At 47.0% G+C, this 135,557-nt stretch overlaps 1 protein-coding gene across 1 annotated transcript; it reads left to right on the forward strand.

Annotated features, from left to right (window-relative positions):
- Window positions 1-25,819: 25,819 nt before the first annotated feature.
- LOC102970217 (xanthine dehydrogenase/oxidase-like) lies at window positions 25,820-83,033 on the forward strand. The gene is made up of 36 exons (XM_042982219.1): window positions 25,820-25,925; window positions 32,296-32,353; window positions 35,195-35,291; window positions 36,710-36,818; window positions 38,814-38,940; window positions 39,886-39,947; window positions 43,056-43,124; window positions 43,453-43,539; window positions 44,672-44,813; window positions 47,176-47,268; window positions 47,873-48,024; window positions 49,075-49,168; window positions 50,523-50,632; window positions 52,940-53,124; window positions 54,969-55,143; window positions 56,876-56,959; window positions 58,413-58,582; window positions 60,673-60,796; window positions 62,410-62,529; window positions 62,997-63,093; window positions 64,054-64,178; window positions 64,964-65,097; window positions 65,516-65,603; window positions 66,709-66,795; window positions 70,550-70,741; window positions 70,911-71,056; window positions 71,834-71,915; window positions 72,468-72,563; window positions 73,852-73,980; window positions 74,650-74,724; window positions 76,216-76,268; window positions 77,969-78,083; window positions 79,113-79,178; window positions 79,442-79,630; window positions 80,925-81,101; window positions 82,731-83,033. The coding sequence occupies exons 1-36, from the start codon at window positions 25,884-25,886 to the stop codon at window positions 82,779-82,781; spliced, it is 4,002 nt and encodes a 1,333-aa protein (XP_042838153.1). The 5' UTR covers window positions 25,820-25,883; the 3' UTR covers window positions 82,782-83,033.
- Window positions 83,034-135,557: the final 52,524 nt, after the last annotated feature.

The following is a 135,557-nucleotide window of genomic DNA, read 5'->3' on the forward strand; positions in this document are numbered from 1 at the left end:
CGATTCTCCCAAGTTCTTGAAGTGGTGAAGAGCACAGGAGAGGAGCAAGCATCCCTCTAGCTGTTCCAACAGGTGATTTCGTCGCTGTATGGTGCTGGGTGAATGATGTGACATCGTCCTGCGCCTTCACTGCTCCAAACACCCAACCTTGTCCCAGATGGGGCCATGGCTCTGGCCATGGAGGGAGAAGAGGGGAAACCATACAGTTGAGCCCAGCGCTTGATGCCACTAAGAAATGAAACGGTCAACTGGTTGGCATGTGAGAAATGCTTATTAACCATCATGATCTCACCAAATGCGAATATCTGCCATATCTTAGCTTCATTTCTAGAGAACACAGGCACACAATACATTCACACACATGCACTCACACTACACACACACACTTTCTTACAAAATTCCTTTCCTCAGAATAGTCTAGATATGCCAGCCATGTTACAGCACAGTTAAAAGTGAGGAATATTTTATTTTATTTTATTTTATATGTAATTTATTGTCAAATTGGTTTCCATACAACAATCAGTGCTCATCCCAACAGGTGCCCTCCTCAATGCCCATCACCCATTTTCCCCTCACCCCACCCTCCCAATCAACCCTCAGTTTGTTCTCAGTATTTAAGAGTCTCTTATAGTTTGCCTCCTTCCCTCTCTGTAATTCCCCCCCCCCCCCCACCATTCTCCTCCCCCCTGGTCTTCTGTGCAGTTTCTCAGGATCCACATATGAGTGAAAACATATGGTATCTGTCTTTTTTTCCTGACTTATTTCACTCAGCATAACACTCTCCGGTTCCATCCACATTGCTACAAATGGCCAGATTTCATTCTTTAAAAGTGAGGAACATTTTAAGTTGAACTAAAAGTTCCATGGAGATCCATGCAGGTCCGTTTCACTGACTATCTGGAATGTTCTAGAACATTAGGACAGTAGCCCAAGATGGAGATGTGCCAGCTGTTATTAGCCAGGCTGTAAGCACTGGATAATGACTGTGAATTCTCTCCTGAGCTTAGCAACAGAGGCAAGGCAGGGTGGTTAAGAGAATCAAACAAGCGAGCGCTCTGTGCGCTGTACATCACTGTTACGCCGAGGTGGTGTTCTCAGACACCTGGCCTTGCCCTGCTGTCCTAACCTGTAAACCTTCCGGAGTCTGTGAGGCAGGGTGCCTGGTGTTCCTGCCAACAGCGCCTGCAGTTTCGCACCGCGACCTGCAGAGGGCGGAAGACGACCGGACAGGAGACCAAAGCCTCCAGGGGCACCACCTCTGGGATCAGTTACCAGGGAACTGACTGAGCATCTCGGAGTGGACCGAGTGTCTTCAAAGGCCCCTCCAGGAGTTGGACCTAAAGCCGACTTAGGGCTTCAGAATGGCAAAATCTCCGCCAAAGAGCCCGTGGCAGTGAGCTTTTGATGCGGGGCTAGTATGGGGAAGGGAAAGGCAAGTCTTCTTTCCTGAGCATCTGCAACTTGCCAGATGCCACATTTCGTGCTTTACCTGCAGGGTTTCCTTGAACCCTCCCAGGGGCCTTAAGAAGTGTTCACTGAATCTCTGAAGGAGAAGCCCTACCCGCAACTCCACAGAGGACTTTCCATTCGGGGGTGTTTACTGCTGGGGAAACACCACAGGCGGTGCCCTCAGCGAGCCTGCTGTAGACCGGGAGTCGTTGAGCCTGACAGCGCGGACTCGGGCTCAGGAGGCTGGCAGAGGCTGCCGGAGGCCCCTGGATGCTATCTCTTCCGCCAGAGGCGGTGTTGGGTTGTAACGCTGGCGTGGCCAAGCTGCTGAACTGTTGTCCAAAGGCAGCTGAGGAACGTGGCCCTACTCCAGAGCTGGGGTGGCTGGAGGGCCAGGATGGAGACGACAGGATGCATGGAGATCACAGGAGGAACCCCAGGCCAAGGCTGGGAACAGAAAGGGGCCTAGCCTATCGGTTTAGGACTGGGAACATCCCTGAGGCTTGGTTATTTTTATCTCTAGCCTAGGGGGAGCCTGGAAACCATTTGCTGCCTATTTTAGGTCCTGGGATAAGGCTATTTGGAACATGTAGCTTCCTGGACCTGCTGAAGTTTGACATCACCCTGTGGCCCCTGGGCCCGGGGGGCCTGCCCTTTCGTTTTGTCTATCCTGAATTGGAAGAGTACGCGTTCCCAAGGCAGGAGACAGATCTTGTGACAATCTTGTCACCTGCAACACAGCAGCCCATGGATGGAAGGGGAAATATGAGGCTTTGCCCTTGAACTGGCCCAGCCCTGGTCTTGCACCATCCCCCAGACCAACTCAGCGCTCTGGAGTGTGGGTACCATCAAGGTCAAGCTCTTTGTGTCAGACCTGAGAAACCTAAGCCCAGAGAGGGTAATTGACTTGTTTTGGGTCCCACAGCCCTTCAGCGTGAGACACAGGCTTACGACAAGGGTGCCAGATTCCTGGTCCAGACTCTCTAAATCACACCTCTGCTCATCAAGTGGGCCTTCTCTTATGCAAATGGGTCAGATTTCTGGGGGGTCAGATAGAAATCCAGTTATGCTGGTTGGGAAGAAGATATGGAAGGCTTGGGGCCCAAGACAAACACTGTGGCAAGGGGGGCAGGATGCTAAAATGGGATTCTTTCTTAAGCCCCACGGATTGGAATAAAACAGTAAGTGGAAAACATCCCCCTCATTCCGGAGTGAGATGCTCAGTCACCTACGCAAGACTTGTAGAGGGGGTGGCTGGAAACGGAGTCATTTAGCTCATCCCCTACCTCCAGGAAACAAAGGGTTGAAATGGAATTTGAGAGATTGGAGAGAGAGGATTTCTCTGAAGAGAGCAAGCTGTACATCCTCCCTGCCAAAGAGGAGAGAGAGGGGTGGGGTGGGAGGGGGAGAGAGAGAGTGTGTGTGTATTATAGGGGGAAGGTCTCCCCAACCAGGCCATTGGAGGGGGAGTTTCCAGTGGACCACTCAAGGACCCAAACCGTGACCGTTGCTTGAGAAGCTGTGGTTGGATGAGCCAGAAGCAGCAGGAAGGGAGTGTGAGCGAGCCACGCATTCTCCAGTGTCCAGGCAAGGGTACCGGTGTGACCACAGGGGACGTCGAAGGTTACTCTGCATCTTGTTTACACTTGGCTTTTCCATCTTTAAAAAATTTTTTTTACATTTAATTTTTGGGAGAAAGAGAGAGAGAGAACAAGAAAGAGTGAGAGAGAGGGAGAGAGGGAGCCCGAGTAGGGGTGGGACAGAGAAAGAGAGAGACACACAGAATCGGAAGCAGGTTCCAGGCTCTGAGCTGTCAGCACAGAGCCTGATGCGGGGCTCAAACTCACGGACTGTGAGATCATGACCCGAGCTGAAGTGGGACGCTTAACCGACTGAGCCACCCAGGCACCCCAATAGTTTCTCAACTTTTATTTTTTATTTTTTTTATTTTTTAATAATTTGAAATCCTTTTTTATTATTTATTTTTTTCATAGGGAATTGATTGTCAAATTGGTTTCCATACAACACCCAGTGCTCATCCCAACAGGTGCCCTCCTCAATGCCCATCACCCACTTTCCCCTCCCTCCCACCCACCATCAACCCTCAGTTTAGTCTCAGTTTTTAGGAGTCTCTTATGGTTTGCCTCCCTCCCTCTCTGTAACTTTTTTTTTTCTTTCCCTCCCCCATGGTCTTCTGTTAAGTTTCTCAGGATCCACATAAGAGTGGAAACCTATGGTATCTTTCTCTGTATGACTTATTTCACTTAGCATAACACTGTCCAGTTCCATCGATGTTGCTACAAAAGGCCATTTTTCATTCTTTCTCATTGCCACGTAGTATTCCATTGTGGATATAAACCACAATTTCTGTATCCATTCATCAGTTGATGGACATTTAGGCTCTTCCCACAATTTGGCTATCGTTGAGAGTGTTGCTATAAACATTAGGGTATAAGTGCTCCTATGCATCAGCACTCCTGTATCCCTGGGGTAAATTCCTGGCAGTGCTATTGCTGGGTCATAGGGTAGATCTTTTTTTAATGTTTTGAGGAAGCTCCACACTGTTTTCCAGAGAGGCTGCAGCAGTTTGCGTTCCCAACAGTGCAAGAGGGGTCTCGTTTCTCCACATCCTCGCCAGCATCTATGGTCTCCTGATTTGTTCATTTTAGCCACTCTGACTGGCATGAGGTTATCTCAGTGTGGTTTTGATTTGTATTTCCCTGATGAGGAGTGATGTTGAGCATCTGTAATGTGCCTGTTGGCCATCTGGATGTCTTCTTTAGAGAAGTGTCTATTCATGGCTTCTGCCCATGTCTTCATTGGATTATTTGTTTTCTTGGGTGTGGAGTTTGGTGAGTTCTTTATAGATTTTGGATACTAGCCCTTTGTCCTATATGTCGTTTGCAAATATCTTTTCCCATTCTGTCAGTTGCCTTTTTGTTTTGTTGATTGTTTCCTTTGCAGTGCAGAAGCTTTTTATCTTCATGAGGTCCCAATAGTTCATTTTTGCTTTTAATTCCCTTGCCTTTGGGGATGTGTCAAGTAAGAAATTGCTGCGGCTGAGGTCAGAGAGGTTTTTTTCCTGCTTTCACTTCTAGGGTTTTGATGGTTTCCTGTCTCACATTCAGGTCCTTTATGCATTTTGAGTTTATTTTTGTGAATGGTGTAAGAAAGTCGTCTAGTTTCATTCTTCTGCATATCGCTGTCTAGTTCTCCCAGCACCATTTGTTAAAGAGACTTTTTTTCCATTAGATATTCTTTCCTGCTTTGTCAAAGATTAGTTGGCCATACTTTTATGGGTCCAATTCTGGAGTCTCTCTTCTATTCCATTGGTCTATGTGTCTGTTTTTGTGCCAATACCATACTGTCTTGAGGATTAGAGCTTTGTGGTAGAGGCTAAAGTCTGGGATTGTGATGCCTTCTGCTTTGGTCTTCTTCAATATTACTTTGGCTATTTGGGGTCTTTTGTGGTTCCATAGAAATTTTAGGATTGCTTGTTCTAGCTTCGAGAAGAATGCTGGTGCAATTTTGATTGGGATTGCATTGAATGTGTAGATTGCGTTGGGTAGTATTGACAGTTTAACAATATTCTTCCAATCTGTGAGCACAGAATGTTTTTCCATTTCTTTATATCTTATTTAATTTCTTCACAAGCTTTCTATAGTTTTCAGGATACAGATCTTTTATATCTTTGGTTAAATTTATTCCTAGGTATTTTATGCTTCTTGGTGCAACTGTGAATGGGATCAGTTTCTTTATGTGTCTTTCTGTTGCTTCATCATTAGTGTAGAAGAATGCAACTGATTTCTGTACATTAAATTTGTATCCTGCAACTTTGCTGAATTCATATATCAGTTCTAGCAGTCTTTTGGTGGAGTCTTTTGGGTTTTCCAGTGTTTCATCTGTTAAATGTTAGCTATTCTAGTGGATGGATATGATTTTACAACACACTCATGCACAAGTACTGTGCATTACATCTGGATATACACATAGAAAATATACAAACATGAATGGGGAGGATGGACACCGACCTCAGGACACTGACTACCTCCAGGCTGAGAGGAAAGCCTGAGGGTAGAAGTTACAACAGAAGGCTTCGTGATACAACATTAATTTTTAAACACGGCAAAGAAACATTTTTAGAACTGGGTGGGAAGTGTATGTGTGTCTTTGATTTTTCTCCATGTTACGTAGGTTTGATTTATACTATAATTAATTTTTTTCATTTAAGGAAAAAAGCTCTTAGAAGAAAAATGACACCCTTCATACAGAAGCAAACAAAGTCACAGTGTATCTGGTTATAAAATACACCACTTGAAACTTGGCTAATAGATCAGACATTCCCCTCCTGGGTATAATTGTGTCAATATATAGAAATGTTTTAAGAAACTGTAGTACAGAATAAATAATAGGACTGGAAGCAAATATTAAAGGTGGACATCTTCATAATACATGTATATATTGCTAGGAGGGTAATTCCTCATGCTTGGTGATACTTCTCGAGTGTCCATTTAGAAAAAGACTGGGAGATCAGGACCTGAGCCGAAGTCGGGTGCTTAACCGACTGAGCCACCCAGCCACTCAGGTAATTGTGACATTTTTAACCTGCCCACTGTCTTTAGCAAAGAAAACATTTATTTATTATTCATATGCTGTCAGCACACAGAGAAGAACCTTGAATGCATCCACTGGGATCTTTGTCTCCCACCACACCCTCATCACTGAGTGCCGCCGTTTCCCCTGCTTGGAACAGTCATGGCGGTGTTATTCCTGAAGGGTCTGATATTTACTTGTACTCATGTTTAGCTTTGGTTTTCTCATCCTGGCTTTCATAACCCACTCCTTCCTTCTGCATTCACTTTCCTTCTTTCAGAAACACATCCTTTAGCAGTTTTTTCAGACATTATAAATGGTCAACTCAGTCTTTTGTAAAAATGTCTTTATTTTTTCCTTCCTTCTCAAATAATGCTTTCGCTGGGCACTGCATTGCAGGTGGTAGTGATGTCTCCCAATCTATGGACCATGTTTTTCTGATGGCAGCCTAAGGGTCTTTCCTTGGCAGGTAAAATAACTTCTCTCTCACTAGCTGCTTTTCTTCTGTTAAGATATTTTACTTTAGGGTGTTCCGTTATCTAGGTAGGGAGAAACTTTTTATTTATTTTTTAAAAAATGTTTATTTATTTTGGGGGCAGGACAGAGAGAGAGAGAGTGAGAGAGAAAATCCCAAGCAGGCTCTGATGTCAGCACAGAGCCCGATGCAGGGCTCAAACTCACAAACCGTGAGATCATGACCTGAGCCAAAGTCAGATGCTTAACCCACTGAGCCACCCAGGTGTCCTGGTATGGAGAAACTTTTAATTTATTATGCTTGGGATTTAGTTTCTTCATTCCCATGTCAACATCAAAGGATGTTGGTGGGGGTCCACTTTACATAGTCACTCAGAGACCAGGGATAACACAGTCCCCCCCCCCCCATCTTGTAGTTGCACCAACTGGGTTAGGAATCTGTTTTTGGAGCTCTTGCTCTCGACATTCTGACTTTGAGTTCCCTTTTCCTTTACAGAACTTGGGGGTTTCCCTTTCTCTCTCTTGAGCTCAGCTGGGTGCTAAGTGAATTTACATTTTCTACAACATTTATATCCATTTGAAGCAGCAGAACATTCATTTAATTAAAACTTCACATTGCCAGAAGTTGAATGTTTTTTTTCCTGTTGTTTATAAACCACCCAATTTCTGGTATTCTTTTAATTTTTTAAAAATTTTTGCTTCCCTTCCCTTATGTTCATCTGTTCTGTGTCTTAACATCCTCATATGAGTGAAGTCATATGATTTTTGTCTTTCTCTGAGTGACTAATTTCGCTTAGCATAATACTCTCTAGTTCCATCCACGTAGTTGCAAATGGCAAGATTTCATTCTTTTTGATTGCTGAGCAATACTCTATTGTGTGTGTGTGTATATATATATATATATATACACACACACTACATGTATATATATATACATGTATATAGTATATGTATGTAGTATATATATATATATATATATATATATATATACACTACATCCTCTTTATCCATTCATCCATCGATGGACATTTGGGCTCTTTCCATACTTTGGCTATTGTTGATAGTGCTGCTATAAACATGGGGGTGCATGTGCTCCTTTGAAGCAGCATACCTGTATCCCTTGGATAAATACCTAGTAGTGCAATTGCTGGGTCGTAGGGTAGTTCTATTTTTAATTTTTTGAGGAACCTCCATACTATTTTCCAGAGTGGCTGCACCAGTTTGCATTCCCACCAACAGTGCAAAAGAGATCCTCTTTCTCTGACTCCTCACCAACATCTGTTGTTGTCTGAGTTGTTAATGTTAGCCATTCTGACAGGAGTGAGGTGGCATCTCATTGTGGTTTTGATTTGTATTTCTCTGATGATGAGTGATGTTGAGCATTTTTCATGTGTCGGTTGGCCATCTGGATATGTTCTTTGGAGAAGTGTCTATTCATGTCTTTTTCCCACTTCTTCACTGGATTATTTGTTTCTTGGGTGTTGAGTTTGAGAAGTTCTTTATAGATTTTGGATACTCACCCTTTATCTCATATGTCGTTTGCAAATATCTTCCCCATTCTGTCGGTTGCCTTTCAGTTTTGCTGATTGTTTCTTTCAATGTGCAGAAGCTTTTTATTTTGATGGGGTCCCAGTACTTCGTTTTTGCTTTTGTTTCCCTTGCCTCCTGAGACGTGTTGAGTAAGAAATTGCTGCGGGCAAGATCAAAGAGGTTTTTGCTTGCTTTCTCCTCGAGGATTGTGATGGCTTTCTGTCTTACATTGAGGTCTTTCCTCCATTTTGGGTTTATTTTTGTGTATGGTGTAAGAAAGTGGTCCAGGTTCATTCTTCTTCATTTCGTGGACCAGTTTTCCCGGCACCACTTGCTGAAGAGACTGTCTTTATTCCATTGGATATTCTTTCCTACTTTGACAAAGATTAGTTGGCCATACGTTTGTGGGTCCATTTCTGCATTCTCCATTCTGTTCCATTGATCTGAGGGTCTGTTCTTGTGCCAATACCAAACTGTCTTGATGATTATAGCTTTGTAGTATAGCTTGAAGTCTGGGATTGTGATGCCTCCTGCTTTGGTTTTCTTTTTCAAGATTGCTTTGGCTATTCGGGGTCTTTTCTGGTTCCATACAAATTTTAGGATTGTTTGTTCCAGCTCTGAGAAGAATGCTGGTGTTCTTCACCAGGGATTGCATTGAATATGTAGATTGCTTTGGGTAGTATCGGCATTTTAACAATATTTGTTCTTCCTATCCAGGAGCATGGAATCTTTTTCCATTTTTTTGTGTTTTCTTCAATTTCTTTCATAAGCTTTCTACAGTTTTCATTGTATAGATTTTTCACCTCTTTGATTAGATTTATTGCTGGGTATTTTATGGGTTTTGGTGCAACTGTAAATGGGATTGAAATCTTGATTTCTCTTTCTGTTGCTTCATTGTAGGTGTATAGGAATGCAACCGATTTCTGGGCATTGATTTTATAACCTGAAACTTTGCTGAATTCATGAATCAGTTCTAACAGATTTTTGGTGGAATCTTTTGGGTTTTCCATGTAGAGTATCATGTCATCTGCAAAGAGTGAAAGTTTGACCTCCTCCTAGCCGATTTGGATGCCTTTTATTTCTTTGTGTTGTCTGATTGCAGAGGCTAAGACTTCCAATACTGTGTTGAATAACAGTGGCGAGAGTCGACATCCCTGTCTTGCTCCTGACCTCAGGGGGAAAGCTCTCAGTTTTTCCCCATCAAGGATGTTATTAGCTTTGGGACATTCATATATGGCTTTTATGATCTTGAAGTATGATCCTTCTATGCCTACTTTCTTGAGGGTTTTTATCAAGAAAGGAGGCTGTATTTTGTCAAATACTTTCTCTGCATCTATTGAGAGGATCATATGGTTCTTGTCCTTTCTTTTATTGATGTGATGAGTCACATTGATTGTTTTGTGGATATTGAACCAGCCCTGCATCCCAGGTATAAATCCTGCTTGGTCGTGGTGAATAATTTTTTTAAAGTATTGTTAGATTTGTTTGGCTAATATCTTGTTGAGGATTTTTGCATCCATGTTCATCAGGGAAATTGGTCTATAGTTCTCCTCTTTAGTGGGGTCTGTGTCTGGTTTTGGAATCACAGTAATGCTGGCTTCATAGAAAGAGTTTGGAAATTTTCCTTCCGTTTCTATTTTTTGGAACAGCTTCAAGAGAATAGGTGTTAACTCTTCCTTCAATATTTGGTAGAATTCCCCTGGAAAGCCATCTGGCCCTGGACTCTTGTGTTTTGCAGATTTTTGATGACTAATTCGATTTCCTTACTGGTTATGGGTCTTTCAAATTTTCTATTTCTTCCTGTTTCAGTTTTGGTCGTGTATATGTTTCTAGGAATTTGTCCATTTCTTCCATATTGCCCGTTTTATTGGCATATAATTGCTCTTAATTTTCTCTTATTATTGCTTGTATTTCTGTTGTGTTGGTTGTGATCTCTCGTCTTCCATTCTTGATTTCATTTATTTGGGTCCTTTCCTTTTTCTTCATGATCAGGCTGGTTAGTGGTTTATCAGTTTTGTTAATTCTTTACAAGAACCAGCTTCTGGTTTCATTGATCTGTTCTACTGTTTTATTTTGGATTTGATAGCATTAATTTCTGCTCTCATCTTTATTAGTTCCTGTCTTCTGCTGGTTTTGGGTTTTATTTGCTGTTCTTTTTCCAGCTCCTTAAGGTGTAAGGTTAGGTTGTGTATCTGAGATCTTTCTTCCTTCTTTGGGAAGGCCTGGATTCCTATACAGTTTCCTCTTATGACCACCTTTGCTGCCTCCCAGAGGTTTTGGGTTGTGGTGTTATCATTTTCATTGACTTCCATATACTTTTTAATTTCTCTTTCACTGCATGGTTAGCCCATTCATTCCTTAGTAGCATGTTCTTCAGTCTCCAAGGATTTGTTACCTTTCCAAATTTTTCTTGTGGTTGATTTCGAGTTTCATAGCGTTGTGTTCTGAAAATATGCAGAGTATGATCTCAATCTTTTTGTATTTACTTAGCTCTGATTTGTGTCGCACTGTATGGTGTATTCTGGAGAACATTCCATGTGCACTGGAGAAGAATGTATATTGTGCTGCTTTAGGATAAAATATCCTGAATACATCTGTTAAGTCCATCTGGTCCAGTGTGTCATTCAAAGCCATTGATTCCTTGTTGATTTTTTGATTAGATGATCTGTCCATTTCTGTGAGTGGGGTGTTGAAGTCTCCTACTATTATGGTATTACTATCGATGAGTTTCTTGATGTTTGTGATTAATTGATCTATATATTTGTGTACTTCCACATTTGGTGCATAGATGTTTACAATTGTTAGGTCTCCTTGGTGGATAGACCCCTTGATTATGATATAATGCCCTTCTGCATCTCTTGATACAGTCTTTATTTTAAAGTCTAGAATGTCTGATATGAGTATGGCTACTCCAGCTTTCTTTTGTTGACCGTTAGCATGATAGATGGTTCTCCAACCCCTTACTTTCAATCTGAAGGTGTCTTTAGGTCTAAAGTGGGTCTCTTCTAAGTAGTATATAGATGGGTCTTTTTTTCTTATCCATTGTGTTACCCTATGTCTTTTGATTGGAGCATTGAGTCCACTGACATTTAGAGTGAGTACTGAAAGATAAGAATTTATTGCCAGTATGTCACTTGTAGATTTGGAGTTTCTGGTGGTGTTCTCTGGTCCTTTCTAATCTTTTATTGCCTTTGGTAATTATGTATATATATACATTTTTTTTTCAATATATGAAATTTATTGTCAAATTGGTTTCCATACAACACCCAGTGCTCATCCCAAAAGGTGCCCTCCTCAATACCCATCACCCACCCTCCCCTCCCTCCCACCCCCCCATCAACCCTCAGTTTGTTCTCAGTTTTTAACAGTCTCTTATGCTTTGGCTCTCTCCCACTCTAACCTCTTTTTTTTTTTTTTTCCTTCCCCTCCCCCATGGGTTTCTGTTACGTTTCTCAGGATCCACATAAGAGTGAAACCATACGGTATCTGTCTTTCTCTGTATGGCTTATTTCACTTAGCATCACACTCTCCAGTTCCATCCACGTTGCTACAAAAGGCCATATTTCATTCTTTCTCATTGCCACGTAGTATTCTATTGTGTATATAAATCACAATTTCTTTATCCATTCGTCAGTTGATGGATATTTAGGCTCTTTCCATAATTTGGCTATTGTTGAGAGTGCTGCTATAAACACTGGGGTACAAGTGCCCCTATGCATCAGTACTCCTATATCCCTTGGGTAAATTCCTAGCAGTGCTATTGCTGGGTCATAGGGTAGGTCTATTTTAATTTTCTGAGGAACCTCCACACTGCTTTCCAGAGTGGCTGCACCAATTTGCATTCCCACCAACAGTGCAAGAGGGTTCCCGTGTCTCCGCATCCTCTCCAGCATCTATAGTCTCCTGATTTGTTCATTTTGGCCACTCTGACTGGCGTGAGATGATATCTGAGTGTGGTTTTGATTTGTATTTCCCTGATAAGGAGCGACGTTGAACATCTTTTCATGTGCCTGTTGGCCATCCGCATGTCTTCTTTAAAGAAGTGTCTATTCATGTTTTCTGCCCATTTCTTCACTGGGTTATTTGTTTTTCGGGTGTGGAGTTTGGTGAGCTCTTTCTAGATTTTGGATACTAGCCCTTTGTCCGATATGTCATTTGCAAATATCTTTTCCCATTCCGTTGGTTGCCTTTTAGTTTTGTTGGTTGTTTCCTTTGCTGTGCAGAAGCTTTTTATCTTCATGAGGTCCCAATAGTTCATTTTTGCTTTTAATTCCCTTGCTTTGGGGAATGTGTCAAGTAAGAAATTGCTATGACTGAGGTCAGAGAGGTCTTTTCCTGTTTTCTCCTCTAGGGTTTTGATGGTTTCCTGTCTCACATTCAGGTCCTTTATCCATTTTGAGTTTATTTTTATGAATGGTGTGAGAAAGTGGTCTAGTTTCAACCTCCTGCATGTTGCTGTCCAGTTCTCCCAGCACCATTTGTTAAAGAGACTGTCTCTTTTCCATTGGATGTTCTTTCCTGCTTTGTCAAAGACGAGTTGGCCATACGTTTGTGGATGTAGTTCTGGGGTTTCTATTCTATTCCATTGGTCTATGTGTCTGTTTTTGTGCCAATACCATTCTGTCTTGATGATTACAGCTTTGTAGTAGAGGCTAAAGTCTGGGATTGTGATGCCTCCTGCTTTGGTCTTCTTCTTCAAAATTACTTTGACTATTTGGGGCCTTTTGTGGTTCCCTATGAATTTTAGGATTGCTTGTTCTAGCTTCGAGAAGAATGCTGGTGCAATTTTGATTGGGATTGCATTGAATGTGTAGATTGCATTATGTAGTATTGACATTTTGACAATATTTGTTCTTCCAATCCGTGAGCACGGAATGTTTTTCCATTTCTTTATATCTTCTTCAATTTCCTTCATAAGCTTTCTATAGTTTTCAGCATACAGATCTTTTACATCTTTGGTTAAATTTATGCCTAGGTATTTTATGCTTCTTGGTGCAATTGTGAATGGGATCAGTTTCTTTATTTGTCTTTCTGTTGCTTCATTGTTAGTATATAAGAATGCAACTGATTTCTGCACATTTATTTTGCATCCTGCGACTTTGCTGAAATCATGTATCAGTTCTAGCAGACTTTTGGTGGAGTCTATCGGATTTTCCATGTATAATATCACGTCATCTGCAAAAAGCGAAAGCTTTGCCAATTTTGATGCCTTTGAGTTCCTTTTGTTGTCTGATTGCTGATGCTAGAACTTCCAACACTATATTAAACAACAGTGGTGAGAGTGGGCATCCCTGTCGTGTTCCTGATCTCAGGGAAAAAGCTCTCAGTTTTTCCCCATTGAGGATGATGTTAGCTGTGGGCTTTTCATAAATGGCTTTTATGATCTTTAAGTATGTTCCCTCTATCCCGACTTTCTCAAGGGTTTTTATTAAGAAAGGGTGCTGGATTTTGTCAAAGGCCTTTTCTGTATCGATTGACAGGATCATATGGTTCTTCTCTTTTTTTTTTATTAATGTGATGTATCACGTTGATTGATTTGCAAATGTTGAACCAGCCCTGCATCCCAGGAATGAATCCCACTTGATCATGGTGAATAATTCTTTTTATATGCTGTTGAATTCGATTTGCTAGTATCTTATTGAGAATTTTTGCATCCATATTCATCAGGGATATTGGCCTGTAGTTCTCTTTTTTTTACTGGGTCTCTGTCTGGTTTAGGAATCAAAGTAATACTGGCTTCATAGAATGAGTCTGGAAGTTTTCCTTCCCTTTCTATTTCTTGGAATAGCTTGAGAAGGATAGGTGTTATCTCTGCTTCAAACGCCTGGTAGAAGTCCCCTGGGAAGCCATCTGGTCCTGGACTCTTATTTGTTGGGAGATTTTTGATGACTGATTCAATTTCTTCACTGGTTATGGGTCTGTTCAAGCTTTCTATTTCCTCGTGATTGAGTTTTGGAAGCGTGTGGGTGTTTAGGAATTTGTCCATATCTTCCAGGTTGTCCAGTTTATTGGCATATAATTTTTCATACTATTTCCTGATAATTGCTTGTATCTCGGAGGGATTGGTTGTAATAATCCCATTTTCATTCATGATTTTATCTATTTGGGTCATCTCCCTTTTCTTTTTGAGAAGCATGGCTAGAGGTTTATCAATTTTCTTTATTTTTTCAAAAAGCCAACCCTTGGTTTCATTGATCTGCTCTACAGTGTTTTTAGATTCTATATTGTTTATTTATGCTCTGATCTTTATTATTTCTCTTCTTCTGCTGGGTTTAGGCTGTCTTTGCTGTTATTTCTCTTCTTCTGCTGGGTTTAGGCTGTCTTTGCTGTTCTGCTTCTATTTCCTTTAGGTGTGCTGTTAGATTTTGTATTTGGGATTTTTCTTGTTTCTTGAGATAGGCCTGGATTGCAATGTATTTTCCTCTCAGGACTGCCTTCGCTGCGTCCCAAAGCGTTTGGATTGTTGTATTTTCATTTTCGTTTGTTTCCATATATTTTTAAATGTCTTCTCTAATTGCCTGGTTGACCCACTCATTCTTGAGTAGGGTGTTCTTTAACCTCCATGCTTTTGGAGGTTTTCCAGACTTTTTCCTGTGGTTAATTTCAAACTTCATAGCACTGTGGTCTGAAAGTATGCATGGTATGATCTCAATTCTTGTATACTTATGAAGGGCTGTTTTGTGTCCCAGTATGTGATCTATCTTGGAGAATGTTCCATGTGCCCTCGAGAAGAAAGTATATTCTGTTGCTTTGGGATGCAGAGTTCTAAATATATCTGTCAAGTCCATCTGATCCAATGTATCATTCAGGGCCCTTGTTTCTTTATTGACCGTGTGTCTAGATGATCTATCCATTTCTGTAAGTGGAGTGTTAAAGTCCCCTGCAATGACCACATTCTTATCAATAAGGTTGCTTATGTTTGTGAGTAATTGTTTTATATATTTGGGGGCTCCCGTATTCTGCTCATAGACATTTATAATTGTTAGGTCTTCTTGATGGATAGACCCTGTAATTATTATATAATGCCCTTCTTGATCTCTTGTTACAGCCTTTAATTAATTAATTTTTTTTTCATTTGGGCCCACTTGTATGTTTATTTTTTTTTCAATATATGAAATTTATTGTCAAATTGGTTTCCATACAACACCCAGTGCTCATCCCAAAAGGTGCCCTCCTCAATACCCATCACCCACCCTCCCCTCCCTCCCACCCCCCATCAACCCTCAGTTTGTTCTCAGTGTTTAAGAGTCTCTTATGCTTTGGCTCTCTCCCACTCTAACCTCTTTTTATTTTTTTTCCTTCCCTTCCCCCATGGGTTTCTGTTAAGTTTCTCAGGATCCACATAAGAGTGAAACCATATGGTATCTGTCTTTCTCTGTATGGCTTATTTTACTAAGCATCACATTCTCCAGTTCCATCCACATTGCTACAAAAGGCCATATTTCATTCTTTCTCATTGCCACGTAGTATTCCATTGTGTATATAAACCACAATTTCTTTATCCATTCATCAGTTGATGGACATTTAGGCTCTTTCCATAATTTGGCTATTGTTGAGAGTTACAGCCTTTAATTTAAAGTCTAGTTTGTCTCATATAAGTATGGCTACTCCAGCTTTCTTTTGACTTCCAGTAGCATGATAAATAGTTCTCCATCCCCTCACTTTTAATCTGAAGGTGTCCTCAGGTCTAAAATGAGTCTCTTGTAGACAGCAAATAGATGGGTCTTGATTTTTTATCCATTCTGTTACCCTATGTCTTTTGGTTGGCACATTTAGTCCATTTACGTTCAGTGTTATTATAGAAAGATATGGGTTTAGAGTCATTGTGATGTCTGTAGGTTTCATGCTTGTAGCGATGTTTCTGGTACTTTGTCTCACAGGATCCCCCTTAGGATCTCTTGTAGGGTTGGTTTAGTGGTGATGAATTCCTTCAGTTTTTGTTTGTTTGGGAAGACCTTTATCTCTCCTTCTATTCTAAATGACAGACTTGCTGGATAAAGGATTCTCGGCTGCATATTTTGTCTGTTCATCACATTGAAGATTTCCTGCCATTCCTTTCTGCCCTGCCAAGTTTCAGTAGAGAGATCCGTCACGAGTCTTATAGGTCTCCCTTTATATGTTAGAGCATGTTTATCCCTGGCTGCTTTCAGAATTTTCTCTTTATCCTTGTATTTTGCCAGTTTCACTATGATATGTTGTGCAGAAGATCGATTCAAGTTACGTCTGAAGGGAGTTCTCTGTGCCTCTTGGATTTCAATGCCTTTTTCCTTCCCCAGATCCGGGAAGTTCTCAGCTATTATTTCTTCAAGTACACCTTCAGCACCTTTCCCTCTCTCTTCCTCCTCTGGAATACCAATTATGCATAAATTATTTCTCTTTAGTGCATCACTTAGTTCTCTAATTTTCCCCTCATACTCCTGGATATTTTTTTATCTCTCTTTTTCTCAGCTTCCTCTTTTTCCATAATTTTATCTTCTAGTTCCCCTATTCTCTCCTCTGCCTCTTCAATCCGAGCCGTGGTCATCTCCATTTTATTTTGCAGTTCATTTATAGCATTTTTCAGCTCCTCCTGACTGTTCCTTAGTCCCTTGATCTCTGTAGCAATAGATTCTCTGCTGTCCTCTATACCGTTTTCAAGCCCAGCGATTAATTTTATGACTATTATTCTAAATTCACTTTCTGTTATATTATTTAAATCGTTTTTGATCAGTTCATTAGCTGTTGTTATTTCCTGGAGATTCTTTTGAGGGGAATTCTTCCGTTTCATCATTTTTGATAGAACTGCAGGACACTTCCCCTGTGCTGTCTTGAATAACTTGTGTTGGTGGGCGGGGCCGCAGTCAGACCTGAAGTCTGCCCCCAGCCCACCGCTGGGGTCATAGTCAGACTGGTGTGTACCTTCTCTTCCCCTCTTGTAGGGGCAGGTTTCACTGTGGGGTGGCGTGGCCCGTCTGGGCTACTTGCACACTGCCAGGCTTGTGGTGCTGGGATCTGGCGTATTAGCTGGGGTGGATCAGCAAGGTGCACAGGAGTGGAAGGGGCAGGCTCAGCTCGCTTCTCCTTAGGTGATCAGCTTCGGGACGGGCCCTGCAGCAGCCGGAGGGAGTCAGACCCGCCGCAGGAGGGATGAATCCGCAGAAGCACAGCGTTGGGTGTTTGTGTGGTGCAAGTGAGTTCCCTGACAGGAACTGGTTCCCTTTGGGATTTTGGCTGGGGTATGGGCGAGGGAGATGGCGCTGGCGAGTGCCTTTGTTACCCACCAAGCTGAGCTCTGTCGTCCATCTGGGGCTCAGCAAATCTCCCTCCCATTGTCCTCCAGCCTCACCGCTCTCCGAGCAGAGCTGTTACCTTATAACCTTCCAGATGTTAAGTCCCGCTTGCTGTCAGAACACACTCCATCTGGCCACTCCGCTTTTGCAAGCCAGACTCAGGGGCTCTGCTTGGGCGGCAAGCCGCCCCTCCACCCCGGCTCCCTCCCGCCAGTCCGTGTAGTGCGCACCGCCTCTCCACCCTTCCTACCCTCTTCCGTGGGCCTCTTGTCTGCGCTTGGCTCCAGAGAATCTGTTCTCTCTCTATATATATATATGTATATATATTTTTTTCATCTTTTCTCCCCTCAGAGAGTCCCCCTTAAAATTTCTTGCAGGGCTGGTTTGGTGGTCACATAGTCCTTTAAGTTTTGTTTGTCTGGGAAACTTTTTATCTCTCCTTCTATTTTGAATGCCAGCCTTGCTGGATAAAGAATTCTTGGCTGCATATTTTTATGATTCAGCACACTGAATATATCCTGCTACTCCTTTCTGGCCTGCCAAGTTTCTTTGGATAGGACTGCTGCAAACCTGATCTGTCTTCCCTTGTAGGTTAGGGACTTTTTTTCCCTTGATGCTTTCATGATTCTCTCCTTGCCTGAGTATTTTGTGAATTTGACTATGATATGCCTTGTGGATGGTCAGTTTTTGTTGAATCTAATGGGGGTCCTCTGTGCTTCCTGGATTTCGATGTCTTTGTCTTTCCCCAGGTTAGGAAAGTGTTTCGCTATGATTTGCTCACATAACCCTTCTACCCCTATTTCTCTCTCTTCCTCTTCTGGGACCCCTATGATTCTGATGTTGTTCCTTTTTAATGAGTCACTGATTTCTCCAATTCTTAAATCATGCCCTTTTGCCTTAATCTCCCTCTCTTTTTCTGCTTCGTTATTCTCTATAAGTTTGTCCTCTCTATCGCTGATTCTCTGTTCTGTCTCATCCATCCTTGCCGCCGCTGCATCCATCTGTGATTGCAAGTCAGTTGTAGCATTTTTTAACTTCATTCTGGCTATTTTTTACTTCTTTTATCTCTGCAGAAGGGATTTTAATCTATTTTCAACTCCAACTAGTATTCTTATTATCGTGATTCTAAATTCTGGTTCAGACACCTTGCTTGTATCTGTGTTGGTTAAATCCCTGGCTGTCTTTTCTTTGTGCTCTTTCTTTTGGCGTGAATTCCTTCGTTTTGTCATTTTGAAGGGAGAAAAGGCATTAATGAGGTAGAAAAATTGAAATTAAAAATGTGAAAATTTAAAAAATATTAAGATTAAAAATTAAACACACACACACACACACACACACACACACACACAAAAGGAATAGATGATGCTAGATCCTAGGTGTGCTTTGGTCTGGGTGATGAAAGTGGTTTGACAGATTAGAGGAAAAAAAAAGAAAAAAAACAGGGGGGTGGGGGAAAAAAAAGGAAATCATTTGAGAATTTGAAAAAATGAATATACTGAAGTAGACTAAAATGAGATGATGGGGGTAAAATAGAATTTGAAAAAGTATAAACAAAAGTAAAGAATACAATAGAAAAAATAAAGGAAAATATTTTTGATAAAAATTAAAAAGAAATATGAATTTTTTCATTGTCTGTTTTTAAGAAAAAAGAAAAGAAAAAAGAGAAAAAAGATAAGAAAAACGGAAAAAGAAAAGAAAAAATCATTTGAAAATTTGAAAAAGTGAATACACTGGAGTAGACAAAATAAAATTAGTAAAATAGAATTTAAAAAATTACATAAAAGCAAAAAATATAGTAAGAAAAATTAAATAAAAATATTTTTAAAAAGGATTGAAAGTAAAAATGAAGTTTTTCTCTTCCTGCATTCAAGAAAAAGAAAAGGATTTAAAAGAGAGAATGGAAAAAGAAAAAACAACTGAATAGATGAAACTGCTAACAGATTGAAGTAGGACTGAAATTGCTTCGTTTCCCCTAGAGGTGAGTCCACGTAGCTCTTTAAATTCCATAAATTAGCCCGCGGTGAGGCTTGTGTTCTTGAAGAGCCAAGTTGGCCCAGTGGGCGGGGCTCAGTGTAACAGCTCTGCTCTCCACTAGATGGCGCTGCTAGCCTACCGGGTGAGGTGCTCATAGTTGCGTATGTGCATGCGCGGGTTTTGCGACAATGGCGCCCTCCAGGTAGTCTGTTCTCCCGGATCAGCAATCGCGCACTGTCCTCTGTCTTCAGTTCTTGTCACTCCCCGCTTTTTCACTGTCTGTAACCAGGCCCCAGGCAGTACCTCTCTCCCAAGTTTTGTCTCAGAGGCGGCTGTTTTCCCCGGCCCTTTACTTCCGAAGGACTGCGGCTTTGACCCGTTCCCCCCTCTATGGGAGGGTCTCACTGAACAATGGCTGAATGAGCAATGGCCCAATGCCGGCTGCACCCAGGAACGCCCGCTGGACCCTGCTGTTGCTGGTGTCCTGAGACTGCGGCCAGGTGCCACCCACCCCAGAAAAGGTTCGCGAGATAGTGTAGCAGCAGCATTTCAGGGATTATGGAAAATCACAACGCACATCTGGCACCAGGTTTCACCCTTAATGACCTTGTTCTAGCACCAGCGAATGTGGCCGTTCTCTGGGGTCTTGCTGGGCTCAGGTTGTCTCACAGCCGCTACCAAATGTCCTTCCAGCCGTGGAACTGCTCTTTCCCTTGTGGCCCAAGAACCTCCCGCACCCCACTCTGCTCCTGGGGATTTGCCCTTCCCACCAGAGCACCACCAGGTATCGAGCTGGAGTTGCACTCTAAGCTCCCCTTGTTTACAGTCTTAATGGAATTTAATCCCTCTCCTTTCTCCTTTCTCCTTTCTCCCTTTTTAGTTCAGTCCCTGCGGCTGTTCCCAAGTTTCCGCTTTCTCTCCAGCTGCTTTCAGGGGTGGGGGGAGGTGCTTTTCTTCTATTCTCCCTCCCCTGTCTCTGTCCTCTCCCTGCACAGAAAAGCACCTCCTACCCTCAGAGGTTTCTCTCTCCCCCAGTTCACCTCTCTGCACTGTATACCTCCTGAATTCTGTGGTTCAGGGTGTGCAGATTGTTGTGTTAATCCTCAGATCAGTTTTCTAGGTGTGCAGGATGGTTTAGTGTTGGTCTGGCTGTATATCATGGACGCGAGACACACAAAAAACTTCCATACTGTTTCGCCATCTTGGCTCCTCCTAGATTGATTTTTTAAAGCACTTGGGCTAACTGGAAGTTCTGCCATTTTCAGTGTGTGACTTCCAAGGTCACCTTGGGCATTGACATTAGTGATCAGACAGTGGGAGAGAGAGAGTGGGAGCCAGGATACTGTGAACACCACATTCGGCCATATTATATTCGTGAGAACCCAGTCATAGGGCTGCCTCGCATATAAGGGGATGGGAAATGGTGAGTGACCTCCCAGCAGAAACTCTTCATTAGAGAAGGAGGGCATGAACATTTGGTGAAAAGGTAGACATGTCTGCCATACTTACATTCTCTTGGGTGCAGAGAGAATAGGGTGCAGACAATAAACACGTAAGTAGGTACATTGTATAGTATTTCAGATGATAATAAGGAAAACAAGTCAGGTGAGAGGAATAGGAGGTGCAAACAAATTGTGCAAATAATTTTCCTACATGGCTACTCATTGGGCCATATTGTCTACATAGCAAATGTGAGTTGATCCTTTGCATGAGCTACAAGTAAGGACTCTCCTTCCTGCTTTGTGCTGGAGCTCTCAGATTGGAAAGAGAGACCTTACATTCTGTCCAGACAAGCCCATATTGTCCTCGCCACAAATGCCCCCAGGGTTACAGAGTTTATTGAGTACAAAAGACGTTATCAAAAAACATAACAGATGCAGACAGATAAAGTGGGTTTAAATTGCTTCTGGGCTTTTTCTATTCCTTGAGCTTTTGTGTGCCTGCAGTAACTGACCTAGGGTGAAATTCAGAAGCTTTTAGTTTTGACTCAGTTCCTTTTTCGATAATACCAACTTCTTGATTCTAGAAGGATCTACTTCCCAGATGTGTGTAGAATATCAAGGGTTGATTTCCTCCAAAGTAATAAAGGATGACTTGTTGCTGACGAATACTAGCTGGTTACCTGATATCAACAATAGAAGGTTAGTTGGAAAGGAGCTAGGAAGGAACTGAATGTTGCTAATAACATGGAAGAAAGTTCTGTTATTCAATGAGAGTCAGGGGGACCTAGTGGGCATTATGCTAAGTGAGAAAAGTCAGATTGAGAAAGCCAAATACCATATGACTTCAGTTATATGGGGAATCTAAAGAAACAACAGAAGTGAACAAACAAACACAAATCAGAATCGGATCTATCCATACAGAGACCTGCTGGTTGCCAGGGGGAGGGCGGTAGAGGGATGGGCAAACGGGTGAAGGGGTGTGGGAAGTGCGGGCTTCTAGTTATGGAACGAATAAGTGATGCGGATGAAAAAAGTACAGCATAGGGAATGTAGTCAATGATATCGTAATAGTGTCGTATGGTGACAGAAGGGAGCTACGCCTGTGGTGAGCACAGCACAATATACAGAGGCATTTAATACCTACGTATATGGTTGAAACCAATGTAATCTGTGCCAACTATACTAAAAAAGAATCTAATGAATCAAGAAAAAAGTCAGGGGCTTAGACATTTCTGAAAATACACCCTATGCCTTGCATCGTGGGCTCACCCAATAAGCATTTATTGATCCTTCTTGCACACCTGGCAGTACACTAGGCCCCGGCGACACAGCAGTGACGCAGTTCTGCTCCCCCACCCAGGGCTCACCACCCGGGCGTGGAAGACACTTCAGCCACCAGCAGGCTGGATTCCAGCTGCACTGAGAATGCCACGCTGACAGTCCTGCGTGTATGCTCCACGTTAGGGGAGAACCATCCAAGAGATGATCTCTCTGCTGGGGAGTGGGTAACAGACAAGCGTGCTGTGGCATTATTGGCAAGTCAACCTCTTTGCCCCTCATCTTCTTTGTCTGGAAAGAGGAGATAATAATAACTTCCCTGCCCATCTTGCAGGGCTGCTATAAAGATCAAATGAAATCATAATACGCTATTCAGGTGTCAAGAATGTGATTAGGGCTGGATAACAATCTAGATGTCTGGGAGCACACGGGAAGGCAGGTCCTGCACAGCGATGTTCCGGGAACATAGCAAAATCTTGAATCCAGCATGAGCATATCTAAGACGGAGATCAGTCTTAGGAAAGAAACAAAAAACAAAAACAAACTTCATAAAAGAAACCCACCTCCCCCCCGCAAAAAAACAAACAAACAAACAAACAACCTGAGTAATGGAATATTTTGCAAGAAAAGTGATTCTTTTTTTCTTATCATTTATTTGCTATTGAGAGACAGAGAGAGACAAAGCATGAGCATGGGAAGTGCAGAGAGAGGAGGAGACACAGAATCTGAAGCAGACTCCAGGTTCTGTGCTGTTAGCATAGAGCCTGACACAGGGCTCGAACCCATCAACCACAAGATCATGACCTGAGATGAAGTTGGACGCTTAACCCACTGAGCCACCCAGGTACCCCTGTTTTTTTCTTTTCAAGTGAAGTTTGTCAAAAGTGAAAAAAAAACAAAACAAAAAGAGAAAATGCCCTAAGGTACAGATCAAAATGCAAATTCAGGTGTGAAGCAAAGAAAGGACCCCCCATGGAGTGAGGCAGCCCAGGCTGGTTCAGGACTGGCAGGAGGACTTCTGCAGGCATCAGGACCTGCCAGGACATGTGTGTGGCCTGCCTGCCCGAGAACCCCTCCAAAGTAATAGAGGCTCGACAGCTGTTGTCTGGCCCTGAGCAGACCTCCAGAGAATATTCCAAAAGTTCTCCTGAATTGCTTTTCCTCCAGGGGGTGCTTGGACCCAAGGGAGCTCACTGTTCCAGAAATAAGGACTTCTCTCGGCAGTGTTTTCATTCTTCACTCTAGTGATTTCCCACAAGTGTTGTTCCAGAAGGGAAGATGCTTCTGTTCAGGGGGCCTCGGGACTCATTTGGCCTTTCTGTGGACTTTGAGACTTCACGTGCCCACACAGTGTCTATTATAAACCAAGGCATTCCTTAGGGAAAACAGGGTAAGTTCACATAGCGTAAGCCACAGTGGCCCTATTTCAAGCCCCGAGATCCCATTCATTCAGCCCAAATTTGAGAATTCATCCCAACATTGAAAGCATATGCAGGAGATCTTCAGCTTGGGGAGGTGGGGGGAGGAAATGCTTACTTTGGACTGTTTTCTTCTAATTTGTGACATGTTGAAAACTTACAGAGAAGGAAATGGTCCTTGTTTTCTGTTGGATAATGAGCAACCATAGAAAGTCAAAGTTTTGCCAAATCTCAGTATTACGGAGATAAACCAGTTACTATAGTTAGTACAGAAATAAAACCTGAATGACAACAAAGGCCCTTATTAAAAATTTATTTCACTTTTGTTTTTTTAATGCTCACAGTAACAGAGGAATTTCACGTCTAGATAGAGAAACAGGCTGAAGGGCGGCTGCCTAACCTGGGTCTCATTTAATTCTTACTAGACGGGATTCTTACAAAGTAGGCAGTCACCCCCATTTCATAAATGAGATTGAGACCAAGAGAGTGATTTTTGCCAAAGGTCACACAGCAGTTCTAGAGCCATTATTTAAGCCTGATTACCCAACCCTCAACACTGAGCTCTTTCCTCTGCCCCCCACCTTCACATTGAGAGTCTCCTAGGACTTTGGCTGCAGTCTAGCCAGGAGGAAGTAAAGGGCTTGCAAAACTGGTTGGATCAGTGGATAGAGGGAAAGCCTGTCAACCACAGAGATGTGAGTGTGGTCAGGGAGTATTGCCCTAGTATGAAATACCACCCAGACTCAGTCCTTCTACCTCTCCCCACCTCCTTCCTCCTTCTTCCTTTTGGAGCACTTCTCAATCTTGCCTCTATTGACATTTAAAGACCAGATAATTCTCTGTTGTGTGTGTGTGTGTGTGTGTGTGTGTGTGTGTGTGTGTGGCGGGGGGGTGGGGGTGCTGTCCTCTGCATTGCAGGGTGTTTAGTAGCATCCCCAGTCCCCAATTTCTTATCCACTAGATGCCAGTAGCACCTCTCAGTCATGGTAAGGACATGGGAATATTTCCTCCCGCCAACCCCCTAGTTAAGAGCCATTGTTTTATGGTGACGGGTCATCCCACTTTGTCCTGGACTGAGAGGTTGGTCCCAGTATGAGTGTTTAAAGCAGGATAGTGGGGACCAAACAGGGACGCTTGGTCACCCTACAAGTGAGATTTCATCTCCTGCTTAAATAAAGTCTGTGGAGCAAGAGGGCATTGTGTTGACAGTGTCCTGGCAGTCTGCGGTTTCAGTGAGCTGTTGCTACACCGACTACTTCTGCCTGATCCTCCTTTCTTCCTCCAGGTAGCCTGCGAGGGGCTCAGGGGAAGTGACCTCCTTCAGAGAAGCTGGCTGAGTAGCCGTGTGCGTTGTCAGAGGACTGAAGAAGACGGGCGGGAACACTCGTGTGTGTGCACGTGTGTGAGCTGGGAGGCACAGGTGGGTGCTGACCACAGAGAGCCTATGGCACCGTCCAGGTGGGCGACGTTCAGGTGTGTTCACACCAGAAATTGATACTGGATGGGAGAAGGCTTTCAGCTCTGTGTTAAGTTGGCCTGTGCCTCTATGGTGTGGCTGTTTTAATTTATTGATATTGATATTGGTTTATTGTTGATATTTTGAAATATTCTTAGGAGTTACTCTGGGAGCCAATGAGAGGCCTTTCCCTGAGAGAAATAAACAAAAGAAAAACTTCAAAAATCGTTTGTTATCAGGATGATTTTTGTTGTGCTGTTGAGAATACAGGTGCAATAGTTGGAAATATTTGGGTTCTTGGCAAACTTACCAAGTACTACTAAAATGTATCATTTGCCTCTCAGGCACTCAGCTCTTGGGGTCATGCATATACCCATTTACAGGATGAAACCAGCTGAGTTCTGAGGACGACAATGCTGAGGTCCAATGCTAGGTTTTGCTTCTGGATCACTGGGCTCCGTGGCTTGTGACCCCTGTGGTCCTCCAGGCTGTGGGAGAATGAGTCCTTTGTCTAAGTGCTGAGTCTGGGTTGCTGTAAACCTGAATGGTAAAATGACAAGTGTGGACGTGGAGGGTGTGGGTCATTTCTACTACCGTGGCTCTGCACATGGCCCTTCTTCCTTCTGTGGCTGCAGCAGCAGGGAGAAGAAGCAGGTTCCATGAGGGCAGTGCTAATGACAGCAGGTCACCTGGTGGCAAGGCCCTCCCCTTCCCGGTTTCTGGGTTTCTTCACGGTCCTTCCACTGTGCTCTTTGACACAGGTGTGGGGAGGGCGATTTACCAGGTAGGAGTGTTTGCATTTTTCTTGATTATGTAAACCGGTAGCTTTTGCCAAGAACACCCTGTGCCCTGAGGCTCTAGGCTGGTTTCTTCCCATTGGCTGGCCAGGTTTTATTTTATTGGGAGGTGTAGTTTCCAAGTTGTCAAGGGGCCATACCTGCTGGTGCCTCTTTGGAGCAAAGCACCTGGAGGCAGGGGGCCCACACCCCACCCCGTAACAATGACAGTGGATGAGTTGGTTTTCTTTGTGAATGGCAAAAAGGTAAGATCGAGCTGGCCTTTGGTCTGGCTTCTCCGCTCCCCCGAATGGAAGTTTGTCCTTTGGAAGAGGCCTGTTCTCTCTTTCCTATTCTCTTTCTCTCTCTCCCTCCAAAGCCTTGCTGCATTTGGGGTAACACTGGGGAGAGAAAACCTTCTCAGAGCTAGAACACAGTCAAAACACTCCAGGGGCAAAGGAGTGGGGGGGAGGCAGGCGAGAAGAGCGGTCTGAGTTGCCAGCGACTCTGCAGCAGCAGAGACCCTGGCACAAAGCCGGAAAAGGGCACAGGGTCCTTCCTGGGTGAGACTGGAGGTCACCCACCACGCCTCCGTCTTTGTGTTTATTCCAACACACCCTGAGGCTTTCGTTGTTGTCTTTACTGAGAGAAGGAGCAGGAACTTGTTTTCTTGCTAATACCGGGAAAGAAGATGTTCGTAGCCTTTGATTCAGATATTTCACATACGTAAATGTGACAGCTAACTTGTGAGGACATTTACTGACATCTTGTGGCAAGCCACAGTTTTGTTTTTTTTTTCCTCCCCGTAAGGGGCATGTTTCTCTCCCCCTCCCCCCCTCCCCAGTATTGCAATAAATGTTTCTAGTCTCTCACTTTGATAAAATAGCCCCTTGGGTGACCTCCATTGGTGCATAGGGACGTGGGGAAGGTAGGGGTTGTAGAGCAGAGGGGGCCTTATGATGTGGGTACCAGTCTTCCAGGCACAGCAAGGCTATGAATCTTTGCCAATTTCACTGCAGGTGAGGGGTGGGGGGGTGTAAGCACGTGCCTAGTCCCATCCCCTTCCCCCCACCACTGCTGGGGTACCCTGGCCTGCTCCGGAAACCCAGTAGGGAATGAGAGGGACAGTAAAAGGACAGCCATAGTTTTATCTTGTAAATGGCCATGTGTCCAAGGTGCCCAACCCCCTCCAAACAAGGGTAGTTTTATCTGTTTTGCTCTATTGGCACTTTTGAGTTGAGAGATTGGGTGACGTTTGAGGTAATTTTCAAGAACGAAAATGTACTTCACAGGGCGGGTAGTGGTTAAATTGTCAGGATGTGTTTGCGTGACTAGCAAGGGAATTGCATGAGCCATGGCAACATCCATGCTCTGAAGACCGTCGGGTTCAGTTTGAGTGGTGCCACCGGGAGGCACTGAGGATGAGGTCAGCCGTGTTCTTCTGGGTTCTTGTGTCTCTCCCTGTAGATTTCTTTTCAGGACTGGCATCTGGCAGCTAGCCATGAGGCAGGGCAAACTTCCCTGTTGACGCTTGTGAGACTTTGGCATCTGACATTTCCAACAACTTTGTTGCACTCAGCGGTTGCGTTGGAGAGTGTCAAGAAACAGTAGAGTTGGCTTTCTGGAAGGGTTACCCGCACAAAGCATCTTCTGTGGCATTTTTCTGGTCAATGTTTGCGAGTGAGCACCTGGATTCAGTGACTTCCAAGGCCGTGTCTTAGTCTCAGATTCTATTATTTGTTATGCCATCAGTTTGTGTGTGACAGGACAAGATTCTGCTCTTCTTTAGGGATGGTGTGCTGTGACCCACTGGATCTGAAAAGGACATTTCAGGGTCCAACTGGCTTGGTAAAGCTGTGTCCCGCGTATTTTCGTTTCACTTTAGAAGAGCAATTTCAAATTTCTAGATGGTGTCATCACATCACACTCTACTATCCCTGGAAGCTTTTCCTATTGTCAGTGTCTGTGATGCATACTCAGGTTCTAAGTTATAAACCTGTGGCCTCTTGAGAATCTGCTAGAAAGGGGGAGAGGCAGTATAAGAAGTGATGAGGTGAAAGCATTGCTTGGGAAACAAGACCAAGCAGGGATTCCCAGGCAGATCAAGGCAGCTGTGAATAAGTTTGTTTCCATTTCTATTTCCAAGATCTTTCTATATCTAACTCTTTTGGTGTTGGATATTATGCAGAGAACTTACCAGAGAAGCCGCTGGAATTGGCGACTCACTCTTTTTTTCTTTTAAATTTTTAATGTTTATTCCTGAAATAAAGAGAGAGAGAGAGAGAGAGAGAGAGAGACAGAGAGAGAGAAAGAGAGAGAGAGAGAGAGAATGAGTGGGGGAGGGCAGAGAGAGAGACACACACACACACAGAATCTGAAGCAGACTCCAGGCTCTGAGCTGTGAGCACAGAGCGCGATGCGGGGCTCAAACCCACCAACCGCAAGGTCATGACCTGAGGCAAATTCAGACACTTAACCGACTGAGCCACTCAGGCACCCCAGAAATTAGTGACTCACTCTTAAATGTAAGCCTCTTATTCTCCCTGTGTGAGACCGTCCAGGACTCTGTCTCCACCAGCTCGGGTTCTGGACAGGGTATAAGATGCCACTGATCAAATACCTCAAGTGTTTTCTGTGGCAGTGATGGGCCTTGATGACCAGTGTCATATCCTCTGTTGTAGAGTCAGAGTTGGAGGGAAAGAAAGAACTGCCTAGGATTTTGGTGTTATCGTAGTGACAGTCATTTTGGTGGGTGGGATTCTACAGGCAGTGACTCCGTTTCGTGGAGATTGAGGCACCTGGAGGAATCTGGCAGCTTTGGCACGTGGGGCGCAGCCAAAGGTGTCCACGAGTGATCCCCACAAGAAGCAGGTGGCAGCTACAGAGAGCCTCTCAGTGGCTTCCACTCACTCACTCACTCACTCACCCCCATTTACAAGCTCCTCCGTAGACTAAGCCTGTGGGGTATGTACACACTGGAGGAATATGATCTCTAAGACCAGGCATCAGCCATTCAGGAGCTTGTGAACCAGTTAAGGAGAAGGATTTTCATTCGGCAAAGTAATATATTGCAAAATGTGTTTCACAGAAAACTCTCCCCATGAGACCCTCTTTTCAGATATACCTTTTCTGTTTTAGAAGAGGGTGTATTTGTTTATTTTTTTTAATGCCTTCCCAGAATCTTATTTTATTACTATCTTTTAATATAATTTATGGTCAAGTTAGCTAACATACAGTGTATACAGTGTGCTCTTGGTTTTGGGGGTAGATTCCCACGATTCATCACTTACATACAACACCCAGTGCTCATCCCAACAAGTGCCCTCCTCAATGTTCATCACCCATTTCCCTCCCCCCGCCCCGCCTTCTTAAACCACTTAGCACAGTGTTGGCACGTAGCAGGTGCCCAATTAATGAGGACAGAATGAGTGAATGAGTACTAAAAGCCCTTAGAAATCCTCTACTGAAGAAGTTTAGTTTGTAAACTTTGCACTTTGAAATTATCTTAAATTTGCCTAAAACGTTGTAAGAAGAATACAAAGAGATATTACAGACTACTCACATTCACCAACTTAACATTTTGTCACATTTTACTTTATCATTAACTTTGTCATTCTCTCTGTATGTACACACACATACACACACGCACACACACACGTCGAGATGTTTATATGGTACACACACGTATTAGATTTTTATGTATCTATTTATAGATATGCATGTAGATATATAGATGTATATAAGTACCTAATTAATTTTATATATTTATTTATGTATGTAATTATAGGAATAAATACATAGAGTATACAATTTTCTTCTTGAACCATTTGAGGGTAAATTTCTGATATAATGCCATTTTACCTCTTAAACCAAGCGTAAGAATATTCTTATAGAGCCAGTGTCTCTAAAAATCAGGGAATGTGGTATTGACCTAACACTATTATCTAATCTGCCACCCCTCTGCAGCATATTCCAATGTCCCCAATAATGTCATTTTTAACTTCTCCTAGGGTCCCAGGGTCATACCACGGCAGGGTCCCAAGCCCGGGACCCAGGGTCATACTCCGGCAGTTGGTCGCCACGTCTGTTAGTTTCCCTCGAGCCAGAATGGCTCCTTAGCTTTCCTTGTCTTTTGTGACACTGAAGTTTATGAAGAGACTAGACCATTATTTCTTAGAATGTCTCTCATTTTGAGTTTGTGTCATGCTTTCTTTTGATTAGATTCAGAGTCTGCATTTTGGGCAGGAATTCCAGAGAAGCGATAAGTGGTTCTCAGTGCGTTGCATCAGGAGGCACATGGTGTCAGTCTCCTCCATTATTTGGGATGCAAACTCTGATCACTTGGTTATGGTGGCATCCACCAGTTTTCTCTAATGTAAGATTACTTTTTTACTCTTTAGAGTTAATCAGTAATCCATGAGAAGATCCTCTGAGTCTATGAAACTATCTTGATCATCAACCTTTCACCCACTAGTTTTAGCTCCCATTGATGTTTCTTGACTTGGTCAGTTATTGTGCTGATTGCAAGGTTAGGCTAACTGTATTCATTAGTTGGAACTCTTCTGTCAGAAAGAACTTTGTTTCTCTCCAATCTGTTTATTTATTAGTTACCACTTTGGACTCATTAGTTTTAGTTTTATTTAATGGGCTATAACCCATTAGAGCTATTATTTGTTTTGATGCTTAAATTTTATCAGAGTAATCTGCCGAACCCAGCATTTCCTAAGCTCATATCCCCACGAAGCGTCTGTCCTTCGGAATGCCCACTGGCGTCCTGTCGAGAGAGGATTCTGTGGAGTTTGCCGGAGCAACCCTATAGCTGTGCTGTGAGAGTGGTGCAGCCATTCTCTGTAGGAATTCAAGGAAGGTGGGACCAGGTGTGCCTGGAGTGATATAAAAAGTCTTTGCTGGAGAGGTTCACTGGAGTATAAAGTCTAGATTGTCAGGAAAGTAGAAGAGGAAAAGGCTGAAAATGAAGATTAGTAACATAATGGAAAAAGGCTTTGGAAGACAGTCTAAAGAACTTGGATGTTATCTTGAACATATGGGAAGGCACGGAAGGCACAGAACAGGGGACAGATGTGATGAAAACCGAATTGGATGATAAGCAGAAGCTACAATTTGGGGGGTAGTAGTAAGCTAAGAGGCTTCTTCCTGCAGGAAAGGAGGTAGGAATCTTTATTTGTGTGTTTATGACTTCTCTGAGAGAAAAGAAATAGCTCCTTGTGTGCACTTTGTAACCAGGACTTTGGACAAACTGGATCTGTGGGGTGTAATAAAAGAAAGCTAATTTGTTTTTCTACTTTCCTTGAAACTTTCTTCAAGGGGCAAATTCTGTCAGTTTTATGACTTGTTGGGTTGCTCCTAATCAATAAAGCAGTGCTGTGGTCATTTCTAAGTTTCCATACACAGTCTCAGTTCAGGATAGAGAGATGAGGATAGCAAGAAAGTTCTCATCTAATCAGTGCTGGTTAAGATGGCTTCCCACCACGGGGAGCATTCAACTGTAAGTCTCACGACATCGGGCATGTGCTTTCCTCTGGCCTGCAGCTCTTCCTCAGTCTCCAGTTTAGGGAGGACTACTCCACACAGACTCTGTTGGAGGTCCCATCACCCTCTGCAGTCAGCGTTCTGGGGATGATTTAAACAACTCCACACCAACTTTCCCTCTTCTGCATGGACTACACTAGGTCCTCAGGCAACCCTTCACATCCTCTGCTTTCCCAAACTCTGAGAGTGCTCACCAATTCCAATGCTGCCATTTCTTCTTCAGTAAGCCTATCTCTAGCTTTTAGATATGCAGACCGCTATATCCCCTGTCTACAAGGGCTGTATGTTAGCTTCACATGTAGGGCTATGGAAGCCCCCTCACAAAGTTTGAGGTGTGAGATACCTCCTCTCCTCAAGCTTAACAAGATGTAAGTCTCACAGTACCATTCTCTGGAAAGAAATTCTTGTCACAAATTCTCTCTTTAATCATCCCAATCACCCAAACCCTATTACCCTTGATAACATATGATGAATGTGAGTAGTGAAACAGGTTGTCATGGATTTCCTTTGACTATTTGCACTGAAAACTGGTACCTCACTTTGTAGACCACATTTTCATCTTGTTGAATATATCATTTGTGGACCTTTGGGTTGAGATCTCCTCCACATCTCACATGTGTTGATGTTATTGACTGTGCTAGCCCAACACACACAATACTCCCTGTGAACACAGGCCAACAGACTGGCTCTCTACCGTCTGAGAATGTACATGCTGGGAGGCATAGCCAGAGACCTGCATGCTGCCATTCTTAGCTGTCCCTGGCATTCACAGGTGTGACCTAACAGCTGGAAATGGGATGTTTGACTTTAAGGGGGCTCTGCCTTGGCCAGCCCAACACAGCAGGCGCAATACCTAAGCCCTCCGTGGTAGGTGCAGAGCAAAGCACTAAGACTTTTAGATTTGGAAAATATCAGCATGTACACAGAACGGCTTGTAGTTCATATGTTCATTCTTGTGGAATTATCAAGAAAAAGACCTTGGTTTTCATGGTATATTTAGCACATCCCTGTTAACTCCACATTCTTGGGCGAGACAATGGGTAAGTATACCTAGGATATCTTTTCTTTTTGTTTTTACTCTTATAGGTGGTGGAGAAGAATGCGGACCCAGAAACAACCCTTTTGTCCTACCTGAGAAGAAAATGTATCCTGACTTTGGAGGGGGAGGGGGCGATGGGGACTCATTCTCTAGGCCTTATGTCACTTTCTAGTGATGGGTGGGAGGCCGTGAAGTGTGGAGGACAGAGCCCTAGAGTCTGGCTCTGGGCCCCTGTATTGTAGCTCTGTCACTCAGCAGCTGTGTGACTCTGGGAAGTCATCTGAACTTTCCAGGTGTAAAATTATCAGCTGTCCAATGAGAGGATTCTTCCTGATGTTTCTTAAGATCTCTTCCAGGTAAGACTCAAGTGATGCCAGGGTTTAATCCAGGGCATGTAAAATGAAGAGTTGTGAATGGCCCTCATTAGTCTGGTAAGCCATTCCCCTTGAGGAGGGGGCCTTCCTCAAGAGATCCCTGTGGACCCATAGAGGGCTTCCTGGCAATCTTCCCAGCTCTGTGAAGATGGAGGGAAGGTCGGAGGAAGGGGTGTTCTTTGGGAAAGGATGCCTGAGCTGGGGAACTGTATAGAGATGCCATCCATTGTGGAGATGGTGGGCCCCAGGAGGCACGGGACAGTGGAGTCCCGAGGGGCCCTTGGGATGCTCCTCTTCTCCCTCAGCGCAGGCAAGGTTCTGTAATATCTAATACCTTGTGGTCTTTGAAGGTAGGAAAGTACTCTGAGACCCTAGAACAGAAACAACAGAGACAATATGATAGGAGCTGGCATTTAAAGAGCATTTACTATATGTAGGTGGAGTTCAAGGTGATTTTCATACCTGATGTCACTGATGTCCATAGCAATTCCTTTGACAGAGGAGGAAGTGAGGCTGGCACATGAGAAGGTCCTGCTTCTTGCTCATGTTCTGGGCAAATGCTAACAGAGCCCAGGCTAAAGCCCAGAGCCAGGCTCTTAACCTCCCGACCATACTGGAAACTATTCAGGGTTGGTTGCCGGGATGATGCTCATCCTGACCTCCTTTCACCCCAGGGGCAGGGATGTCCAGTGGCTCATTCAGGTGATACGTCCTGGGACAACAAAGGATTTTTTCAGTTCTCACAAAAACAAGTCTGAAGTCCATGGCCTTACCTCTAGTTCATTCACCTCTTACCGGATGGTGTCTGGCTCTCGTGTACTTTGTCCTGGATTTTCCATCTGGAGAGCGCAAGTCTGGAGTTTCACAGCACATGAACTTGGTGGCTCTTTTGCAGAGGTGGAATCACTCAGTAGGCTCAGAAGACTGCACAGAAGTCTATTTCCAGCCTCTCTACCTGGGAGGTCTGAGAAGAGAGGCACATTCTCAGAGATGGTTGACATGAGATTTAGTTTTCTCATAAGGTGTCAAAGGCCAAAAGTTCTCAGAAATGTCTGATCATAGCAATTGCTAGTGTAAAGGTCGAATCTTAAATGAAATCCCAAATGAAAGTTTTCACATACATGAAGGCCAGGTGGCTTCTTGATGTTGGTGGGGAGACTTCATTTCTGGGAGTTCTGGGAAAGAAAGAAAGAAAGAAAGAAAGAAAGAAAGAAAGAAAGAAAGAAAGAAGGAAAGAAAGAAGGAAAGAAAGGAAAGAAACAAAGAAAGGAAAGAAAGAGCCCAGTCTTGATCTCTACCCTGGATTCCAGAAAGATCCCTAGGCTAGAAGATTTTGTTAGACTTTGGGCTCCTACCATTGGTTTCCATGTGCCTCTATATTGTTTGAATTGCTGCTAATGACATATATTCTGATGAGTGAGAAGAATAACTTAGGGCACAAAGAGCGTTTCCCAAATGTGTTTTGAAAGAGGTAGCTGCATGGTGAAAGTGGAGCCCCCAGATCTGGAGTCAGATGATAGTGTTTAGGCCCTAACACAAGGGAAATTGAAGGTCTGTGTTGCCTTGCAGGGCTCACATTACGTCCTGGGCCTCAGTTTGTTTTGTTTTGTTTTAATCTGTGGGGAAATAGTACCTCCTACCCCACTTGCTCACTAAATTATTGTGAAGATCAAATGTTCCCATGGGTGTATTTTTCAAGTGTAAGATACTATATCATCATTAGTTATTAATTTCATCTTGCCAGTGTGGGAAATGACCAGTGATAATGAACTCCCTCTTTGGCAGATAGCTGGATGGCTTAGAGGCCTGCAGCCTACTGGGAAAGCAGGCACATAGATGGTGTGTCTCAGGCAAAGGGGCTGCTTTAAGTGCTGTTCTCTAGAATAGCCTATTCCTTAGATGTGTTAACAAACTCAAAGTTATCAACTCCTGCCAGTGTATGTAAGAGATGGCTCCAATAGTGGTCCCCAACCTCAAAGAATCTTCCTTTTAATTTATGTTCACATAGCCTATGGGTGGATATTCAAAAGCCCCTCATCCAACCCTAATTTTGGTTCCTGGACTTCATCAACCCAAAAGGTTCAAGGTGAAGAGTTGGGACTCAGTAGGTCCAGAAGAGATCAAAGTCTCTTTCCGGCCGGAGTGGATTCATTGCATACCCAGCCAGGATGATGTGAGGGCTGCCCCACATGCTCAGCCTTTTAGGTGCCAGATTCACCAGCCCAGTGAGACCACAGGGTTGGGAGCCTAGAAGAGCATGCCAGGAAGACCCCGCAGTCAAGAAAAGTCTCCAGGATTGGAGAGCAGTGGGACCCCAGTCCCAGGGAATACTTGGGTGCTGTCTGATGGGACCCTGATACCTTTCTTCTGTGCAGTGGGGATGATCCCATTCTCTGCCTTCCGGGGTGCAGTGCAGGCTTTTCTGGAGACAGAGGCTGTGTGGGTCTGCTACCTCCTTGGGTTGAGGGGCTTGAGCCTATGTGGGGCGATGGCTGGCTCTGCACATGCACTTCCCAGTGGCCCAGCAAAGACACTTCTGTGAGTTCATGTTCCTTAACCCTTGACCATCCAGTGGGGCTGAGCGGGACCAAGCTGGGCTGTGGAGAAGGGGGCTGCGGGGCTTGCACGGTGATGCTTTCCAAGTATGATCATTTCCAGAACAAGATCATGTATCCTTTGCCGGCTACCTGATTGTCCATGCAAAGACTGTGATGCAGGGGTCAGGTTGTGAGTGTGTGTGTGCATGTGTGTGTGTGCATGCACACGAGACCTTTCTTGATGTTGATTTATTTTTGAGAAAGAGACAGAGCATGATGGGCGAGGGGCAGAGAGAGAGGGAGACACAGAATCCGAAGCAGGCTCCAGGCTTGAGCTGTCAGCACAGAGCCTGAGGCGGGGCTCGAACTAACAAACTGCAAGATCATAACCTGAGCCAAAGTCAGAGGCTTAACTGACTGAGCCACCCAGGCTCTCCTGAGACCTTTCTAAGATCCAGATTAATTTCCCATCCCACAAAATGCTTTACTTGGTCTCAACTGCCTACGGGATAAAGTCCAATCACTGTGCTTAGCACTCATGGCCCATAGAGGAAGGTGTGCCCCACCTTTCCATCTCCAGCTTTCTCCCTTCGTGGGACCAGCATCCCATCCTTGGGACAACTATGGACTCCTAACACTCTCTTCCCGCTGATTTCCTGGTCTTTGCATAAGTTGTCATCCAAGTCTTAGAGTGCCCTTTTTCTAGGCCTTCTCTACTTGGCTAACTCTTGCTAGCTCTTTCAGACTGGGTAAAATATTACCTCCTCCGGGAAGCCTTCCTTGACCTCCTAAGGTTGGGTTGGGTACCCCTTGTCTGTGCAGGTCCCACAGCGCCCTGTGCTCAGCCCTCCTGAAACGCTTACTATAAACTCTTTAGATTGCATCTTTATGCTGGCTTCTATTTTCCTGAGTTGACCGCAGATTTCTAAAGAGCATTGTACACACCTCCATTTCCTCAGCCCCCAGCAGAATGCCTGGCATGTGACTGGCCCTCAGTAACTGATGTTGAGTCAATGGATGAGGGGTTCATAGAAAAATGGATATCAGGAAGCTCTGTGTAAAGGGCTGGTGTCTCATGTTCCCCGGGGACTGCCCCTCCCTGTTCCCCACAGAGCATGGGAGAAAAGGAGGTAGCTGAGAGCTGGGGAGCAAAAGGGACTGGAGCTTCTGAAACTGCAGAGAGGCTTCAGAAGGGCCCTACAGAGAGAGGAGCATGCGCTGTGCCTGGAACCTGTGGCAACTTCCTCTTGACTCAGCCTCCAGGGTCGGGCTAAGAGGTGACTGCGGGTAACCCGGGCGCCCGTACTCCAGCTCGGAGGCCTAGGATGCACTGATGCATGCTCCATAGGACCCTGCAGGGGCTCGTGTCTCCCCGGGGCATGGGGGGGGGGGGCTTCCTTTGTTGCTAGCCCAGAGTCCTTGGTGGAGGCTTGAGGACAGCTGCGGAAGAGGCCAGAATGTAACGTAGAGTGAGGAGTAATGACACAAAGCGTCTCAAAGTCTCTGATGGCCTGTGTGAACAATGAAATGACCTTAATCTGGGGCTCCAGCCACTTTTCTGTGAATGCCTGCCTGGCCCCCATCTGTTCTTTGCATCATGTTGCCGTGACGACCGTGGAAGGAATAGGAAGCACCAAGTCGAGGCTGCATCCTGTGCAGGTAACTGGAGGAAACAAAAGCTCAGGCCAGGGCTACAGACTTTCTTGGGAATGTGAGGCTGAGTGTCACTGCCAGGCTGGGAGGCGCTGTGGCCCCGTCACCTCTCCATCTCCTCTGGGGGTGGTGAGGTGGAAAGATGAGGCCCCAGGCCTAAAGCTCCCTCCTGGGACCATTACATGACCCCGAGGGAACCACGAGGTCAACCAGATCTGGTGGCCAGGGCAGTCGGGTCATGCCAGACCCGGAGGGGGGAGCGGCGATGGATCTCCCCACCCAGTCCCCCGAGTGTGCCTAGGGAACCCCTGTCATCTCATATTCAAGATTCCAAAAGCTCTGTGTTCTTGATTAAGAAGGCTGCCTATTCCCTGCTCCCTCGAATGGTAATCCCATGGCTCCTCTCATGTCCTGCCTGCAGAAAATACAGATGTGAGCTACAATGCCTCTATCGTCACTAACATGGAGGTTAGGATGGGCTTAAGAAGAGAATAGAGGCATCTGAATGTCTGACCGAGGCTTTTTTCCTGATGGTATCAGGCCACCTGGCAGTGGATGGAAATTAGGTACAAAGAGTGGACAGTAATCTGAGAGGTTTTGTGGAGAGAATCCTATGCTTTGGGGTAACGTGGAAGGAAATGACAGCAGAGCACTGTGGGAAGGGAAGGCCATTGTTTCCAGAGTTCTTTGTGTGGGGAAACTAATGCAGGGCTCTTCTGGACATTATAGTCACAGAACGTACCAGAGGCAGGCCCACTGGCCGTTTGAGGTGACATGTTGCTCAGATCGTGCCTTTCTTGGGCACTTTTACGTGAATGTGGGGCCAGGGCCTCTGGCTGAGCAAGCTGCTGTATTCTAGGGGAGGCGTGTCCTGACCAGTCACCTGAGGTCACAGGAGTAATGGTTCACCTCTATGGCTTCCTTTCTTAGGGAGCAATAGGGGGAAATCATTAAACTTTTCCAACCAGCAGGAGATGTTAGAGGGTTAATTCTAGCCTTGTAATTTGCTTTGAAACAAGCAGATGAAAGACGGAACAGTTTAACCACAGGGATCATGTCTGAATAATCAGCCAAAACCCTCATTTCCAATGGTACAGATTCTTATTCCCAATGCACTTATTTTGGCCCCAAGTAAGTTGTAGAGCCATATTTCACTTCTGCTTTTCCATTGGCTTTTTTCTTGTGGTTCCTATGACACTACGCTTTGCTCGAATTCCTCCTACTTCCAAGTTGGCGCCCACGTTCATCTCATTCTTAATAAACGCTGATTGAGGGGCGCCAGGGTGGCTCAGTTGGTTAAGCCTCTGACCTCGGCTCAGGTCATGATCTCACAGTTCTTGGGTTCGAGCCCTGTGTCGGGCTCTGTGCAGACAGCTCAGAGCCTGGAGCCTGCTTCGGATTCTGTGTGTCCCTCTCTCTCTGACCCTCCCCTGCTCACACTCTGTCTCTGCCTGTCTCTGAAAAGTGAATAAACATAAAAAATGTTTTTAAACTGCTGATTGATTTAGATTGCAGGCTAGTGTATTAAAAGAATATGACACAGCTCTTCCATTCACCATGTGCGATTTTGGCTAAATCTTTTAAAACTCTGGGCCTGCTTCGTCCTGTGTTCAGTGCAAAGAATGGAGGGTGAGAAGCCCTTCCGGTTCTACTGGTCAGTTTTCTTTGAAGAGGCTTTTCTGTGAATAACTAGCATCGGTCGACTACCTGTTATGTGCCAAGTGTGATAATGTCAAGGGTGTCATGTGAATTATGTCATTAAATCCTCACCACAGCCCCAGAGATAAGTACTAGGGTGGTCGTCATGATACAGATGAGGGGCCTGTGGCTCCCGAGAGGGTTGGTAGCCTGGCCAAGGCCACAGTCCGCACTAAGACTGACTTTGTGCAGTGACTGCTACCCCACGCCACCTGTCGACGTGGACTGGCTTCAGCTGGGTCATTTAGAGAGCCTGAGAGCATTTGTGCCAATGCATATGTCTACGTGGTCTGTCCCTTTTAGGAGAGAATTGCCAAAAGCCATGGCTCCCAGTGCGGGTTCTGCACCCCTGGCATCGTCATGAGCATGTACACGCTGCTCCGGAACCAGCCTGAGCCCACCATTGAGGAGATCGAGGATGCCTTCCAAGGTACGGGCCTGGAGGCACAGCCTAAGGGGTCGAATAGCAGCTGGGGCTTTGCGGAGGTTAGGGAAGGGCCAGAGTGTCAGCCAGGAATGGGTTGGGAGATGGGACACTGCCTTTCGGAGGAAAGTCTCAGGTACCCCAGCGTGGTGGCTATGGTCTGCTGGGAGCTTAGCCCTCTCTGAGTTTGAAGAACACTCACATGGTCTGGAGACCTCCTGGGTCTCCTGCCTTAGTGTTCATCTTCCCGAAGTGTCCTTCAGTGCTCGGAAGGGGTGGCACTGCCTGGTTGGCACAGGAGGAGATCATGTGGAAAATTCCACAGAGGCTAGTCACGTGGCTTCCATTCTTCTCAGCTTTTATTAGACAGGATCCTGCAAAGGCCACTTAATGAGGATAGTGGCTGTGATTCTGAGCCTTGGGCAGGAACTGGCTTCCCACTTGGTCTTTTGTGAATGGGCCCAGAACCCTGGGCATGGTGTCTGTGCCTCTGAATTGAACAGAGAAGACTTGCGTCCTTTCACCATTTCAATTCATCATCGACTCAATCAGTTGTTTTGAGTCCTATCATATGTCAGGCACTATACAAGGTACAAGGGACACAGGGATGTCCCAGGGGATGAAAGATGGTCTCTATGCTCACGGAGTTTGCAGTCTGAATGGGAAGAGAGATTATAATGTAGTTTGATAAACTCATTGAGAAGGCCATGACCAGACACCAGGGGAGTGCTCAGAAGACACCTGATTCGGTCTGGGCAGTGTAGGAAGGCTTCCTGGAAGAAGTGATAGATGTTTTGAAGTCAGAAATACGAGGAGGAGGACAGGGTGTTCCAGGCAGAGACAACAGAATATGTAAAGTGAGTATTCAACTGAGCCAGGAGTAAAGTCACAAGCCCCTTACCTGCCCCCAGTGCCTGTGCTGACAATGCAGCTTTGTCCCTTGGCCCACAGGAAACCTGTGTCGCTGCACGGGCTACAGACCCATCCTCCAGGGCTTCCGGACCTTCGCCAGGGTAAGTGGGGGCTCTGGGACAGCTCCTCAAGCAGCGACACTCCAAAATCCCAGTTGGCAGGGTGCAAGGGCCCCTGGAGGAAGAGGAAAAGGGGTGATGGCCAGCTGGTGGATCTACCTGCATTGGACTCTGTTGTCTTTGTTCCGTCCACGTCAGTAGCACGAGGACTTCCCTTCCAGGGAAGGCTTGTTCCTGGAAGAAGCACGATGCCCAAGGCTAATTTCCTCCAGGGCATTTGGGTCTGACAGTGCTCTTGTGGCCCAGGTGCTGAGCCCTGGTGTTAAGTAACAACCCAGCCCACCCCGCAGCTGCGCCTCTCCTCCTTCCTCTCCCAGCTGCTTTCCGTGGTTGGCACCCTGTGGGGCCTATAAACCTGCTAATGAGATCTCCAGACAGTGTGTGAATCCCTGCAGTGTTCGTACACCTCCGAGGGAGAAGTCTGGGGCTGGCTGTGCGGGCGCTGATTACATAAACACGACACACACCTGCCATCTGCCAGGGGAGGCGGACAGAGGGCTGGCCTCTCCCTTCTTGGCTTCTCTCCCCAGCTTCTACCTGGCCCCCCAACAGGGTCGAGTTGACTCTGACCCCAATCAAACCGTCTCATCTCAATTTAATTTTGGGTTGGGGGCAGAGTCAGATGCCTTTCACTGACCTTTCGGGGTGCTACATTAGGAAAAGGATATTGTATCCAGATGACCACAAAGAGTGGAGACACAGACAGAGCCTATGGGAGGGAGGGCAGCCCACTCTGCTGAAGGCGTTTGATGACAAAGAACAAGGAGGTGTGGATTTAAATGAAAAAGATCCAAAGACTCCTCCAGTCTTGGAGTCTGCAGACCTGGGTTCAAATCCTAGTCTTTCACTTACCCGATGTATGACCCTGGGCAATTTCCTTGTTTCTCAAATGGGGATTATAATGGCACATACAATATTATAACGTTATAATAATACATATATAATTATAATAATATTACGAAATTATAATAATGCCTATAATAATTCTTATAGTGTTTGTGGAAAGTACTTCTTGTAAAGCCCTTAGAACAGTGCCTGGCACATCTTAAATATTAAGTATTTCTTCTCTCACGCAATATTTGATCTACATAAATTGCTCAAGCTTCCCTGAGAGCCAAGGATTGTTAATCTCGCCCACGTATTTATTTCTTAAGAGGCTTCTCAAAGAGCTACAATCTTATCAGCCCTCCTACTTTCTGAAAAAGTGAAGGGCTTTTGAGTGTAGTAGATGGTTATGTCCCTTCTCAGGGTTGGAGTTTTATCATCGTTGAAATGGTCCTCGACCAGCTGCCAGGCGGTGTAGAGCTGAGTGGCCCGAGCTCCCCAAATGACTCGCACACAGGGTGTGCTCAGAAGCTCATGCACACCAGTCGTTGGAGACCCCTAGACCCCTGTCCCCAAGGTCTTATTCAGAGCCTTTGAACTCTGACTTTACCCACCATTCTAACAAACCTGCCTACCTCATTTTCATGCCCATAGCACACATTAGGTAAGTGAGGAGGATTTGCCAGAAGGAGGCACACTGTTCACAGCAAGAAATGGCACTGTCCATCTAGCAGCAGGGAAGGAAATGGAGGAACAGTAAAACGAGCGCAAGCCTAGTAGTCTAGTACGCTGAGAAAAGGAGAAATCTCTCCAGGGGAGAAAAACCCAGCCTTATCCAACCTCATTGACATTAGACATTGAGGGAGTGACACATTATCGTACATCCCAGTAATTTATGTCATGGCCATGGCAATGGATTATCAAGAAGAACAATGTCAGGAAGAATGAGCTGACACTTCATCCGGAAAGGGTACTTTGGTGAAATATATCCTTCCCCCGCCAAGCACCGGGTGAGCGAGGCCGATGGCTTGCTGTATGCAGGTTCCCTCGCTTTGGTTAGGGCCTGGTGATTCTCCTGCATCACCCCTCTCCAGGAAGACAGCTGAGAAGAGACACTACAGGGACATTTATTTCTTCCAGAGGAAAAGGCAAGGCCGTGGTGGGAGGGTCCAGAGGAGACAGCACTGTGACGTCCAAGGCAAGGCTGTGAGTGCAGAAGGTGGCTGTGCACGGGGCAGCACGTGCAGGGACTGAGGCCAGGGCAGGGTTCTCTGTTGGTGACAGGTCTAACAGCACTTTCTTAAAGGCCATACTTTCAGCCTCCGTGGCCCTTTGGGGACTTTCCTGGGCCCACTAGTGGGGGTGTGACTCATCCCTTGGGAACTGGCAGCACGGAATGGTGTTTCCCATGATTCAAGTGCAGAAGGGCCACCCCAGACCTGCTGCTGTAGGAACTGGCTGCCTTGGAGGGGTGCCCGGGGCAATGTCTGGGAATTTCTCCCACCTTTGTCTCTGAGCATGATTCCATGATTCTAGAGTGTCTCCCAGGTCCTGAGCTGAGACTCCCGTCTTCTCGGGATGGATCACTCAGGTGGACCCACCCTTTCCCCACCCTCATTTCCTTCGTTCTGGGAGCTCTACCCTGTGCTCTGCCCCTGGCACCCTGAAAGATCTTGAGCTAGTCTTTCCCCAGGGAGATGGGTCATCAGACCTGTACCCATCCTCAAGCATAGGATCACAGTGAGGAGGGAAGTATGTCTAGCTTTCGTGAGGTCATCTGGCACACTGGCTGGACACCTCTTTGAACCCAACACTGGGCCCAGACATGCTTTGAAGGAGCTCCACAAGACCCCAGCCTGGAAAGAGGCCATCCGGGCCCCCTCAGAGCTTGACTGATGTAGAAGTAGAGGCTCTTGGGGGCCCAGAGAATAAAGGGAGAAAATGGAGCTAAAGATATGTTTTGGTAGAGTAGGACTTAGCTTTAATAGAGACATTTTCTCAAAATTTCCTGGTGCTTCCAGGAGAGATCTTACTTGTCTAGTCATGAGTGACTTAGTCTCCATCAACCAAGAAAGGGAGAGTGGTTAGAGCAGAGGTCTTCCGTCTGCGCAGAGGTCAGTGGAATAGGAGCGGCTGGCGGCTGTTTCTACTGATGCTGGCACAGCAGCAGGCCTCAATTTCGTTGAATATTCACGATCCAGCATCTGTAGCTTCTGTGCAAACTCTTTGCAAATATTTCTGTGTGAATATCTGTCATCTTTCTAGGATGGTGGGTGCTGCGGAGGAAGTGGGAACGACCTGAACTGTTGCATGAACCAGAAGACAGACCACAAGGTGAGTGGGACCTCCTTTCTCTGGAAGCCTGGGGGCCAATCTCAGATCCAAGGAGCAGCAGACTCTCTTCACAACCTCAGCAGTGCGGCCAGAAGAGGAAACGTTGATGCCCACCCTGAGTGGGGGGTGAATGTGCACATTAGCCCCGGGGCCTCTGGCGAGACCTCCTTGTTCCTGCCTCCCAGGAGCAGCACGGCCCCCCGCCAAGCCTGCTGGGGTGGGGGTGGGGAGGTGCAAACAAGCTCGCTTGGACAAAGGATTGGGTAGATCATACAGGCGTTTTAGAGGAGGAGATGAGGTATCACTCATCTGTTCCCTTTCCCAGCAGATCACTCTCTCGCCATCTCTATTCAACCCGGAGGAGTTCATGCCCCTGGATCCCACCCAGGAACCCATCTTCCCCCCAGAGTTGCTGGTAGGTGATGCCCCGCGGAGAGGCCCCGCTAAGTCTGTGTGCCATGAGCCCCTGGAGACCCACTTTATTCATACCAATGGGGACCTTTGTGTCCTTGTCCTTTGGGTTTTCCTTTCTCCTTCTGACACTGGAGGTCAAGTCCCTCTGTCACATACTCCCAAAGGGACCCACACTTGTCGCACACATGTCACTCTGAGCACAGAGAGTGGATCCCTCCAGGACCCTGTGCAGAGTAACAGGTGCTCCAGAAGCATCTGCTGACCTGGCTACGTCGGATGTAAAAGTAAGTCCCTTAGCACCCATTCTCCTCCTTGCAAGCAGTCCATTATTTTACAAACCAACAACAAAGAAGCAAAGCTGTACTCAGAGGGCACAATGCATGGCTTGCTGCTCTGGTTTAAGGGCACTCTCACACCCACCCTCCCACCATGACGATTCTGCTTCTTCGCTCCCACATTCATGGCAAGGAAAGAATCGTGCCTCTCTCTAAGTTCCCGAGTGCAGATTCCCTGGGGGTGTTGAGCACATGAACACAGCCTGTTGAGTCCAATGGGACAGAAGGAAGGGCTTTGGGGCAGGCCACCGGCACACCTTTCTCTGGATCGTGCAACCTTGAACAAACTGTCAGTTTGATTTGGGGTTTCTCTCGCCCAGCCCCACGTCACCCCTCACACACTAGAACCAGCCTCTGCTGCGTTCCCTCCTGACACCCCTTCCTTTGCTACCTCGTCCCCCCCACACCTTGTCCACTGCACCTGCTGGGGACAGCAGGGGTGGGGCAGGGGGCACTGCACTGAACCTGGGCTTTTGGTCAGAACAGTTCAGGTCACCTGGTGGCAGGTGAAGGTCCCATAACCTCCTGGGTCCTCAGGTTCATCCCGCACCTGTGAAAGGTGGGGCTAACGATGCTTCCTCCCCGGAGGTCTCCTAAAGCCTAAGTGAGATCATGTGTGTGCCACGTCCTCCCTGCCTCAGTACGTGCAAGTTCCCCTCCCTTCTCCCCGGACCTGGATCCTCGTTCTGAATTCAGTATTGAACGGATCAGTAGAAGACTAGACCCCTTTGGGGACCTAAATTCATCAGGGAATGGCCGTAGGAAGGAGACTGTGTGGCAAGAAACTACATTTTCCAGAGGCTGAAAGATACTCCTCAGAAGCAGCTGCGTTTTGAAGGCGAGCGAGTGACCTGGATCCAGGCCTCAACCCTGCAGGAGCTGCTGGACCTCAAAGCCCAGGACCCCGAGGCCAAGCTGGTGGTGGGGAACACGGAGATCGGTGAGAGCGGGCCCGGCCTGCAGCCTGCAGGGGGCCAGTCTGCCTGGGCAACCCCACGCTGGCTGTGTGTCCTCAGGAAACTTGCTTTTCCTCCCCTGGCCCTGGTTCCCATTATATACAGGGAGGAATAACACCTCCTCAAAGGGCTGTTCTGAGTATTGGATGAGATCCTTACTGACCGCTCTCCGGAAACACGTCGGGTGCCAGCTATGTGCCGGGAACTGTGGGAGGAGCTGGGCTACCCAGATCAGTGTCTTCGTTCGTTCTCTGGAGTACCTCCCAGTGGAAGTGAGGGCGGAGCAGTGGAAGTCAAGGTTCTAGGCCAGTGACAGATGCTAGGGGTTCCAGAAATGACATTCTCTCATCCCCCACTTTTTCTGGGGGGTGATGTGGTAAAGGGAAAGGAGAGATGTGCCAATGTGACTGTGTCTGTGTTGCCAACAACTGTGGCCACCGGCCCTGTTCCTGCCACCACCTGGGACGTGAAGCTCACAATACGTGAATGGGCCAGGGTGGCTGGGGGATGTGTAGCTCTCTTCCCCAGTGCTCGAAGGGATGGAAGCAGAGGTGCCCAGGTCACTGCTAATGTCCATCCGTTCCTGGAGCTGGCTTGGCCCTTTTCTCCTTTGCTGGCTCCCAAGCCCAGGGAGGCTCCAAGGAGAGGATCGTGGCATAGCCAAGGTCTTAGAGGACCTCTGGTTTCGGGGCAATCGACATACTTTTAAGCCACCACAACCATCCTGTGGGAGACTCCTGGCTGTTGTTCTGGAAAGAGTCCCCTGGGTCCTGGGTTTTTGTTGGATCTGAGGACACAGAGAGGAGGGCCTGGCTTGGCTCTAAGCTAGCAGAGTACAGATGCGGCCCCGGCCCCGTGAGCACAGGTGTGGTACAGAGACCCCAGCTGCAGTAACGTGGACACGTGAGATGTGCCCCAGGTGATGTGGTTCTGAGGGTCTGCGTAGCTGTGGCCCTGGGGTCCAGGGCAGCAGGAGTTAAAGTGGAGGACGACTGTCTGGAAGAGTCTTTGATCTCCTTTGACATGTGACATGTTCCTTGTCATGGGTCACCTAACATCCTGGACCCAGTTAGATTCTAATAGAAGGGAATCCATAAACATTTCATGAGCTCCAAGTGAGAGGGAATTTCTTACGACCACTCCCTCTGCCTCACCCCTTCTCCCTTATATATACACGCAGCAGTGTAACCACTGACAGCCAGGGTAGGGTGCTGGGGAAGCCGGGCATAGAGAGAACCTTGTCAAGACAGGCCGCGGATGGCCTCTGTCTGCAGTCTTTATCCTGGGAACCGGTATTCAAACAGGCCAGACTCCGCAAAGCCTGGGCCACCCACCAGACACTCTGAATAGCCCCCGAGAGGGTGGGGAGGATGGGCAGACATTTCTTTTTGAACCTTCCCAACTGTAGGTCTGTGGGAGGGGCTGGAGGGGCAGAGCTAACCAGGTCTCAGGAACAGAACAGAGGGGCGTCTGCTCACAGACCTTTCTAACTTGACAGAAGGCCGGTAGAGACGTGTGGTCCTGCAAAGTCCTGCTCAGGCAGGTGTCGGGGACCAGGAGGCAGATTTGATGTTTTCTCTCTCAGACGATTTTCCTTTTTGTCTGAATGCTAGACTTTCGTGTTATTAGGACTATTATACCCCAACTCTAAGAATTGTCTGTTCTTAGCTGTGTAATGTGGGCAAGAGCCTCACCTTCCTGTGCCTCAGTTTCTCTTCCTATAAACTGAAAATCACAGTATCTCCCAAGGCTATTGTGAGGATTTAATGAGTTAAAACATGTAAAGTGCTTACACGGGTTACTGACATATTTTAGCATGCTGCGGCTTCATCTATTATCCCCCACCCCTGTCCCATACACAGACACACACTCACACACACAGGTTAATTCACATTTCATCTCATTTGACACTAAAAGATACGTCAGCAGGGCCTACGGTGGTTCCATGTGTGCGAAGTGTGTATGACAGGATCAAGCAGGCTCTCCTTACTGAAGAGCAGAAAATCTGAAGGTGTTGAAGGTCCAAGCACAGAGTCAGAAAGCTAAATTTAAAAAAAAGGAAGGTTTTCTGGGTGATAAAAGAAATCAAAAGGCAAAAAAGAATTTCATCTCATCTGAATTCCACTAGGATTTTTGGGGGGAGGGAGAGAAAGACAAGTTTGCCGGCTGATAGTGTGGAAACCGCACTGAACCCCACATCTTATCTCCTGCACCTGCCAGTCCTAAGACACCCACAGAGCATGATGCGATCGTGAATATGTCATAGGTCCTGTGTGCGTGGTGGGAACAATGCCGAGGCCCGCCTGGTAGAAGCCTGTTAACTTCGGGTTTCTTGTTTTTCTCGAGGCATTGAGATGAAATTTAAGAATAAGCTATTTCCTAAGATGGTCTGCCCAGCCTGGATCCCTGAGCTGAATTCAGTGGAGCATGGACCTGAGGGTAAGGAGGGGTTTGCCCTGAGCCCACGGAAGGCTGGGATGCTGCGGATGGGTCCCTTGGGAGGGGTGGCCGGTGCCAGGAGAGCCTCTCCTTTGGCTCCGCGGCCACCTGCTTCTCCTGGAGCTGCCTTGCATGGGGAGCAGGGACCCCCTTCATTGCCTTCCTCCACTGAGCATCTGTGGCAGACTGCCAGTGGGCAAGGGGGGCTGTGAGATTCTCCACAGTCATTCTCAATCCTGGCTCCACATTAGAATCGCTCACAGGGGGAGGGGGTCAGTGCTGGGAGATCTTGGGCACTTTAAAAAAAAAACAGGACTTCTCCCTCAGAGATCTGATTTTATTGAGATGACAACCACTGCTTTAGAGAAGAGAGCATTCTGGTTGTAGGATCAAGAGGGCTGTGGTTCAGTCCTGGCTGGTGTATTAGCTGGGTGGCATGGGTCAAGTCACTTCACCTCTCTGGGCGTTAATTCCTCATCCTTATAAGGATGTGAGAGCTGGTTCATCGTCACTCAGGTACCAGTAAAGCATCGTAGGGGCTGTGTGTCCAAATGTTTTCTGAACTGTGAAGGGAATCGCTGTTTTTCTGCGCACGTGTTCCCAGGTATCTCCTTCGGAGCCTCGTGTCCCTTGAGCTTTGTGGAAAAGACGCTGCTCGATGCAGTCGCCAACCTTCCTGCCCACCAAACAGAGGTGTTCAAAGGTGTTTTGGAGCAGCTGCGCTGGTTTGCTGGGAAGCAGGTCAAGTCTGTGGCGGTGAGTCCCTGTTCAGGAGCACTCAAGGCTGAGGTCATGGGGCCTTTTGTCACAAGGCAGATGCGTTAGTCTGTCCTCTGCTGAAGATCTGGTGCGCCCCAAACTCTAGTGCTTAGAACTTGTGGGGTGTTTGTTAAAAATGCAGTTTCCTGGGCACTGCTCTCAGAGATTCCGACTCAGTAGGGCTGGGATGGAGCCCCAAAGGTGCTTCTGGGGAAGGGGGCCTGCGGGTCACTCTTGGAAACACATGCTGTGTGCCTCAGTCTTTACCCCTGAGGTTGGCAAGATGGAGCCTCCTGCCCACCTTGTTCCTGAACTTGGCCGAAGCTATCAGCAAGTGGTTGAGAGATTGAGCCAAATGTAGTCTTGGACTACCTTTCATCGTTGGGGGGAGAGCCAGAGGTAGACACCCCCAGAGAGGAGGGAGGGGTCCAGCTGTTGACTGTTCACAACTAAACTCCAGACTAGCCCCCAGGTTCCCCATTTGCTAGCGGCATTCACACACTCAGGACCATTGGCGGCTCACAACAGCTGACGGTGTAGGGTTGGCGGGGGTGGGGGGGGAGGGAAGGAAAGCCACCCCATCCATTCTATTTTGTTGTTTTCAATTAGAACAAAACCCAAAGGAAACAGCCCCCACCCCGTTCCTTCACCCTACCCCAAGCACCTGACACCTCTGATTGTGGCTGAGTAGACAGAAGCTCAGAAAGCTCCACTAAATTCTCCAGCTGGGTGGGGATCTACTTCCAGGAAGTATTTGCTTGCATCATGTGATAAACCACCTCAACCCTTTCAGAAAAAGTTTGGATGAAATTGAGCAGATTTCAAGGAGCTGACCCACATTACCGACGAGTAAATTTTAGAGCTGAGATCCAATCCCAAGTGTTCAGATCTCAGGTTTTGCACGTGGTTCTGGATGCTTGAGTTCCGCCGGTCTTGTGCCTTCAGCAGGCAGGTGTCCCCCACCTGCCCTGTGTTCTGCAGCCTGCTGTGAGAGCAGGGTTTTCCTGGGTGGGCTGGGCTCTCACGCACACTCTCTGCTTGTTCTAGTCCATCGGAGGGAACATCATCACCGCCAGCCCCATCTCTGACCTCAACCCTGTGTTCATGGCCAGTGGGGCCAAGCTGACCATCGTGTCCACAGGTGAGAGCTACGTCATGCAGAAGTCAGGAAAGAGGGCCCCACGGGGGAGAAGGCTCACAAGATAGGTGACTTTTTGGAGAGACAGGGCCCACAATTCAATGACCCAGCCGTCCTAAGGTTTGGATCCCTGGGAACTGCAAGGGAGATATACCCAGATTGGGGGCCAGGAGAGCCAGACCATTTCCTTATTAAGAATTCCCAACAGGATCTGTCACCTAGAAGCCTTACCTAGTAGTGTGCTAGAGCCAGAATGCACTGGCTCACCACAGCCCACAGCTGGATTTTCAGGGAGTCTGTGAGTGTTTGATAGACATGGCCATTATTAAAAATTGAATTGTAGAAACTTACAATAAAATAAATTACATTAAAAATAAAGGTAATAAGTGCTCAAAATTCATCACGTCCTAATATTTGAGTTTATTTTACTATTGCCCAAGCCCTTAGAGTTATTCCCATCTGTTATATCTGTAGAGTGGAAATGCTAAGTAATGATATGCTGCTATGCACCGTCCTTGTTGGAGGGTCCTCGAGACCATCCCAGTTTTGATGACTCCTAGGAAGTCAGGGAGGACTCCCAGGACTCAGCCTATCGTCATACTCATGGCTATGACTTATTAAGTGGGAGGACACAAAGTAAACTTGGCAAAGTGAAGAGGGACCTGGGGCACAGTCTGGAGGAATCCAGGCACAAGCTTCCAGAGACTTCTCCCGGTGGCGTCACACAGGACACACATCATTCCCTCAGTCACAAGCTGCATTGTGATAACGCACGTGAAGTGTTGTCTGCCGGGGAAGCTCGTCAGAGACTGAACAGCTAGGGCTTTTTGGGGGGTTGTTTGCGTAGCCCTTCTTGGCAGGTACCAAAAGCCCAGGCACCCAGACAGAAAGCAGATGTTCAGCATAAACCACGCTGTTTGTATGAACAGTTTAGACACAGTCAGTCATCTTATCGGGGAATCTGCTGAAATGCAAGTTCCCTGAAGACAGCCATGGCCAACCATTGTAGGCAGTCCTTTCAGAGGACAGCAGGCGTGTCATGTCAACTCTTTGCCACCCTCTTTCCAACTTCATGTTCACTGATGTCACTCCGGGAGCCTGAAATTGGCTATGGTGGGAGTATTGACCGTAGAAATTAGCAAGTACTGCAAATCTGGACTCCCTCCGCCCACACATAGTCCATTGTTAAACATTCACCAGCACATCCCTGCATAAGGATTTTAGATGGAGGACCTTGGCCCTAATTGTGCCAGCACTGCCCTCTGACTGTGGGTACCAGAGACCAGGATGGGGAATTTACCGGTGCCTCGTTCTCTGCTTTCTCACACTGGCCGCTCTGCATCCGGCCTGTGTACAGGCACCAGGAGGACGGTTCGGATGGATCACACCTTCTTCCCCGCGTACAGAAAGACCCTGCTAGCTCCGGAGGAGATACTGCTTTCCATCGAGATCCCCTACAGCAGGGAGGTGAGCTGCTCAGGAGCGTCCCATGTCACTCTTACCGCAGCGAGGCTCCAGACAAGAGACCAGAGTCTGCCTCGGGGACCAAGCTCAGCATCTCTCAACTTTAACAAAGTCTCTGAACACTGCCTTTCACCAGCCATAGTGTTCTCTGGGCAATGAAGAGCTTCAGGGCAGGGAAGAGGGCATTCTATGGACTCATGGCACGTGATCATGGGCAAATCGTTTCAGATTTCTGAGCCTCAGCTTCCTCGTCTGTAAAACGGACACAGTGTTACCTACCCGGGAGGTTATCGTGTGGATTGAAATCAGGAATGCCTAAGTTTCCAGGCCGATGTCCAGAAGCCAGTGTGGATCTCCATCTGGTAGCTAGCAACATGATTTCAAGAGCACATCCAGCCACTGAGCACTTCTGCCCCAGGTCAGAGGAGACTGGGGCTTGCACGCTGAGTGGAGGGGCTGCCCGTGGGTCAGGCCCACACATGTTGATGAGGTGTTTATTTGCTGACCTTGCTCTGAGTTGGCGTGGTTGCATTTCTGCTCATGGGAGGTTTTTCTGTCCTGTTGAGGCAAGTCTGGGCACTTCTGGCTGCCTCGCTGTTGTTCCTGGGGGCTCGTGGTGGCGTCACCAGGTGCCTTTCTCTCCTCCCTCACCAGCTACACATTCCATAATGGGCCGTGTAGAAAAGTGATCTGTGTGAGGCTGGGAAAGCAGCTGTGATGGAGAGTATTAGGAGTTTTACCCAGGTAGCGCTTGAGCGCGCATTACGAGGCATGTTCGCCCTTGCTAATTTTGGCCCCCTTAATGAGAATGCTAATTAAATTAGAGCCATGATGTCCCTGAGGTGGTTTCTTACTGATTTTCTAGCTTGTCCTTATAGACCATTTTGAGCAGTGATTCCCAGACTTTTTGTATTTCACAGATCAGTAAATTTTCCTCTTTTTAATTATGAGTTGGAGAAGGGAGGAGGGAACAGGCATACAAGAGTCCAGTTTTTATTTTGCCAGATAGGGACATTAGCCAAAAACATTTCATAGGGGCGCCTGGGTGGCTCAGTCAGCTAAGCTTCTGACTTCAGCTCAGGTCACGATCTCACGGTTCGTGAGTGCAAGCCCCACATCGGGCTCTCTGCTGTCAGCACAGAGCCCGCTTCAGATCTTCTGTCCCTCTCTCTCTGTCTCTGTCCCTCCTCTGCTCATTCTGTCTCTCTCTCAAAAATAAATAAATACACTGAAGAAAATCTTTAAAAACAAAAACCATGTCATGACAGAAAGGAGATTTTAATACCCAGAAGTAGGGAGGATTTCTCAAGAAAGGACAGCTGCCAATCTGACACTGACATGGCGTGGCACCCCAGTGGACACGTCACCGTGGACTGGCACAGTCCTGTTCCAGAACCAAGCGCAGAGTCCAGGCTCACGGTCCCGGGGCCATGCTTGACATCGGGAATCCGGACTAGCGTCATGGTCAGGAGGAAGCCCGATGACTTCTTCAAACAGAAGCTTGTGGCCAGTGTGGGCGTCCACAGTGAGCCTCGTTGGGCTTTCTCAACAACGCTTCCCTTAAGCCTCTGCCTTTGACGTTAATCAGAATTTGCGGTGCCAGGTGGGTTCAGACCTCAAGCAGAGCCTGGCCAGAAAGGGCTTGATATGAGATCGTTCTTACCTGGAAAGTGAGTCACGCGGCCCTCCTATCCTGACAGACAGGGCCTGCCTGGAGCCCAGCGGGAAATGTGTGCTCAAAGCACAAAGGCAGCTAGTGTTTCATAGTGTGGTTCATTCTTTCAGGAAGCAAGGTTTCTAACCGTGAACAATAGACCAGTGGGAGAGACAAGCTAGAGAGAGCACGTGCACAGGCGTGGGTGAGGGTGCGTTTCACACGCCCGGTGGCATCTCGTTGTATCTGCTCGAGAGGCAGTTAAGCCAACAGAGGTTTGGGCACAGCCGAGAGGCTGGGTGGGCTCTGAAGCTGGGCGCCAGGATGGGAGGACTGGGGGCTGGGGGACCCCGAGCAGCCTTTGTGAACATGTCTTTCCTCTTCCCAACCCTGCTCTCCTTTTCCTTGACTTTGGGTGTTCCTGACCGACAGGGGAAATCTCTCCCCTTTCCCAGCTTCTGGGAGTGTTGTCCGGGCCTCGTGCTGAGCACGGGACAGTCGGCGCCGCCCACATCTTTGAGTCCCACTGGCAGCCCCTTGCGGGGTTGCCATGGCCCTGTCCCTTCACCTGCCCTTTCACCCCCGTGCTTCAGCCTCACCATCTGCAGTTGTAGCAAATGCAGGGGAGAAGCAGGAACCTTTCTCTTGTTTTGCAGGGTGAGTATTTCTCAGCCTTTAAGCAGGCCTCTCGGAGAGAAGATGACATCGCCAAGGTGACCAGCGGCATGAGGGTCCTGTTCAACCCGGGAACCGCGCAGGTGAAGGAGCTGGCCCTTTGCTACGGCGGAATGCACGACAGAACCGTCTCGGCCCTCAAGACCACGCGGAAGCAGATAGCAAAGTGAGAGCTGCCGGCAGAGTGAAACGGCCAGTGCCGCTCCGACTCCCGCAGTGCTGCTAGCTGCCGGGACTGCCGGCGGCGTTACTCTTGCTGCCGCTACAGCCATGACTTCCGCCCTTACCGGGGTTACCGCTGCTGCCACCCTGGCTGCCGCTACCCGTAGCTCGATTCCTGGTAGCATGGCTGTTGCTGCGCTGGTTCCACCCTGCCTGCTACGGCTCCGCTGCTCTTGGTACCGCTGGGCCCGCCGTTGCTGCGGCCACGAGCGGCCACCGTTGCCACTGCTCTCACGGCTGGGCCTCTACTGCAGTTACTGCGGCTGGCACTGCTCACACTGGTACTGCTGCTTCTGTTGCTACTCTTCCCGCTGCTGTCACTGCTGCTGTTTCTGCCACCGTCACTCCTCGGACTAGTGTTGCCGCTGTGCCTTCCACTGCTGTTCCCAGCGATGCCACCACTGCAGTCTCTCTACCGCTGATGCTCCTATTGCGGCTCTCCTCTTCCTGCGGCTCCTCCCGAGAGTACTGCCGACAGCGTTGCTGCTGCCACTGTGTGAATGCTGTTGCTGCCACCGTTGTGTGTGTCCCCACCGTGACTCTCGCCACGACTCACGGTTGTGCCTCTGCTGCTCCTCCCGCTACTAGTCACAGTGTCGCCAGCGCTGCTGCTACTGCTCTCACCACTGTTCCTCTTTCCACGACTTCTACGCCTTCTGCTTTTGCTTCTACCACGGCTGTTACTTCTGCTGCTCCTGTTCCGGCCACTGCTAGTATCCCTCCTGCGGTATTGCTGCTGCCCCTCCCGCTGCACTCTGACTGGGGCTACTCCTACTACCGCGGCTAGTGTGTGGCAGCAGTTATCCCGAGCCCTTCCCCAGCGCTGGCCTCTGTAACGCTGCCAATACCCAGATGGATAAATAAGGCTTACGTTTGGCGTTTGGCGTTTGGCTCTTTGGTTCCGATGCCTGGCTCCAACACTTTCCAGACGGCTCAGAGAAGTCAAGTTACCGAATCTTCCCGTGCCTCAGTTTCCTCATCGGTAAAGGAGTATACAGATTTTCCATGCTACACTTTTACATGGAAATGAAAAGTGATCTTTCGTAAAAAGCACGGAGGACATTGCTTAGGGCGTTATAAGGACTGAATAGATTTAGTTACTATAATTTTGTGGTCGTTTTAACATTGTGTCTATTTTTATTTGTATTATTTCTGTATGTATGTATTTATTTATATTTATTTTTATATTTTAGCGAGAGACAGAGAGAGAGAGAGAGAGAGAGAGCAAGAGCAGGGGAGAGGGACAGAGGGAGAGACAGAGAGAGACAGAGAGAGAGAGAATCTTAAGAAGTGGGGCTGACCTGAGCGGAAATGAAGAGTTGGGTGCTCAACCGACTGAGCCATCAAGGCACCCAAATTGTGTCTAGTTTTAAATTTTAGGAAACTGAGGGGTGCCCGGGTGCCTCACTCGGTTAAGTGTCTGACTTTTGCTTGATCTCAGGGTCATGATCTCAGGGCTCATGAGTTTGAGCTCGCATCGGGCTCTGTGCCGACAGTGCTGAGCCTGGAGCCTGCTTCAGATTCCTAGTGTCCCTCCCTCTCTGCCCCTCCCATGCTTGACTTGCATCTCTCTCTCTCAAAAATAGAGAAACACTAAAAAAAGGTTTTTTGAAAAAGATGAGGAAACTAAGGCTCAAGCAAGTAACTTACGTAAAGTTACACAAGTATAAGTATCCAAGCCAAATTTTGAACCAAGTTTCATATGACTACGGCCCTGTGCCTACCACCCCACACGAGTGATTCTGATGGCTGAGTAGGAGCGCTCTCCCACCTTCTGCTCTCTGGCAGTTTCTGGAACGAGGAGCTGCTGCAGAACGTGTGTGCGGGCCTGGCGGAGGAGTTGTCCCTGGCCCCCGACGCCCCTGGCGGCATGGTGGAGTTTCGGCGTACCCTCACCCTCAGCTTCTTCTTCAAGTTCTACCTGACAGTGCTTCAGAAACTGGGCATACAGAACTCGAAAGATGTGAGTGTGGGGTGTGGGCAAGATACAGACTCTCTGCAGGACTTTTGTTTGGGAATTTAGGAAGCCAGTCTGAGGGAGGGGTACGGTGGACCAGGTGGTAAATTGGCTTGTCCCTTCTGACATCTAAGGACAGAGGAGCCTTTGCTCCAAGGACACACGGCCCAGGGAGCCACATGGAGATGGGAACCAACGGGATGGTCGAGAGGCAGAACACTGAACTGGGCGTCAACGACTAGGGTTCTGGTCCCGACTGAATCGTTACCTCCCTTGAAACTTGAATAGGTCACAACTCTCTTTAAGTCTCAGTTGGGAAATCTGCTGATCTGGGTGGTAGACCAGATGATCCTTTTGACAGGCTAGCTGTTTCAACTGTGGTTTTGTAGTTAGAATCGAATGTGGAGTGAGATGAGAAGGTAGAGGGTGGAATGAGAATGTAATGGGTGCTGCTGCAGTCAGGAGACGGTGGTCAGGGGGAGGGTGTACGTTCTGGAAAGGGTATGGCTGAGCGGAAGCCCAGCTCCCCATATTGGTTCAGTAAGCATTTACTTTGCACCGTCTATGCATAACATTGCACTTGGCCCCGGAGGCAGCCTCGTGTGGGAGAGAACGTGATCACTAAAGGCCAGCCTAGAGTGACAACTGAGCAGATGGCGTGGGGAGTGCAAAGGAGAGAAGCTTCCACAGATGTGGGGACTGCAGACAGAAATCCCTCTTTAAAAAGCATCCCTAATAGCTTTCTTCTTTTTCTTTTTAAAAAGCATTTATTTATTTATTTTGAGAGATAGAGAGAGAGAGTCCATGCGTGCACGTGAGCGGGCAGGGGCAGAGAGAGAATCCCAAGTGGGCTCTGCACTGACAGCACAGAACCCAACGTGGGGCTCGACCTCAGAACTGTGAGATCATGACCTGAGCTGAAAGCAAGGGTCAGATGCTTAATTGACTGAGCCACCCAGGCACCTTGAATTTTTTCTGATTATAAGAGTAATACATTTCCTGTGGCAAACTTAAAAACATAGAAATATATTAAAAATTAAAATAGAAAATTAAAAAACATTTCAACTTTTTAAATAAAAAATTAAATACTTTTTTTTATTACTTTCTTTTTAATTAAATATGCTTTTCTCTCAGATTCTAGGGAAACCACTGCTACTAGTCTTGCTTTTTCCTCTGATCTTTTCCCTACATTCATTTGTCCATCTTCTGTCATTCTCTCTTTTCTCTTTCTCTTTCTATCTCTCCTTCCATCCCTCTCTCTACATACCTGTCGTCTTCCTATCTTTTGATCTGGACACATCATTTTCTAAACAGATTTAGGGTCATGCTGCATATAGAGTTTTCCATTTCCCCTGATTCTGTTGAGATTATATTGTGCGCATTTTCCATATCATTAAATATTTCCCATAGAAACGAGGAGGAAGAAGGTTTCCAGCAAGGCAAGGAGAGAGAGAGAGCAGCGTGAATAAATGCAAGAGGGAGGGAAACCATTTGGTGTGTTGGAGGAAGCACAAACATTCACCATGCAGGCTGCAGGGGTGGGAAGGGGCCCGAGGCTGTTATAAAATGCTGGGCTCTCAGAGCCCACGTTCTGATGTTGAGATAGATCCAGCCGGCACGAGGCGTGTACGATGAGGAGGTGAGGGGAACAGTTGTTACTGTTGCCACTTGGGGACAACCAAGTGTGGGATCAATGATAGAACTAGTCATGATCACTACTGTTAACTTACCTCCACAGAAGTGCGGCAAGCTGGACCCCACCCATGCCAGTGCCACCTTACTCTTTCAGAAAGACCCTCCAGCCAACGTCCAGCTCTTCCAAGTGAGTATACCTGATGTATGGCTGATATCACAGGCCCTTGCAGGGCACATCAGATGATGCTGACCTTTGGTGAATGACTGACTTGAGTCGTATGTAGGTGCTTAAAGCTCCTACTGCTTTGCATAAATATCCGGTGAAGAAAATGGGAATCGTATTAATGTCAATGAAGCTCTTTTCCTCCTTCCGTACCTAAATTTTGTCTCTCTTGAGATTACTCTCATCTTCACCTGCTCCTTAAAGAATAAAAAAAAACCTGTTGTCCCGATTTTGTCTTTTCTGGTGCCTCTGTGGGGCTGATGTGCAAAGCCAGGAGTTCTCCTGGCCATGACAACAAAACAACAACTTTCTGTCAATGGCAAGTTTTTGAGAAGCACTAGGTAAAGGGTCAACTTTCTCTGTAGACACTTTGGGTTTTGTGGGCCCTATAGTTTTAGTTGATGCTCCTCAACTTTGTCATTATAGCATAAAAGCAACCAGAGATAATACATAAATGAATGTGTGTGGTATGTACCAATAAAACTTTATTTATAGAAGCAGGCAGTGGGCCAGATTTGGCCCACAGGCCACAACTTGTGGAACCATGCAGTAGAGGCTAGTGGTCCAGAGTGTGAACTCTGGGCTCCACTGCCAGGACTTGAATTCAAACTCTGCCAGTTTGTAACTGTGTAACCTTTGACAAGTCACTTCCTCTCTGTGGCTTTTGGGCAAGTTAATTATGCCCACCTGCAAGTGTCCCTATGATGGCACCTGTTTCCTAGGATGTTTCTGAGGATTAAATGTGTTAGTAAAAGTAAATAGCTTAGATTTGCTCCCGGGATATATTAAATACTCAGTGACATGTTAGCCGTTATTATTATGTCTTTGAAAAACCACATACAACAGAATTTTGTTACAAATCCATTTTGGAACACTTTGGCAAGTACAGAAAGATATAAAGAAGAAACAAAAATGACCCAAGATCCCACCTCCAAGAGAAAATCATGATATTTTTGTTGACTTCTTTCCTTTTTTTCCTTTGCATATATGGACATTGACATGCTGTGTTTATAACATACATATTTTTCCTACAGAATTCAAATCATCATACACACACACAATGCTTTATGTCCTGTGTTTACATGTAATGTGAACATTCTTGCCTTCTAATTTAAAGTCTTCAAAAGTATGTCTTAATAGTTGCATACTGTTTGATTGGATGCACGTAGCACCAGCTTTTTACTCCACCCCCCATGAGTGCACATTGAGGTTCTTCTTTAGTTATTTATTTTTCCCCCGTATGGGGACACTATGACCACCTCTGCTCTGCCTGTCTGTTCCTTTGCCCTGTGTCCCTCCTGCCTCCTCCGTCTTCACTCAGGTTTGCTTTGGCCTGAAGCTCCCTGCAGTTTCCCCAGGCCTGTAGGGAAACAGTGTCTTATGCAGCTCAGCTTGACTGATGACCATGTTGTTCCAGGAGGTGCCCAAGGGTCAGTGCGAGGAGGACATGGTGGGTCGGCCCCTGCCCCACCTGGCCGCGGCCATGCAAGCGTCTGGGGAGGCGGTATACTGTGACGACATCCCTCGCTACGAGAATGAGCTGTCCCTCCGGTTGGTCACCAGCACCCGGGCCCACGCCAAGATCAAGTGAGTGGAGTAAATATCCTGAGGGAGGAGGGTGCTGGGAAGCTCCTCCAGGGCCTTCCAGTCTAGAGAGGGACTGGGAACTCACCTGAAAACCAGTCTGGAGAGGAGCGGGAGAGGTTAGGGACTCAGTGGTGCCTGGCAGGGTGAGGGGATGCTGTTGGAGGCATAGGCAGGGGCCAGAACAGGAGAGCCTCAGAATGCTGAACCGGGACATTGCACTTGAGCCAAAAAGCAGTGAGGAGCTTTTAACAGGAGCAGGTCAGCTCTGCACTTTGATATTGGGCTAAACTTCAATGCCGTATTTCAGGAGAACTTGAGTCAGCACTAAGGGGAAGAGCGTGGCCTTAGAGTCAGACCCACCCGGGATCGAGTCTCTGTTCCAGTGTTTACCAGCTGTGACCTTGGCCTGGGATGCCTAAGCTCACAGTGTCTCTATTCATAGCCGGGTGTTTTCATGATGATCAGTGACAGAGTCTGCAAAGGACCTAGCAGAGAAGAGCCACCTGTGCCCGTTTGTTGAATTTGGAGAGCCCAAATGACAAGCATCGCCACCTCTATAATAATAGCAATACCCAACACTCATGTGGCACTTAATATTTGCTGCGGCCTTTAAAGCATTTTCCATACATTGGCAGTTTACTCCTCACAACAACCCTACAGGCAGGTCCTGTTATGATCCCCATGTTCCAGATGAGGAAGCTGAGGCACAAGGGCGGCAAGTTACGTGCCCGAGGTCACAGAGTTGGTAAGCAGCGAAGCGGGAGTTTGAAGCCAGGCAGCATTAGCAGCCGAGCTGTGCTGCCTCTTGATGTTCAGGCCAGAGACTGCATTGATCTCCTGGTGGGCATCAGACACATATCCTGTTGAACAGAGCAGCTAGGAGAAACCCTCCCTTGGGCGCTGCCACTGCTTGGATTAGGGATCCCGTCTCCCCATCATTGGTTTTTCCCTCTGCCGCTCCTAGCTGCCTGGAGACAGGCTGCAGGAATGGTAACCTGGACACCGAGAAAACTTAACAGGTAAGTAAAGTCTTCTAGCTCTCTGAAAAAACTGTTTCAGACGATGTGGTTGCCATCTCTGGGGTAAATGCATTTGCTTTATCCTTGTCTTGAGCCCACACTGACCACACTGGCCACGATCCACATTGTCTACGTTCTTTGCTCCATCTGAGCGATGTGTGAATGGATGGAGGAGGGTGGGGGGCTCTGTAGTAACGGCAGTGACCTGGGCTTTCCCGGCTGCGTGCACTTGGAAAGAAGCGAGGACCTGGCTTTGGCTCTTCATAACCTAACCTCAGTCCTAATCCCACCTACGTTGCTCTCTGCTGCGTTACTTTGGAAAAGCTGCTCAATTTCCCTGAGCTTGAGTTGCCCCAAATGTAGAAGGAGGATAATGATGATGACGTTCTGGGCTCTGGTGAGGTTTGCCTGTTGGAAGTTGCTCGGCCCTTCAGAGTGGTTTCCATACCTTTCTGTGAGGTGCCTCTGCTCTATCTCCCCTTGGGGGCCCGGGCCAGAGTGAGCAGAACATAGTAGAGACTGTTATTAGTGAAACAGTCTCCAGGTGTTCTCCCTCTCGGGCCTGATGATGGCCGGGCTGCCCTGCTCTTCTGGGATAGCTTCATGAAGGTGGGGAGACAAATTTGGCTGTGTGACGATGTTCAGGGACATTCGATCAGTGGTGCAGCAAGGGCCCAAAAGTGCTGATTCTGTGTGGGTATTAGCTGTGATGTGGGTATGAGCTGGAGCTCTCAAGAGTAAATGCTACTCACTGTGATGTGGTTCCGTAGTAGAAGGTCCATGGGGGTGGGCCTGTCCTGTTCATTTTTTGTTCTCCACAGCACTCAGCATGGTGGCCTTCACAGGGTACGTATTTCATGAGCATTTGCAGAATAGGATAGGGTAGGATAGCCTATGGAATGTAGGCTAGGATAGAATACAGAATCTGGAAAGGATAGCATAGACTAGTGGATGGAGAAGGAAGGAATTTGAGTGGAGGAAAAATCAACATGAGGACAGTGGTATCCAGTTGGTGGTGGGTCTTCTGCTTCAGTTTCCCGCCTGGGCCCCTCACTGTGCTCATTCTTGCAGGTCCATAGATACTTCAGAAGCTCAGAAGGTGCCAGGGTTTGTCTGCTTTATCTCTGCTGATGATGTTCCCGGGAGTAATATAACTGGAATTGGTAATGATGAAATGGTGTTTGCAAAGGATAAGGTATGTGTTGGATTTTGTTTTTAGATATGAAGTTAGTGGAATGGGCACTTGAGATTTAGTTTGCGCTCATTCCTCCAAATCCTTAATCTTAAAAAGATTACACATTGGTACATACTGTGGCCTTCATTGCAGGGCGATCAGTACAGGGATGGAATCGGTCTGGTGGCACTTTTAACTTTCACTTATGTTTACTTGTTTATTTCATTGTTGGTGGCTAGTTGCACATGTTAGGATGACTCCAGGCCAAACTGGTATTAAAACAAGACTGGTGATTATTTTTTAAACTGCCAGTTAGGTTTCAGGGGATAAATAGCTCCTTTGTGAAAAGAAAATAAAAATATGGTAAACAAACTACCAGAATAAAAATCACAATACTGTCACTATGTGTATTGAAAATTCACTTATACGAAAATTCATCTATTGCTGTCAAGCATATGTGGAGTTTTGACACACACACACATGCACATAGACACGTTTTGAAACTTTCAGGGTGGAAGTCACTTGACAATTTTAATACAGTTCAAATGCAAATTGGAGATGAGTTGGCGTTGCCTAAGGGCATATTCACTTTATTATTAATGTACAAGAGAAAGAGAGAATAAAAAACTACAACTATGAGACACAAGGACTCCATTTAACAAGAGAACAAATTGCTTTTGTAAATTTCGAGAGTCTCTAAGACTACTGCTAACATGACGGTTAGTGAGAATTAGCTGGGATAAACCACCACAGCCCAATCAATTAAGTTAACAACTCAACTGGGTCCTCAAGAGACAACTATCAGAGACAGTATGGCTTTCTACTGTCAGAAACTCATATTGCAAAGTGATGAGTTGGACAATTTTTTTTTGGTTCATGTTTGGGGATTTTTGGAAGAAAAATGCCTCTGAAGGAATGGAATCATTAAGTAGTGAGAAAATGACAATCATTGTTCTGAAAATCTAACAAAAACTGGTTTATTTATCAAGTCTGAGAACCAGAATTTGGGAACTCCTGCTTCTGGGCATTTGGATGAAGTGTAAGACATGATTGCTGCCTTTGAGAAACTTTTGGTGTAAATCTGGAAACAGAAATTCAAAGGGAGAGGGGTGCTAGAAAGAAAATGGAACTGGAAGCCAGGGCCTGAGATTTAGTCATGGTCTATTAATGAGCCAAGGCAAGACCATGATCTTGCCTTCTGGGTCTGCATCTCTTCACCTGAAAAACAAGGGTGTTGGAGTGCATCTGAGTCAACAAATAGACTTCATGCTTCCATACCGTCCATTCTGCTCATGGCGACATGACTAATCAATCACCACTTTCCATCCTGGGCAACTTCTCAACAAGCTGCCAGCGGTAAATCATGAAATTGGTCCCTGAGATAAAGCGAGTTTGCCATCTTGATACTCGTGATCTCCAAGTCCTAGTCCAGTTCCACTACTTCTAAATCCTCAATGAAGAAGCACATAATCCCAAACAGTAGGACAAAGACATGCCAAGATCCCAGAGGCATTCCTGGATGTCCCTTAAGGAAACTGTGGGGGCAAGGACTTCCTTCGCCTTTTGGGCAATCCAAAATCATTTGCTTCATGAGGAATGCATTATATGCTTTAACAGTTTGGCTCGGTTCCCAGGTGACTTGCATTGGGCACATCATTGGTGCTGTGGTCACCGACACCCGAGAACATGCCCAGAGAGCCGCTCAAGCGGTGAGAATCACCTATGAAGATCTTCCAGCCATTATCACAATAGAGGTAACTGAGAAAGGACTGCATGGGGAGGGGTGAGCCCCCTGTCCCTGGAGGCACCTTTACTGGGATACTTTAGAGGGGGCTGCAGCAGCAGGTGGGATTCGATTAGACAGGAACAGGTAAACCCTTCAGCCCCAGGATTGTGTGTTCTTTGGAAAACTTCCCCATCATGATCCCAGACTCAGTCTGCCAGAGGCCAGACTAGGTCCCTCCTTCCAATGCCAGCTCCCGTTGGTTCCTTGAGGGACTCTACTTTTCCTCAAGATCCAAGCGTGTCCAACTATCTCTGAGGAAATGGAGGCACATGGCCCCAGGCTACATGCAAGCTTACGTGAAGTCTGTGTAGGACCCTTGTACAGATGCCTGTGTGAGAAGAGGGAGGGTGGTTGCAACAACCTCTCTTCCCTCTGGTGGGAATGACCTTCCTTCTCCTGAAAGTCTGGTCACTGAATCGTCTTTGTGGTCCTCAGGATGCTATAGCAAAAGACTCCTTTTATGAGCCTGAGCTGAAGATAGAGAAAGGAAACCTCACGAAGGGGTTTTCGGAAGCAGACAACATTGTTTCAGGTACGGCCGTGCCATATAGTCCTGGGGTATGGGCTGGCCCTGGTTTATGAATTAAATTCAAGAGCTGGACCTTGAGTCCTGGAGCAGGGGAGTGAATTTTTAACAGAAGAGTCCTCCTGATGTTTGTAGCAAAATAGTGGACAATTGGCAGGGAAAGACCCTCTCTCATTTTTTTAAAATTTAAATGTTTATTTATTTTTGAGAGAGAGAGAGAGAGAGAGAGAGAGCATCGGCTGGGGAGGGGTAGAGAGAGAGGGAGACACAGATTCGAAAGCGGCCTTCAGGCTCTGAGCTGTCTGCACAGAGCCCTACGAAGGGCTCAAACTCACCAATCAGGATATCGTGACTTGAGCTGAAGTAACGCTTCATTGACTGAGCCACCCAGGTGCCCCTAGACCCTCTGCCATCTTAATGTCCACCTCCTGTCTCCAGGTTACATATCTGTATGTGGTTCTGGGTAGCTGGGGAAGGCTGTCTGGGGAATTAGTGGCTACAGGTCCTGGCCCTCCCTGTGGGCAGCGGGGCACCCGTCTGCTGGTGACATCCCTTTGGGTATTGTTTCCTACATTGTCCATAGTGTATTCCTAAGCCACTGGTGAGTCATCTCTCCAACTGGCCCGATACCTTCCGTTCCAGAAGATGCTCTCATTTTTAGCTTTTCAGTCACATCTGTTAATCTGTTAATTCCTTCCTTACCATTCCCTAAATTTTACAAAATAATTTGAAAATCTGCAGTGTAAGATAGCTTCATGCCTGATGCATTTTGGTATCATTCTGGTTTCTTTGTTGGGGTGGGGATTTGGCTCCCCCAGGTGGCTAAGGCTTTGAGACCCTTTTCACCCCTGCTGGGAACCTAGAGGTACCTGTGTGTGAGCAGCTGGTTCCTGCCCAGGGCCCTAGGGGAGTGCACTCTCCTTCAGCAAACTCCGGATCACCATGAGGGTCACATTGCCTCCCCAGGCGAGTTGTACATTGGTGGCCAAGAGCACTTCTACCTGGAGACTCACTGCACCATCGCTGTCCCCAAAGGCGAGGCAGGGGAGATGGAGCTCTTTGTGTCTACACAGAACACCACGAAGACCCAGGTACCGTCCTGTGGGTCAGCTCCAGGGCCTGGGCACGGCACTGGGGAGCTTCTGGCTGACTAGGAGTTGGCGATGTAGAACATGGGAAAAGGGAGATCTCGGCTGGTCCAGAAGGGTATCTGAGGGTAGTGGTCCTGGAGCCAGACCCTATCAGCCAACAAGCTTGTGTCACTGAGTTGTGACATAACCTTTCTTGGTTTCCTCTTCCATAAAATGGGCCTGGTAGGGTGTTGTAATGACTAGATGTTTACTACTTGGATAGCACCTAATAAGAGTTGGCTTTCATTTTTCCAGTGAGATATGGCCTTGGTCAAATCACATCCGATCTCAGGCTCCTCATCTGTAAAACGTGGGTGATGGGTTTAGTGATAGCCACAGAGACCACTAAATTATCTGTGGCAGCTCAAATATGGCGGCTCCCCATTTCTCTATTGCTGGTAAGGCGACAGTACTGGCCAGCATTGTGGGCAGCTGGTCCTACCCCCGCAACTCACTAGTTCTTGGCTGGATGAAATGAAACTTTGGCTCTGAAAGTCTGCTGTGGCCAGCCGCTGACCCCCCTTGCTAGAAACAAGTGTCTGAATTCAGTCTGCACTGACTAATGAGTGTTAGACTTCAGCACCTCGAGATCAAGGGCTGCCTGGGGAGGTGAGGGGGATTCCGGAATCAAGGAATTTCAGAATTGACGGCACTAAGTAGGCTTGCGGATGGCGGGCGGCTCTAGGTCAGGGTGAGGTAAGTCCAGATGATGTGTTCAGTGCAAGTAATTTTTCTTTTGTCCACAGAGCTTTGTTGCAAACATGTTGGGGGTTCCGGCAAACCGGATTTTGGTCCGGGTGAAGAGAATGGGAGGAGGCTTTGGAGGGAAAGAGACCCGGAGCAGTCTGGTATCCACAGCAGTGGCTCTGGCTGCATACAAGTGAGTCCCCCTAGCCAGCTCAGAGAAGGAGAATAAGGCTGCCTCTGCCAAGAAGGCTTTCTGGATTTCTCCCTTTTAGAAGTAGATTTCTCTTGCTTTGAATTGTCACAGCCTTCTGCTTTTAGAACTCTTAGGCATTGGGGTGAGGGTAACACCACGTGTTTCTTTGTGTTCGATGCATGGATCCATGTTTAGCCTCCCCTGCCTGGCTGTGAGGGCCCTCAAGGCAAGGGCACACATCATATCCTTACATTCCCCATGTGTCCAGCAGCTTTATTTCTAGACAGTGAAGCAACCCAGCTCCAGTCTGCTTGTGCGCCAGGTGGAAAAAGAAGTCTCCCTTGCTTCCTCCCTGAGACCCAAGGACTGGGCTGTTGCAGAACCTCCCAGGGTGCTAACCCTCTGATGCCTCCCTTAGGACGGGCTGCCCCATGCGCTGCATGCTGGATCGTGACGAGGACATGCTGATAACTGGTGGCAGACATCCCTTCTTGGCCAGATACAAGGTTCTAGTTGTCGGGAGCTATGTCGGGGCGGAAGGGGAATGCCATCTCACTGGGAAACCTGGAGATGAAGATCCAGGGATCCTGGGATGTTCTCTTATGTTTTTCACGAATACCTGTAGAAGTTCAAAGAAGAAATAGTAATGGGAAAAATTTAAATCTGCCAACAGCAACATAGAAGGGCGAGGCTGGCTGGCCACTTCCCGAGTGAGGTCGCAGCATGGTGTTTACACCTTTTGTGAATTTTCTCTGGCCCCATACCTAGTCTTTCTCCTCTTGGGCTCAGAAGCATGAGTTTTCAGTAGCCCTGGGGTAAATCCCTCCTGCAGAATGACCTAATGTGTTCATAGCCAGATGCAAAGATCAGAATGACTACTTTGTAATTTACAGTAAGAAATAAAGCTTCCAGGTTGTTAGGGTGGGCACCTGCTCCACCAGACCAGGGGTGGCGGTCCCTTTGCTGAGTCTCTGTGGATGACCAGCATCCTGTCCCTCTAAACACTAGTACAACCTGACAGATCCCAGTCTGGGAGCCCTTTCTCTCCATTAGGTGGCTTTGAACATTCCCCCTGTGACCTCTTCTCGTTTTGTTTCCTGATTGAACTCCCCCGAAGGGATTATATTTCCCTTCTTCCCAAATTCTTGCAGACCTGAAAAATTCCCAGGTCCTTACTTATGAAACGGCCTATAAAATTTGTTCTGATGGCTACCTAAGGTCAGGGATGTGAAAGCACATTCCTGCTTGTTGTGCACATTCCTGCTTGCTGTGGCTTGCTGGCCAAAATGTGTGAGGCATATCTCCAGTATCTCTCTGTTTCTCTTCCTGGCTCTCCCTTCTCTGCTTCCTCACTCCCTCTCGTAAACCAGAGCCAGTGTGGGTAGAAGGAAGGGGGAGCGTGGGGAGAGGGTGTGTCCAGGGTTGAGGACCCATGGAGCGTCACTGGAGAGATGTCAGGTCCTCTCTGCTTCACCTGTTAGCTCCGGTGACCTTGTTTTCATGGTATGATGTCTTGTTCTTTCTGCTTCCTCCAGGTAGCATGAGTGGGAGGGGATGACTCAGGTTAGGCAGAGGAAGGGACTATCGAGAACTCACTCTCCTTTTCATCAGGTTGGCTTCATGAAGACTGGGAGGGTTGTGGCTCTGAAGGTGGAGCATTACAGTAATGCAGGGAACACCCTGGATCTCTCCCAGAGTGTAAGTAGGGTGCGCCCATGCCTCTGGGTGGGGGGTGACTGGGAGGTCACGGGCAGGCCCCACAGCCCCACAGGCATAGGCCTCCTCACTTCCTACCTGGGATTATTGCAGTAGCCTCCCTGTTGGTCCCCACCTTGAGGCTTTCTACCCCTGGTTAAGGTCTAAAGCACAGAGATAATCCTATTACTTTTCTCATTGGAAATTCTTCCTTTGGGGTGTTGGGTAGCACAGTCAGTTAAGCATCATCGGATTTCAGCTCAGGTCATGATCTCACGGTCTGAGATCGAGTCTTGCATCAAAAAAAAAAAAAAAAAAAAAAAAAAAAAAAAAAAAAAAAATCCTAGTAATAATAAAAAGAAAAGGAAATCCTTCCTTATTTTTCAGGTATTTTGCCAAGCAAGCCAAATGACTTACAAAACTTTATGCAGATTATGGTGACATTGTGTATATGTGTCTGTAAAATGAAAATATACCTCTGTTTTACATATATATACATATATATGTATATATATATATATATATATATATATATATGTATTATATATATAATGATGTTCCTGGAAAATTCCAAAAGAACATATACTAAACAGTGATTAGATGGGATGAAGGTGAGGGGATCACTCACTGTCATTTTCTTTGTAACATATTTTTGTGATGTTTGAATTTTAAGTAATGAATTTCTTTCTTCTTTTTTTGGTAACAGTTTCACTGAAATATACAATTTAAGGGTTTTTAGTAAATTTTAAGAATTATGTAACCATTATCATACTGTAGTTTTCGAACACTTCCATCACCTGAATGTGATCTCTTTCCATCACTCCCGTTCTCACCCCCTACCCAGCCCAGACATACACCAATCTACTTTCTGTCTTTATAGATTGTCCTCTTGTAGTCTATTCATATAAATAGACTCTACACTGTGTAATCTTTTGTGTTCAGCTTTTTTCTCAGGATTGATTATTTATTTATAGTTTTATTTATTTAAGTGATCTCTGCACCCAACATGGGGCTCAAACTCACAACCCCGAGATCAAGAGTTGCATGCTCCTCTGACTGAGCCAGCCAGGTGCCCCTCAGGATAATGTTTTAAGATTCCTTAGTCCTTCATTCTTTTCTCTTGATAATATTTCATTATATGGATAGGCCATTTTTTGTTTTCTACTCACCACTGAAGAGACTTTTGAGATGTTCCCTGTTTTCAGCTTTTATGGGTAAGGCTACATTGAACATTCTCATACTAGTCTTGTGTAGACATGAAATTTTGTTAATCTGTGTTAATTTTGTGTTAATTTTATTAATTTTGAAATTAGCAGTTACCTTTGTGGTATTACTTTTTATAATTTTTTTAAATCAGAAATTTATAACCATACTAGGTACAAACGTGTAGACTTTTCTTATAAAAGTCAGTCAGACATTTCAGGGCAAACAGAAGTTCCTGTTAGCCCCACTCCCCATGCCACTCCTCCTTGCTAGGGGCTAACCGGTTCCACTATAAAACTTCACACTTCAGATGCAGTGTAAAAACTGCTCAAAATAAGCAACACATTTAGTCTTCTCACCATTTGCAACCTGGGCCTCTTGGTGTTTTGGAAAAATCAGATTGAAAAAGATACAGTGCTTGTCCCCAAAGATCTTAGAAGCTTTTAAATCCAATCCAGCGAACATTTATTGAGCGCCTAGGGTGGCAACATAAAGAAGAATAGATGGCATTGTTTCTGCCCCGGGAGGTTCATGGTACGGTGGGGGAGACAGATAATAAAAGACAAAATGAAATAGAAGTACGAGTTAAGAGTGCTAAGGGAAAGCAAAAACGAAATTAATTGAGACATACTCAAAACATTTAGGATGACTAAGACTAAAATAATCAAGGGCACAAAAAACAGCCTGTGGGAGAGAGAATATACATGGGGAAGTAAACCAAACCCAAAATGAAACGAACAAATAAAAGCTGCCATTGATCTCATCAGGAAGATGAGTTATTACACCTTCAAGAAAGAATAGGAGGCCATAAACATGAAGCATTTGGAGAATAAAAACTAACTCTGGTGAGATAAAACTCTGAAAGCAAAAGGGTTGAAAGACACTTCAGCAAATCTCTCCAAACAGAAGAAAAAAAATACAGAAAAATTGGAAAGAAAATACAATGAAATTCGAGGACTAGTCCAGGAGACCCAAATGATAGAAGTTTCAGAGAGAAAGAATGGAAACAAGAGAGAGGAGGCAACTATCAAGAAGTAACTCAAGAAATCTCCCCAAACTATGGAACTGGAGAGTGTTATGCTAAGTGAAATGAGCCAGGCAGAGAAAGACGGATACCATATGGTTTCACTCTTATGTGGATCCTGAGAAACTTAACAGAAACCCATGGGGGAGGGGAAGGAAAAAAAAAAAGAGGTTAGCGTGGAAGAGAGCCAAAGCATAAGAGACTCTTAAAAACTGAGAACAAACTGAGGGTTGATGGAGGGTGGGAGGGAGGGGAGGGTGGGTGATGGGTATTGAGGAGGGCACCTTTTGGGATGAGCACTGGGTGTTGTATGGAAACCAATTTGACAATAAACTTCATATATTGAAAAAAAAAAAAAGAAATCTCCTCAAACTAATGGGCATACACTTTAAGGTTAAAAGAGCCCATCCAGTAACAAGCACAATGAAGGAAAATAGAACTATGCTAAGTTATATCACTGTGAACTTGGAGAAACCTGGAGATAAAGATTTTACAACTTGCAGGGAGGAGAAAAACACAACTATTTCCAAGAACTGGAAAGACATCGATTGGATTTGTCAATACTGGAGAGCTCGAATGCACTACCAAAATGCCTTCAGAATGTTGAGGGAAACTGGAAAACCTAATTCCAACCAAGAATCCTATATATATCCAAATCATTAGTTAAGGGTAAGAGTAGAAGAAAGACATTTCAGACATGCAAGTTTCAAAAATGTACTTCACGAAGTATTAGACTCTTTAAACTACTTGCCATACAACTTCAATGGGAAAAGAAACTGCTTTAAAAAGAATTCAAGGGTGCCTGGGTGGCTCAGTCGGTTAAGCGTCTGACTTTGGCTCAGGACATGATCTCGTGGTCCGTGAGTTCGAGCCCTGCATCAGGCTCTGTGCTGACAGCTCTGAGCCTGGAGCCTGCTTCAGATTCTGTCTCCCTCTCTCTTCCCCTCCCCCACTTGTGCTCTGTCTCTCTATCACTCAAGAAAATAAACATTAAAAAATTAAAAAATTCGTAAAATCACCTCTTTTTTTCTTTTTTCTTTTTTTATAGAGGCAAATGACCAGTCCTAACTGGGGAGTCTGGGAAGGGCTTCCCCAGGGAGGAACTGAATGAGGATGTTAGTAGATGGGAAACGTGCAGGGGAGGGCGGGCATGTCAGGTGATAGTAACATGTAGTCAGAAGAGAGGAAAAAAATATATTGGGGAAAAGTCATAGAGTCTTGTGTTCCATGCTGAAAGATGTATGAACTTTACTCTGAAGAGATTAAGTGCCATTTTTAAGCAAGAGGTTGACACAAAATGACCTTATGTTGTAGTTTGAGGCAGAGATTAGAGGAGGGAGAGACACAGAGGCCAGGAGCCCAGTAAGGAGTCTGTTGCCGTATCAGAGAAGAAATAATTTGGGCCTGAGGAGGAGCAGTGACCAGTGGGGCTGGAAAGGCAAGGATGGGTGCAGCCCTCAACATCCCTTTCTTGAGGAGCCAATGAAATCGGTGCACTGCTCTCTCCCATTTTGGTTTCCTCTGCTGCAGATAATGGAACGAGCTCTATTCCACATGGACAACTGTTATAACATCCCCAACATCCGGGGCACTGGGCGGATGTGCAAGACCAACCTGCCCTCCAACACAGCTTTCAGGGGCTTTGGGGGGCCCCAGGGAATGCTCATTGCTGAGCATTGGATGAGTGAAGTCGCAGTGACCTGTGGGCTGCCGGCAGAGGAAGTAAGATGGGAATTTGGTGGCACAGGTTAACCTACTTTGAGGGCACAGTGGCTTTGTGTCTTGGGCATCTCCCATGGGGGCAGAGGAGAGGGGTTGGAACCTTAACTTTAGGTTGTATCCGTTCATCTCTTGCCACCAACAAGGCCTCAGTGTCTCTCTCCTTGCAAAGGTGCGAAGGAAAAACATGTATAAGGAAGGGGACCTGACCCACTTCAACCAGAAGCTTGAGGGGTTCACCTTGCCCAGGTGCTGGGAGGAATGCCTAGCAAGCTCTCAGTATCATGCCCGGAAGAGGGAGGTTGACAAGTTCAACGAGTAAGCACCGGGAGGGGAGGAGTCTGATATTCTGGCATTCTCTTGGGTTTCATATTCTACAGCACATTTGCGATACTCATAATACCAAGCTAGTAAGGTGCTTGAGGGTGCTAAGTTTGCTGACCCACTCCCAGCCATCTCTTTAAGATACTCAAATGATTTGTTCAGCCTAGGGGAAGATGGGCATATACAGCGTTCACTCAGTATAGCCCATCGATATGGTTCACCTTTACACTCATCTGCTGTTGGGGCACACCAGCCAAGGACTAAGAACACCACAGTGATGCAGCGGCCTCTAACATGAATCTATCACTGTGACCTTACAGTCACTCCATTTTCTTGAGCCCCAGTTTCAACATCTGTAAAATGGGGGTAATTACACCGGCCCTGATTCCTCACTAAGTTACCCAGAAAACCAAACAGAAAGCACAGAGAAGGTGTTACCACTATCATCAGTGAGTGTCATAAGTGACTGTCTTCCCTGGTACAGTCACAGCACCCTGACTCTGTTTGAGCTCCACTCTGGGAGGAAGTTTTGATACTTTCAAGTGCAGACCCTCAGGGATGGGTCCTCCTTCAGCGCAGCTGAAGAACACAAACCCACCCCTTTTTCATTTGGTTTACCCAACTGGAGCACAACTCAGTTATGATAAGTACCATGTGGGCAGCTCCAAGGATGCCTTATTCCAACTTTACAAAGATGTTGACTGAAACTACATCTGAGCTGACACAACCATGATAGAAAATGTTCTATGAGAATCTTCCTTTTTTCTCCAGGGAGAATTGTTGGAAGAAGAGAGGGTTGTCCATAATTCCTACCAAGTTTGGAATAAGCTTCTCTGTTCCTTTTCTGAATCAGGTAATTGCCTTGTATAATTTTGTGCCTCTCCACTGGGCTGGGGCCCCATTTCCCCCTCTGTCTGCACTATCACATGGGAAAGGCCGTTGTGGCTGGTGCCAGAGCAGAGTGGAGGGGCTCTCTGCTGTTTAAATGGACTTGAACTTGCATATCCCTATTTGTCCAGGACGTCACAGGTCAGTGAAGGCAGCACGAGACTCAGAGATCTGGGGTCAACTCTCAGGTCTCCTTCTTCCTGACTGAAGGGCTACAGACAGCTACTCTGCCTTTCTGATCCTATGGCTTCATCTAAAAATGAGCACAAAGACATTTGACCTCCTTCCCTCTGTGGAAGACACACAGAAAGAGAGAGAGTGGAAATTTTTCGGGAACTGTTGAAGGGCTACATGATTAAATCACAAGATTCACGGTGCTTTAATTTGAGTCTGAGGCTTTAATCCAAAATGCTGCTTCCGGTTTTCTTTCTCCTGGGCTCCAGAAATATTGGCCCCAAGCATCTGGCTGAGTTAGGATTGACCCAATTTTGTGTTTGGAATCTTTCTCTTCCTGTAGGCAGGAGCCCTGGTTCACGTGTACACAGATGGCTCTGTGCTGCTGACCCATGGAGGCACTGAGATGGGCCAAGGTCTTCACACCAAGATGGTCCAGGTGAGCAGCCTGCAAAGGGGGGGGGGGGGGTCCTCTCCGACATCATGGCGTCCATGTGAGGGAGGATGCTATAAGCAAGTGAGCGGTGGCACACCTGAGAAGCAGAAGCCGGCCTCAGCTGTGGTCAGTCCTGGCTCTGCTGCCCATTTTCGTGTGACCTCGGGCAAGTCTTCTCCCTTCTCGGCCTCTGTGTCTTCCTCTGTGCAATGCAGTTGGCCAGGTGACCACTCAGGTCACTTCCGTTACCCACATTCTAGGGCCGTGGGGTTGTGTTGGTTTACAAATTGCTCGGGAGCTTCTTGGGAGTAATCTGAAACTGGCCCCTGGACTCAGAGGGCAGAGGCAGACAGAAAAAAGAGGCCCAGGTTGGCAGGTCACAGTTCTAAGATGCAAAGGGAACTTACATGAGAGGCTTGCCTTGGGTGGCAGCAAGACAAATGGATCCCTACCCCTGCCCACCAAATCTTAAACGTTTGTAAGGAGAGAGGCCTCAACTGGGTTTAGCCAAGGTACTGTGCAGGTGTTCTCAATCCCACGTCATCATCTCGAGGCTGTGTCGTAGAAGCAGCATCCAAGAGCCAGAAAGGCAAGCAGAACCCACATTCCAAGGACAGGGGAAGTGGTGAGGGGCCTCTGATCCTTTGAGTCCAGCTCATGGGTCAACTGGTGGTCACATTAAAAAAAAAAAGGTTATTTATTTATTTTGAGAGAGATAGAGCATGAGCAGGGGAGGGACTAAGAGAAAGGGAGAGAGAGTTCTGCACTGTCAGTGTGCAGAGCCTGACTCGGGGCTTGAACTCATGAACTGTGAGATCATGACCTGTGCTGAAACCAGGAGTCAGACGCTTAACCAACTGAGCCCCGAGGAGCCCCCTGGTTGGTCACATATTTTTGATGACCTTGCCTAACACTGTGTAAGAGGCTGTGTTGTGTGTATAAAGGCTTCCCCCACACAGAGGAGCTAGGACATTGGAACTGGAGTAGAGTTGGAACACCTGCTTAGCTCATGGACTGGCCAGAGTAGATTTTTTAAAAAGCCAAGGTTAGCTTTAGAAAGGTTAGCTAGTCACCATTAGGTTTATGAATTTTTTTTTTTTGTAGCAAAATCACTCCATAAAGTTTTGCTTCCAATTGAGACAGATATAAGAACATCCCAGTCTCAGTGGGCTTATGGCTTATAAAATTATTATATTGCCTGTAATGGTGAACCTTAAACGGTCTTGGGGAGAAGGCAGCCAAGCCCCATGCCAAGCCCTCCCTGAGAAAGTGATGTTGTCTCTTTTCTCAGGTGGCCAGCAGAGCACTGAAAATCCCCACCTCTAAGATTTACATCAGCGAGACAAGCACGAACACCGTGCCTAACACGTCTCCCACAGCTGCCTCCGTCAGCACTGACCTCAACGGACAGGCCACCTATGTAAGGAGCCTGGGGAGCCAGCAGAGCTGAGGGCCAGTCAAGGGCTTTGGGCCCAGAGCGCTCCCTGGGGTGGAAGCTGGAATGGTCCTTATAGGCTCTTTGGCTGTGGCCATGCCTTTGGCTGTCTTATCCAAGAGAATGCTGTTCCTCCCAACACCATGTTGAAAGAGAGACCTAAAAGCCACAATCACTTCTGTCAAAGTCAAGAAGGATGAGTGTAGGATGGGGAGGAGACTTGGAGGGTCCCAGGGGGCGTTCTGCAAAGACATACTCCCCAGTGTTAGAACTGGCCACAAGACCATGGACTGAAATTGGAATTCGATTTTGCAGCTGGCCAGGTCGGACCAACTCACTTCTCTTTCCACATAGAGGCTGTAATTAACAGAGGAGTTTGATGGGAGAAGTCACTTCCTTTGGGTTCCCTCAAATATTTCATCTTCTGTAGCCTAAGAACCGGGTGTTCTCCCAGCAAGGGCCAATGCCAGTTCCTGTGGCAGGGTCCTGGGAGTGGAAGCCACACAGTCATTCTTAAGAGGGTGGCAAGACTATTTGCGTGGCACCTTGGGCACAGCATTACTTGGAGGTAGCCTTGCTGAGGCCCTTGGGGTTTTGCCTGGGCCAGGAGATACGGAAGACTGATATGTCTGGTGTGTGGGCATGTGTTCTTAGGAAGCTTGTCAGACCATTCTGAAAAGGCTGGAACCCTTCAAGAAAAAGAATCCCAGTGGCTCCTGGGAAGACTGGGTAAGTCTGAGCTGATCCAACGTGCTTTTGAAGAGGAGAGAAATTAAAGGCAGGTTCTCTGTCCCTGCCGCAGCAGGAATAGGTCACGATCTAGTCCCAGAGGCACAGAAGCTGAGTGTTCCATAGGGTTCCATAGCACAAGTAAATGCTCCACCTTGCTGGGCCCCTTTCTCTAGGGTTTTCATAGTGGAGGGAAGGCACTGGAGGAAAACTTCTGAGCCAGGATCTTGACAACCCCATGGCGACTGGGGGTTTGACTGCCCTGAGCCTGAGAAGGTAGGGCGACTGCTGAAGGTGCCTGACTCGGGCCTGGTTCCATACCCCACTTGTCCTGAGGCTTGAGGAGTCTGGTTTTCCTCACACCTGCTCTCCGAGGGCTGCTTCGCAGTACTTCCCCTTCCTCAGCTCTGGAGTCTGGGTCCACTGAGGCTCCATCTGTGAAGGAGTGGGGAAAAAGACATTTCCCAAGAGTTTATATCCTTCCTGTGGTTTTTTACAAGTGGCAGGCAAGCCACTCGTCTCATCACAAGAATGAGTCCAGTTCTCTGGTTTCTGGTTTGGTGCCTGTGTGTCGGGAACTCTCAGAGGGAAGCGGTAAGGAAGTCTCTCTCTGGGGGCAGGCAGGGGGCTTCATCTCTTCCAACAAGCAGACATCTCAGTGGCAGCCCTGCTTTACTATCTCCCAGAGTAGAGTTGGGGTGGGAAAGTGAGCACAGTGGAAACATAGAAAATGAGCCCACACCTGACCCACCTCAGATTGTACTAGTCTCCCTCCATAGACTCAAAGAAAATAAGCTATTTTTCTCAGACCCACTCACCTTACTGTGCCACACATGACCTCTACTTCCCTTTCACACTCACAGATACCACACACATAAATACCCCATGAATGTAGGTTGATTTTGGTAGTTTGGATTTTAGCGAGGAGACCCGGAGAGGCAAACTTGAGCTGGTCGTTGAGGGGAGAAAAGGATCGGGAGAGATACAATGCAGGAACCACACAAATGGAGGTGCAGAGGTGTGGGAACATGGAGGGACTAAAATACATGAGTTTGGCTGGCATGGTGATGACACGTGGGCAACATAAAGCCAGAGAGAGGATTGGGGTCCTTAATGTGAAGCATTTGCTCTATGGACAATGGGGAGTCAGCCAAAGTTATAGAGTAGGGGAGTGATGTAGGCAGTATGGTATGTTAATATGCTCACTGTGATTGGGTTGGGCTACCTGGCAGCGTGGGGAGGCTATGTGATGGGGGAGGAGGCTACTGTAGCCCCCCAGGCTTCCAATGGCGGGGACCTAGTGCAGGTGAGAGCACAGTGCAGTCACCCAGTGCAGTGAGAATGTGAGGCAGGTTGTGGAAGCAAGGACCACTGGTACAAATAGTTGGTCAGCTTCCGGAGGAGGAGGGGAAGCTCATGAAATCTTAGTGCTGGGTCAGGGATTCTGGCACCCATGCTAAGCCCTTCCTGTTGTCTCTTTCCTCTCTTCAGGTCACAGCTGCCTACCTGGACGCAGTGAGCTTGTCTGCTACCGGGTTTTATAAGTAAGGACAGTGCTGCTGTCACCCACCTCACAAACTGTGGTCATCCTAGCCTCTGAAGTCCCCTCCCGCACCAAATGCTCTCAGCCTTTGGTCAGGAGAGAGCAGTCCCACCGAGACGCTTCAGTAGACTTGTGCCAATTTCAATTGAAAGATGCTCTGAAATACCTGGCATTGCCAACCTATGTGCCAAGGAGGCAAAAGCATGAGCTGCCATTAAGAGAAGACCTGTGTTCTAGTTCTGGTCTTAAAGTGTACCATTCCATTTGGAGAAATGAGAGATTCTCTCTGAGCCCTTTTCCTCATTTACGACGTGGTGGGACCATCCCTCCCTCGGCATTCCACTAGACCCAGGGCTGTCTGCTGTGTGGCGTTACCCTTGTGTGTTAGTTACTCTGCTGTGTGCATTGGCTTTCTTTACGGAGGCTTTCCTGGGACAGAAAGAGAGGAAGATTTAGAACACGTGGTCTCGTTACAAAGTGCAGAGTTCAGGGGAACTTGACGTGGGACTTGGAAAAGAGCACACGCCTTCTGCTACTTTGAACTCCAGTAGCAGTACGAAGAGCTAGAGACCCCGCCCAGCTGATGTAAAGGCTGGAAGAAGATGGGATCCAATTTGCTATCTCCCATAATGTTCTAGTTTTCTCTGGAGAATTTAATTAGGACCTTTTCTTTCACAGATCAGTGGGTTTGGAAAAATAGTTCAGTATGCATTTTAGGCAAAGTCATGTTTTGCCAGTGCTCCTTGGGTTATGTGACATTTGACCTGCACAGGCAGAGATTAGAGCAGATGTTCTCGGATGTTCTCGTTCCGTTGTCAGAGTTGGTAAGACTGGGTAGGATACAGGAACACCCAGGTGAAGATGATGACCTCAGAGGTCAAAGGAGGTGGTGGGTTCTCCTGGGAGAAGCCTTTTCCCTCAGCTCCGAGTTGGTTTTGTTTTCATGCAGATTCCGATCCCTTCAGCTCACGTTGTTTCTGTGTCATGCGTAGAAAAACGGAGAGGCAGAGTACTGTGAATTCCAGGTGGGAGAATATGCACGCAACACGTGTGGCTCGTGTGAACTTGGAATTGTATAAGATACTCAGGATCAAAGAAGAAAAACGTAGAAGAGAGCATCTGCTTTTATGAATAGCACTTTCCCCGAATCATTTGTTGACACCGAGAAGGGGCCAGTAGCCAAGCAGAAATGCAGGCAAGGGGTTAAAAGTACACCCAGGCTGACATGAGATGCTGACCTTAACTCTCCCCTGGAGAAAGGTGAGCAGCCCAGGAGGTGGCACAGGCAGGGGCTTTGGTTCTGAGAGCTTGAACTCTAATCCAACACTTACTTTGGGTGTGGCTTTCGTGTCCTTCGTGAACTTGGGCAAATGTGTCACCTGCTTCTACCACATAGAGGCGGGCACACAGATACTATACACCCCTGGGCTGTACAGAAGGCATCACATAAGGGCCATTGGCAGATCCTAGCAGACATGAGGCAAGAAACTCTGGAATACCTGGGTTTCATTAACAGGTCCAAAATATTAAAAACATGTGGACTCTTTTGAAGGGCAGCTGAGTGAATAAGTAAAACCTGTGGAGTCTTAGGATTTTGTGGGACAAGCTGTGTGTGTGTGTGTGTGTGTGTGTGTGTGTGTGTGTAGGTGGGGGGCATGTTAATCTTAATACATATGCAGTGTTTTCTGTTTTCTCCTCCAGAACACCCAACATTGGCTACAGCTTTGAGACGAACTCTGGGAATCCCTTCCACTACTTCAGCTATGGGGTGGCTTGCTCTGAAGTGGAAATCGACTGCTTAACAGGGGATCATAAAGTAAGAAGTTTGCAAAATCTTAGTACTAAGTTAGGGGAAAGAGAAGAGAAACAAGTGAGTTGCAAACATCAAGAGCCAGTAGAGACACACTTTCTGGTTGGGAGAATAATGTGTGATGTCACAGCCTGGCAAACTTCCGATGAAGGACCAGAGAGTAAATATTTGAGGCTCTCTGGGCCACAAAGACTCTGCCTCAACTACTCAATTCCATCACTGTAGCACAAGATCAGCCATGGATGTATGCAAATAAATGGGCATGGCTGTGTTCCAGTATGATGTGATTTGTGCACACTGAATGTGAATTTCTCATAGTTTTCACATGTTGCAACATATTCTTAATTTTGTCAGTCATCTAAAACCGTAAACACCATTGGGGCACCTGGGTGGCTCAGTCGGTTAATGTCCGGCTTCGGCTGAGGTCATGATGTCACGGTTGATGGATTTGGACCCCACATTCAGCTCTGTGCTAATAGCTCGGAGCCTGCAGCCTGCTTCAGACTCTGTGTCTCCCTCTCTCTCTATCCCTGCCCTGCTCGTACTCTGTCTCTCTGTCTCTCACAAATAAACAAAACATTCCAAAATTTTTAAGAAAACGTAAACACCATAATTAGCTCACAGGTCCTACAAAAACAGGGCACAGACTAGAATCAGCCCGTGGAATGTAGTTTGTTGTCCCCTTCCTTACACTATCTGTCCAGACTCAGGTTCCAAGTCCCAGGAGCCTGAGAACCAGCCTTCCTGCTCATGGGTGTGTGTGTGTGTGTGTGTGTGCCCACAGTTCCTTCTTATCGCCTGAAGAGTGTGGCCCCTCTGTTCCCCTGCCTAGTGGTCACAGACTCAAACCTCGGCATTCACGATGCCAGTGCAGACTGACAGGGATAGGATCACCCTGCCTGAGCATGCCCAGGGCACGCTGCTTCTGAAAGTCCTATCTGGGTTGACACAATAATTTAAGGGTCACTGCGCCCCATCTATCATTCCGCACATTCCTTTCTTCTCACACTATTTGTATTTTGCCATCCACTTTAGAACCTCCGCACAGACATTGTCATGGATGTCGGCACCAGTCTGAACCCTGCCATTGATATTGGACAGGTAAGGCACATGGGTGACCAGGGTGGTCATGGACTTGGCCAACCTTCAGTGCTAATGCCTTCGCTCTGCCTATACCACTGCCTGGTGAAGGCCCAGATAGCTGATCCCAGGCCGGGCAGGAGCCAGCTGGGCTTTCTGCAGAGGGCTGTTTTCAGCTTCTTTCCAGGCCTACTCCCCGTGGGGCTTGGCGCCTATTGTGGGAAGCGGTATCTGTCCTTGGGGAGTGGTAGGCAGAGTGGCCATGGTCTCTGTCTGGCCTGCAGGTAGAAGGAGCATTTGTCCAGGGCCTTGGCCTGTTCACCCTGGAGGAGCTGCACTACTCCCCGGAGGGGAGCCTGCACACCCGTGGCCCCAGCACCTACAAGATCCCTGCGTTTGGCAGCATCCCCAGTGAGTTCAGGGTGTCGCTTCTCCGTGACTGTCCCAACAAGAAGGCCATCTATGCGTCCAAGGTACTGTTGCCCTGGGTCTGCACTGTGGGAGGACATGGGGGTAAGACCCACCTACCGCGTGGGTCTGCAGGGGGCTTGTCTGGAAGAGACCAGGGTGCTTGACACGAGTTTTGGCGAGGATGGTGGAGCGATGGGCAGTCCCTGCCTGGGAAAAAGAAAACTGGGATGACACCAGCTCTGTGTGGTCAAAGCCAGCTCCTTTGGGTGCACTCGGAGAGATTCCTTTAATCCAGTCCTGTAGGTCAAGTCCTGACCGACATCTATGTCTCAGGTGTGCATCTTGAGCTTGGTCCTAAAGAGGACCCCACAGGTACACACCCCTCCCTGTTATCCCTTAAAAATAGCACATTCACTGCAGATGGGGCAATACTTCTGTGCAATCCCTTGTGCCTCCTTCAGTGGCTGGCACCTGACTTGAAACTTGATCTGCACGTCTCAAGGATTAGAGTCATCCCTTATTTCCTCCCGGTCCCCAGTAATTATTAAAAATGGTTGAAAATCCCATAAGCTGATTGATACAGTCCTAATCAAAGAAGGAAAACACATAATCACTTGTAACCAGTGAAACATACCCATTTGTTCCTTTCATGATTTACTTCACTGTGGTTGGGTCTGGGACACTTTTTGATCTCTCCATCGACTCTCACGCTTTAGTATGCCTTGGGATCACTGCAGGCTCATGAAAAAAATACATTTTGGTGAGACCTGTCCCTAGAAATTTGATTCAGGAGGGCTGGAGTAGGACCCTGCAACATGCATTTTTAATAAGCATCTCTAGTGCTTTTGATACATGGAATTTCTGGTCAGTGCTTTGGGGGAACAAAACCAACTCTGCTAGAAAATGTTTAATTCCTATTGGTCGTGATGCCTAGATTCCAGACGACGTTGTAAGTATAATTAGGGTGCCTACAAGTATAATTAAGGTGCCTGTAAATGTGGGTGTCAGAGTTGCAGGTAGAGGATTCCCCCAGCCTTATAACTGCGAGGAAAGGGTCCAAATTCAGGTCAGACACTTTGTCCATAAAATATAATTATTTAAAACAGCTTTGAATGGTACATTTTCTTTGCATGGTGTCATCAGAGAAAAGTGACACAGTAAGAGTTGAGAATGCCATGGAGGTTGAGTCATTTACCAGATTGATTGTTCTCAGCCCTGAAGAATTATGAGCAGCCTTCCTGCCTTGCTGGCCATGACCCACTGGGGCTGGCTGGGGTTCCTGGTATCTCCAGCCCTCCTGGCGCAGAGGCTGGGGTCCTGTTGCCTGACTCCCTGTCCTGCGCTCTGTCCGCCCAGGCTGTCGGCGAACCGCCCCTCTTCCTGGCAGCCTCCATCTTCTTCGCCATCAAGGATGCCATCCGTGCAGCTCGAGCTGGGAACCCGGATTGTAAGACAAAGAAGCTTTTCCAGCTAAACAGCCCCGCCACCCCGGAGAAGATCCGCAACGCCTGCGTGGACCAGTTCACCAGGCTGGTATGAGGCCCCTCGAGCACCCACTCCATTGGGGGGAGGCTGGGCAGAGGCGGCCCATGCAGAGAGGAGAGCGGGATGCCAGGCTGTCTGTCCACTGGGCAGCCTTGGGTCCTCGCTGCCTTCCTTGTGCCGTTGAGGCACCCCCTTGAACTTGCTGGAAAAGAGCAAGAAATGAAGTTTGTAGCTGGCCTTCCTTAGAGGAAAGAGGGCTCTTTGGTGCACAGCTGTCAACCACAGATTTAATTTTTTCCCTTGAAGATGAGGGTGATGGGTAAACGTCCAGAAGAGCCTAGTCTTTAGCGTCCATCACTAGCACTTTGGGGACCCTTCTTTGCGAAAGCCACCGTGTGAGTGCTGTGGAGATGGAGACGAAAAGGGGAGTTAAGGAATTGATTAGATGCACCACGTTCGTTCTGTGATGACTACATGCCATACCGATGCTGGCACACATGGATGCCCACAGAGACTTTGTGGTCTTTTAGGAAACCAGCTAATTGCATTTTGCGGTGGCTGGTTACGACCTTAGTGTACGTAGCAGCATGTAGCAGGAATTCTGTGGTCTTTGGACCATGGGAAGCGCTTCCATGATACTTGTAGTGCGCAACGCCTGGCCACAGAGGACCATGCAGGGACAGATTCTTCCCCTGTTGCCTCTGAGTTGTGCTGAAGCGGGCTCTGCCCACACAGGACCCTCCAACTGCCTTTACAACAGCAGCCTCTGTTGAGTTAGCAGAGCCAGATTCTTCCTGATAACCCAAGTTGGATTTCCTCCTGGGTATTTGATAGAAGATTTGTTGGGCCTTTTTGGTTTAGAGGTGAAATGGGTACTCATGGACCGAAAGGGTTCCAGGGATGGGAGGTTGCGGGAGAGTCTTGAAAGCAGGCCAATCTGCCTTTTCAGGCCTCAGCACCAAGGGTGAGGGAGACCGAGGGGTCCCCAGGTAGGCCACTGTCATCTGCCAATAGCTTTAGCTATGGGGTAAGACCACCAGACCACGTGTGGAGTTTCCAGGCAGCGAGGATGCCCACAACTCTGCAGCAACCTTCCCACAGCCCAGAACCTTCTCACCATGGCCACATGCTGACAGTTTCCCAAACCCCTTCCCCGGGAGACGAGGTACTGCCTGGCTCCCGATAAGCTTACCCAGGTGGCCAAGTTAGCTCCTTGAAAAGAATCTGATGCAGAACTCATTGATTTAATGAAGCCCTCCAGGTCTTCGGACCTAAAGCACAGATTCTGACCCAAGCCCCTTTGCTCTGTTATAACACACCAGTGAGTTAAATCCCTGCAGCAGGTTTGCATGAGTAACTGATTCTATGACCCAACCATGATTTCACGGACTGTGTGTAGCACGTGTGAAGGGACCACTTTCATATTTGGTCATTCCTGTGGCTTCGGGGCCTACTAGAGTGCCTCCCACATGGGAAGTGCTTGGCAAAACAAAGGAACGACTAGGCAGTTAGGGGGCCCTGCCCTGGGGGCACTCCCAACAGCTGAGACTGCAGAGGGATGGCTGGCCTTGGAATGGTGGCCGGCAGTGGTGGGAGGTGGCATGTGCATCCGAGTGGGCAACGTGTCCTGTGCTATGGGAAGACCCCAGCGATGAGTTTTCTATCATTCCTTCCTAGTGTGTCACTGGCACTGCAGAAAGCTGTAAGCCCTGGTCTGTGAGGGTCTGACGACAAAGCCCCCAGCACAGTCTGCTTATGCTGCGCAGGAGTTTCCATGGAGCATGAGACATGCCTGCAGAACATGATCTATACATGTCATGGGGTGACAGTGCTGTGAGTCATCAGGATGATGTCTGGAAGCACACGGAATGCATTGGAAGATTTTGTTTTGTTTTCGCTGAAGATTTTGATCAAAAATATGGTTTGCAAACATAATGATAAGCAAATTCAGAACTCTGAGGCCACGTGGCTAATATGCAATGAGAGTCTTTGTATGTCTGCTTTAATCATGTATGTCAAATAGGTGTACGTGCTCTGTCCCAGCTCACAGGCAAGGCTGTACAGCCTCAGGTGCTGACAGCGTCTGTCCTTCAAAGAAGATGCCCCCCCCCCCCAGCCTCCGGAAGCTTCCATCCTAAACCAGAAAGTCTTCCCTTCAAACCAATGAATATCACATTATAACCGCTGACCCATAGTCAACTTTGCAATGGGACAGTGGGGTGAGATTCAAATCCCTAACCACCTTTGATCATCGAAGAGAATAGACACTGAAACGAATTCAAGGTTAATCTAACCTTGTTAAGTGGCAGCAAGGAAATTATTCTATAGCATCCAAAGCCGACCAACCCATTTACTGAGCACCTACAATGTGCTAGGTTTCTTTCTCTTCCCCTTTGTACAGTAAAAGAAATCAGGTTTAAAATGTTTCACTCGAGGGGCTCCTGGGTGGCTCAGTTGGTTAAACATCTAATTCTTGACTTCGGCTCAGGTCATGATGTCACGGTTCGTGAGATCGAGCCCCGCGCCGGGCTCTGTGCTGACAGTGCACAGAGCCTGATTGGGATCTTCTCTCTCTCTCCCTCTGTCTCTGCCTCTCCCATGTGCGTGTTCTCTCTGTCTCTCAAAACCAGTAAAGTTTATAAAAAATTAAAAATCTTCATTCGTTGCCAGAGTAATTTCCATTTAGAAATCATGCAACCAAAAGCAAGATCAGCCCGAAGAATCACAGTCAAGAAGCCTGGGTTCTCATCCCAGCTGCGTCTCTATCTGTGTGACCTCAGTCTGTCACTTCTCTTTTCTGTGCTTTTCCTTACTCTAGAAGGAGAGAACTGGACTGGACTAATCTCTAAGGCCTTCCCTGGCTCTGAAAGTCTATAAATATACGACCCGAAAACTCTAGTTACATAAGGGCTCTGCAGCTATCAGAGACGTGGCTCCCTTACTGTGATGTGACATCTGGGCTTATTGAACTCTGCTTCGATTCTCCCAAGTTCTTGAAGTTGGTGAAGAGCACAGGAGAGGAGCAAGCATCCCTGTAGCTGTTCCAACAGGTGATTTCGTTGCTGTATGGTGCTGGGTGAACGATGTGACATCGTTCTGCGCCTTCACTGCTCCAAACACCCAACCTTGTCCCAGATGGGGCCATGGCTCTGGCCATGGAGGGAGAAGAGGGGAAACCATACAGTTGAGCCCAGCGCTTGATGCCACTAAGAAATGAAACGGTCAACTGGTTGGCATGTGAGAAATGCTTATTAACCATCATGATCTCACCAAATGCGAATATCTGCCATATCTTAGCTTCATTTCTAGAGAACAAAGGCACACAATACATTCACACACATGCACTCACACTACACACACACACTTTCTTACAAAATTCCTTTCCTCAGAATAGTCTAGATATGCCAGCCATGTTATAGCACAGTTAAAAGTGAGGAATATTTTATTTTATTTTATTTTATTTTATTTTATTTTATATGTAATTTATTGTCAAATTGGTTTCCATACAACAATCAGTGCTCATCCCAACAGGTGCCCTCCTCAATGCCCATCACCCATTTTCCCCTCACCCCACCCTCCCAATCAACCCTCAGTTTGTTCTCAGTATTTAAGAGTCTCTTATAGTTTGCCTCCTTCCCTCTCTGTAATTCCCCCCCCCCCCCCACCATTCTCCTCCCCCCTGGTCTTCTGTGCAGTTTCTCAGGATCCACATATGAGTGAAAACATATGGTATCTGTCTTTTTTTCCTGACTTATTTCACTCAGCATAACACTCTCCGGTTCCATCCACATTGCTACAAATGGCCAGATTTCATTCTTTAAAAGTGAGGAACATTTTAAGTTGAACTAAAAGTTCCATGGAGATCCATGCAGGTCCGTTTCACTGACTATCTGGAATGTTCTAGAACATTAGGACAGTAGCCCAAGATGGAGATGTGCCAGCTGTTATTAGCCAGGCTGTAAGCACTGGATAATGACTGTGAATTCTCTCCTGAGCTTAGCAACAGAGGCAAGGCAGGGTGGTTAAGAGAATCAAACAAGCGAGCGCTCTGTGCGCTGTACATCACTGTTACGCCGAGGTGGTGTTCTCAGACACCTGGCCTTGCCCTGCTGTCCTAACCTGTAAACCTTCCGGAGTCTGTGAGGCAGGGTGCCTGGTGTTCCTGCCAACAGCGCCTGCAGTTTCGCACCGCGACCTGCAGAGGGCGGAAGACGACCGGACAGGAGACCAAAGCCTCCAGGGGCACCACCTCTGGGATCAGTTACCAGGGAACTGACTGAGCATCTCGGAGTGGACCGAGTGTCTTCAAAGGCCCCTCCAGGAGTTGGACCTAAAGCCGACTTAGGGCTTCAGAATGGCAAAATCTCCGCCAAAGAGCCCGTGGCAGTGAGCTTTTGATGCGGGGCTAGTATGGGGAAGGGAAAGGCAAGTCTTCTTTCCTGAGCATCTGCAACTTGCCAGATGCCACATTTCGTGCTTTACCTGCAGGGTTTCCTTGAACCCTCCGAGGGGCCTTAAGAAGTGTTCACTGAATCTCTGAAGGAGAAGCCCTACCCGCAACTCCACAGAGGACTTTCCATTCGGGGGTGTTTACTGCTGGGGAAACACCACAGGCGGTGCCCTCAGCGAGCCTGCTGTAGACCGGGAGTCGTTGAGCCTGACAGCGCGGACTCGGGCTCAGGAGGCTGGCAGAGGCTGCCGGAGGCCCCTGGATGCTATCTCTTCCGCCAGAGGCGGTGTTGGGTTGTAACGCTGGCGTGGCCAAGCTGCTGAACTGTTGTCCAAAGGCAGCTGAGGAACGTGGCCCTACTCCAGAGCTGGGGTGGCTGGAGGGCCAGGATGGAGACGACAGGATGCATGGAGATCACAGGAGGAACCCCAGGCCAAGGCTGGGAACAGAAAGGGGCCTAGCCTATCGGTTTAGGACTGGGAACATCCCTGAGGCTTGGTTATTTTTATCTCTAGCCTAGGGGGAGCCTGGAAACCATTTGCTGCCTATTTTAGGTCCTGGGATAAGGCTATTTGGAACATGTAGCTTCCTGGACCTGCTGAAGTTTGACATCACCCTGTGGCCCCTGGGCCCGGGGGGCCTGCCCTTTCGTTTTGTCTATCCTGAATTGGAAGAGTACGCGTTCCCAAGGCAGGAGACAGATCTTGTGACAATCTTGTCACCTGCAACACAGCAGCCCATGGATGGAAGGGGAAATATGAGGCTTTGCCCTTGAACTGGCCCAGCCCTGGTCTTGCACCATCCCCCAGACCAACTCAGCGCTCTGGAGTGTGGGTACCATCAAGGTCAAGCTCTTTGTGTCAGACCTGAGAAACCTAAGCCCAGAGAGGGTAATTGACTTGTTTTGGGTCCCACAGCCCTTCAGCGTGAGACACAGGCTTACGACAAGGGTGCCAGATTCCTGGTCCAGACTCTCTAAATCACACCTCTGCTCATCAAGTGGGCCTTCTCTTATGCAAATGGGTCAGATTTCTGGGGGGTCAGATAGAAATCCAGTTATGCTGGTTGGGAAGAAGATATGGAAGGCTTGGGGCCCAAGACAAACACTGTGGCAAGGGGGGCAGGATGCTAAAATGGGATTCTTTCTTAAGCCCCACGGATTGGAATAAAACAGTAAGTGGAAAACATCCCCCTCATTCCGGAGTGAGATGCTCAGTCACCTACGCAAGACTTGTAGAGGGGGTGGCTGGAAACGGAGTCATTTAGCTCATCCCCTACCTCCAGGAAACAAAGGGTTGAAATGGAATTTGAGAGATTGGAGAGAGAGGATTTCTCTGAAGAGAGCAAGCTGTACATCCTCCCTGCCAAAGAGGAGAGAGAGGGGTGGGGTGGGAGGGGGAGAGAGAGAGTGTGTGTGTATTATAGGGGGAAGGTCTCCCCAACCAGGCCATTGGAGGGGGAGTTTCCAGTGGACCACTCAAGGACCCAAACCGTGACCGTTGCTTGAGAAGCTGTGGTTGGATGAGCCAGAAGCAGCAGGAAGGGAGTGTGAGCGAGCCACGCATTCTCCAGTGTCCAGGCAAGGGTACCGGTGTGACCACAGGGGACGTCGAAGGTTACTCTGCATCTTGTTTACACTTGGCTTTTCCATCTTTAAAAAATTTTTTTTACATTTAATTTTTGGGAGAAAGAGAAAGAGAGAACAAGAAAGAGTGAGAGAGAGGGAGAGAGGGAGCCCGAGTAGGGGTGGGACAGAGAAAGAGAGAGACACATAGAATCGGAAGCAGGTTCCAGGCTCTGAGCTGTCAGCACAGAGCCTGATGCGGGGCTCAAACTCACGGACTGTGAGATCATGACCCGAGCTGAAGTGGGACGCTTAACCGACTGAGCCACCCAGGCACCCCAATAGTTTCTCAACTTTTATTTTTTATTTTTTTTATTTTTTAATAATTTGAAATCCTTTTTTATTATTTATTTTTTTCATAGGGAATTGATTGTCAAATTGGTTTCCATACAACACCCAGTGCTCATCCCAACAGGTGCCCTCCTCAATGCCCATCACCCACTTTCCCCTCCCTCCCACCCACCATCAACCCTCAGTTTAGTCTCAGTTTTTAGGAGTCTCTTATGGTTTGCCTCCCTCCCTCTCTGTAACTTTTTTTTTTCTTTCCCTCCCCCATGGTCTTCTTTTAAGTTTCTCAGGATCCACATAAGAGTGGAAACCTATGGTATCTTTCTCTGTATGACTTATTTCACTTAGCATAACACTGTCCAGTTCCATCCATGTTGCTACAAAAGGCCATATTTCATTCTTTCTCATTGCCACATAGTATTCCATTGTGGATATAAACCACAATTTCTGTATCCATTCATCAGTTGATGGACATTTAGGCTCTTTCCACAATTTGGCTATTGTTGAGAGTGCTGCTATAAACATTAGGGTATAAGTGCTCCTATGCATCAGCACTCCTGTATCCATTGGGTAAATTCCTAGCAGTGCTATTGCTGGGTCATAGGGTAGATCTTTTTTTAATGTTTTGAGGAAGCTCCACACTGTTTTCCAGAGAGGCTGCAGCAGTTTGCGTTCCCAACAGTGCAAGAGGGGTCTCGTTTCTCCACATCCTCGCCAGCATCTATGGTCTCCTGATTTGTTCATTTTAGCCACTCTGACTGGCATGAGGTTATCTCAGTGTGGTTTTGATTTGTATTTCCCTGGTGAGGAGTGATGTTGAGCATCTGTAATGTGCCTATTGGCCATCTGGATGTCTTCTTTAGAGAAGTGTCTATTCATGCCTTCTGCTCATTTCTTCATTGGATTATTTGTTTTCTTGGGTGTGGAGTTTGGTGAGTTCTTTATAGATTTTGGATACTAGCCCTTTGTCCTATATGTCGTTTGCAAATATCTTTTCCCATTCTGTCAGTTGCCTTTTTGTTTTGTTGATTGTTTCCTTTGCAGTGCAGAAGCTTTTTATCTTCATGAGGTCCCAATAGTTCATTTTTGCTTTTAATTCCCTTGCCTTTGGGGATGTGTCAAGTAAGAAATTGCTGCGGCTGAGGTCAGAGAGGTTTTTTCCTGCTTTCACTTCTAGGGTTTTGATGGTTTCCTGTCTCACATTCAGGTCCTTTATGCATTTTGAGTTTATTTTTGTGAATGGTGGAAGAAAGTCGTCTAGTTTCATTCTTCTGCATGTCGCTTTCTAGTTCTCCCAGCACCATTTGTTAAAGAGACTGTCTTGGGGCGCCTGGGTGGCTCAGTCGGTTAAGCGTCCGACTTCAGCTCAGGTCACGATCTCGCGGTCTGTGAGTTCGAGCCCCGCATCGGGCTCTGGGCTGATGGCTCAGAGCCTGGAGCCTGCTTCTGATTCTGTGTCTGCCTCTCTCTCTGCCCCTGCCCTGTTCATGCTCTGTCTCAAAAATAAATAAAACGTTAAAAAAAAAAAAAGAGAGACTGTCTTTTTTCCATTGGATATTCTTTCCTGCTTTGTCAAAGATTAGTTGGCCATACTTTTATGGGTCCAATTCTGGAGTCTCTCTTCTATTCCATTGGTCTATGTGTCTGTTTTTGTGCCAATACCATACTGTCTTGAGGATTAGAGCTTTGTGGTAGAGGCTAAAGTCTGGGATTGTGATGCCTTCCGCTTTGGTCCTCTTCAATATTACTTTGGCTATTTGGGGTCTTTTGTGGTTCCATAGAAATTTTAGGATTGCTTGTTCTAGCTTCGAGAAGAATGCTGGTGCAATTTTGATTGGGATTGCATTGAATGTGTAGATTGCGTTGGGTAGTATTGATAGTTTAACAATATTTATTCTGCCAATCCGTGAGCATGGAATGTTTTTCCACTTCTTTATATCTTCTTTAATTTCTTCATAAGCTTTCTATAGTTTTCAGCATACAGATCTTTTATATCTTTGTTTAGGTTTATTCCTAGGTATTTTATGCTTCTTGGTGCAACTGTGAATGGGATCAGTTTCTTTATGTGTCTTTCTGTTGCTTCATCATTAGTGTAGAAGAATGCAACTGATTTCTGTACATTAATTTTGTATCCTGCAACTTTGCTGAATTCATATATCAGTTCTAGCAGTCTTTTGGTGGAGTCTTTTGGGTTTTCCAGTGTTTCATCTGTTAAATGTTAGCTATTCTAGTGGATGGATATGATTTTACAACACACTCATGCACAAGTACTGTGCATTACATCTGGATATACACATAGAAAATATACAAACATGAATGGGAAGGATGGACACCGACCTCAGGACACTGACTACCTCCAGCCTGAGAGGAAAGCCTGAGGGTAGAAGTTACAACAGAAGGCTTCGTGATACAACATTAATTTTTAAACACGGCAAAGAAACATTTTTAGAACTGGGTGGGAAGTGTATGTGTGTCTTTGATTTTTCTCCATGTTACGTAGGTTTGATTTATACTATAATTAATTTTTTTCATTTAAGGAAAAAAGCTCTTAGAAGAAAAACGACACCCTTCATACGGAAGCAAACAAAGTCACAGTGTATCTGGTTTTAAAATACACCACTTGAAACTTGGCTAATAGATCAGACATTCCCCTCCTGGGTATAACTGTGTGAATATATAGAAATGTTTTAAGAAACTGTAGTACAGAATAAATAATAGGACTGGAAGCAAATATTAAAGGTGGACATCTTCATAATACATGTATATATTGCAAGGAGGGTAATTCCTCATGCTTGGTGATACCTCTCGAGTGTCCATTTAGAAAAAGACTGGGAGATCATGACCCGAGCCGAAGTCGGGTGCTTAACCGACTGAGCCACCCAGCCGCTCAGGTAATTGTGACATTTTTAACCTGCCCACTGTCTTTAGCAAAGGAAACATTTATTTACTATTCATACGCTGTCAGCACACAGAGAAGAACCTTGAATGCATCCACTGGGATCTTTGTTTCCCACCACGCCCTCATCACTGAGTGCCGCCCTTTCCCCTGCTTGGAACAGTCTAGGCGGTGTTATTCCTGAAGAGTCCGATATTTACTTGTACTCATGTTTAGCTTTGGTTTTCTCATCCCAGCTTTCATAACCCACTCCTTCCTTCTGCGTTCACTTTCCTTCTTTCAGAAACACATCCTTTAGCAGTTTTTTCAGACATTATAAATGGTCAACTCAGTCTTTTGTAAAAATGTCTTTATTTTTTCCTTCCTTCTCAAATAATGCTTTCGCTGGGCACTGCATTGCAGGTGGCAGTGGTGTCTCCCAATCCTTGGACCATGTTTTTTTGATGTCAACCTAAGGGTCTTCCTTGGCAGGTAAAATATCTCTCTCACTAACTGCTTTTATCCTTCTTCTTTTTTTTTTTATTAGCTTTTTTGAATAATTCCTTTTTAAAATTTTTTTTATTTTTAAAAATTTACATCTAAATTAGTTACCATATCGTGCAATAATGATTTCAGGAGTAGATTCCTTAGTGCCCCTTACCCATTTAGCCCACCCCCCCTCCCACAACCCCTCCAGCAACCCTCAGTTTGTTCTCCATATTTATGAGTCTATTCTGTTTTGTCCCCCTCCCTGTTTTTATATTATTTTTGTTTCCCTTCCCTTAGGTTCATCTGTTTTGTGTCTTAAAGTCCTCATAGGAGTGAAGTCATATCATTTTTGTCTTTCTCTAATTTCACTTAGCATAATACCCTCCAGTTCCACTCATTAGTTGCAAATGGCAAGATTTCCTTCTTTTTGATTGCCAACTAATACTCCATTGTACATATATACCACATTTTCTTTATCCATTCATCCATCTAGGGACATTTGGGCTCTTTCCATACTTTGGCTATTGTTAATAGTACTGCTATAAACATGGGGGTGCATGTGTCCCTTTGAAACAGCACACCTGTATCCCTTAGATAAATGCCTAGTAGTGCAAGTGCTGGGTTGTAGGGTAGTTTTATTTTTAGTTTTTTGAGGAACCTCCATACTGTTTTCCAGAGTGGCTGCACCAGTTTGCATTCCCACCAACAGTGCAAAAGAGATCCTCTTTCTCTGAATCCTTGCCAACGTCTGTTGTTGCCTGAGTTGTTAATGTTAGCCATTCTGACAGGTGTGAAGTGGTATCTCATTGTGATTTTGATTTGTGTTTCCCTGATGATTAGTGATGTGGAGTATTTTTTCATGTGTCGGTTGGCCATCTGGAGGTCTTCTCTGGAGTAGTGTCTATTCATGTCTTTTGCCCATTTCTTCACTGGATTATTTGTTTTTTGGGTGTTGAGTTTGATAAGTTCTTTATAGATTATGGATACTAACCCTTTATCTGATATGTCATTTGCAAGTATCTTCTCCCATTCTGTCAGTTGCCTTTTAGTTTTGCTGATTGTTTCCTTTGTTGTGCAGAAGGTTTTTATTTTGATGAGGTCCCAGTAGCTCATTTTTGCTTTTCTTTCCCTTGCCTCCGGAGGTGTGTTGAGTAAGAAGTTGCTGCGGCCCGGATCAAAGAGGTTTTTGCCTGCTTTCTCCTCAAGGATTGTGATGGCTTCCTGTCTTACACTGAGGTCTTTCATCCATTTTGAGTTTGTCTTTGTGTATGGTGTATGGTCCAGGTTCATTCTTCTGCATGTCGCTGTCCAGTTTTCCCAGCACCACTTGCTGAAGAGACTGTCTTGATTCCTTCGGATATTCTTTCCTGCTTTGTTAAAGATTAGTTGGCCATACATTTGTGGGTCTGTGTCTGGGTCTCTATTCTGTTCCATTGATCTGAGTGTCTGTTCTTGTGCCAGTACCATATTGTCTTGACGATTACAGCTTTGTAGTGTAGCTTGAAGTCTGGGATTGTGATGCCTCCTGCTTTGGTTTTCTTTTTCAAGATTGCTTTGGCTATTCGGGGTCTTTTCTGGTTCCATACAAATTTTAGGATTGCTTGTTCTAGCTCTATGAAGAATACTGGTGTTATTTTGATAAGGATTGCATTGAATATGTAGATTGCTTTGAGTAGTATTGACATTTTAACTATATTTGTTCTTCCTATCCAGGAGCATGGAATCTTTTTCCATTTTTTGTGTCTTCTTCAATTTCTTTCATAAACTTTCTATAGTTTTCAGTGTATAGATTTTTCACCTCTTTGGTTAGATTTATTCCTAGGTATTTTATGGTTTTTGGTGCAATTGTAAATGGGATCGATTCCTTGATTTCTGTTTCTTTTGCTTCATTGTTAGTGTATAGGAATGCAACCGATTTCTGTGCATTGATTTTATATCCTGCAACTTTGCTGAATTCATGAATCAGTTCTAACAGTTTTTTTGGTGGAATCTTTTGGGTTTTACATGTAGAGTATCATGTCATCTGCAAAGAGTGAAAGTTTGATCTCCTCCTGGCCGATATGGATGCATTTTATTTCTTTGTGTTGTCTGATTGCAGAGGCTAAGACTTCCAATACTGTGTTGAATAAAAATGGCAAGAGTGGACATCCCTGTCTTGTTCCTGGCCTCAGGGCGAAAGCTCTCACTTTTTCCCCATCAAGGATGATATTAGCGTTGGGTTGTTCATATATGGCTTTTATGATCTCGAGGTATGCTCCTTCTATCCCTAGTTTCTTGAGGGTTTTTATTAAGAAAGGATGCTGTTTTTTTCAAATGCTTTCTCTGCATCTATTGAGAGGATCATATGGTTCTTGTCCTTTCTTTTATTGACGTGATGAATCACATTGATTGTTTTGCAGATATTGAACTAGCCCTGCATCCCAGGTATGAATCCCGCTTGGTCATGGTGAATAATTTTTTTAAAGTATTGTTGGATCCGGTTGGCTAATACCTTGTTGAGAATTTTTGCATCCATGTTCATCAGGGAAATTGGTCTATAGTTCTCCTTTTTGGTGGGGTCTCTGTCTGGTTTGGGAATCAAAGTAATGCTGGCTTCATAGAAAGAGTTTGGAAGTTTTCCTTCCATTTCTATTTTTTGGAACAGTTTCAAGAGAATAGGTATTAACTCTTCTTAAATGTTTGGTAGAATTTCCCTGGAAAGCCATCAGGCCCTGGACTCTTATTTTTTGGTAGATTTTTGATTACTAATTCTATTTCCTTACTGGTTATGGATCTGTTCAAATATTCTATTTCTTCCTGTTTCAGTTTTGGTAGTGTATATGTTTCTAGGAATTTGTCCATTTCTTCCAGATTGCCCATTTTATTGGCATAAAATTTCTCATAATATTCTCTTATTATTGTTTTTATTTCTGTTGTATTGGTTGTGATCTCTCCTCTTTCATTCTTGATTTTATTTATTTGGGTCCTTTCCTTTTTCTTCTTGATCAAACTGGCTATGGTTTATCAGTTTTGTTAATTCTTTCAAAGAACCAGCTTCTGGTTTCATTGATCTGTTCTACTGGTTTTTTTTTGGGGGGGGGGTTGATAGCATTAATTTCTTCTCTAATCTTTATTATTTCCTGTCTTCTGCTGGTTTGGGGTTTTATTTGCTGTTCTTTTTCCAGCTCCTTAAGGTGTAAGGTTAGGATGTGTATCTGAGATCTTTCTTCCTTCTTTAGGAAGGCCTGGATTCCTATACACTTTCCTCTTATGACCACCTTTTCTGCCTCCCAGAAGTTTTGGGTTGTGGTGTTATCATTTTCATTGACTTCCAGATACTTTTTAATTTCCTCTTTAACTGCTTGGTTAGCCCATTCATTCCTTAGTAGGATGTTCTTCAGTCTCATCTGATATACTCATCTCAATACTTTATACTGCTGGATAAAGTATTTGTTACCTTTCCAAATTTTTTCTTGTGGTTGATTTCGAGTTTCATAGCATTGTGGTCTGAAAATATGCACGGTATGATCTCGATCTTTGTGTACTTACTTAGGGCTGATTTGTGTCCCAGTATATGGTATATTCTGGAGAACGTTCCATGTGCACTGGAGAAGAATGTATATTCTGCTGCTTTAGGATGAAATGTTCTGAACATATCTGTTAAGTGCATCTGGTCCAGTGTGTCATTCAAAGCCATTGTTTCCTTGTTGATTTTTTGATTAGATGATCTATCCATTGCTGTGAGTGGGGTGCTGAAGTCTCCTACTATTATGGTATTACTATCGATGAGTTTCCTTATGTTTGTGATTAATTGGTTTATGTATTTGGTTGCTTCTGCCTTTGGACCATAAATGTTTACAACTGTTAGGTCTTCTTGGTGGATAGACCCCTTGATTATGGTATAATGCCCTTCTCCATCTCTCGATACAGTCTTTATTTTAAAGTCTAGATTGTCTGATATGAGTATGGCTACTCTGACTTTCTTTCGTTGGCCATTAGCATGATAGATGGTTATCCATCCCCTTATTTTCAATCTGAAGGTGTCTTTAGATCTAAGTGGGTCTCTTGTAAACAGCATATAGATGGATCTTGTTTTCTTATCCATTTTGTTACCCTGTGTCTTTTGATTGGAGCATTGAGTCCATTGACATTTAGAGTGAGTACTGAAAGATATGAATTTATTGCCATTATGATGCTTGTAAAGTTGGAATTTCTGGTGGTGTTCTCTGGTCCTTTTTGATCTTTTGTTGCTTTGGTATATATGTATATATATATATATATATATATATATATATATATATGTATATATATATTTTTTGTTGTTGTTGTTTATCTGGGAAACTTTTTATCTCTCCTTCTATTTTGAATGACAGCCTTGCTGGATAAAGAATCCTTGTCTGCATATTTTTCTGATTCTAGCTGCTTTTCTTCTGTTAAGATATTTTATTTTAGGGTGTTCCATTATCTAGGTAGAGAGAAAACTTTTTATTTATTTTTTATAAATATATATTTATTTTGGGGGTGGGGAACAGAGAGAGGGAGAGAGAGAATCCCAAGCAGGCTCCGATGTCAGCACAGAGTCTGATGCAGGACTTGAACTCACAAACCGTGAGATAATGACCTGAGCCAAAGTTGGACACTTAACCCACTGAGCCACCCAGGTGTCCTGGTATGGAGAAGCTTTTACTTTATTATGCTAGGGATTTAGTTTCTTCATTCCCATGTCGACATCAAAGGATGTTGGTGGGGGTCTACTCTACATAGTCACTCAGAGTCCAAGGATAACACAGGCCCCCCCATCTGGTAGTTGCACCAACTGGGTTAGGAATCTCTTTTTGGAGCTCTTGCTCTCGACATTCTGACTTTGAGTTCCCTTTTCTTTTCCAGAACTTGGGGGTTTCCCCTTCTCTCTTTTGAGCTCAGCTGGGTGCTAAATGATTTTACATTTTCTACATTTATATCCATTTGAAGCAGCAGAAGAACATTCCTTTAATTAAAACTTCACGTTGCCAGAAGTTGAATGTTTTAAGAGGTTATATTCTAAAACATTTTAGATCCCAACTTTCCTATTTATTTTTGTGTACGAATTTACATCTCAGAGCCAACTGCCAGAGCGCTCAGATTCCAAGCATCCCAAAATTAGCATATCCTATTTCTGCACATTCTGGGTTTTCTTAGGCTGTCAGTTTCCATCATCAGTCGGCTACTCCTCTGGATATCTGCAAATATTTCTGGGGTCCATTACCACAGCAATTCATTTTATTAAACAATAGCCACCCATAGAGGTCATGGGACATCCTTCCAGCAAAAATTTAACAGTGTTTACCTATGAGGTATGTGCTATGCCCTGGAAGGAAAATAAAGATGAGGAAGCCTCAGATACAGCCCCAAGTAGCACACAGTCTGGTAGGAGAAAGAGGACATGTATGTAAATAACCTTTATATAGGTGGACCATGATAATGGCTGAAGAAACTCAGGAGCAGCAGAATGCTTTGAGGATTCAGAGGGGACACACTCATTTATAGATGGAGAAACCAGAGAAGGCTTCATGGAAGTGGTGTTTGTACTGGTGCTCAAGGATGGTGTGTTAGCTTTCCATTGTTAGCCTAACAAGTTACCACAAGTTTAGTGCCGGACACAACACCTTGTAAGGTACAGCACAGGGCTATAGTGAACAATACTGCATAGCCTGTTTGAAAGCTGCTAGGAGAGTTACTGTGATGAAGTTCTGTAGGTCAGAAGTGCGAGTATAGTGAGGCTCCTCTGGGTCCCTTGCTTAGTTTCACAAGGTCAAAATCAAGGTGTTGGGAGGGCTGCGTTCCGTTCTGGAGCTCCTGGGGATGAATCTCACTCAGGTTGCTTAGTTCCTTGTGGTAATAGGACCGAGGTCCCATATCCCTGCCAGCTGTCATCTGGGGGCCTGTCTTTGCTTCTAGAGGCCACCACATTCCCGCCTGTGCTTTATATGTCACCCTCTTCAGCAGTGGGAGGTGAGTCCCTCTCAGGCTTTTAATCTCTCCTTCTGTTACATCTCTTCTGACCCCAGCTGGAGAAAGTTCTCTGCTCTTAAGGGCTCCCGTGATCATATCTCCACCTGGAGAGTCTAGGCAACTCTCCCTGTTTTCAGGTCTGTAACCTACATTGCACCTGCAGAGTCCCCTTTGCCATGCAAGGTAACTAACATGTTTACAGGATCCTGGAATTAGGGCGTGGGCATCTTTGGAGCACCATCACCTGGTGCCTACCCCTGATGGTTAGAATTTACACATGCTGGGCCACGTCAGAGGGTTCCTCGTGCAGAGGGAATGGAGAGAACAAACCGTGGAGGCAGGAGACCACGTGCAAGGCGAGTGAGAACAGCTGGCTTTTCTAGAGTATAAAATGGCCAGCTTCCTCCAAATGATGAGATACGTGGGCAAGCTCTTGGGTAGAGTCAGACCTTTTGAACGAGAGTAAGGCAGCCACAGACCCCCGAGGGCCTGGAGAGTGACGTGCCATTGCATCAGCACTGCGGGTGAAATTGCTGTGGTAGCGCTTCTACGCTTCCTGCGCAGATTTCCTTCCTCGCGATTTAACTGTGTAAAAGCTGGGCGCCTTCAGTAAGTAACTTTTACATATTATTACATATCCGTTGCACAAAGTAGTGACGAATCAGAAGAACGTAATAATCACCCATCACCCGAAACTCTCAGAACTGTTGCTATGTGAGATGCTAATGCTAATGCTTTGTGAGATGCCTTTAAAAGTTAGTAATGCATGCACTCAGCTTTCCATGTCTATTAATATTTTCCCTCGATGTTATTTTTAATGGCTATGTGGTTTTCTATTGTATGGGTGGCACCACAGTTTGTTTACTGCGTTCCCCGATGTTGACATTTGGCTCCGTCCCAAGTTGTTTTACTATCATAAACAACTCTGAGATGAACACGACAAGAGTTGTTTTTATGGGGCATGTTGACCAGGATGTCAGCAGACCCTCGGTGGGACTGCAGAGGGGGGCCTGGGTGTGGTCCCAGCTGTAGGGTGTGTGGCCCCTCGCCCAGTTTCTTCACCCAGGCCTCTTGGCTGTGCCCAGGTGTGTGGTTTGTTGTTAACTTGATCCAGCTGCTCCTGAGGGTTCTGCCTGGGACCCTGGAGCTGTGGCAGGAGGAGGGGCGCGGAGCAGGGGCTGAGGGCTACGGAGGGCAGTGGGAGCTCAGGTGTGTGTGGGGGGGAACCTGATGGGTGTGGGGGGCTGGGCAGGCCCAGAGTCCTGGTGAGAGGGGGCCCCTAGGGAGACCCAGCCGAGCTTCCCAGGAGGCCTCTTGGAAGTTGTTTCCCTTGGAAGGAAAGGGAAGAAAACAGCAAAGGCATGTTGCTTTAACAGGCTGTAGGGAGGATGAACAAACCGTGGCTGCAGGCTGTAACTAGGACAGTGACAATATTTGTGCTTCCTTGGCTGCTTCCAACTCCTGCTACCCTGTTTTCTCCTCCCCTGCCTCCAGCTGCCCGAGCAAAATGGAAGGTCTGAGTGGGAGACCGCACAGGGATCTTTCTGGGGCCATGGAAACATTCTGTTAAATGGGGTGTGCGTTTTGCATCTATTACAACTCACGGAATGGTGCACTTAAGGGCTATGTATTTCACTGCATATAAATGATCCTCAATATTTAACAAAAAATTAAGGGTTCTACGTTTGCAAACCAGCAGGATCTTGCGATTTTTGTGCAAGGGAACATAAATGGTTTAAGGTGGAGTACAAACAGGAAGGAAGGCCCAGGAGGGGCTGACCTCCTCGGTATCCAAGTGAGGGGATCCCTGGTGAGAGGCTCAGTGTAGTGGGCTCTGACCCTCAGCCCTCATCTGCACGAAGGAGACAAAGCCTGCCTTGCAGGGGGGTGCTGTGGTGCAGGTTTAAGATCCTGTATAAGACAGCCGAGCACCGGGTGTGACGAAGGACAGGGAGTGAACATGTGGGAAACATTCCTAAAACTTTGCCAGGGATATCAGGCTGCCACTGTGCTCTGTGATTTCCTATGCAGGATGGGGAAGAGTCAAGGGGCCCCCTGGGAAGAGGGGAAAGAAGCTAGACCTGGGGATGCTTCTAAGTATTTCTGAGTGCCGGGAAAACCCCCATCCAGGACTGCTACCCTGTGCCTTGGCAGGGTGGGCACTAGGGGAAGGGGCGAGTGGGGAAAGACTCTAAGGGGGAGAGGCAGGGCCCCAAGGACTTGGCAGTTCTGACCGAAGGAGGTAGCACGGGGTGCAAAGCCAGCAAAAGGGAAGGGCCGCGTAGCCCCTCGTGGCGCAGTGCTGGTCACATGACTCTTCTTGAGGCCGGCCAGCCCCACCCTTTATTCTGCCGCCTGTAAAATAAACCTGGTTACAACAATAAAGTATTTATCTAAAGTAAATTTTGGAGAGATTATAGAAATACACATCTACTTTAGCTTTAATATTATTCATATTTGAACAGCAAGCTGCACGTGTTAAAGTCTAGTTCCTGAGAACACACGTATAGGCTACACTTGTGTTGATATCTGTACCCCCTACGTACTATAGGGCTCACCACGCACCCTGTAATAAGTTAAATCAACAACGATGAACCAACCGTAAGTTATTACCAAAGGCTTAGAAGAGCAGCAATTTAAAATCATGACAACAGGGGCGATCCTCTGATTGTAGTGAGTCCTTCTAAACCTACTGGGGACCTGCAGTGAGTTTTTTGGACACATGCCTCATAGAGTCCACAGGATGGCCTTGTACTGCATGGCTGCCCTCTTCCTGGGGAGAACAGTGAGTTGGGGTCCACTGTAAAACTGAGTAAATTTTATTAAAATTTTTTAAAAAATTTATTTTTGAGAGAGATACATAGAGCGTGAGTCGGGGAGGGGCAGAGAGAGAGGGAGACAGAATCCGATGCAGGTTCCAGGCTGTGAGCGGTCAGCACAGAGCCCAATGTGGGCTGGAAACCACGAACCCGGTGAGATCACGACCTGAGCCGAAGTTGGATGCTGAACCGACTGAGCCACCCAGGTGTCCCTAAAACTTAGTAAGTTAATTTTTTTTTTATTAGAGAGAGAGAGAGAAAGCATAAGTGGGGGAGAGGGACAGAAGGAGACAGAGAATCTCCACACTCAGCATGGAGCCCAATTCAGGGCTCAATCCCACAACCCCTGGGATCATGACCTGAGCCAAAATCAAGAGACACTGAACCAACTGAGCCACCCACGTGCCCCAAACCTTAGTAAATTTTTAACGTGAGTTTACAAATCCCAAATAATAGTAATTCACCTAATAACTCATTAGCTAGGTATTTGCTAAGTAATCTTTTGATGTAAAATGAAATTATATACAAATGAAAGGGAGGGTCGGTGAGTGATTTACCAGAACCCTCCCAGCACTCCATGGGACTAAATATTATACACTGCAAAGCCTTGGCCTTGAGCCATGGACTTGCCTCAGCTGGTTATTGAAAATGCAGCTTCTAGCCCCCCGCCCCCCCCCTTGGAGAGATTATAGGAGTTAAAAGTGGGATCTAGGAATCTGCACTTTAAACAAGCTCTTGAAGGGATGCTAATGTTAAATGGTCCACAAGTAGGAAATGATTGAGAATGCCCCGGAAAAGAGGGGGTCACTCTAGGCCAGGTGCCGTGCACACCTGCTATTCTGAGAATGTCTCCAGCATGCCTGTGTGTTTCTTTATGAGTTTTGGGTGGATCGGGGGTTAGGCTGGTTCCTACAGCCAGAGGCAGGGAAGGCAGTGAGGAAGGGCCCAAACACGGTGGGCTCTCTATTTGGGAGGAATGTTGTGGTTGGTCATTGAGTGGTGGCAGCCTAGAGAGAACTCAGGGCCTCTCACTGAGGGTGGGGCTGAGGGATGAGAGACTTAGAAGTTGAGGAGAGAGGGGGAGAGGGAGAACACCATGGAGAAGACTGGAAAGTCATAGGGGAAGTAGCAAAGGAAAAGTAATGCACACAGCACCAATTACCTACCTCATTCACAGCTCTGAGCTGGGCATTAGCATACCCTCCTACATGTGGGGAGATGGTGCTGGGCAAGATTAACCAATTGGCTAAAATGAATATGGATGTCAGGTTTCCATTCCAGGCTCATACAGTTCCTGAGCTCTTCTCTTTACCTAATGCTTCGTAAAGCAAGTAAATGATTTGTAGCCACTCCAGCCAATGTTTTATCAGTATTTTATTCATGCACCCGGCATGATTGAGCTTCTACTAAGTGTGAGGCGCTGAGATAAGGGCAGGGGTTTGATTGGTAAATTAAAAAGACACTTTCCGAGACTGAGTTACGTGTAACTCTAACTTTGCAAATAGTTGCAAGAACTAAAAAGGAAAATCACAGCCTTCATAAGCAAGACAGCAGGGGCTCTTAATTTAGACTGGGGGAATCAGAAAAGTCTCTGCAAGAATGTGATATTTGAGCTGAGACTTGAAAGATGGGTAGGAATTAGCCAAGCTCAAGTGTGAAGAAGAATGTTCCAGAACTATACTCCCCAAAGGAACTTTCTGTGATGATAGAAATATTCCATATCTGTGCGATCCAACATGGTAGCCACAAGACACATGTGATGATTGAGCACTTGAAATCTGTCTAGTGTGACCGAGGAACTGAAGTCTTTTTTTTTTTTTTTTAATGCTTTATTTCGATTTCTGAGAGAGAGAGAAAGAGAGTGAACTAGTGGGAGAGGGGCAGAGAGAGAGGGAGACAGAGGATCCAAAGTGGGCTCTGTGCTGACAGCAGCAAGTCTGATGCGTGGCTTGAACTCATGAGCCATGAGATCATGACCTGAGCTGAAGTCAGATGCTCAACTAATTGAGCCACCCAGGCACCCCAAGGAACTGAATTTCTAATTTTATTTAATTTCAGTTGAAATTAAATATATATATATATATATAGAGAGAGAGAGAGAGAGAGAGGGAGGGAGAGAGAGAGAGAGAGAGAGAGAGAGAATATGAGAATGAGAATGCGTCACATGTGTCTAGTGGCCATTATATTGGGCAGCACATCTCTAGAACCAAGTGAAAGTTTGTGCAAAGCACTTGAGTTCAAAAAGGCTTCTAGAATGTTGGGTAAAAGGGGGAGGCAGGAGGCGGGAGCAGGCAAGGCCTGGAGGGAATGGTGTTCAGAGTGCAGGCACCTGTGGGCTTCATGGGGTTTTCAGTTTTATAGCTATGGGGACACTGAAGGGTTTTGAGAAGAGGAATACTGTGGTCAGTTTTATATTTTAAGAAAATTTCTCAGGCACCTGGGTGGCTCAGTTGGATTGAGCATCTGACTTTGGCTCAGGTCGTGATCTCACAGCTCATGGGTTTAGGCTCTGCGTCGGGCTCTGTCCTGACAGCATGGAACCTGGAGCCTGCTTTGAGTTCTGTGTCTCCCTCTCCTTCTGCCCCTCCCCTTCTCATGCTCTGTCTCTCACTCTGCCCTGTGGCAAAAGCATTATAGCAGGTGAAAGTGGGAGAAGAGAAACCAAGGATGAAGAGATGCTGGTGGTTCACTGGAAATGATGACAAGTGGGTGGATGTGTGGTCTAGTTTTCAAGTAGAATTGATGGAACCCATGGTTTGAAAGGCACAGAATCTGGCTTCCTAGGTCTGTGTTGTCTAATATGGTAGCCACCAGCCTCTGTGGCGACTCACATTTAAATTCATTAAAATAAATGAAATAAATGGTGTTGCTTGCCTGCACTGGGCACATTTCATGGGCTCAGTGACCACACGCGCCCCCTGGCTGCCATTATGGGACAGCGAAGCTTTAGTGACCTTTCCCACCATCGCAGAAACCTCTACTGGATAGTGCTGAGGTCACTTGGAAAAGTATTTACAGTAGGATCTAGAAGAGATCAAAGAGGTCATCAAGTCAAACACCTTCATGTTAGAGGTGATGGGCCAGAGGACGCTCAGCTGATGTCCCTAGAGTGGTACATACACCAGGTTCTCAGCCAGCAGCCTCCTCCACTCGCAAGCTTTGTAAGCATCACTGGCAGAAACACCAGCTTCCCAAAGGGTTTTGCTTCTCAAGGGAAAAGCCTTGCTTCAAGAACAAGAACAGAGCACTTCTTGCTTTTCCCCAAGTTTTGTCCGGAGGAGGGGGATGGGAGCAGGGGAGAAGGGCACACGGATGGCCTGATGACCCCATTGACAGAAGGTTAAGTAAAGAGCTACTGGCAGTGGCTGAGTAAGCAAAGCCCTCTGGAAGTCTCAGGCCTGATTCTGATTCAGACCATTTAATCATTGCATAGTAGCCTGGAGAAGGAAGAGTGAGATACAAACAGCAAGACGCAACTGCCATTATTGTTTCTAGCTAGCATGGCCCAGTGCTGGAGGCCCAGGGACCAGGGTTTCCATCCCTTCTGCAGAAAAAGAACTCACGGCCTTCTGAGACCACACTGCACACAGCGGGGCCCATTTTGTCATTCAGCCCCATACCCTCGCTTGGTGTCTCCAAAGACATCCCAAAGAAGTGGGTTCCAAAGAACTACCACCGGCTTACACTTTACATATGAGTCTAGACCCCAAGTAGGTCTTGTTTCCAGAGAAGCAAAAAGAAAAACAATAAGGAAAAAAAAAACCTGAGCTAGCAAAGCTTCCTGGTGACTTGGTAATTCTGGGAACAATGAAGTGAGTACACAGGAAGTAGGTAAAAAGAGAAAGAAAAAAAAAAAGCCTTGTTTTTGTCACCTCTGAGCTTTTGGTTATGGTCAGGGCTTAGTTTCAGATAAGTCAGGTGGTAGAAGGGGATGGGGAGGCTGCCTGAGAGCGGGCTTAGGAAGTTGAGGAACACACAGTGGAAGCCAGCAGATGTCTAAGGGCCTGTGATGCTCCAGGACTTTGACTTGCTGAACCTGAGACAGCTTCCCTGTGGACAGTGGCATGGGTTTCTCTCCATCTCCCCTCCCAGCTCAGGCTGCTCAGGACTGCAGGACTCAGGTTCGCGGCTCACAGCAGACCGCCATATTCCCCCTTGATGACGGCAGGTGTGTTCTGATGGCCTTTCAGCATTTCCTGCCACTCTCTGCCTTCTTGGACTATGGGCAGACGACCCATTACTATGACACAGTAATATGTCCTCTCCTTCAGTCAACGCTTGGATTCACATCTCTCCTATTAGTGTTGTCATCAGTGTTTGAACAGGACAACCATTAGCTGAGTGCTGTGTGCTGGGCACTGTGGTGAATGCTTCTCATGCATTAGCTCAAATAAACATCTCAATACTTTGTAGGACTATGTTATCTCCACTTTACCAGTGAGGAAAGTGAGGCTCAGAAAAGTTAGAGCAACCATATGATCCAGCAATAGCGTTCTTCAGTATTTACTCAAATGAGCTGAAAACTTATGTCCACACAGAAACCTGCACATGGATGTTTATAGCAGCTTTATTCATAATTGCCAAAACTTGGAAGCAACCAAGATGTCCTTCAGTAGGTGGAGAGATAAATAAACTGTGGTATAGCTAAACAGTGGAATATTATTCAGTGCTAACAAGAAATGAGTTATCAACTCATGAAAAGACATGGGGAAACCTTAAATAGATATTACTAAGTGAAAAAAGCTAACCTGATAAGGCTACATATTGTAGGATTCCAACTATATCCCATTGTGGAAAAGGCAAAACGATGAAGACAATAAAAAGACAAGTGGTTGCCAGGGGTTCAGGGGAGGGATGGATGAATAGGTGGGACACAGGATTTCCAGGACAGTGAAATCATTCCCTATGACACTATAATGGTGGATACGTGTCATTTTTTATTTGTCCAAATCCACAGAATGTACAATACAAAATGAACCCTGATGTAGGCTGTTGGCTCTGGGTGACGATTTGTCAGTGTAGGGTTCATTGATTCCCCAGTGTAGGGTTCATGACTTGTCAGTGTAGGGTTCAGATATGCTGTTCTGAAGGGGGAGGCTGTTGCAGGGATTGAGGTATATAGAATGCTGTGATTTCCATTCAAGTTTTCTGTGAACCTAAGAGTGCTCTAAAAAATAAAGTCCATATTAAAAAAAGGTTAAGTACCCATCCAAGGTCATAGCACTAGTGAACAAGGGGACTGGGACCCAAGTGCTGGACTCTTTAATTCCAAATACAGTAAAACCTTGGATTGTGAGTAACTTCTGCAAGTGTTCTGTAAGATGAGCAAACATTTCTAGTAAATTTTAACTTGATAAATGAGGGATGTCTTGTAATATGAGTAGTACATGATGCCAAATGTCACATGATCACAACTGCATCGATGGTTCTTGAAATTCGGTTTGATAAACAAATGCTTTGGATTACAGGCATGCTTCTGGAATGAATTATGCTCACAAACCAAGGTTGTTCTGTACCATATCCTTCACCTTCATGCTATCCCACCTCACTGTAGTCTTTCGTACCTCACAAGTAGTTTTATTTTTCACTGTGATTCCATGATGTGGTGATTAATTCCATTTGCCAGATAAGGAAGTAGGCTCAGAGAGCCTAGCCAACTCACTTGAGTCACCAACTTGATGGGGGAGTAGCTGAGTGGGAACTTGAATCTATGTCAGCGGATTCAAAACTCTGTTCTTATCAGATAACACCTTGACCCTCTGATCTAGAAACTCAGTTGGCCTCAAAACACAAAGTAGTGTCTTGACTGATTGCCTCTACCTCCCAGGTACTACATTGCCCCATGTTGAGTTATTCCATCAGCTGCTGAAAGTGGATGGAGCCCTGTGAGTCCAGGACTTGGGTCATGTCTCCACCAAGGCAAGATGCACAAAAAACAGCTTTGTCACTGGTCCACACCCTGAATAAAGGGGTGTGTGATAAATGCAGAGAAGGGATCAGGGATGTAACTGAGCTCCCTTCACTTCTCACCAGAGAAGGCTCAGTTCTTCCTGTGAAGATAATGTGATTCTGGGCTGGCCAGACCTCCTGGTTTTGTGGGGGGAAACTTGTGGGGGGATGGAGAGTCTCTTTGGAAACACTGGTAACATTCAGGACTCCCTTCTTTCTGTGTCCCCTCTTTAGAGGGAAGTTTGACAATGCCTTCTCCTCCTCTGTGGGCTGAGAATGTGCCTGAAATAAATCCTGACTACATTGGTCTTCCCCTCCTCCTTGTCTTTCTTCCCTTTGCTTCTAGGTCATGCCCCCTTCCCTGTTCACTCAGGAAAGATGGAGGCTGCTGGCCATGTCTGTAGGATTCCGTGTCTTTCAGGCTGGCACCTCTCTTGGCCAAAATCTACACTCTAGCTCAATGATTTCACTGTTCTATGGGGCGGTGGGGGGACAACCTGCAAGACAGTAAAATATTGAGTGCACAGCCACCCTGCTGTGGAAGAGGAACTCAAAACTTAAGGTGATAACCATTGAGGCTGCCAATGTGGAGTTAGGCAGGTTGTGCACTGTCCAAAGGTGGATGGTGGGGGAAGGAGTGATGAGTGGGGTCTGAGATAGAGACCTGCGTGTCTTGACTGAGCCGTGCCACCTCAGTCCAGAGAGGTGTATCTAATAAACACAGAAGTGCCAGGTGGCCTGAGGTGGTTTAAAGAGCAATGGTGATCACTGTTCATAATCAGCATTACTGTTATTTTTATTCCTAAATACTATTTGGCATAGCATGGAAAGGGGCTGGGCTTGGGAGTCATGTCCTGGGTTCAATCTACTTCTCCACGTACCAGAGGTAAGAACTTTGTAAGTCTCTTGGCCTCAATGCATCACCCCAAAATGCTTCCAAATACATATGTTCATAAACACACACACACACACACACACACACACACACACACACACACACACACACCTCAAAGAACAAAGGCTCTGTAAGGAAAGCAAAGCATGGGTCACCATTCTTGTTTAACAGAGGTAAAGTTAAGTGATTTGCCCAAGGGCACTGAGTTGTAAATGGTAGAGAAAGGATGGAAGCTGGTCTTCTCTCTTGGCTCCAGCGCAGCTCACCCCCACCCCCACGTGCACACAAAGTGCTTCATACCTGTGTGTACCAGCATGATGTTCAGAGCACTCACATGTTCATTATCTTCTGTGAGTCTCAAGGAGAAGCAGGTGAGGAGGATGGTGGATGCATTTAGGGTGATCAGATGTCTGTTTTATCCAACACTAGGGCATGCGTATCCAGCATTAGCCACGAGTACAGTTCGGGAACACAGTTCACCAGCCATTTGCTGAACGATATTCTTTAGTTTTTGCATAGACCTTTGCAGTTCCAAATGTACTTCCAAATATAATATTGAAGATCTTGTTTGATCTCTACAGCTCAGGAAGGAAGTGGCTGTTTTGCAGATCAGGGGGTGGGGGCTGTGAGGAGCAGGCTGGCCGGAGTGCGCCCATCTGAAGGGCCAGAAGTGCCACCCAAATGGCGTTATAGTGCTGAGCCGGCACCTTCCCCAGGACACCCTTTGCCAACTCCATGGCTGCCTTTCTGTGTATCTCTGTATCCCCACCTATTCTCTCTCTCCCTCTCTTCCCTTCACACACACACACACGCATGCACACACTCTCTCACACATTCACACTCACTCACACATCATTAGGCTATAGACTTGGACCTCCCACCCCCCGACCTGGCCACAAACACACATCCTAGAGGTGGGGTGTAGACTTTGGCCCCCTCCATACATGTACACACACACACACACACACACACACACACACACACACACACACCAGCTGTGGGGTGTAGGCTTGGACCACAGCCTGCTCCCTCCAGGGTGGAAACTTTCCTTTGCCTCAGCCCCTCTCCAGGGCTGGCTGTCCCCTACACACAGACCCGGGCCTGTCCTCATCCTGAAAAGGCAAGGAAGGTACTGGAAGCTAGAGTCATGGAGGAGGCATCGGGGAAGCAAACGTACCAACTTCTCGACTTGGTGGTCACATAGGCTTTTCTGTTTTTACTTCATTGGACTTGACAGCTATCAGGGAAATACACAGAACTTAGTTGGGTTTCTTTCTAAGTAAGAATCAACAGGGGCACCTGGGTGGCTCAATCGGTTGAGTGTCCAACTTTGGCTCAGGTCATGATCTCGCAGTTCGTGAGTTCAAGCCCCGCTTTGGGCTCTGTGCTGACAGCTCAAAGCCTGGAGCCTGTTTCAGATTCTGTGCCTCCCTTTTTCTCTCTGACCCTCCCCCGTTCATGCTCTGTCTCTCTCTGTCTCAAAAATAAATAAACGTTAAAAAAAAAAAAAAAAGAATCAACAGTCCTCCTATATCATGTCTTCTAGGACCTTCCAAGCCCCAGAAACACTTCTGTTTGCAGTCTCCTCACCAAAGGCCCTCATAGCAAGGCATGAACGCCCTGTGGAAGAGCTCTGGATATTTTCAGTCATGGAACGTTCATGTGACCTGGAATGGGAAAGGGCTTAGGGGGAGCTCTGTGGGTTTTCTCTTATTCCTAGACCCTCAGTGGAGCAGAAATTCCAGGCTGTGTGTATTTTTTTTAAAGGTTAATTTATTTTTGAGAGAAAGTGGCAGGGTAGGGTAGAGAGAGGGAGACACGGAATCTTGAAGCAGGTTCCAGGCTCTGAGCTGTCAGCACAGAGCCTGATGCAGGGCTCAAACTCACGGACCATTAGATCATGACCTAAGCCAAAGTCAGACGCTTAACTGACTGAGCCACCCAGGAGCCCCTGCGTTGTGTGTATTTAGAGAAGGCCACAGGAACCCTGAGAGAGGAAGGTAACACACTGGCCTCCATTCTGATGGGTACCTGGGAGTGCAGAGGCTTCTCCTTTCTATTCCTGATGCTCCAAACCCAGGACTCTGTCCAGGGGCTCCCCTAGCTGTGCCAGGGAGAGAGGGGAACCCGGCAGCAGAGTCTCTCATGGGCCTGGCTTTGGACCTAAGCTGTTACCCACATCTGCCCCTGCCAAGTCTGCAGGTATTTCCAGAATGTCTCTTGTGGGTGTGCTGTGCTTTCCTCAGCCCCGGGGGAAATTGCTGAACTCTGGGTCACTTAAGGAGGGACCTAAGAGATGGTGATGCCAGCCTGGCCCCTGGTGCATAGGACTACCCAGTAAATACTCAGGAAGTGGGTACTTATTCCTGGCTGATATCAATAGCCTGTTGCTGACTCTGTATGTGAGCTTTCATTTCAGCCCCAGCTATAGCTACACCAGGCCACATGGCAGCCCCCAAGGGTGTGAAAAGAACAGAAAGCAGGCATCACGGTCTGCTGATTTAATTACTGCTCTACAGAGCAGCCGAGGTTTGGTCTGGAAAGCTCCTAATGGCAGGTCTGTCTGTGCAACAAGAGCAGACATTGTGAGCTTTAAATAAGGGGTTGACAGGCCACTGCTCACAGCAGTGTCAGACCAGCCAGTCAAGGCAGACTCCTCTGGCTTCCGCTCACTTTCTTTTTGGCCTCAGGCATCAGGCGTGGTGCTCAGATGAGCTCCACACTGGCCTGGAGGAGCCTGTGGCCAGGATGGGTAGAGTGAGATGGGCCAGCCCCTCTGCGAAAGCCGAGGCTCTATTGTGATGTCCAAAATGTGCATGTTCTTTTCATTTATCCACTCAAACGTTTATCAAGCTCCTAGTGTTTGCCAAATGCTGTCCTTCCCTGGGGATGTGATTGTGAATGGGGTCCTTTCCTGGGGATGTGATCGTGAATGGTGAATCTGGTGGTGAATGGTCAAACACCCTGTCTTTGTGAGACTTTTTGTTCTCCAGTGCACTTCAGCTGGTGCTTGTGCCTGGCTGTGAGTTCACGGAACAAAGGAGGGCTCTCCAGCCAGTGTTCTTGTGCATTATGTGGAATTTGGCCCCAGGTCTAAGGTGACTTCAGTGTTGACCCTCAAAACCCCCAGTGAAGGAGTGTGGTCCTGTTTGCATCCTACTCCCCAGGCAAATCATGGCTGCCCTACATGGCCCGAGGGGCCAGTCAGTCCAGTGGCCACAGCTCATGCTCCCCCAGGTGGCCACTTTGTGCATATGCGTGTGTGTGGTTGGGTAATTTCATTTGTGTTCAAGCTAGAGGTCAGTGCCTCATTTATCCCACTTAGTTTTTTTTTTTTCTCCTAAATCGGGATTATTTTCTTTTTCTTGATCAAGTTGAAGGCCTTGCTTTTTCTTTCTTTTTATGATGCTAGTGTAACTTTATTTAAAAAATTTTTAATTTAGAGATAGTTGACATGTAACATTATATAAGTTTCAGGTGTGCAACATAATGATGTGTGTGAGAGAGAGAGAGAGAGAGAGAGAGAGAGAAAGTGAGAAATGATCACAATATGTCTGTTTAACATCCACAACCACACATAGTTACACTTTCTTCTTTCTGGCCCAGATGGCCAAACACACACAGCATGTGTTTGGTGGAGGAAGGGCAAACTTTTCTCTGTAAGGACTGGCTGTTATTTCAGATCTTCTCAGGGAGGAAACTCCTAGGCAGCCGACACATTTCCCGGGGCATGTATGTAGACTGAACTGTAGGATGTCATGACCCATCCGCTTGCATCGGGGCTGTTCAGAGATGCCACGCAAGGCCTCTGTCAGGGCTCTGGGGGCTGCCCCGCTCCACCCCTCCTTCCACCCAAGCCAGCGAGAAGCAGCCACGCCATCTCCCCACGGACCGCTCTGGGTACACATCCCTTCCTTTGGCCCCCATGGCATTGCTCTTGCCCTTGAAGCCTTCAGTCTGGTATGGCTGAGAGTGAAGAACCGTGCAATGCGGTGATGTTAGCATGTAGAGGATTCAGACAGGACACCTGAACACCAAGGGATCAGATGGCCGGTTCCCTCTCTCTGTGTTATTCTCCATTTACTCTCCCAATTTCTTGTCTCACATGCTTTTATTTGAAACTAATAATGAGGGCCAACTCCGTGCCGGGTGCTGCATTTGTATGAATTGTTTGGCCCAGTATCTCCATGGTCTGACCTCAGATCTCCTGCCCTAGTCACTGCAGTATGCAGACCCTCCAGGACAGGTGATGCCCATGTCATGCATGCCTCATTCACGGTCAAGGCTAAACTTTGTCCTTGAACCTGTCATTCAATTAGTTCAAGAAGGTGGCTGACATTTTTTTGTTTCTTGCTTGTAAGACCTGAGGCTCTACCTCTCCATGCCCTTGGGTGAAACCTGCCCAGGCCTATAGCCCACAGGTCTCATAAGCATCACTTGCCTTTTCTAGATCCACCATCATAGATGCCCCCAAAAGGGACCCTCCCTAGGAGGGGGGTGATGGCAAAACTACCCATGAAGTCCTGCTCCAATGTCCATTCTCTGCATGATCTTTAGGCAAGTTCATAAAGCCTCAGTTTCATCATCTGGGAAATGGAAGTAAAATGAGAATCTACCTCATGCTGCTGTTGCTGAATTATATGCCGTATCTTGCTGTAGGCATTTAGCAGAGTTGACACATAATAAGCACTCAACAATTACTACCTATTATAGGTCCACAGCCTGTTATCTACAGCTATAAAGTAGAAAAAGCTCTGAAAATTGTATGGTTGGTGTCAAAACTCATTTGGAAGCAAAGCCTATCCTGAAGTGGCACACAGCTATATTTAGAAACGCTAATGAGCGAGTGCTCTGGAGCCCGTGGGGTCTGTTACATGATGTACACGCCGCATTCCCCGTCTAAACTCTGAAGCATTCTGAATTCTGAAACACACCTGGTTCCCAGGGTTTCAGATAAGGGATTGTGAACCTGGACTACTTAGAAGTGCAGAGTCAGTATGTCCTCTGACTGACTTTCAGTAGCAGTGACTGTCAGCTCTGGAACTCTGAGAGCCAAAATCCTAGAAGGAATGGAATTAACTCTTTTCTCCTAGAAGAAGTCACAGATGGGTAGTGAAGGGCAGAAAGGACCAGGGGTGAGGCCGTCAGTTGAAACAATATATTTCTTGCTTCTTTGCTCTTGTGATCATTGGAGAGTTTCTACAGGGATCTGGTCCTGGAAGAGAACTATCTTTTCAGCCCATTTCCGTTCCCAGATCCCAGGGTGCTCTGGTCACTTTCTGCTTGTTCAGTGTTTTGCTAGGCAGAGCTGGGGAAAGGAAAGCAGAACAATTGTCTTGTCTCCAGTAATCTCTGCTCTTACTGAGGATAAAGGGTGTGCACTCTTGAAACAGGTGGGAAATACGTTAGAAGATTAGGTTAGATCAGAATATATTAGAAGATTAAGAAATCAATGTTCAAGTGAGTAACAGAACTAGTAAGTACTGTATGTAGGAGTCCAGAAAGGGACCCCCAGGGTGGAGGGGCTAATCTAAGGCCAGTTAAGTCTTAGAAAAGCCCATGGAAGGAGGAATAAAGGAGAGAAGAAGCAGCACTGACATTGGAACAGAAGGAAAAGTGGAGACTTTGGAACTCAGTCTATACCCCTTGAGTCCCAGCTGTGTGGTTTGGACAACCTAGCTAACTTTTCTGAGCCTCTGCTTCCTCACCTCTGAAGTAGAGATAGAGATAGTTGATCTCACTCCAGCTACGGTTATTATACATGTTAGGTAAAATACTATATGTAAAGAGTTATCAGAACACCCCTTCTTCTTTTGGTGGCCATTGTCCTTGCCCTTTGTCTTTCAGAATCTTAGCTCTCATTGGTTCCATGGCAAAGGCATATCAGCCAGGAGGAAACAAATAACCAAACAACCATTCAATTGGTCAAAACCTCGAACAGATCTGCCTCTCCCCCCACCCCACCCCCCAGGGCAACATTTGACAGCTCTCTGGCACTCAGCCCCTCCCATCGCTGTAGTGAAGTCACATCTTCCATCACACAGTGGACTGGGAGAGGCGGTTGGCCAGTGGAACTTTGCCCTCAAGTCAGAGATATTTGCTCTCAGGAGATCTCATTTTATTTTCTTCTTAGGACCTCTTGGCCTATTGACACACAGCACCACCCCATGAGAATATTCCCCATAGATGCCAATTGTCCTGCTATCTTGATTCCAATGTCCCTGTCCAGCTTCAATAGGTCATAAAAATACCCAAACTATATAAATCCTACATATCAACCAGGGGAGAGGTCAAGGGGAAATGTAAAACAAAGGAGAGCAGAGGTTATCCTGGTAGAAATGCAGGGTGAGAGAAGGCTGAACCTTATCTAATATAGTAGGAAAAGGGGAAGAAATAGCCGCCAGGGAGGAGTTAACACCAGAGCCAGCCACCCAAGCAGGGAGCTCAGGAAGGCTGTCTCAGTTCTGAGGGGAAGCATCCGCACCCCAATATCAACACTTTGGAGAGCTGGAACAGAGATGGCTTTGGCCGAAGGGAAGCTTTCATAGTATAGCAGCAGGAGTCTGGGAGCATTATCATCATCATCTAGCTTCATGAAGGATGAAGGTTCACAAGGATCCTTTCTCTTGCGGGGGCTGGTCAGGAAGAGCACATGGGCCTCTGTGGCCGGTGACAGTGGGGACAGCAGTCTGGCTCACGTAGACAGGATGCTTGGTGGTTTAGATGCAGAGATTGGGGGATTTTGAACACTGAACTGAGACTTCATCTGCAGTCACTGGGGTGCCGTTGGGCATTGTTGAGAGAGCTAACTTGGTGACTAAAAATGGTGTGAAAGGAGCCCTGTGATGACAGGTGAGTGTGAATGTTTAAATGAGGAAGGGAAAGAAGTCAGGGAAACTAGTAGGAATAAAAAGGAAAGGATGGGCCCTGGTGAATTTTTGTTTGTTTATTCCAATTTGTTTTATGTTATTTTATCCACTTAAGTTTTTATATGATTTACTGAGGTGAAATTCACATGCAATTAACCATTGTAGAGGGAACAATTCAGTTGCACTTAGAATAGTCATAATGTTGTGTAACCACCACCTTTCTCAAGTTGTAAACTTCTCCGTTACTCCAAAGTAAGACCCTGTACCCATGAGACAGTTTCTCTCCATTGCCTTCTCCCTCCAGCCCCTGGTAGCCACCAGCAGTCTTCTTTCTTTACGGATTTATCCCTGTGAGATGTCGCATCAATGGAATCACACAGTATGTGACCTCTGGTTTCTGGCATCTTTCACTCAACATGTTTTTGAGTTTCATCCACATTGCAGCACATATCAGTACTTCATTCCTTTTAAGGGCTGAATAGTATTCCATTATGTGGATAGACCAGATTTGTTTACTCGTTCATCTTTAGTGGACATTTGGGGTGTTCCACAATTTGGCTATTGTGGACAGTCAGTAAGAACATATGTGTACAATCCTGATGACATTTAAAAAAATTTATTTATTTATTTTGAGACAGAGAGAGAGAGAGAGCAGGGGAGGGGAAGAGAGAGAATACCAAGCAGGCTCCACGCTGTCAGTTCAGAGCCCAATGCAGGGCTTGAACCCACAAACCATGAGATCATGACCCGAGCTGAAACCAAGAGTTGGACGCTTAACTGACTATGCCATTCAGGCACCCCTCCCCCTCCTGATGACATTTGGAAGATGACTTTAATGCTGTGTCTTTGTGTGTACTTTGCCTGGATGCTGTGAACCTCTGACATGTACTTCAGAGGTTAGGGGCCCAATTTTAGTCACTGGTGAGCCAGGACACTGGCATCAGTAGGCAGAAGAAGCTATATATTGAATATCCCCCATCCTGTTGAAACAGCTCCAAGTCAGCTCAAGAAGCCTGGGAGAGCGGGAGAGCACCGTCTGGTCGCAAGCACCTTAGGTTGGGGTCAGAAGGCAGGCCAGTTTTTAAGTGGTGGCCCTGCCACTCCCAGGCTGGGCAGTAGCTTGTACGTCTCTCAGGGTGTGCCGTGACCCCTGCTGGCCTTCCTCATAGTGCTGTTGAAAGGCTGAAGGACCTGTCTTCTGGAGGGGCTTCTCAAGCAGTCAAGGATCACGAATTTGTGCTCTATTATTTCCCTGTTAGATGATGTGCAAGCTGACACTTCTGAGTCACCCTCTGTACACGCATGTGTTAGTCACAAGGCGTTATTTGCAAGTATTAGAAAATGAACATGTTCAGAAGGCAACTGGGTAGCCCACAGAATTGGAGAAATGAATAATCGGGCTCACAAGGGCAGGGACTGCACAAGAACTGGGTCATTTTTCTGCCTTGCATGGCTCCACTCAAGGTTCCCGCTCCCAGGAGAGGGTCTGGATGATGGGCTACTCACTGGACCAGGGGAGGGCAAGACTTCCTGACTGAAAGCTCCATCAGGCCTGCCCCCTGGGGGGGGAGGAGGTGGCTCTCCAAATGCAAACAAGGGAGCTGGTACCAGAAGGAAGAGGAAGTAAATGCTGGGAGGCCCCAGAACCTCAAATGTCCACCAGAGACAGTCTTCGAACGGTTTGTGCAGAAGCCAGCTGGGGCTCTGGTGCTGCCCTTCTGTGCCACGTTCCGCACGTGAGGTCCAACAGCTCTGCCCAAGAAGTTCGGACCAAATGGCATCTGGCAACTAAAAATACCCTGGGCTCCGGGGAACCAGCAGAAAGAGGTCTTCCGAAGCCAGCCAAGGTCCTCGATGTATGTAGGAAACTATTAATCACACCCTGTGATTCTTCTTGGCAGGAGTTGTCTTTACACTTTAAAAATAAATCAATGTGAACTGAGGCCCACTGGCCCCTCCTTTCTTTAATTATCCATGCCGGAAATAGTTGGTAACCCCCCCCCACTGTCCATGCCCCCCACCCTCCAGCAGGGTGCCCTGCTCCATGGGAAAACAAGAATTTCTTATCAGGTCAACAGGAAATTCTATTTTTATTGATGTTAGAATTAAAAACACCAAAGGGAGAGAAAGCACTCTCCTATCCGAGGCGGGCACTAAATTTATCCCCTCCCTGAGGCGCTCCCCTTCGAAATTGTTAACTCCCAGTGCTCAGTCCTGGGTTTGCTCCCAGGCACGGTGACGCAGGAGATGTGACATCCTGACTTGTTTTTTCCCTCTAACCTGGGGCAGCAGTGCTGCCATGAAGGTCACATGTGGCTGCAGGAGGGCCGTGCTCCATGCAGGCCATGGTCAGGCCTGGGGAGCTACGCCAGAGATGCTCACAAATCTGCTGAGACAGCTACCTCAGAGGTCCTGGCCAAGAGTGGCCCTTCAGCGCCAACACTCCCTTCCCCCAAACAGTTAGGAGAACGGCATTGGTTTGCTGTGAGAAACCAGCCTCAGGAAGATCAGGGAAGGAAAGCCAACATTTACTGAGGCCTGACTGTGTGCCGAGGATGTACCTGGCAGGGCCAGGCCTTTCGATCTTCCCAGCAGCCGTCAAGTCACATCAGCACCTTCCCCATTTTACAGGGGAAAGAGCAGAGACTCAGAGAGGATTCTCGGGCATTGGAACCTGGGTCAACTCGATTCCAGAACCCACACTCTTTTCTCTTTACCACCAATATCTTGTTTAACATCCTGCTGCAGTTCAGAAGCCAAGCTAACGGAACCAGTGGCCACTAGTGGGGGCGCTGCTGGCTGGGGGAGGGGCAGCCCTGCAGGACTCCTTTCTCTTGGAAGGGACATCTGTCTGTTGTGCAGGGAGGCTGCCTCCGCTTGGCTTTCAGTGTAGCACAAATAAGCACCTCCTGCAGAGGGTGGTAAGAAATTCTCTCAACATGCAGCTTGCTTGGACTGAAAGTCACGTGACTCCTTATAACGCTGCTAATGTACCCTGAGCCTTTTGTCTGGGATTGGTATAAACCAACATCTTATTTGCTTGCCGAGTGGCACTTTTTGGTCTCTTCTGGGTTTTGTTTTGGTTCAGTTTGGTTTTGGTTTTAGCGGTACAGCTAAAAGAATGTTGCATAACACCTAGGCTTTAACTCCACCTTGGAGGCTGGGATCTTGATGGAATTCACTTCTCATCTTGGGGCTTCAGTTTCCTCATCTGTAGTAATAAGAGGCTGTTAGAGCTGTGCCCTCAATCCAGAGGCCACGAGTCACAAGTGAGTACCCTAAATGTGACTCATCTAAACTGCGATGTGCTGTAAAATGTAAAACACACGCTGACTTTCAAAGATAGCGTCCCCCGAAAGAATGTAAACTTTCTCAATAGTAATTATATTGATTACCTGTCAAAATGATATTAGTTTGGGTGTAATGGGTTAAATAAAATGTATTATTCAAATTAATTTTACCTGCCTATTTGTTTTTACTAATGTGGCTATTAGATCATTTGAAATATATATATGTGATGAGAGTGGTTCTCACGGGCAGGTCGAATTACACCTCCTGGGTTCCTTTCCATCTGTGGTCTGGTCAGTTAACTTGTGCAGCCTCAGGTGGAAGGGGAGCTTCACTGAAGGCTCTTGAGGCGGCAGGGACCCCCGCCTCTGGCTCTTCCTCCTCTGCTGTTGCTCCTATGTCCTCCACGTTGCTGGCTCACAGTGGAAAGGGGCAAGTCCACAGCCGCCAGTGTCCTTGTGAACCGGTGTCTGTGGCAAAATGTTTGCTCTGACAGGCACTGCACCAGCTCGCGGGATCTCTGCCCCCAGTAAGAAGAGGTCACCCGTACTCTGAGTTCCTTCCTGCTCTGTGGTTGACCATCCCCTTAAGAATGCGAGGCATGTGGCTAATGGCTGAGGGGCAGCCCCAACTTTGCCACCGTGATCAGGAGTATGAGATAGTCTGCCACATGTTAGAACCATGATAAGTGTCTTAACTTCCAAAGAATTGGTTCTTTTTGCACAGAGATGACCTAGAGAAAGGAGATCAAACGACAAAAGAAAAGGGCTTAAGAGCTAGTCCTGGACAGAAACACAATGACCCGGTTAAAAGGCTGAAAGTCTTAGGATACTCAAGAATGGGGGTGTGATAAGAAAAGACAAAAGAAGCCCCCTCGGGACGAAGCAAGCCCACACCTCTCCTTGTAGGGCACACCTACTGCCAAGAAACAGGTACTTTTGCAGCATCAGTTAAGGTCTGTGAAGGTTCATTCAGGGAGGGACAGCTAACGGCAGGGTCTGGTAGATGAGACCAGCAGAAGCTCCTGCCTGTGGGCAACTGTGAGAGGACCTAGAAGGTGGGAAGGGAGATTCGAGGGTGGGTCAGCGCCTCTGCCTGGCCTTTGCCCCACCTGGAGAAAGCAGTGTTGGTCATTCCCACGGGAGAGCTGGGATACGCCGAAGACCACTGTGGATCACATCGTAAGTGCCTCCTCTGTGCAAGGCATGTAGTGAACGCTGTGGGGAAGATCATGCACACAGAGGGGCACATAGCAAGGCAGACTCAGAGGGGTTTTTGTCCCATGTTCTCATTCTAGAAGAGGAGAAACTGAGGCCTGTGAGCAGGAGTGACTTACTTAGGATCACATAGCTATGTCATGGTGGGGAGGGGTTGGGATCCCAGACTCCTGTTTTAGGTCCTTGTCTCACGGATCTACAGGATGGTGTCAGGAAAGAAGCATTGGACCAGAGGTTAGGGGAACCTAGTTCTAGACCTGAGTCTCTATTAATGACGGGACCTTGGGCAAGTCCTTTCACTTCTCCCAAGCCTTAGTTTCCTTGCCTGTGAAGCAGAGGATGGGACTAGGTGGCCTCTTAGGTCTCCAGTTACGGCCATCAGGACAAACTAGATTTTGCCGTGATGACAAACACCCTGCAAATCTCGGTGGCTCAGGAAACGAGGGCGACTTGGAGAGCCAGGAGGAGGGGCGTGTGCCTTATCTTCTAGGCCCTGAAAGTTCTGAGCAGGTCTGTGAACTTGTAAAGCAGTGTGGGGATGGCACCAGCAGCACCAGAGAAGGGGTGGGGGAGACCAGGTAGGAGGCCACCGCTATCCTCGGAGCAGGAGGTGATGGGGAGGGGGGGGTTGGTAGTTGACGGTGTATAAGGAGGAGGAGGGAGAAATAAACATAAGCAGGAGGTTTTGAGTTCATATGACTAGAATAAAGGGGTGTTATCTACAGAACGAAGGAAATCAGGATAGGGAGCTGGTCTGGAGTGAGGGAGGTGGGAAGGTGCCCTCAGCTCTAGAAGGGGGGGTCTGCTCTCTTCTCCAGGGAGGACAGAAGGCAAGGGAGTGTGTGGAGAGCCCTAGACAATTGTTGAATGTGCAGGTGGGCTGAAGCCGTCCCCCTGGGTGTGAAATTTCAAGCCAGTTTTCCCAGAACCCCCAGAGGGGATCCTCTAGCTGTCCAGCCTGGGCTGTCTGAGCATGTGCAGATGCCCCGAAGGGCACCCTGTGACTTTCCTGAGAGGGAAAAGGGGTAAGTCCGAAGGCTTGGGGGGGCTCCCTCCTGAACTCTAAGGTGAGAATCAGGCTGAGTGACAGGAAGGATACTTCTTCCCGGTCTAGAATCATGGCCAAAGGGATGGGCAAAGTGCCTTGACAAACGAAGGGCAACCCCATGCATCAGATATCCCTTCTCACTCCCGACTGGCCATTTTGTGCATTTTGTCCAGATCTCAACTTGCCATTTCTAAAGCAATGGCCCTGAGTTAATCTAGAAAAGATGTTGACACACCCTCTCAACCCCTGCTGCTCGTGAGGATCCGAGACTCGGAGGATAATTACTTAAAGTAATAATGAAAAGCAAAACAGGAAATTCTTATCTGTTTTGGCAGGAAATTCTTTAGCTGCATGGAAGGTGCTGCTCTGGGGGTTGGTGCCCTCCAGGAACTGTTTGGAAATGATTTATGGTTCAAGATGGTGCCAGTCCTTTCTCAACCCACCACAGTAGACAAGGGAGGGATAAGCTGGACCCTGGGAAGCAGAGCCTGCCCTATCTCGGAATGTGCGTTGCTGTTGATAACACGTTCATTGTCTCCACTCATAAGTTATGGTCCTGTTTTCGTCTTGCCCCTGGAATGGGACATGCCAAATTCAGGCAAAATAAAGATGTTCCATTTCAAACTTGTTCCTTAGTATATACTTATGAGGAGTCTGAGGTAGTATGACTTAGGCGGGGAAGGTTTACATTTATTGAGGACACATGAGGTCCATGTACTGTGACCCTTATACACATGTCGTGTTGTCTTCTCTAATTCTGGGTGTTATTTTCCCCAATTTCATGGATGTGAAAATTGAGGCTCACTGACATTAAGTAATCTGGCTTAAGTCACATAAGTAGTAAAGCTTAGAACCAGAAGAAATGATGCTTTCAGTAGACTCTGAATTATCTGAATCCACTGTGTCCACGGCACCTGGTGTTATGGGCTGAACTGTGTCCCTTCCAAAATTCATATGTGGACTCACCCCCAGTACCTCAGAATATGACTGTATGTGGAGATACGGTTTTCAGGAGGTAATTAAGGTTAAATGAGATCATTAGTGTGAGTCCGAATTCAATGTGACTGGTGTTCTTATAAAAAAGAAGCCATTGGGACACAGAGAACAAAGAGGAAAGACTATATGAAGATACATGGAGAAGATGAGCCAAAGAGAAAGGCCTCAGAAGAAACCATTGCCCCTTGATCTTGGACTGCCAGTCTCTAGGACCGTGAGGATATGAATTTCTGTTGCTCAGGCTACCCAGTCTGTGGGACTGCATTATGGCTGTCCCAGCAGCCTCATACCGCTAGTCTCTTTCTGTGTCTCATTACCTGTTGGGCGTTATGTCCCTCTGTTGGCTCCTTGAACACTTTTTATTGCACTTTTATCTCAGAATTTGCATCAGGACAAGGCCAGTGTTGAAAACAGTCTGAGGCTCATCTTGAGCTGAGGATCACAGAAGATCTGTGTTCGCGCCTGCCTTGTCCACAGGCCCTCGGCTCTCCCCTGACATCTGAACAAAGTGTTGCTTGTGGTCAGAAGATCTACATTCCCTTAGCAGGCCTGCCATAAACTGGCAAGCTCTTCTACTCTCTCAGCAGCTTTCTAGATCCCTATTTGTTTGCTTGGCAAAGGTTTTGTTTTTAACTGATTTTTTTTTTAATGTTTATTTATTTTGAAAGAGAGAGAGCAAGCTTGTGCATGTGACTTCAAGCAGGGGGGAGGGGCAGAAAGAGAGGGAGAAAGAGAATCTCAAGCAGGTTCTGCACTGTCAGCACAGAGCCCAACATGGGGCTCGAGCCCACAAACCATGAGATCACGACCTGAGCTGAAACCAAGAGTTGGAGGCTTGAGTGAGCCACCCAGCTGCCCTGCTTTTGACTGATTTTTAAGTATCTCCCTATTAAAGGACACACATTCTCCAGCTAACCGCAAGCCAGTAGGTCTATTGTCTTAGAGCTCTCTGCTTGACTTGTCTCCATTCAGGTCTACACCACGTCTGGCTCCCACAGCCTCTGTTATGGGATTCTAGGATGGTTTAGCACACAACATATACCATGTGCTTGGCCTCATAGGTAGCAGACTACTCACGGCCAGAGCACAGTCTGCCACCATGACACGTTCTCTGTGACCAGTGCTTTGCCCCTGGTGTGCTGCCATCTTGTCTGTCTTCACACCTCCGACTTACTTCAAACTTCTGTCTTCACGAACTTGTCTCTGCTCACATTGTTTTTATACCTAGGTTAGCATTGACTGGGTTATAGGCTCTGCACAGGTCTAACTGACCTTAGCGATTCCACATTTGTCCATTAATTTATTCATCCATTCAACAGATCTTTATTGCTAGGCTTTCCAGTATGTCTTTTTTAACTGATTATTTCCTCCTGTGCTGCCAACTTATTTATGGCATGTCTAAGAATTTACAATTCCTTTTTTTAAGGTTTTCATTTTTTTTTTTTGAGAGAGAGAAACAGAAAGCATAAGCAGGGGAGGGGCAGAGAGAGAGAGAGAGAGAAAGAATCCACACTGTCAGTGCAGAGCCCTATGCGGGGCTTGAACTCACGAACTGTAAGGTCATGACTGGGACTGAAGTCAGACGCTCCACCGACTGAGCCACCCAGGTGCCCCAAGAATTTAGAATTCTTTATAGTGTGTCTAAGAATTTTGTTTATCCTTCTCATTCGATTAGGCTGGCCCTGGGAAGTAGGTGTTACACCCATTTTACAGATATAGGAATGAAGGCTTAGACATCTTGAATTACTTATCCAGAGGCACATGGCTAACAGCAGCACAGCGAGGGCTGTTCCTGATTTTCTAGACACCTGTTTTCTTCTAACTCCTGCAGGTATAAAGGGGAGAGGTTTGTCAGCTTTGGAGAAGTTCCTAAACTCTGAGAGAAGATTCACTACACAGGAATTGTGTGCCTAACCCATGCTCCTGGGAAGCCACTGTAGAAAAAAGTGGGTCCCAGATGGGAGAGGCTGGGTATGACACAGTGTCAAAGGGAGATTTCAGGATGTGAGCTCCATAGCGATGTCACCAGATGGGAGGGGAGGAAGGGTGAGGGGACATTCTAGAACGTCTTTGGGCATGCTGCGGGCCCGGGTGCTTCCTGCCCCTGCAGCATTTCGGAGAAGCCTGGCCTGGGGCCTCGGCTCCCAGGAGCTGTATTTGTCAGGAACTGAGGAGTCACAGTGAAAGCCTGAGTTAGAGAGTTGAAGAGTTGGAGAGCAGAGAGCTGGAAGGTCAGTGACCAGAAGGCTCTAGATAATTCAGTGAGCCAATCAAGAGCATGAAATGAGAACTAGCATAGACACCCAGACTTCACCCTGTGCCAAACTCATTGAGCAATTGAGAATGTGTTTCTATAATTCATACACCCACGTGTCCTTTGTGCACCAGGATGCTTCTCGGTAGCATGAAAATGGGCGTATAGAGAGAATTCATTGTCCTTTTTCGGTTAGCCTTTCTGCCTCTTCCAGGATCCTATAAATCTCTCTCTCCATCCCCATACTGTCCTATTTGCATTTTGTAGGATGACTTATTTATCTGGGTTTGCCTGGGTCTTTGCCAGTTTTAGCACTGAAAGTCCCACATCCCAGGAAACTTCTCAGTTCTGGGAAAACCAGGATGGTAGGTCACCCTAAAGATTTTTCCCTCCACTGGCTCCTTCCTCACCTGCGAACAGGCCCAAGACTCCTCTTCTTTAAACAATTCTGCTTCCCCTTGATGTCCTATTCCACTCTCTTTCACCTATGGATTGCTAGACTTCTTCCACATGGAATCCATAATCTCACTATGTCCCTTTACTTTCCAGACAACTCCTGAACCTTCCCTATCGAACTTCACCAGCCCTGATTCTTGATAACCACTGGGTTCTGGGATCCCATTTTCTCCTTCTGGCTCTGAAGCTGCTGCTTCTCTGTTTCAGGTCTAGGGCATGAGTGCTCCCTCTGCTCTCTCTCTGCCTATTTGCAACACCCCTACAGGCTCAGGTCTTGGCCCTGTGCCCTCACTGATCTGCACAAATGCCTATACAGGTCGAGCAGGCAGGTAAGGTGATCTATTAGGCAGACTAAGTAAGGATAGGAAGAACTGGAGATGATGTGCTCCATCTAGAGAGGTTTTCACATTAGCAGGTTTTCATGAGAATTGGCCACCCTTGGTTTGAGTGCACAACTTTTTTTTTTTTAACGTTTGTTCAGTTTTGAGAGACCGAGCCAGACAGAGAATGAGCAGGGAAGGGCAGAGAGAGAGGGAGACACAGAATCAGAAGCAGGCTCCAGGTTCTGAGCTGTCAGCACAGAGCCTGACGTGGGGCTTGAACCCACGAACTGTGATATCATGACCTGAGCTGAAGTCAGACGCTTAACCCACTGAGCCACCCAGGCGCCCCTTCAGTGCACAACTTTTGAAGTTTGGCTATTACATGAATTAAGGAGAAGGAGACCTTATCAACCAACCTGGGAATAGAATATTTCCACCCAAAAGCATAGAAGGAAATCTGGATATATCTTTGGCAAGAACTCTGAGTTTTTGGAAATCTCCTGTCCTTAACTTGGGAGAAGAGTTCTTGTCCTTACATTGGCATGAGAAGGCTCTCTCTTCACCTGCCTTTGTACCCTCCCCACCCCCAACCCCTGACAAGTAATCAAGTTCCTAATCACAAGGCTCTCACAGTACAGCCAGGACCCTGATGGGGACAGGTAAGAACCAGCTGGTCAAATCCTGGGAGCTCTGTTCACATGGAAAGCAATTCTCCTAGTTGATAAAGGCCTTTTCACTCATCACAGGCTCATTTATTTTTCCATTGGAATTCAGGGGCAGAACGGTGCACTCCAGTGAGTGATGATGGTCGGAAACTAATGAACAGGTAGATCACACCAAATTGCAGACATGAACAAGGTCAACAGCTTGATTGGTTAAGCTATTTTTAGTATCCAGTGTTAAAGTCTAGAAAGGACTTTGAAGAATAGTTTGTCTATTCTTTTTGTCTCTAGTGGAGCTGTATGAAAAAAATCTCCAATTTTCTATATTCTAATTCCTATTTCTCTGAGTTCACGTCCTTTTCTCCTGAAAAAAAGACAAAAACAACAAAACAAAACAGAAAACCTCCTTCGTTCTTTTATTAAGCATTTTTTTTGTGTTTAAAAAAAAACTATATAGTTGGATATAAAACAGGTAGAAGGTATACTTTTTATCCTTAAAAGTCTCCAATTACAGATGGAAAGACAAGGCATACATAAGAATAACAACTCTTGAAAAGACTTCCTGTTGCTTTTCCTAGACTTGCCGTTTAATGGATGTCAACTTTGAGCAAGTAACTCTGACATCTCATCTGAGACTTTTTAAGTTTCTTGCCTGTCTAATAGGCGTCATAAGACTGCTTACATTACGAGGCTGTTCTGGGGTCCAGATAGCCTGGTATACAGTAAGTACTTAACAAATGTTAGCGATCATTAATAAGTTTAATTCTTACAAAAGTTCTGGGGGTAAAAGCATCATTGTCTTTATTTTATAGGTGAAGAACACTAATATTTAGTCACTCGGGGCTAATATATGGTAGATTTGGGCTTCCAGCTTGGGTCTCTGACTCCCTAGAATCAGTAGTTATGCACAGCTGGATGAGTACCTTCCCCATGCAGGGTAATAGTGCCTCCATAACACCAAGAGCTTCTGGAAAGTAAACTAGAAGGCTTTTGTGCTTGGGGAGGTGAATTTCACAACTGGTCCAAAAGTAAGTGATGGTTTTAGAAGTTGAGGTTATGTAGGTTTATGGGTAACTGGAGTCTCCAGTGGGGAAAGGGAGCCACTGACATCAGGCACCAGCTTGCCTTCCAAGATCTGTCCTTGTCGCCTTTGCCTGCCTCAATTTCAGAGGATAGAAGAGGCACAAGGTTTGAGTATGGGAGAACTGGAGAACTCTCCTCTAGTGGCCAGAACCTCAGGCTTCCCAGCACTGTTGTGTGTCCCACACAGCCCTGCTGTGCTGGAAACTTCCCTGGTGGCAGACCTCCCGGGACTCAATTGTCCCAATTTGTACAGCACCAAACACCCAGCCTCAGGTTAGTCCAGGTGGTTTAGGAGGAAACAACAGGCACAGGAAACTCTAGCCTGCCTTCTGGTACCATATAGTCTGGTTGGCAGACAAAACAAAGACACTTGAGACCCTTAATAAGCAGCTCAGCTTTTTGTTATTAGATGCTGACTTTGTGGGTACTATCAAGTTCAGGAAAGGGAGAGCCACTGTGGACTTGGAACCGGGGCTGAAAAGAGGGGAAAGTGGTGACAGCCAGAGCGGGCTCATTCCCTGGCCATTTTGTGTGGAAGCGTGTCCAGCAGGCAGGGCCGGGAGGGAAGGGTATAGAGCCATGCCTTGGCCCCAGTGCTACAAAGAAGGGAGGGGGAGGAAGGCGATTGCTATTTATTGAGCACGTCTTCTGTGCAGTTCCATTGCAGACATCCTCCAGTTTTATTCTCGGGACAACCCTGTGACAGTGGGTTAATTATCTGTAGTTTACAGATGGGGTTCAGAGAAGGGTTCAATTACCTGCCCAGATGATATGCCGCAGAGGCACTGGTAATGCGCTTGGTGGCCTTGAGAGAGGACTGTTTCATAATATGTAAACATCATCCTGAATCTTCAAATTGCTCAGCTGGAGGCACTTTTCAAAGTTGCTTTTCCAAAGCCAGAATTGCTTAATAGAAGCAGGATTGGAAGGTTCTGTTACGGCATTTTGCAAAGTTGTTCCTGAGGACTCTCCAGAGCTTTAGTACCACTTAGAGAACGAGGACAAAACTGTTAACACACACATGCACAAATAAACACACACAAGGCACACACACAGATGAACACAGACTCTCTCTCTCTCTCTCTCTCTCTCTCTCTCTCTCTCTCTCACACACACACACACACACACACACACACACACACACACACACACACACACAGATGCTGAATCCCTGTAGACACTGCAGTACTCCCAATACATACTTTGCCAAAAATGTTGGATTAGGGCCAGAAACTACAATAACTGAAATAACTTTGTAAGAAACCCTTGCAGCCTTGCGGGCAGTGGGAAAAGCCAGGGGAAGGGCATTAGAAGGATTCTCTTACTTTTCTTGCTTGTTTAATGTTCACAGAGAAAAGAAGCAGTCTGAAATTGATCACCTTCTCCAACCCAGGCTCTTTTTTCATTAAAAAAAAAAAAAAAAAACAAAACAAGACAATGGTTTGAGACACATGAATGATACATTTGGTTTTCAAAGGAAATTTTATTTTTGCATTGGGAGACATTTAAAGACTTTTTTTTAGACTTATCTAGAGAGTTGCATTTCCTGAGCTGTAAAGGAAAATTCTTTCCCTTCTCGCAACTTATCTCCTTTTCTTTCAACAAGTCATCTTGAGTAATTTTTTTTCCATGCCCAGACCAAACGGGACCCACACCAAAGAGAAGTGACCTCAATTAAAGAACCAAAGTGGGGTGCTGAGAAGGGGGTCTGGGGACAAGGGAAACCCTGTGTGCCCAAGATGAGTTGCCCTTGTAAAGATAAGGACATTGCAGATAATTAATTAGATGAGTATCTATTTACATCTTTTCTCTTTTCTAGACCCAAATTCCTCCAACTCGAAACTCAATCCCTCACAATACCCAACAATCATGCATTTTATTTTGCCTACATGAGATAGGAAAGAGCCAGGGAACCCAGCTGGTTGACCCCAGAGTTCATGCCCACAGTGTGTCTGTCAACACTGCATAGAGGTATTGAGCTCCACATGTACAGGGAGGGCCTGACTTCTTTCTTCCTTTCTTAAAATTAATAAACTATTTTCAGAGAAGTTTTAGGTTCACAGCAAAACTGAGCAGAAAGTACAGAGTTCCCATTATACTGCCTGTCCCCACGCAGACACCTGCTCCCCTCTCTCAGCACCCCACACAGCACGGTCCATTGTTACATAGGATGAGCCTATGCTGATGCATCGTCATCATGCAAAGCCCACAGTTGACATTAGCTTGCTCCTCGTGTCCCACATTCTATGGGTTTTGACAAGTGTGTATTGACCCTACTTTCTTTTCTGATACAGTTCTATGTGCCTGTTGATAAGGCAAAGTATTGTAATAACCAGATAGTGACTGCAGGAAGATAATGCATCCAGAAGAAATAGGTCCTGACATGTGGGTGGCCAGGGACAGTCATAAGGTGACAGAACTCCATTGGTGGGTGTCTGAGGCTGCGTGGACACGATGATTTCCAAGGGCCCATGCAGCTCCAGGTTCTGCGGTTCTACAACCTGGCCATCCACAGTCAGGAACAGACCTATGAAGCCGTATTCCATGGGGGCGCTGCTCCCCCATTCTGCCCACTCTGCCCAACAAATCTTTATCATAATGATCAGTTGGGATTCATGGTGTCCAGGCTTCTATTTATTTGATAGTATCTTTTAAAAAAAATTTTTTTAATGTGTATTTATTTCAGAGACAGAGAGAAACAGAGCATGAGTGGGGGGAGGGGCATAGAGGGAGACTCAGAATCTGAAACAGGCTCCAGGCTCTGAGCTGTCAGCACAGAGCCCAATGTGGGACTCAAACCCACGAACCATGAGATCATGACCTGAGCCGAAGTCAGACGCTTAACCGACTGAGCCACCCAGGCGCCCCTGTTTGATAGTATCTTAAGAGGATTGTTTCTTGCCACACTTTGCAAAGATGATAAAATGATTGAGTGTATGGAATAAGATCTGCATGGCTTATTACGCTATTAACTGTGTATAGCATATCATTGTTTATATAATAAGCTTCATATAATATGCAATATGGCTCCAGTATTAAATCTGATTCCCATCACCAGGGCTTTTATATCAAATGTAGGAACGTTAAAGCATCTATATGCAGTCATCTGAGCTCCCGCTTAAGGACAGCCTCTCCACCCATTTTGTTCCTCAGGACGCGTCCTTCCCTCTAATGCTTACTTCTTGAGAAGCCGGGGCTGGAGTTGCGGCCCAGGAAAGAATACTGTCTCCCCCGACTACTGAACTCTGTCTCTCTCAGAGCTGTGGCACGTCCCAGAATGCAAGGGATTTGCTTTTGGTAAGAAGGGCAGAAATTACAGATTGAGGATGGCTTGCAAAATGGTGTCATTCTGCGCAGAGTGAGAGTCTTGCGGCCTCTCACTCGTAAACAGCCTTCTGGCTGGAGCCACCTGAGGTGTAATTCCGAAACTATCTCTGGCTTTTCCCATGGCTCCAGCTTCTCCCAGTAACTCAAAGCGGCCTGCCAAGTGGGGTCTGGTGCCCCGTGGCACTCATTCCCTGGCAAGGCCGCTGCCCCTATTTACATGGTCAGCTTACTAGTCCCCGTGAGGCCATCCCGATCTGATTTGCCACGGAGGCATTGGCTGTTCAATTATGCCAACCCGCATTTATTGAGCAGCTCCTGTTTGCCGGGCCCTCTGCTATAGGTTGGGTGCCCAGGGGGAGCCAACTCTGAGATGGAGTTTAGCATGCAGGAAGTTTGTTAGAGAATGCTCTTGGGTTCAACACTGGGAAAGGGGAGGGGAAGGAGGCAGAGTGGGCGGAGGTGGTCACCCTGCTGCCGTGTGGTCACGAGGGCTCAGCTAACCCGCCGGGAGTTCCGAAGCCCGGATGCCCCAGCACAGCTATTCCAGGTTGGGGGATATTTCCTCACTGACCACTCAAGGATGCAGCTGTCCCGGGAAGAGGGTGTGGCCCCCACGGAAGCAGATTTCTGCAGCCGAGAGCAATTTCTGGGGTCAGCCGGAAGTTGAGGGCTGGCAGCTAGCAGGACTGCCTGCGGCGGGGGCAATAAACACTCCAGGACGACTTAGGGGGTGCGGGGAGGCGGCCACAGGACTGTGCTCGGTGCTCTGTGCCCTTAAGGAGCTTATTGTCTGGATGGCAGAGTTCAGTAATGCCAATGACAAAGCTAGCAGGCGGTGGCAGGCAGATGGAGGGGAAGAGGGTGGAGGGAGACGGGTCACATCTGCTTGGGGAGAGTATTTGGTCTTTTAATTTTTTTAATGGGTATTTATTTTTGAGAGAGAGCGAGACGGAGCACAAGTGGGAGAGGGGCAGAGAGAGAGGAGACACAGAATCCGAAGCAGGCTCCAGGCTCCGAGCTGTCCGCACAGGGCCCGACGCAGAGCTCGAACTCATGGACCGTGAGACTATGACCTGAGCCGAAGTCAGAGGCTCAACCGATTGAGCCCCCCAGGCATCCCTTGGGGACAGCATTTGAATTGAGTCTTGGAAAATACTGCCTCGAGTTTTGTCATTACCCTGTCCAGGTAGCCTGATTGAAATGGTTGGTGCATGAAGTGGGGCTTCGTTTACACAGACCACTGAGCCCAAATCCCAAACTAGACGTGAAGTCCGTCCCTGGGACTGAGGAGTGCCGTCTGGTCCAGTGCTGCGGCTCAGAGGCGGTTTGCTTGCTTTCTCTTTATCTCAAGAAGTTCCAGGAAATGTCGCTGAAGAGTTCAGGGCTGCTGTTATCTCAGGCCTCACTTCCTGTGGCCACTGGACACGCCAGGGTATCAAGAGGACAAGCCGCATCTGTTCTGGGGCCTAGGCAGCGACTCTGCTCTGGGACAAGAGTGCCAGCTGACCTCCCTGGAGTGAATTCTGTCTTTTCGTTCCGCGGCATGTTCCTGAGGAGTAGGATTTTCTGCAATGAGGGGAATTACTGTGGAGCTGTGGAGGCATTTAGGAAGCAGATAAGATCCAGAGGGGAAGGCTGCATGTGAGCAGGTGCCGGCATGGGGTCGTGCCCCAACACCTGCCTGACCCTGACGCTCTCACCTTCTGCGCTGCCACATTGCCAGGAACCTCTCTCACTGGGCTCCTGCTTCACTCCTAGCTGGGATTGACCTGTGCCCAGAGTCCCAGCAGCAGCAGATCCCACGGTCACACGAGCAGACCCTTGGTTCCCCAGATTGGCAGAGCGAGACCCAGAGCAGACCCTTGCGAACGGTGCGTGTGTATGTGTGCGCGTGTGGGGGTGTCGCTGGCCTGCACAGGACAGAAGCCCGGTCAGGAGAAGGGAGGTGCTCTGGCCTCCTGGGATAGGGGTGGGAAGGAGAGCAGGAGCAACAGGGAAGAAGGTGGCAGTGGCCTAGAAGGGAAACCTGGACCGAAGTCACATTTTACCAGTTTCGTCATTATGCCAATACGTGTGAGATTTTCTCCAAGGTGAACCGAACCCCGGTCCTGCCCCAAGATGGGACTGGGGTGCAGTGAGGGTCATCTCTCTACACTGAGCTGGTCTTTGCTACTTAAACAAGGATTGAGAAATGCTAGGAAAAGACACTGGCTGGCAGAAAAGGAGCCTTCACCTTACACAACAGCGTGATCTGGAAACTTTGTGGAGGAAGAGGTTTGCCATCTGGGTTGTGTATTCAGTGTGCCCCGGGGTCAGCTGTCACCTGTGAAATTCTCGGGTGGCCTGCATGGGAGTCCATCATGTCGCCACCCTCCCCTACCAAAACCCACCTGGATGGGTGCTTCTTGAGCATCCACAGCCCGCTGTCAGCACGAGCTCACGGTGGCCAGGAGGCCAGGCAGGGGCCACAGAGGGCCAGGCCTGCAGGTCCCCATCAGTCTTCCCACCCTGGGCCACCATTCAGATATGCAAGCACTCTTCTTCTTCCCCGATCCTCCACAGTCCCTTTCTTCTCTGTGCCTTTCCAGGGCTTTCCTTCCTGCCTCCACAGTCCCTTTCTTCTCTGTGCCTTTCCAGGGCTTTCCTTCCTGTCCGTGGGATTCTCACCCCTTCTGGAAATGAACCTCTTCTCACCTCTTCTAGCAACATCAACAGCACTCACACATGCGTTAGTATTCTGGGGAAACTGTCCCTCTCTTAGCATTCCTCATGATATCTCGGAAACGTTGAAATGACCCCCACGTAAGGGGAAAGTAGATGGAGGCAGAGAGGCCACACGGCTTGTCCTGAGCTGGAATCCAGGCATCTGTTGTCCCCTGTCAGTCACCTGCTAACCTGGCCTCAGGCCCTGGTTCCACCTTAGTGCTTCAGTACATCCCCTGGGGTCGGGGTGTGAAACCACCCTGTGAAAGTGAAATTCTGAGTGAGGAGAGAGAACTGCTGTTTTTAAACATTTCTTCCGGGCACCTGGGTGGCTCAATCAGTTAAGCGTCTGACTTCTGCTCAAGTCATGATCTCACCGTCCATTAAGTTTGAGCCCCGTGTTGGGCTCTGTGCTGATGGCTCAGAGCCTGGAGCCTCCTTGAGATTCTGTGTCTCCCTCTCTCTCTTCCCCTCCCCCACTCACACTCTGTCTCTCTCTCAAAAATAAACATTAAAAATAACATAAATAAACATTTCCTTATCCTATGGTCTCAAGTGTTCTAAGTGCACACATTCCTACCGTCTGGATCCTTAGAAAAGGATTATTACTTTGAAAGTTCCCCAGCCATCGTTCCCTCTGGAAAGCCCTGTGTCACCCTCTCCTCCTCACTTATGCAGCAAGAACCACTGCAGGGCATCTTTCACACACACACACACACACACACACACACACACACACACACACCCTCCAGGAAGCCTCCCCTGCTGCAGTCCGGGTCCCCTCTGCCCATCGCAGCAGTGCTCAGGCACCATGGTTAGGTAGGCAAACACTAGGTGGCACATGGCTGATTACCACTGTTTCATCTGTCCTCACAAACAAGACTCCCAGCTTCTTGAGCGTGGAAAGGCAGTTGCAAAGCCAGGAAGATGTTGTGTTAGCTGCCGGGTCTGCCTCTGGCGTGGTCCGCTTCGGCAAACTCTCCCATGAGTGTATCTGGTTGGCAGGGCCAAAATCACATCCTGAACCTGGTTGCAAGGGGGTCTGGGAATTATAGTTTGTCTCAAGTTCCAACCTGCACACCCTCTGCTTAGCTCTAGGCAGACAAAGGCCCTGTCAGTCCCCAGCATCTATATCATTGCAGAAAAAAGACCGGTCCCCTCAGTGTCTGACTCCATTGGTGCCAAGTTCCCCAGCCTAACTGGTGATGTTGAAGGGCCAGCAGTGATGTTCGGAGATGTTACAGAATGTGGCTCAGGCAATGAAAGATGGAACAATTCTCACATGTCTTCAGCTCCAGGTGACCTTGGTCGTTGAGAAGACAGGAGCTCCGTCTCCCCGAAGTTCTCTCCTTTACACCCACTCAGTGAGCTAAACTACCGGAAGAACTCACCGGGTACCTTGGTCATGATAGTCTAGGTTATGAGGTGGGATAAATAGCCCACGACCACCAGTGTTCTGGCATTAACATGACCAGGGCTTCCATCATGGTCATGCCACCTATCCATGGCAGACTGGTCAGGGACTTCCGAGTGCCCCAGGGCCTTGGGCTGACTGACCCCAGCTCCCTCTTCACACCCACTCCTGTATGCATTCCTGGCGAGGCAGGAAAAATAGAAGGTGGCCAACTACACACTCGCTTCTACAAGGAAGGGACATGTTGTTTATACTCGTGTCTCCCTAGCCCAAGCAAGTCGCACAGTTTGCCCAGCATCAAGGGGGTAGAGCTTCAATCTTCCTTGTGCTGGAAGGATGGAGAACCAAAGTGTAGTGAACGACACGATCACCTCTGGTGGGAGGTGGACAGGAGAGCCGTGCCCTGTCCACTGTCCTGGTTCCCTCATGGCTCCAGCTGGGGCAACTTAACATTCCTCTATTACCATGTTTCTTTTTCCTCCAGGCACTGAAAAGTTCAGCTTTAAAGATACTGATACAATTTTTTCTTGAAAATGGCCTGTGAGAAACCATCACAGTCCCCAGAGGCAAAATTCTCATCATGCTTTTCTTCAAATACATCTGTGGTTCTCAGTGGGTCATGATTTTGTGGGCTGGGAATGCTGCGTGTTTACTTTTGCATAAACACTCTACTTATCTTTCCTGAATTAGGGAGAGAAGGTGACTGGCACGAAAGACGCAGCTGGGCCAGTTTCTCAGGTTCAGGTCAAGTGCCTCACCCCCAGCCAGGCTTGCTCGGACCACCTTCTCCCCAGCTGGAAGCCATCTGCTCTCATGAGTCCCTACTTGGCCTGTGCTCTCCCCACCCCCCACCCCTGGCACATTCTCCTGCTGCATTATCAACGTTTGTATAAATGCCTCACTTCCCCCACTAGCTCTTCGAGAGCCAGAACTTGATTTGATCCATGTAGAATTGTCCCTGCAGCACAGATGGTGTTTACTATTTTTGAATAGGTCAGAGAATGAATCTCTACCTTAGGGCTTTTTCTGCTGGACAGTCTCCGTGTCTTGTGACTCAAAGAAAGAATGGATGGATGGGTGGGTGGGTGGGACAAATGAAAGAATAAAGGATTGAATATGTATAGAGGCCAGTTAACCTCTCATAGGGAAAATAAGCAAGCCTGTTCTCTCCAGATGCTTCTGCTGATTCTGACCAGCTAACACATAAATATAGACTCAGAGGGGACAGGTGGAAGTGGGGTGACTCGGGGCAACCTCTCTCCACTCTACAGACTGGGGCGGGGGCATAGGGCATTGCTCTCCTTGACGTTTTCCGTGGCCCTGGCTGAGTAGTGTGGGGGAAGGAGTGACAGGACATTGGGTCTCTAGGGATTCCCGCCTGTGAAACTGCCGTGCCCCTGTTTTCTACCTCAGATAGTTTCCAGGCTGAGGCCCGAGCCTCAGGCCCCGAAGCCTGAAGGAGGTCAGTAGGCTGAGACAGCAGGAGCCAGAGGGACGGCCCCAGAGAAAGTGCCTCTTGAATGTTCCCTCGACCATGGAGAGGAGCCTCAAGCACCATTTCCTCCTTCTCGGGAGATCGGCACCACGCCCCCACACGCTCCCCTGCCCCCACACTCCCCTGCCTCACAGGTCCCTCGAGGCCAGGCCCAGGTCTTGAAGAGGCAGGGAGGAGAGGCGGATATATGCGGGGCAGGAAGGTGCCCACGGGTCCAAGTGGCAAGGGGAGGAGGGGCTACACACACCCTTCTTTCTTCTGCGATAAAAGAACACAAACTTTACCTCTTTTCGCTGCCTCCTTCATCTCAAAGAAAGGCATAGAGCTGAGACATGGTCCCTCTGCTGTGCTTAGCTCTCAACTTAGAGGAGGTTAGACCTCTTGGCTTTGGTCTTCCCTTGCCCTTCATTCCGTGAGAAAGTGAAATGTGCATGCAGAAGGGAATGCAGAGCTGGGGGCCATCTGCACTCCAGAGGGCAGTGGTTCCCTCCAGTCAGCCTGGACGGTCCCTGGGCCCGGAGGCTTCAGGCCAATGAGATGCTCCCTCCCTCGACTTCCCCCAGCCTCCTTCGGAATGATGCTCTGTGGCCAAGCAGGTACCAAAGGATAAATGTGCTATATTAATGTGAGTACGACGGACAAATGCACTGCAGTAGTAAGCACGTCATAGATACATAGAATATTGTCTCTCTAGTCTGAACATAGATAGAAAATAAGTTATACTTGTTTTTGTTTTCCATCACAGTAGGAGGATAGCATACAAAGTGATTGGTTCAGTGGCCACAAAGCAAGCCAAGGGAGAAACCATAAAGGAGGGCGTAGGGCACTGAGAATGGTGGCCATGTGCCAAGGACGCTGCAGTCGCAGGGGCTCCCGCAGGGAACAGGACCTCAGACCTCTCAGGTCAGCCTTCTGAGTTAGCACGAGGTCCCACTTGACGACAGCCGGTGGCTGCATCTGAGCTGGGATGATTCAGGCCCCTGGGTGGGTGGCGGAGCGGGGACGGGCGCAAACAGCATCCAGCAGGCCAGCCCACTCTCCCGCTGGCGCTATTGGACTTCTGTGATTTTAGGAACACGGGCCGCAGAGCCAGACGGCACGGTTTGCTTCTGTGATGTGACAGATGGCCAGACTGATGGCCCACCACATGCTGGCTGGCCCTCCTCCCTCACCAGCCTGCTCTGGGAGGCCGCGGTGCCCTGCGTGCTTGGCCTGTTCTCCAAGGTTCATAGCCCACTAGCGATGCTGGGATCCTGCACATATCGCCACAGCAGAAGGAAGGGTATGAGGTCCTGGATCTGAATCCTCTACCACATGTGACCTCTGTGACTTCGGGAAGGTCACCTGAACTCCTCTGAGTCTCAAGTTCCTCATCTGTAAAGTGGGGGGGACTGATGCTTACTTCCTTGGGGGCTGGCAAGGGCCGAGCGGGATGCTGTATGTAAGGTGCCCAACACGGCTGGCTCCTGGCACACAGGAGGGGCTGGATACATGGGAGATGGATCTGAGCTTCCAGACATCAGGGCTGGGTGAGAAAACACCAACCTCACAAAATCTGGGGAATAAAGCCACCCTGACTGGCTTTGGGTTGAGGATTTAGGGCAATTTCTTTACCTTCTTTCCTGCCAATTTTTTCTCCTCTCTCCAGGTCTGGGATTCTTTGAAATGAAGTAGGGGTAGGGTTCAAGGGCAGGTCTGCCGAGGCAGACACAGCCCGAGCCTAGGAAAGCACACAGCTCAAGGTCGTGTCTCTTCACATCTGGGACCAGGTAGAGGATGCTTCTTCCTTCCCCGCCATCCCTCCCGCCAACCCCTGCTCCCCACAGCAGCCCCTAACTCCCATCTCTCAGACCTGGACCATTTTTCCCCACTGGGAAGCTGAAGAGTGGGGGACGGCACTGAAAACAGCGAGTGCCTATTGAGTGACAAGCATTTTCCATCTGTTCTGAGCCCAGGGAATCTGGAGGTGGATGGGCCACCCGCGGACAGGTGAACTGCCTCTGCGGGTGG

This window comes from Panthera tigris, chromosome A3, assembly GCF_018350195.1.
Source record: "Panthera tigris isolate Pti1 chromosome A3, P.tigris_Pti1_mat1.1, whole genome shotgun sequence".
In the NCBI taxonomy this organism is placed as follows: Eukaryota; Metazoa; Chordata; class Mammalia; order Carnivora; family Felidae; genus Panthera; species Panthera tigris.

What these genes read in the sequence shown, in the direction of transcription:
- LOC102970217 (XM_042982219.1), top strand. Translation starts at nt 25,884, where the DNA reads ATGACAGTGGATGAGTTGGTTTTCTTTGTGAATGGCAAAAAG. An exon ending in GTCCTACCTGAGAAGAAAAT is followed by an intron (nt 32,354 to 35,194) that starts GTATCCTGACTT and finishes TTGACCATCCAG; the next exon opens with TGGGGCTGAGCGGGACCAAG. An exon ending in CCCTGGATCTCTCCCAGAGT is followed by an intron (nt 66,796 to 70,549) that starts GTAAGTAGGGTG and finishes CCTCTGCTGCAG; the next exon opens with ATAATGGAACGAGCTCTATT.